Here is a 128696-nt window from a genome sequence, read left to right as displayed (position 1 = left end):
TCTCAAAAAATAAAAATTCAAGTCTTCGCAGTTTTTAAAATCAAACATTCTACAGACATTCTGTGAGTCTAGATATACATGAATTTGTCATTTACATATCTAGGAATGATCGTAGAAAATATTCTTTGTTTTTCACAAGTAAACTGTAAGAGCAGAAAATCATTCATGTGCAATGAAAACACTGCAGTTCACAACATACAACACTTTGGCACTGCATGTCGTAACATGCACAGCTCAGAGTGCATGTTATATGTTTCCCAAAAACCTTTTATTGCTACCAAAGGATTTTTTTTTGACTTCCAATATTAAATTGCATGACCCTAAATGGGTTTGCGACCCATTGTTTTAGAAACTGTGCCTTTTTGATATATATAATCAAACAGTCCACATCTGGTATGTTCTTGGCAGGAGATAAACTTAGAGTGTTAATAGCCAAAAAGAAGAGCAGTTCCCAGACGAGTCAGTGCCTCAGCTGTCTGTCAAGACTTGTCAAGTCTTGCAATCTCCTTGTCACTTCCCTTTGCCATTCCATGCTGGAGCTATTCCATATCTTTATCCACCCTGTGTCACCAGCAGACAGCTATTCTCTTTCCCTCGTTTTGTATGTAATATTCAGATCACTCTTGTGGTTGTGTCAATGGGATGTCCCCCATAGCTTTGGGCATTTGAACACTTGGTCCCCAGTTGGCAGTGCTGTTTGGGGAAGTATGGCCTTCCTAGAGGAAATGTGTCTCCGGGGAGAAGCCTGTGAGATTAAAACACCTCTGCCATGATTTGCTGTCTAATTCAGCCTTGCACTTCACAATGTAAGCTTTAGCTCCCCACACCTGCCTGCTGCCGTGCCTCCTCCCTGTGAGGGTGATGGACTGTTAGCCCTTTGGAACCCTAAGCCCAAGCAAACCCTTCTTGAAGTTGTCTTTGTCATGATGACGCATCACAGTAATAGAAAAGTAGTTGATACAACTCTCAGCTTGCCACGTTGACATCTGTTCAGTTTTCTAGGTCTGTCCCTCTCACTCCACAGTTTTCTTTTATAAAACAATGCATAGAATCATAGTAGTAATCTTTCTCTTTGGGCTATGAATTCATTGTGTCTTATTTTTTTTTATCTTGAACCAAATAATGCCTCCTACAGTTTACTGTGTCTCCTTCCCAAACTCTTCATTTTGACATATACAAGCAAAAGAGAAGAAGAATACAATCCAGTAGCACCTAATTGTATTGCCTGGGTCCGTTTTCAGCCATTGGTCTTTTATGTGTGTACGTCCTCATGGTAAGGCCATGATCAAAAGCAACTTGGAGAGGGAAGAGGTTTATTTTGCTTACACTTTCACATCCCAGTGCATCAAGGGAAGTGAAGGCAGGAACTGAAACAGGGACCACAAAAGCACCCAGTGCAACCAGCTTTATTCTACTTTTTTTTTAACTTTATTTATTGTACAAATTTTGGGGTTAATGTGTTTATGATTTTCTAAGTCTTTGACTTGTTGGGCTTTTATTTTTGATTTCAGAGCTGAGGACAGAACCCAGGGCCTTGCGCTTGCTGAGCTAAATACCCAACCCCATCATTGGGCTTTTTTATTTGAAATCTTGTTTTTTTAATGTAGGTACCCATTGCTATAAAGTACTTTCTTAGTAAATGTTTTGTTATGTCCTTTTTAAGTTTTGATATGTTGAGTGGTCATCAGATTCCCTTGACTTTGAAGGTCTTCCTTTCACTTTAATTTTTGAGGGGTAGCTGTCTTGCTTAAGGTTTCTATTGCTGTGAAGAAACACCATGACCACGATAACTCTTCTAAAGAAAAACATTTAATTGGGGCTAGCTTACAGTTTCAGATGTCTAGTTCATTATCACAGTGGGACACGCAGGCAGACATGGTGCTGGCGAAGAAGCAAACGGCTACATCTTGATCTACAGGCAACAGGAAGTGAATGTGTTACACTGAGCATGGTGTGAGCACAGGTGACCTCAAAGCTCACCCCCGCAGTGACACACTTCCTTCAACAAAGCCACACCTGCTAATAGTGCCACTCCCTTATGGGGGCCGTTTTCTTTCAAACCACCACTGCAGGTTTGCTGGCTATGACAACTTTAGATGGCTGTTACTTTCTTTGGGACTTGTTTCCTATCATCCTGTTGCCTTCTTGTCTGGTATAAGTTTCTGCTAAAGGATCAAGTAGACTCTGTTGGAGTTGCCCTTAAGTGTAACCTGGGACTTTTCTCTTGCAGATTTTACATGTCGAGCTGTGATTTGACAAGTTTGGTAACAGCATGCTATGGGGAAGATCATTTCTGTCTGTTTGTACTTGGGGTTATATTTACATAAAAGCCTCTTGATTTTCGGTGCCTGAGTCATTCTCAAGAATAGAGAATTTTCTGCTATTATTTCCTTAAATATGTTTGCTGTTTAACTTTATTTTGTTTTGTTTCTTGAAATGGGTCTGTTATGTAGACCAGTCTGGCCTCAAACTCACGGTCTTTAGTTTTTCAAGTACAGGGATTACAGGTGTGTACCACCACGCCCACCATCATTTATAGGTTTTCTATGTGCTTAATCTCCTGAGTATCCTGACAATACAGGTGTCTAACATTTAACCATACGCCAAAGCCCGTGAATTCTCTCTAGATTCTTTGTTTCCACTTTTTTCTTCTTTTGAAACAGGCTCTCACTATGGAGCCCGAGCTGATATGGGACACACTTATGTAAACCATGCTGACCTCAAACTCAGAGCTCCATCTGCCTTTGGCTTTTTATGGCTGAGATTAAAGGGTGTGCCACTATGACCAGCTGTTTCTACTTTTTTAAATTGGTTTTTCAAACACTTCAAAGAATTATAGAATATGGTATTTAAATAACCTTTAGGATTCTGTTCACGTGAGACACGATTGCTCCTGGCAGCACTGATCTATTCCTGAGACAATGTTGATTGTTTTCTCTTTGGCAAAACTGGTCTTTGGGCAAAGAACTGTTTCTGCCTCGACTACTGACAAAATGCATGATATCCAGACTGGACAAGCAAGATACAAGCAAAAAGACTTCCAAACCTTCCCAAGACAGGGTAAGATGTTTTTTAAAATTTTCTTGCCTCTAAAAATGGTCTGTCAGATACTCTAGGCTTTAGCTAAAGTTGATTACCTCAACTTTGCAAATGAGACTTTGAGTGATTGCCCAGATAGCCAGTTGTCTCTGTCGTTTCTTGTACCTTTTGGAAGTTGCTTGATTGCACGTCCTGCAATTATTTCCCTTCTCAGGTCTTTGATGGGTTTAAGACTAGATAGTCATAGTTACTTTCCTCTCATGACTTTGCCAAGTCATTTTTAATATAAGACTTAGACTCCTTAGGATAGGGTAACTATTGAAACATTTCTTGTTTGATGCTGTTCATGCTGGTTCTAATTCTAATTTTTATATAAGTTTTTGCCTCTTCTTTTTCCTTGGACAATACTTGATATCTGTTCTTATTGTATATAGATTTATATTAGACTTAGAACTCTCTTATTTAGACAAAAGGGGGAGGTGCTGTGAGAACTTCTTCAGCCAATAGCTTTTAAGTTACTGGCCAACTTTGGGCATGGTCTTATGCATTAAAAATACAGACAAAAAGCGTGTGCAGCTCTCTTGGCTGCTAGATTTGGTTCCAGTTCTCAGTACATTCAGAGGATTTCAGATTGAAATAAACCTTTGTTATGTTATACTAAAAAAAAAAAATCTTTGAGCTGAAGTGTGGAGACATGTGAGCTGAGTATGTCACATCCACTCCCAAGGAAAGTTTCTCACTGGAACGTGTAGTACAAGACAGGGCAGCAGCCCAGAGCCGGGACATTGTTTTAGCTACCTCAACATGCCCTTGTGAGTGTGCATCCATAGAAGCAAAACTTCCCTCTCCTTGTTACTGACACCCACGCCCTGAATGAAAAGAGGTACGAGACCAGCACTAGTGACTGACAGTTCTGAATCTACATGGTTTCTCATCTCAGAGGGTAAGTGTGTTGATCTCTCTATCCTTTTCTTTTCCCTTGATAAAGTCGAGATCTTTCTTGAGCTCGCCTTTCTGAAATGTGCAGGGATAGCACCAATACCAACTAGGGCTTTTATAAAGGTAGCATTGTAGATAGCATCATGATGGCAAGAGCAGAAAGGGGAAACTGTCATCGTTTGGTAAGACAAGAAGCCAGAGAGGATCCCCTCCCTTCCTTCCTCCTTCCCTCCTTTCCTCCTTCCCTCCTCCCCCCCCCCCCAAAAAAAAAACAGGGTTTCTCTGTGTAGCCCTGGCTGTCCTGGAACTCACTAAGTAGACCAGGCTATCCTGAAACTCAGAGATCTGCTTGCCTCTCCCTCCCAAATGATGGGATCAAAGGTGAGCGCCACCGCTGCCCAACAGGATCTCCCTTTTGACCTTTCCCTTCCCCTGTATTTTGCATCATCTCCTCCACCTACAGTATAAGTGCTCAATGGCATTTTATCACAGTCATTTCACTGAGCCAAGTGTAGTTCTCAGGGAGACTAAGCACTGAGCTAGTACCATAGAACATGTGTGTGCAACATCCCAGAAATTGTATATGCAGGGGTTTTGATATTCCTTTTCAAGAAGACTTCTCACTACAGCTCATGATAGTTTTACTGGAGCAATGATATGAAATCCTCTTCCAAAGCAAGGCTACTAAGTAGATTTCAGGTTTATCTAGTTATACAAGCCTACAAGGTTTGCAGAACTTTGCAGTAGCCAGTATTGTAAGCAACCTTGCTGGCAGTTCATTGGAAATATTTTTTTTACCTCTCTTAACCCACCAGAGGGGCAGCAGATGCCTGGATATTTCTCTTACTATACTGTTGTCCCAAGATTCTGACTCTTTGAAGGTTCCAGCTTCTGTTCTGCTGATTACAGTGATCATCATCACCCATCTCAAAATGCAGCTATATACCTGTTGCTTTTGTTTTTCTTTACAGTAGAGCAAGTGGGTGCTTCTAATCAGCTGTTGCATTCAATCTAAGTCATGCATCTCTCATACAAATGTTAGCAGGCAGAAGGTGAGAGGCAAATATTGGAGATGGAAGGACATTTGTGAAAGGGGACATATCTTTGCTCTTGCTGTGGTCGTGGTATGGGGCAGGATGCCTCCAAAAGATAGATTCCTACTCGCCTTATACTACATATTCAATAAATGGTAAATATATAAAGGAATGTATGGATGCCTCACTAGTGATTAATACTTATTATTATACTCCCATTTTCAAATGTCTAGGAAACATTTTAAGTGATCTCTCTTCAGAACTATGTAACATATTTAGCTGGAAGGAAACGTAAAAAGATACCCATGCTTCGACATTGAAAAATTAAAGGTTGAAAAACATGATTACCCTAATGTCACACTGAAACAGGAATACAGTGTATACTCCTAGTTACTAGTGTATTACCCAATCTAATGCATCATAGGACAAAGAACTTTCTCATCACTACCAGTAACTAACATGGATGATTTTCATATCCTGAATATGACAAGAGTAGTCTTATTTAGTGTTATAACCTAGGGGAGCTTTAAAAGTAAAGCTTATTATAGGCTCTTTCATAGAGGAGAAAAAGACATGAATGACTTGTCACAGATCTTCAGTAGAGAATCAACACTCCGAGGACCTGGAGGCCCACATGCAGGCCACATCCCCTGTTATACTGAAGGACACAGCTGTACTTGAAGCTGATTTGGTTTTAACATTGACGTGGCATATAACCCTCCAACTGGGGGCAACAGGAAATGTTTATTTATGCACAAGTACATGGGAAATCAATCTCCATTCAGCTTTTAAAAAATCCGTTACAAATAAAAAAATGTTGTTAAATACATTCATCCTTTATGCACAAAATACATTCTTTACACTTTTACTCTCATTATGAATTACTTCTTAATAATAAAAACTTAAACTACAACAGTCAGTAAGTTTGGCGATTTGATCATCTTTTTTCCAAGAAGGAAAATCCAAATGTTGAGATAGTTGATTAATAAGAAACCATACATTTCAAATGTTCCTTCATTGGTTGATCCTACAAGGTTTAATGAATGCCCTCTCCAGTATGATTGGCAGCTGTCTTTAAAGGAAAGCTGAGCACTTTGAAATTCTCAGTGATGACAATGTAATTTTTACAAAGTCTGAAGGAGTCCTCATGAAATTGATAACCATATCAAAATGACACCCTCACAAAAAGATTCTTACAAATATACCTGACAGCTAGGCATTTCTCAGGGATCCAGTTGACCAATTTAACAAAGATTGTAACTTTTATCCCCCAAGCAGGGCTTTAAGAGGTTCTATTTAAATAAATACAAATGGCTTAATTTGTTAGTCTAATTATGCATGAGATCTGTAAGAAACAATATGACCATGTACAAAAATTACATAAATGTTCTAGCAGAATTACTTATACTAACCAGAAAGTAGAAACAATCTAAATGTCCAAAATGTGATTAATTCACAATTAAAATAATAAACACATACATACACGCACATACACACACATATACAAACATACATACAATGGAATACTACTTAGCCATAAAAAGAATATACTGACTTATGCTACAACACAGATGAGCCTTGAAAACCTTAACAGAAGTCAGGCACAAGAGGCCACACATTGTATGGTTACATTATATGCAAGGTAAGTCCATAGAGAAGGAAAGCAGATAGACTGTTGCCAGATGCTGGGGGAGGAGGAGGTTTGGCTGCTATGGGATACAGAACCTTTTGGAAAGGACATATTCTCACCTTAGACAGTAGTGACAATGTACATATAGTGAGCACACTGAGAACACTGAATTTTATACTTCACTGTGTGTGAAGTATGTGAATTTTTAATAGATAGAATTAAACTTTAAAATGTTTTGTTGGGTTCCTGGTTCCTCTTTGTCCCCTTTTTGAAACTTGGATTGAATTTTTTTTATAAACCTTCTTTCTACACAATGTATTTAACTAACTGTACTTGGGTTACCAGTGGCTTATATTTCTAATGGCCTTTTTGTTAAGTAAAAATAATACATGGACACAAAATATATATTGTACTATTAATATCTGCTCATTGACATTTAAAACCAAGAACTATGCTTATGTTAAAGTAGATTATTAGGATTTATATAGTGATATATTTATATATATGGAGTTTACTGAGATCCTATGCATAAAACCAGTAACCATATTATTAGGAATCAAGTTCATAAAATTCACTGGTCAACCTGTTTGCTGAAACTGTATATGTAAAATATCTGCGTTTTAATGGAGAGATAAGAAAATGGAGAATATCAAGGATTTTCTAAGCCTTTACAAAGCAGCTCCTGTAACTATTTTAACTAGCTGCTGAGATTCCCCAGAATTAAATATTTTGCATTTTATTTCATCCCTATGCTAAAAGTCATGCAATAAAGTGTGTGCAGTAATATACAGGGCATTCTTTTCTCAAATTCTTAGTTCTTTATTGAAATTTTTAGCAGAATTTTTTCTTTTCTGAAAATAGCAATTTTACTCATGCACTAGTTAAGACAGTTTTGTGTGTCTTGTTTACACACCATCAAGGGAGCTCTAACCATCTGGTATGTCTAGACGGACACTCCAGTGAGTAGAAGTTAGAAACCAGCATTCCAATCATTTGAAATCTTTTATATCGGGAACCTGAAAATCCCAAGCAATCCTTAAAGGATAAAATTACTTTTAAAAACTTCATTTAGTAAATCAACTGACATTCATTGTCAAGTAGTCTACAAGGAAGTTCCATTAACATTCTGTAATTGTATAGAACATGAGAATATTTATTCCTAATGATTACATTCCAGAAGCAGTATGCTTAGCAGCTGTTTTTCAGAGGGCTTAATCAAGTTTATTATTATTATGTGATCCAGGCATAACTGTGTAATCTTAAACAAAAGCTATGTGTCATTCACCACCTAATGAATTATTCTAACCAAATGATTCTTTTCTTACTCTGTATATGAATTTTTGCTCTTTTGGGAGATTAGTACCTCAATATTTATTTCAAAATGTAGCACACACATAGAAAGGGGAAGAAAGACATTTTGGAGTATTGGTAACACATTCATCAAGTCATATATGGAATTAAATTCTAAAAGCAGATCACGTAACTGGGATTTGTGATTCCATTTTTTGTTTGTTTTGTTTTTCAAGACAGGGTTTCTCTGCGTAACAGCACTAGCTGTCCTGGAACTCGCTCTGTAGACCAGGCTGGCCTCAAACTCACAGAGATCCACCTGCCTCTGCCTCGCGAGTGCTGGGATTAAAGGTGTGCGCCACCACTGCCCAGCTGTGATTCCAGTCTTACCTACAGATGGAAGGAAGAGCCGCACAGCCAGAATTACTCTCATTTGGTCATCCATTATACATTACTAGTAAAGGGAGAACTGCAGGGATAACTGAAGAGCTAAGCAACGGCCTACTTATCTAAATCTGATCCGAGTAAGAAACTAAGAGTTGATCAACAACTACCCTGATGTTCGCCAAGGGGATGACAATAACCACCTTAACAGGCTTTTATGACTTAGTTTTCAAAAATAAACAAAGGGCAGGAATAGACAGCGAATGTGATCCCTTAAAGATAACAACCGGCGGGGATCAAGAGGAGGTTTGCCTTGCACTGTGAGGTATTTCAGTTCCAAGAGAGATTTCCTGATAATAAGGAATTTACAACCCTGGAATCGGCTGTTGAGACTGAATGTCTCTCAAGATGTATGTAAAGAAACAAAGCGAATCAGAGATTTCCTTGTAGAGATGGAATTCTTTGTCACAGACTGCCCCAAACCATTTCTTAAAATCTTGCGATGGAGTCTCCCTTTGTGGCCTTTGCTCCCACCTCAGCTTCCCAAGTACCTGGGACTAAGGTCACTATGTCACTGTCCCTGCTTACAAAGTCTAATCTAGGTAGAGGAAAGACAAAACAGAACAAAAACAAACAAACAAAAACCCTAATATTTGAGTTCTTCCTGTTTGCTGAGCAACATATTTTTAATGTCGCTAATCTAACTTGAGAGTATTTCTAACAGGTCCAGCTCATAAATGAGAAAACTCCTGTTCAAGCTTTGCCTACAGCCTCCAACTAACCTTACTATTGCAGGGCTAACCGAGAAGTGTTCCCCTTCTGTACCTCTCCCTACATCACCCTCTAGAGTTGCCACTGACCAGGAACTTTGTTGGAACACGGCTCAACATCTGCCATTCTGCTTCAAACCAGTGGGAAAGGTTAAAAACAACAATTAAATTAACTCCTACACCTGATGAAGCCAAAGAAGCACTGCTAACCAGTCTTTATTTTCAGAGTTCCTATACACGGAGTCAGAGAAAGCCCCACCCAAATTCAAGTATGTTTCTCCCCGTACTGATTCACACACAATGGTTTCCCTTTGCAAAGACTAAGGAGGAGGCACCTGTCAGACTGCAAAGGGTGCAAGCTATTTTACAAACAGGATTTTATACATTTTAATCAGCAAAAAACTGCTTTTAGTTTATTTTACAGTTAAAGGCCTGTTTTGTTAGTTTGCACGTGAAGCAAATTAGCCTTCGCCCTTTCAACCTCACTTTTCCCAGAATCAAGGAAACCTCTCAGATGTCACTGGAGACTTCCTCAAGCAGATCTTAGGGGTGGATTTCTACCAGGGGCCTCCTGTCCTCCTCATGGAGCACTGGTCTACTGGAGGACTCTGGGACGGAGGATCCTCCTCTGCTAGAACACCTACAAAATCCTGAGGAGGATGCACTGTTTCTTAAGCCAAACGAGATGGATAATTCCCATGATTCCACATACCTCTGGCCTAAATGATGATACCGCTTCCATTTTTAACACAGAAGCCACTTTGTTCCAACAGTGGCTGATAAGGCATTTCTAGTTTAGGACTTAATGGCAGATCAGTCTCTCGGCCTAAGGACATGCAGCCAACTTTTCCCCTAGAGGACAGTGCATTTGTGACAGAACAAAAAAAGAAAAAAGAAAAAAACCTTTGCTTTTTTTTAATGTTGGTTCAACATATATTTGAGCATAAAAAATTTACAATTTAGATATTTGAGTTAATAAAGCATCTGGGTTAGTCCTCAGTCAACAATGTTGGTCATCTCCACATTTTCTTTATACACTTTGTATCTACCCTTTGCTTGACAGAAAGGCAGCCACTACCAGAGGGTTCCAATTTTTTGAGAAATTCTCCCTGACACAGAGCCCAGTCTGTGGCTCTCTGGCTTCTGTGTGGTGGACTTCATTTTTCCTCTTTGAACTATGAAGTTATAAATTTACTCCTCTCTCTATGCCACAGCCTATTAAAAAAAATCCTTCAAATAACGTCAATTATCTTAAATGTTAAATTCGTTTAAACAGCTATCCCTCCATTTGTTTTTAATTTCAAAGATCACAAAGCTAGCCACGGTGGCTCGCATCTATACTCCCGTAAGACCGAGGCAAGAGAGTGAGTGCTAAGCCAGCCTTGAACTATATTGTGATTCCTATGCCAGCCTGATTTCTGGAGCTGTAGACTGAGATCTGGTCTTAAAAAAAAAAAAATAGACAAAAGGTAAAAAGCAGTGCCTCCCAGGAGTAATTATATCACGAACATCCTGAGATTTAGGAAGGAGATGAAACGCCAGCTCCATTATCCAATATTAATGACTGATTGCCTTGTGTACAGTAAGGAAAGGCAACTGTTCCTTCCAAATAGAGATAGACTCATTCCACAGGAACAGAAAGTCCAGAGAAGAAAATATATCTTCGTTTACTGTTAACAATAATTGCTGTGTGGAATGCATTTGTCGGAAGGATGAGATGTGAAACATACCTATCAAGACCGTGGTTTAGGGAAGAAAGTAAAACATGGCATTTAAAACTTCTTGAAAACAAAAATATGAAACATCCAAACCTACTTCTTCCAGAAGCTAACAGGAAAGTGATCCTTCTGTATGTATTGCCACATGATGCACAACACTCTGTAGGACTAAGACTTAGAAACTTTCCCCATCTTTAAGGCCACTGGTACGAAACATGGTGGGGGGAGAGTTCGTGGACAATATCAACCTGACTTACAAACTGATATTTTTTTTTTTCAGAATTAGTCTAACTGAAAGTGGATGCTGTGGATAGCTCCAAGAGTAGACTGGCAAATCCTTGATCTAACACTGGAAGTCACAGGGTCCTGCCAAGGTCTATTTCATGAAGAGAAGATCAAGATTCTGCTTCCTCCCTCCATCAAGTCTCACTGTTTTGAATCATACTAGTCTCAGCATCCTGTCTTGGTCAGTGGTTTCTTAATAATTTCACAACCAGAACTTGACATACTGTCATGCTAATACATTTATTTCATTTTTAGTTATTGTCTTATCACCTAAGGAAAGATGCTGACATCAAAAATGACAAGAATATGGGGGAGAAATGAAAGCCAGAAAAAAAGCCAATGATGTAAACGTAGAAGTCTACACAAAAGATAATTGGCTCTATATAGTTAAATATTAATGCCATCTAACAGATCTAATAAAAGAATACAAAGAGCCGGGCGGTGGTGGTGCATGCCTTTAATCCCAGCACTTGGGAGGCAGAGGCAGGCGGATCTCTGAGTTCGAGGCCAGCCTGGTCTACAAGAGCTAGTTCCAGGACAGGAACCAAAAGCTATGGAGAAACCCTGTCACGAAAATCAAAAAAAAAAAAAAAAAAAAAAAAGAATACAAAGAAACACAGCTTTGAGTACGGGAGAGAGAAATCACTAAGTTCTTTGAGAATACGGCATATGCAAAGCCGAGCCAGAAAACTGGATGACGCCGTAGATCTTTTCCAAGCTTGGCTCTAGATCCTGAACATGTGTTTTCATTGAAAGCTACGAAATATTGCTATGTATTTAATAATTCTATTAAAAGAAGAAAAAAGATCATATCACAAACGGAAATAAGAGGCGGTCTTGTCAGGATAAGACAAACTACATTACAATAAGACAAATCTTGGTTTTTTCCACTATTAAATAATTTTGTGTACAAGGGGCTTATCAGAGCAGATATTTCCCTGCCAATAAGAATTATTAGGCAAAATTATATTTATGTCCTGCCCTAGATTAAGATGATTTTTTTCAGTTACCACTTTAAAGACCTTCATTTAAACAAACAAACAAAAAACATCTTGGCAATGAATCATTTATTCAACTGGTATTTATTGCACCTGTAATATTTTCAAGGATTGTTCTCAAATTTGAGATACATCGCTAGACGAATATCCAAAAGGCCTGATCTGAAATTCACAGAACTGTGGAACATAAGGGCCCAGCTTTTCAGGTGTCCCCACTAATGGGCCAAGGATTTATGACTGTGATCTGCTGAAAGCCTGCTTAACCGGGAGGGTCAGAAGGGGGCGCTATAAGTCTAAGGAATAAAGGAATGAGAATACCATAACTTAAGCATGACCAGTTCCAGAGCTGTTCCTCCGGAACTAAATTAGTCCACTCTGACAAAGCCTTAAAGTTCACCAAGCATCATTATTTTTAACGCTGCTGTCAACCAAGGCTGAGCCATCGCATGCTGAGGAGATCAGCGGTAAAGAGAAGTAATAAATCTAAATTTAGGGACATTCTCTCACAGTAGAAAGATAAATTCTTCTGTAAGCTTGATTAGTTTATCTTTTGATGCCTTTGGTTGCTGGCTTCATAGAGAAGTCATGGTAATTAAAAATGATTTTGATTTTTCAATTAAAAGTGATTTTTCTCTCTTTCTGGAATCCAGGACAGGCAGTTAGATCTTTTTAGGAAGCCTCTCTCTTACTTATAGAATCAGGAAACACATAGTGAGCCAATCGCGATCCCAAGGACGGGTGGTAACACCCACAGTTCCAGGTGAAGGAGACTGGACATGATGGAGTCGCTAGAGGGACGCCAGAAACGTGTTAACAATATCCTCCTGCGCTGAGTCACCGCTTTATAAGTCAGCTTCTCGAGAGCGACGCCTCAGGTCCAAGACCGTCACCATCAACACCAACAGCGGAACTACATGTCACATCCTCCCTCAGTGATTCATCCCTCAGCTATGCTATACTGCAAGCCACAGAAACACCTGCCGGCACCCACGGCATACAGATTTAATTACGGTCGCAATCCACATTCATGAGCGTGAACAACTCGGAAGGTACGGAACCATGGCACTGGAGATCAGAACCTCATTCAGCAGCACTTCCTCCAACGTGAGACCTGTCTGGAAGTTGGCTAAGTAAAGGCATTAGACCTCCATCTGAACTGGAGATCTGCAGATCTGCAGTGACATGTGCGTACCAGGATGATGGGAAGGAAGGAGAGGGAGTGGGAAACGGAGAGCAATAAGGTGAGACCAGGGAAAGACAAGACAAAGGGAAAAGAATGAATGGCCATGAATCTGAGATCAGATACATTTATATGGTAAATGACACCTCAGCCTGCTTCCTAAGCAGGCCTTTCCTAAGCTCACTGAAGATACAAAAACGGTTTGCAAAACTTTTCATCTGTTGCTATCCTCACTTGTCATACTACAAAGGTCTATAAAATCCCAGGCCTTGGTCTCTCCCAGGATAGTTCCAGAAAGGAGAAGGTGGGACTTGTTATCTAGGACTGTGCTCTGTCTGGAAGCCTGCTCTGCAGTCAGTCCATATTCCACAGTATTTTGGTCATGTCTGCTCTGTTTTCTCATCTGCTCAGAATGTCTCATAACTCATCTTTTTTTTTATTACAATGTCATCATCCATTGTGTTTTTCCCCATTTTTTTTTTCAGACTCTGATTACCTTCAAGGGCAGGAAAGGTGTGACAGAATAGAACAAAGTTAAGAAATTCCCAGGAGAATACGGAAAAATAAAAAGAGAGTCTCATGTCCAAACCCATCCTAGCAAACATGGTAACGAGGCTTTGAGAAAGACTGCTGATTCATGGGTTTTCCCCGTTTTCTTTTTATTTGTAGGTAATACATTTAAGGGTATCAATATAGTAAAACGTTTGGTCTGTGAAATACCATAATGATTAGCACCAAAAGGAGTCATGGAGCTTGTATATGTTATTATAAACAATAATTTTTACTGTTGGTAATGAGATGAGTTTTCGTTTTTACATCCCAAAGGTTTTGAAAGTGCTTGTGGACCGAAGAAACAACACTTTTCAAAATCTCCATGGGGTTATCAGTAAGGACCACAGAGACAGTACTTGGCCTTTCCAGTTTTGGTTTACCCGGTAGACAAGAAAACCATGGGCACCAGATTACCACTGAAGTCTAAAGAACAGCCCCACATGTACCCGCTGACACACAGGAGGGATTCCCACAGTACGTGATCCCCTGCACTGTGTTCAGGAATGCATTTTTACTTGCTTTTTTAAAAATAAAAGCAACATGCTCTGCAGATCATGGAGCGCTTAGTGCAATTTTCTCTTTGCTCCAATGCCAGACTGCAAAAGGCTGGAACCGTTATGTGTTCTGCTGATGCTGGCCTGCAGTTGAGGCCCTTGGCCTGCATGCTTTGTAAGCTCTGGAGCCTACAGGAGTCAGAAGGTCCAAGAGCGGGAGCCACTGTCATTGCCAGACGGCCCACCAAGGCAACTACTGATTCCCTTTGATTCTCTTTGCCTCAGCCTTTAGTTGAAATTACAACAAGTCAAATAGCTGATGCTTTTGCCCTCTCCGGGTAAGGGTGAAGAAACATTGTTCACCAGTGTGTTCTGTCTTGCTTCACTGATGAGCCGGCATGCTAAGTCAAGGAAGAGTTTCTCCACGTTATCGGATTCCTTGGCTGAAGTCTCCAGGTAATACATGTCCTGAGCTTCTGAGAATTCCTCTGCCCTCTGCTGGGAGACCTCTCTCCTTTCAGCCAGGTCAATCTTGTTGCCTAGAACAATGGTAAATTAGAGAAAGAATCGTCACTGGACTGTGTAGGCGGAGAAGCATCAAGATTCAATTCCAGACCTGAAGTCAATGGGCAGATTACACAGATGGGCAGGCAAAGAAAAGCAAATGTATCCATGATCGCAGGAATGTTCATTCTAACATACCAGTGCCATTTGTAAAGACAAAGACTGGAAACAACCCACATTACTTGTATGAAGTACAATGCATGCACACAAGTATTCAACCCAGTAAAGAAAAGAAGCCAGGGGCTGGAGAGATGGCTCAGAGGTTAAGAGCATTGCCTGCTCTTCCAAAGGTCCTGAGTTCAATTCCCAGCAACCACATGGTGGCTCACAACCATCTGTAATGGGCTCTGGTGCCCTCTTCTGGCCTGCAGACATACAGACAGAATATTGTATACATAATAAATAAATAAATAAATATTTTTTTTTAAAAAAAGAAAAGAAGCCAAAGAGAAATATTCTATACAATGTCATGAATCAAGTATACCAGCAAAAAGGCAAAGCAGAGAAAAAGCATGATCAGCAACTGCCTAAATGGAAAATTTAAAAATTCCACTCTTTTCTTATCTTTTTTTAAATACTTATTTATTATGTATACAATATTCTGTCTGTGTGTATGTCTGCAGGCCAGAAGAGGGCACCAGACCTCATTACAGATGGTTGTGAGCCACCATGTGGTTGCCGGGAACTGAACTCAGGACTTATGGAAGGGTAGGCAATGCTCTTAACCACTGAGCCATCTCTCCAGCCCCCTCTTTTCTTATTTTTTTTAGAAAATAATAAACCAAGATTGTAATTTAAAAGACAAAGGCTACAGCCCGGGTGGTGGTGGCACATGTCTTTAATACCAGCACTCCGGAGATGAACAGGAGAGGAGCTCTGTGAGTTCAAGACCAGCCTGGTCTACAAAGCGAGCTCCGAAACAGCCAGAGCTGTTACACAGAGAAACTCTGTCTTAAAAAAACAAAACAAAAAAGACAATGGTTGCCCAGAAAGACAAAAGGTAAAGAGCACAGGGGCAGAAACCAGACCTCTCATATTCTGCCTTGCAGATTTGACTTTAGAAGCTTACATTTTACATAATTAAACATTACAATTATGTAATTAGCACAAAATTAAAATGTAAAATCAATTTGTAAGTATTAAACATATTTGTCATATAGAGAGGCATGGGTATAGACAATTATTTCAAGTAAATTGAAAACATGACTTAACCCTGCGTCCTTAGGTGTTTAAGGACAAAAAGGATTTGAAGAACAAAGTCTTGGGTTCATTCAGTAATCATCTTGTAAAGGCAGAGCTGGTATTGAGATGAGGAGGCTGTTGTGTATGTATTACGGGATAAAACAAGTCATTAATTATGCTGACGTCACGTGGCACTGGTATTTTTGACAAGAGAAAGATGAAATAAGGGTATGAGATTAATGATGCTAAGTAAAAAATTTGCAGTTTTAAATTATAGATCTAAGTAGCTGTATGAATAATTCATGGTATATTTTATATTTTATCTTTTAAAAGTTTCCTACACCGTTTTCTAGGCAGGCTGACAAGAGTCAACTACGCTACCTGGTAACACTGCCTAAAAGAGCCAATTGATAAGTTCCTCTGTGCATGGATTAAAAGCACCAGTAGAATGCCATAACATTGGAGGTTCCTAACTGTTGATTCCCCATTGGAAAAAAACTCCCATAAGTTATGTTCTTGGAGCTGCTCCTATGGGACACAGAGGCCAGTGCATCTCTTGTACCTGTGACAGATGGACTTTGTCTCCTCATTCCTGGGTTGTCCAGGCCTGCCAAGAGGACTGTGACACCTAATGCCAACCTGCCACTGGGTCAGATGAGCTGTCCTGAATCTCCCTAAGTGAACATGATTTCATAAGTGGTTTAAGATTGTCCTGTGAATCAGAACACAACTTGCTGAACCTAATAAGACAACACAATTCACCATATTCATGCATACATGTCGCTTCCAATGCCAAGAAGTTTAGAAATAGTGACCTACAAGTAAGGAGAACCCAACTGTGAGGCTGGGGTTTCTAATTATAAACTCTCCATTAGACAGACATACCACCTCTTAAAGACACGGTCACTTCTAGGTCTGGGGCATGAAATGATATGCCTGAGAATTTGCCTTATGTCACATCAGAGAGCAGGGAAATTATCTCAGACTCCTGGAGTTACGTCAAAAGGATTTGGGAGCTTATTTGAAGATGCCTCCCATGTCAATGAGGGAACAATGGGGAGCTGGGTGGTAATTTTTTACTTTTACACCAGCAGTATCCACCATCTGGTAACACTTTCACCTACACTGATAGGAAAATCAGCAATATTTTTGTTTATTTTTCTAAATTATCACCATGTGATAGAACTTACTTCATGTCCTCCTCAGTTGTACAACTGAATGATGATTATATAACTCAGGTAACCATATAGCATGTTCTTGGAAGGTACCAGCACATCAAGCGTTACATGAGCATACATTGTATGATGCACTCCAATCAATCCCCTTCCTGATTAGCCTTTACTTACCCACTAGCACAGTGATGACCTTATTGCTAGCATACTGTTCTATCTCTCGCAACCACTCAGGAAGGCAACGGAAGGATTCCTCACAGGTGATGTCATAGGTAAGGATCAAGGCATTGGCGCTTCGGTAATAACTTTGGGTAATTGAACGAAATCTCTCTTGACCTGCAGTGTCCCAGATCTGTAACTGTAGAGGCATAAGACAGGGATCAGCTTGGCAGAGCAGAAAACAAAAGAGCTTTAAAATTGCGTTGCTATAGCTCAGAAATGGGAATATCGCCCAAACAATTTCATCCTTGTGTTCTGCCCTGAAAACATTTATTCTTTTTGCAGTGAAGTGTTTCTGGTCCAGGGAAGGGGCATATTCTCTTTCCTATTTTTGCTTGTTTGTTTAATTTAATGTTGACAGAGGTTTCTGTCCCTCTCAATATTGCAGTTGTTCAGTCCCAAATAAACACACAGAGGTCTACATTAATTATAAAATGATTGGCGTATTAGCTCAGGCTTTCTTATTAACTAATTCTTACATCTTACAGTAACCCATAATTCTTGTCTGTGTTAGCCACGTAACTTGGTACGTTTTAGCAGTGAGGCATTCTCATCTTGCTTCCTCTATGTTGGGGTGACAACAGCAGATTAAGCCTTTCCTCTTCCTAGAATTCTCCTATTCTGGTGGCCCCACCTCTACTTCCTGCCTGGCTACTGGCCAATCAGCATTTTATGAAACCAGTACAACTGATAAACCTTTACAGGGTACATGACCATTGTCCCACAGCACACTTGTGTTATAATAGGGCATGATAAGTCATCTACTATTTCTAAACATAGCAAACTGGTGGTTAATAAGAAAGGAAAACATTTCCCAAATCTTTTCCCTCAACCTCCCCGCACAGATCACACAACAAATGAGACCTGTTCTCCAGACACAACCCTAGATATAGAGCAGAGTGTTTAGGGAGACAAAATATCACCATCAGCTTCCCTCCTAACTATAAATCCCATGGGTCACAGGTAAATTAACCTCTTTACTATTTCCTCAGGTAAGGCCTTCTAGAACCTTCTGCCATCATCATGTCCCTTGCAATACTTCATATCATTTTTTTTTTCATAGCAACTGACATATCTTCAACAAGTATTTGAAATAGTTTGTCTAATGCCTCTCTGGCCTACTTGATTTACAGCTTCATAATAGGAGGAGGCAGGACCTTTACTCATACAGTATGCCTGAGACAGAAGACAGATGCTGACGTTCTGAACTGATGATCTCGGGTGTTCCTGATCCCTTCTCAGTGAGGTAGGCAGGCTTAATGAAAATTGTTTCTTCCACCCAGGTACTCACAAAGCTGGGACTCAAACTCCAGGTCTTCTATTCCCAGTTGAAAACTCAGCTGAGCATACCCTGTTGCTTTTGTCATTGCACGCTCATTTAAATGTACATCCGCAACCAGCAGTCCCTTGGTGTCACGCTGGCCCCATAGCAGTTTGGCTGAAGACACTGAGTAGTGACCGATAGCTCCTACCGCAAGCGAGGGCACACATTATTCTTTGATTGGAAGCTGCGGCAGCTCTTTGATGATATAAACCAAGTCTGTGTGTGCTAAATGCAAACGTACACATGACTGTTTGCACTGGAACAAAAGCTAATTCTGTTCTCTGCCTCAGAGTAGAGTCATGGTCTTCTTTTACCAAGATGTGCCTTAGCATAGCAGACTATTGTTTTAAAGCCTGATTCAGCCTCTAAAACACTTTTGACCAGATTTAGATACTGTCGATCATGAGAAAACACTGTGTTCATGATAGGAACATCTTGGGAACTGCTTTAAGCATCAAAATATTTACCAAAATAGAGATTACATGGCCTTGCCAAGATACATGCCACCTTCTCATAGAAGACTGCCTGCGCCTCGCCTGACAGCTGACGATTAAGGATGTTTATCTTCCATCGTCTATCGCTCAAATTAGTTTCATCACATTTCCCTATAATCCATCGTCTCCCTTCATCCTTTGCAGAGCACTAGATATAGCATGACTAAAACACAATCCCTGATCTAAGAGAAATCACGGTCCACAAAGAACCCAAATCCACCTAGGATTAGCAGCATCCTCTCAAAGAAGAACCAGAGTGTCTCCAAATGTCGGTCTACCATCTGTCAGTGTGTCACCCACACGGCACTCACGGGCTTCCTCACCACACTCACCTACACAGCACAGGGCTACGACACTGTTCACCTGTCCTCCCACTGTACTGCTACTGCCTGCCCATGACAGCAGCGTCCTGTCATGGGGTTGCTAGGCTGTCCTTTTAAGTAGATTATGTTCTTGGAGGATCAACGTTATCTCTTTGCCTTCACATCTTAGTTTTCTTCCTAACGTAGTACATGGTGGGCACAGTCGAATGATGGTTAACGAGATGAACACAGGATTGCAGAACCACAAAGGAGGAATTGCTTGGCTATTCTTAGACGATTAGTGGGGTTTGAAAGAGCTGAGACAAAATGTTATTGGAGCTAGATACCAGTAAGTCCCAAGAGTCAGTGATGCTTCTCCTACCAGGCTGCTCCGCACAATGCATCTACTATAACACGAGATGGGCAGACAGATCACCAAAAGAATGAACATTTATACCTAAGTTCATGAATCTCCTATCTGTGTAACCTAGGTGTGGTTCAAGATAAAACAACCTCTTAGGTGGCTGTGGTGCAGTGCAGGCCTTTAGTACCTGCACTCCAGAGGCAGAGGCAGACAGATCTCTGTGAGTTCAAGGACAGCCTGTCCTATAGAGCTAGCCAGAGCTACACAAAGAATTCCTATGTTGGGGGGTTGGGGGAGGCTGACCTCTTCTAATCAGTCTTAGGTTAAATACATTTTTATTTATTACTCATTAGCTTGTGATAGGCTGAAAAATCAAAGCATAAGATTGAATAGCATCATTCTACAGCTTTTTCCTTCTCCACAGTTTTGTTATGTTTATATCTTATTTTACGTGTTGGATTACAAATAAATCACAGGCAGCTTGAACTGGATCGGCCAGCTCCCTTTTCCTATGAAATGCTAGAAGTCTTAAGAGGTCTTAATGGCAACAACTGAGCTGTGAATATAAAGATGAGTAAGTTGAAAACCCCTGCTCTTGGGGAATCTGTGGTCTTGTGGTGGAATCCAATGCCAAAAAAAATAAATAAATAAATATATGGAACTTTAGCCATGTAATAAGCACTGAAAAATACGGTCAGGGCTACCAAAATGGCTCAGTGGGGAAGGGCCAAGTTTGATGCCCACACTCCACACGGTAGAAAGAGAGAACTCTTATGAGGTGTTCTTTGGCCTTCACAAGTAAGCTGTGCTCATGTGCACACACATATACACACAGAGAAACAAAAATAAATATTTAAATTATTGTTTCCAAAAACAGAACAAATGGAATGCCAAAGTATGGAACGCATGGATGGAAAAAGAGCCTGTTCTGTAACCACGGGACCATCCCTTTCTTTCTCCTTGCTCTTAGCCCAAGCCTGGTACATGGTAGGCACTAATATTTCAGGTTAAAAAAAAAAGACTTCACAAGTACATATGCAAGTGGGAACTCCTATGTAGGAGGGAAACACATGCAAAGGTGGCCATCCTTTCCTGACTCCTCAGGCTGGCAACTACCTCCTCTAGAATAAAAGAAAACTATGCCAGTGTCTCTTCAGCCTGCTCCTGTCTCCTTTCAGTCCCCACACCTTTCTCCTCCTCTTCATTTTAAATACTTTCTCTGGCCTTCTGGTTGACATGAATGTAGATTTTTTTACAACCAGTGTCCCAGATTTCTGATCCCCAATATACTTGATATAGCTGTCTCTATGGTAAGGAACCATTGTAAAGAGTCAAGACATAAGGAGATAAAGGTTCCTGTCTCTCATCAGGAGCCTCATCTCAGCCCTTACTTGCGATGGTATTCATGACCTGATGGAAGAATGACAGGGAGCTTCTCTGATCCTTCCCAAGGCACTCATAGGATGTGAAGTAACGATCGACTGGGAGAAGGGTGCAAATAACACAAACCAAATGTGGGATGCTTAGGCCGAGACTTAGGTACCAACTCTAGGACCACTGCCCATCATGCTGCAGATGACGGGGATCATCCCACGGGATCTGACTCTGAAGACCTGACCAAGAAGTTTCAACAACTGAATGGCAGTATTAAACATCAGCAAACTTACCTCCTTTCGTGTGTGTGTGTGTGTGTGTGTGTGTGTGTGTGTAGGCACATGTGCAGGTGAGTATAGGTGCCTGTAAGTGTAAGCTAGAAGAAAGTATCAGACAGTCATGAGCAGCCCTACATGCTGGAGACCAAACTCAGGTCACATACGAAAGCAGTATGCACTCAACCTCTAAGCCTTCTCTGGGACCTTCACTCCATCTTTCTTCCATCACCTCCTTCTCTTGCTGCAAGGTGATGAGCCTACTGCGCCTCCATTCCTCTCTTAGCTCTCAGGAGACCCCATGGAACTAGAAGGGTGCTAGCATGCGAGGCTTAGAGCCTGCTTGTCTCCCATCCAGGCTACAGCCATGATTAAGTAAATTAATTAAGTAACTGGTTCACCCGCTGAGACAGTGTGCCTGAGCTAATGGGAGCTCACCAACTCCAGCTGGACTAGGACTGAATGAGCATGGGATCAAACTGGTAACCCTCTGAATGTGGCTGACAATTGGGGCAGACTGAGGAGCCAATGATAATGGCACTGGGATTTGTCTCTACTGCATGTGCTGGCTTTGGGGATCCTATTCTCTTTGGATGCGTACCTTCCTAAGCCTGGAGAGAGCGGGGAGGGCCTTGGACTTCCCCACAGGGCAGGGTACCCAGCCCTCTCTTAGGACTGGAGGGGTGGGGGAAGAGTGTGTGGGGGAGCAGGAGGGAAATGGGAGGAGGGGAGGAAGTGGAAATTTTGATTGGCATTATTTATAAAGTAATTTTAAAAAAAGAAAAAAGTAACCTCTGAAGCTTGTGTACTAAAGACAACATCATCCACTTCCCAGAGATCATACTAAGAACTAAAGTGACAATGGCAACATATGTAAAGGCATCTATCAGAGACACTCACTCAGGATACATACTCAAAGCACATATTGCCTCCTGTTTCTGGACAGACTATAGTTCTTCTAAGTACCAAGCCACCTAGAAGCCACCAAGTGGAAGACAGAGTAGAGGTCAAAGGTCCTCTCTTGGACCTCTAGAGACTGAAAGTAAAGACAGAGTGGGAGGAAGGATGACTTTCATAAGCAAGTCACGTGACTGAATCACCTACACTGCCTACAAGGAAACGAGGGCATCAGGAGGCAAACAGAAGAGAACAATATTGATCCAGCTTTGAAATCCAAAAAGAAATTCCTACTCTGTCTTCGCAGCACTTCTGACACGACAGGAAACCGTGCTTTCCCCACTGTCTTCGTCAGGATAAAGGTGTCCTCCCTAAACTTCTTCAGGGTATTTTCTTTCTTTTCTTTTGAGGTTGGTCCTCAGTAACCTAGGCTGGCCCCCAACTTGCTATTGTTAAGGATGACCTTGAATTTGCAATCGCCACTCCTAGGTGGGCTGACAGGTCTGCCCTACCACCCATGGTGCTGGTGGTTGGCTCCAAGGCCTCCTGCTTGCTAGGGAAGTACTCTTGCCAGCTGAGCTCCACCCCAGTGGATCCATTGCAACGTAGGGTTGAATGAAGCGGTTTAATAAATGTCATGAAAACTGCCTGTGCTTCCTCCCCTAAACTCTTAGAGAACACATCAAAGGTTTATTAGAAATTTAGCTTCTTACCTTTACTTTTTCACCATTAATCTCCACTGTTTTAATCATAAAATCGACTCCAATTGTGGCTCCTTGACCTGGGGGGAAAAGACCCTAAGGAAGAAACAACGGCAGTGAAATTTAAGCACAGCTTCCAACTCAGTGGACTCTCCTCACCGCCCACCCCGTCCTCCGACTGAGGTAACTGATATTAGAGTACTCTGTTTGGTGTCCTGTTTGGAGGGCAAGGGAGGAGGGGACAGGAGAATAGCAGGAGTAACGCTGGCAGGAGCAAACACAGGCTTTGCCAGCTATATGTCTCAAGATCATAAGCACGTCACTGGGTCCCTCTGGATTTGCAGGAGAGGACTGAACTGTATAATTTCTAAGGGACCTTTCAGGAAAACGACACCGTCAAGCAAACTCTAAAAAAAAAGCCCTAAGAAACAAACCTTTCTCTGTGGAAAATCTGTGGGCGTGTCCTCCTTACAGAAGCAAGAAAGACTGCTAAAGTTAGGTGGATGTAAAACCAGCTGGAGTTTCCAGTGTTTCTGCGTGACAGCTGTCTGAACTCCAGATGCTGCTTGGCTTTTGACTTTTGATTTCATCAGACCGAGACTTAATGAACACATGGGCTCCTGTCTGAGGTCATTCAGCACGGGAAAAACCTTGACATTTCCAGCAACTGTGAGCCCTGAAGCTGTCTGGGTTGCCCAATCTGTCACTCCAGTTTTCCACAGACAGACAGACAGACAGCAGTGAAGAGGGGCTGGGAGCTCACCAGCCGGTCACATGCAATGGGAAGGTCTGGTTAGTGAAGGTGGAGCGGGGATCAAGACTAGCACCTGGCCACCGCTCTTCCTATGAGGTCACCTTTTAGAAGAGCTCATCTCAATGTTCCCAAGGCGCCTGTCACAAAATCATGTCATATACATGATGATCCAGAAAGGGGCATCCTTTGGATTTTTCAGTGGTGAAGAAAATCAACTTCAGAATGATTTTTTTTTTAATTTTACTAATTTCTATATAAAAACAAACTTGTAAACCTTGACCAGTGATTCTCAAGAGGCCAACCCTGGGGGAATGCACTTGGGTTCTACGGGAGAGAATCAAATCAGAAAGCATAGTCAGTTACGTTCAGGTTCGTCTCTGCCCTCAGCTCATCCCTACTTAAGAGACTTACTTAGACAAGCAGGTCATTTGGTTATAAACCCAAAGGGTTCACTGTGTTGTCTGGATGAGAATGGGCACAAGCAGGAAAGTTGAGGTTTAATCGGTATTGGATTCGGTTTAATGCCCAGATTAATTTGTTTCCACCTTTAGGTGATTATCAACTACAGATCTATTTTTTCAAACCCAGTCTATTTTTGATACTGCACACTGAAAACAAAACCACCTGTCCCTTTCGTATGAGGAAGCAAGATGAGGTGAGGGAGAAGCCCTCGGCACCATGCTCCCTCGGCCGATTTAGAAAACCTTTAGCTACAAACTTTCAAAGGGTGCCGTGAGAGCCTGCAGCCCAGAGGTCAGCACTGGGCCCAGTCACCCATCCAGAGATGCTCACTGGGAGACAGGTGAGACCAACAACCCAACCCTGGATTCCAGACTCCCTTACCTGAGTGAATCGTCGGACTAGGCACGTCTTCCCCACTCCAGCGTTGCCAATTAAAACAATCTTGAAGAGGAAATCATAATCTTCCATACTCATTTACACGGCTGCAAGCAAACACAGGAAACAGTGAGCAGGGCCCAGCAGATGTCCCCGGGAACTCAGGCTACACCAGCCCTTGCTCCGCAGAAGCAAGCGCTCTGACTCATGTGAAGAGCAGCTGAAGGCTCCCCTCTGGTGACGCTGCCAGCGAAAGAGGAACATAGGTGTTTGGTCCCAGGCGGACTTCATTCTCCCGAGGTACCTCCAGCTGCAAGAGGCAGATGACACACATCGCCCTTTCACCTGGTAACCTTTAACCCTCCAAGCTGTTGGGTTATAGGTCTTCAAGCGATAAACTGTGTGTTTTCTTTTTGTGTGGAAAGCCAGGCTAGCCAGGAGGGCGGACAAGCCAGGACAGACAGCTAGTAGGCTGTGTATGAAGAAAACGATAGCTGCCAGGAGACTATATGAAAGGGAGGAAATTATAAAAGGCCCCTCACTCTCACGCAAGTCCTAGGTTCTTGGGGCCAAAACCCTTTCCCAGCTCTCCCATTTCTGTCTCCTACCACCCACACCGGTGCTAAATGACCTCCAACGGCGCCTGTCTTCGAATTTCATCAAGCTGTGCTAAATCCTCTCCGCCTTCTGAATTTTTCTTCAAGCTCCGAGTCCGGCAAAGACCAGCGCACGCCTCTCGTTTTCTCTGAATCTCACTGGTCTCCCTCAAGAGGCTGGTAAAAACAAAGTGAGGACTGCTTACCATTCCTCCATGCCAGAACTTCACTTGCCATGCGTATTCATTTCGTCAAATGCCTGCCTTATTCCTGAGGGAAGGGACAGTGCCTTTCAGCTCTATTTCCTAGCCCTGGAACAGAGACTCACTTAGTAAATGTCTACTCTGTAGACAGAAAGACTTATTAATGGGCATATCGCTTAGCTGTGGGCATCTGCTTCTCTGATTGTGCTAAGAATATCACCATTGTGATATTCTTAGAGGATTCTTAGAGGATCACCAAGATTAAAACCAAACACAAAACTCAAGTCTCGCACAGACCTTGGTACCCACCAAGCTTGTTCTTATGGAGCCAATCAATCTGAGCCCCACCTGTGTCCTTTCGCTAGCACCTGGAGACTTCTGCCCCAAGGCCAACAAGTGTAAATACCAACTAGGAAGTAGAGGAACAATCTCACACTCAGGAGGCAGAGGCTAGAGGAGGTTTGATTTGAAGCCAAACAGGGCTACGTAGGGAGACTGGATCGCAAGCAACAAACAAAAGTTAAGGAATAACTCTAGCTAACTGCTGAAGATCATTGTGTCTCAGGTAGTGGCATTTCACTTATATTTTAATAAATAAAACTTGCATGAGGATCAGAGAGTAAAACAGCCCCACTGGGATTAAAGGCATGCACCTCCCGGTTTCTATGGCAACTAGTATGGCTACTGGGATTAAAGGTGTGTGTCACCACTGCCTGGTCTATAAAGCGGACCAGTGGAGGGAGAAGAGAAAGATAGCGAGTTGTGGAGAGAGAGGTTCTTAGCAGGCTGAGAGGAGGAAGCATCAGGCTTACTCGTACCAGGAGACCTCAATCTCAGCGACAAAGGATTGCAAGTGGAGAATCCCACGTGATGAACCTGCCAAGTAGGGAGATTTGTATGTGGATTTCAGCAGTCCTTGAAGGATGTCTGACAAACAAACAGGCAGACAGACTCCCAGGGTTCTGTCTCATATCCCTGGAACTGTGGAGGAAAATCACTTCTCTGTGCAAGAATCTGAGCCCGCGATTCTGACTCCACTGCCTATATGCCTTGCACTATACTTAACCTTTTTTTCATGGACATTTTCAATAGTCCATGAGGCTAATGTCGATTAGTGCTGTATGTAACTTGAGCAAGCTGAGGTTGACAGAAACCAAGGTTAGCTCCAATTCCTAACAGCCAGATTTCAAGCTCACAGGGCATTAGTGATCAAAGAAATTTCTAACTGTAAAAACCAAAGAGACCAAGGTTCAAATCCTGGCTGTTGAATTTTCTCAGCCTGCGCCTTTGGGCAAATGATTTGTCTTGCCCACTAACAAAAAAGAGCTCATAGCACCTATATCACCGAATTATGATGGCTGACAAGATCAGAAGTCTTGAGGACAGTATTTGGTCTTGGTAAAGCCCACTCCTTAAGAGGGTTCACAAGTCTCCCACTGTCTACTTTCCGTCTCTGTGGCGAGAGTCACATCTCACCTCACAACCCTCACAAGGTTCACTGGTTTTCCCCAGCTCCCAAACACCACAGCTCTGCTTTGCGCCTCACCCCTTTCTGCAGAGAGACCTCCCCGGGCTGAGCTAGCTTTCACTTCTGTTTTAGAGCTCAGCTAAGCATCACATCCTGTAGAGCGTTTCTCTGACCTGAGAGGGGGCCTGGGCCCCCCTCATTTCCACTCCCACAATGCCTTCTTCCTCTTAGACACCATAATTTCCTTAACTCTGTGTGTCTGTCCACACTCCACCACCATCCCTCGGCATCACAGTGCGGCTTAAACACAAGAACTCACAACGTGTGTATACTGTGTCTGGCTAAACCACGGCCCTGAAATCAGCACCGTCATCACCATCCTCTCCATCATTTTCATCATCTCACCATATTAATTATTGTACCTCACAACAGTCCTACGAGGCACTGTTGACATTTTTAACTTGACAGTTAAAGGTGTGGAGGTACAAGAAAAGTTAAGTAAGAAAAATATCATGACGTATCCCTAGATTTAGTTTTCTATTCAACTGAAACTTGATAATTATATTGTCAGGGCCTTAAAATATTCCTTTATTGGGGTAGAGAATGGGAGGGAAGGAGGGAAGGGAAACTGGTTGAGATGTAAAATAAGTAAATAAATTTTAAAAATATTCTTTTATCTCCATCTACTGTTCCTGATGAGACCTGTGCTGATATGATTTTTTAAGACAAATATAGTATTTCTTTATGAATAATTTTTTCTCTGAAAATATTTGAGAATGTCATTTTTCTTTGATGGCCCTCAGTACAGCAATTTAATGTATTCTTAGTTTGGAAATTCTTTAATAAAATAGGTTTCCAACTCATAAAAAGAAAGCACTGAGCTCCTACAGTTTATAACTGGAGGATCTGAGAGTCTAATTCCATCTCGGTTCTGTTGTCAATAGTGACTTTCACCAGGCTGGTGCACGGGAGGGGCTCCAGGAAGATGTGACTCCATTGTCAATAGTGACTTTCACCAGGCTGGTGCAGGGGAAGGGCTCCAGGAAGACGTGATGGACTGAACAAAGCGGTGTAGGCCCTTTCGACATGGGTCTTCCCTTTCCTATCCCCTCTCTCGTTTCAAATTCAAACCTTTCCTTATCACATCGTGCTACCTAAAGCAGACTTAAGGCTAAACTCTTGATAAATCCGTGGGAGATGGTACGCCGGTTCAAAACCTGCTGTGAAGACTGAAAAGAAGGAACCACATCGGTAATCCCAGAACGTGGGAGGTGAAGGCAGGAAGACTAGCAAACTCAAGGCCAACCTGCTCTACACTAGGAATCCCAGGCTAGCTAGCCAGAGCGACATACACTGCCTCAGACACAGACTTAAAAAGTGAAAAGAAACCTTAGTTCCAAGCACAAGAACCTGTGTGGACCAGGACTCGTCCCTTTCCAGTCAGATGCTGGAATCGTGGGACGGGGCTGCATCCTTTTCCTGTGCATAGACGCCTGACACACTTTTATTCTAATTTATGACAGATGTCAAAGAAACAAAACAAGAAATTGAGGGGAAAAAATGCCCAGAGGAAGGTTATCCATATCTAAATTATACATTTGATACGAGGGAAAGGGAGAGGACTAATTACAATCAGCCTGGGTTTGTGTGATTACCACCTGGACCAAATTACCAAACAAAAGATAAGATATTCTTTCTATAAGAAATTAACTTTAACGTTTTGTTGAATGTTTCTGTGTATCTCTCTTTGGGTCCAGAGAGCCTCGCATGCGGACTACATGTTCTTCCACTGAGCTACGCTCCAACCCTGAACACTTTCTTAAGGGAACCTCGGGGGCTAACAAGTTTGGTCTCAGTACAGCTGCAGGCCGTGTGTGGTTAAGCCAGGCTGTGCACTCCAGGTTACATGCCGAGGTGAGGGCTCCACTTCCAAGAACACATTACATCTCTGGGGTAGTCCTTCTGTTTGGGCCATAAAGTAACCAGCCCAGAGGTTGCCAGTCACTGTGACGATGAGTATCCCAGGAGGGGGGACCCCAGAAACAGATTAGCCCCACTCCAGAGTGACGGTAACAATCGTACCTTGTCTACAGAGCAAGTGTGCTGCAGGACGTGCTAGTGACCAAGCATAAGAATTCCCATTCTGCTAACAACAATAATAATAGCTGGCACTTGAGGCTTATTGTGTCCTGGGCCTTCTCCTCCATGTACTGACTCACAGGAGCTTCACAACAACGCTATGATGCGGGTACGCTTATCACCTAAGAGCCGTTGTGACTCAAAACAGAATACTGCCACCTCCAGTCTCGTGATTGACAGAGTGGCTATCTGAAGTTCAGGTCAATGGTCGCCATGCCCTTTGAACACAGTGGTCTAGAAAGCCCTTGCCGCTAAAGCATCAAACCCGCACTGATGGTCTGCACGTGGACCCCAGGCCTTCTGCTGCTCTTCACCCTGCCCCCCTCTCCCCCAGCACACTCTCTCTCTGGGAGCTAGACTTAGATCCCCTCAAATACCACTCCCGTAACTCATTTGCCATCCGCCCACATAACTAAGTACCAGGCATGGGGGTCGGGGGGATGATGGGGAATAAACAGGAACACTGAGGTGGACAAGTAAAGCCCCAAACGCTGTGATTAGCACAGTAGTTCTAAGCAAATGGGTATGCCTGTGAGAACCAAAAAGGAAAAGAGAATAGAAGAGGAAAAAGAGGAAGGAACTGTTTAAAGATATACAGGAAATGAAATTATGTTCTTAAAGGCTTTAAAAAAGTCATCCAGACTTGGCAGCACGTGCCTTTCTAAAGCATCCTTTAGAACCCTATGTTCACCGTTATATCCATATAGTTTCCCCTTTAGGGCTCAGTACAACAGATAGGCTCAGAAGCCATGTCCCCTCCTCTCTGTTCTGAACCCCAGCTGTCCCCAGAACTATTGAGAGGACTTGTCTTGGCTCAAAAACTTTGTTCTTACGACCCCCATGGTAGATCCATGTGACCCAGCTCTTGGGATGCTGAGGCAGGAGGTACACCAAGAGTTCCAGGCCAGCATAGGCTACACAGTGAGACTCTGTCTCCAAACAACTGGAAGAGGGGGAAGAAGGAATGGAGGGAGAGGGGGTAGGAAAAAGAGAGAAGGAGAAGAAGGGAAGAAGGCAAGAATGTGGTCACACCTACTAGAACCTAGCACTGGGGGGGCGGGTGTCAAGACCCATCCTGGGCTCCATAGCTTAGGGCTACCCTGAGCTACAGAGTGAGCTTCTGTTGCGAAGAAGAGGAGGAGGAAGGGGAAAGAGGAAGAGGAAAGAAGGGAAGGAGCGAGGGAGGGAGGGAGGGAGGAAAGGAGGGCGGGAGGGAGAAGAAAAAGGAAAGAAAACTGTGTCTCAGGCCATTTTCTCTTCCCAGGGCCTCCCCTTAAGTCTGTAAATGCACCAAATCCATTTCCAAAAAGCACGCCTCATCCAGGTAATGAAGTTGAGAGCCATATAAAGTTTCCTAACCCAGAAAATTGAGATGATACTAAATTCCCTATCGTCGAGTTGCAGAGCAGTAAATAAAATATGGCCATGTGTCCCTCTGAATATATAATAATGAAATGTGTTTATGTCAATTCTCCTGACAAGTGCAGACACTACAGACAAAAAGGGAAAGGAACTTAGCTATAATCTCTTTCTTCTGGGCATAACTCCTTTACGTTTTTGTTTGTTTGTTTTTTTTTATTAAATTTATTTATTTATTATGTATACAACATTCTGCCTCTACCCGCATGCCAGAGGAGGGCGCCATATGTCAGTACAGATGGCTGTGAGCCACCATGTGGTTGCTGGGAATTGAACTCAGGACCTCTGGAAGAGCAGCCAGTGCTCTTAACCTCTGAGCCATCTCTCCAGCCCCTCCTTTACGTTTTTATACGCACTTTTCGAATCTTTCAATTTGCATAGCCTTTTGTGTATGTTTTATTGTCAAATTGTGGATTTAAAAAGCAAGAGTAGCATAGCGTCACAGACGGGCTCTGGGGCTGCTGGTATTTTCTATCCGAACTCATGGTCTGCGTGGAAATGGCCACTAGACACCCTCCACACCGGCTCAGTGCCCCGGCTACTCAAGACAAGAGACAGTGTGTGCTGAGGTGGCCTCAGTGACGCCATCAAGAACTATTCAGTGGTGTCACCCAACCCAGGAGCTTTAGATATCCTGACATAAGCAAGAAAAAAGACAATAAACAACCAACATTGTTTAACCTTAGATTTACTAAACATGACATCAGCTGGGAATCCTCACATAAACCTATAAATATCTCCTGCCACTGGGATACCATGAAACATTAGGATGGTCAGTGCTGTTCTATAGAATTTGAAATCAGGACTTCCAGGTAGGGTTGCCAGAGAGCAGAAAAGAGAATGCAGCAGAGAGCCAGGACAGAACTTAAATTTCAATTTCAGATATTAATAAGTATGTTTTATTATTTTCACACACATAATCGAATGTATGCCTCCCAACAAATACTGTGTGAGACACATAGAAAAACTTCCTTGTGTGTGTGGTGACAGGAATGGGCCCTGCACATACCAAGCAGAGCTACTTATGCATAGGAACAATGTTTTGAATAAAAGTGTGGCCTGGATGTTATATGGGACATAGTTACACCAAAATGTTGTTTATCTGAAACTCAAAAGTGACTGAGTATCCTTTATTTTACTACCCAGGAAAGTGTGAATGGTCAGGTCATGCTGTTTATCTGAAACTCAAAAGTGACTGAGTATCCTTTATTTTACTACCCAGGAAAGTGAATGGTCAGGTCATGCTAGAAACAAGCCTGTTTCCCCCACACAGAAGCTGTGGAAGAGATGAACAGGGCATGACAGACAAGAAATCTCTGGCAGATCCAAAAGGATCAAATACTGAATAATGACGGCAACCAATAGAATTTCAAACTAGTATTACTAGGTTGGAGTTCTTCAGAATCAGGATGAGAGTCTAGCAGAGATCAAACTGGTTACCCAGCTCTGCAGGTAAGGCCATCTCCCCTCACCAGCCCCTGAGCAGTGAGGATGCTCCTCCAACCCCAGCCCTCCAGTGTCGGTCGGGTGAAGGCTGTGCAGGTTCATCACCCTGCTGCCCTTAGGGACAAGGACAGACAGTGCTTCAACAACTCCCTCTTCTTTGCTTAACCTGCTACTGTGCCGAATGAGTATATATTAAACTGAAAGCTTTTGATCCATCTTTCCCTCCAACAAGGGGCTGTCCCAGGGAGCTCATTATTGCTAATTACAAGGATGCAATTACTAACCATTACTATAATCAGTGCTGCAATCTCGCTTGCTTTACATCGGATGCTAATTTCGTATTATTGCAAGTTAATGATTCTCCTCGGCCATCGATGTCACACGCCCACCTGGGCTGGGTTACTCCTCTTGCATCAGGATATAAAGCCCAACATTTTGTTACGTAGCCCTTTACAGGCTATAAATCTCTCAACATGTGATCTAATAGGGCCCTCTGACAACTTCATGATCTAGACTGCATCGTTCATCAGGTTAGGAAACCAGAGGTTAGATAATGGTGTGACTCACTTTGAGTCACACCAGTGAGTCACAAGGTAACGACTTCAGCCCTGGAGACTTTGTTTTGCCAAATACAATATGTTTTCTCGAGTTTCTGGGAATTTAGATCATGATCTTCACGCACTGTGTCAGGAGCGGGGCTAAATTTTTCCATGCAGAATTTTATTTCATCTTTTCAGCAGCCCATTAGATAGGTATTGCTATTCCCAAAATGAAGATAGGAAACTGAAGCTTCTCGAGGTTAATCTGTTAAAAATCAAAGAGCTGGGAGATGGCCCAGTGGTTAAGATTACTTTCTGCTCTTCAAGAGAACAAAGGTAGGTTCTCAGAATCTACCTGTTGGGGTGACAGGTCAGGGGGAGCCTGGACACAGAGACACAGAACACACACCTATCATTCCAGCTCCAGGGATCCAATGCCCACTTCCGGTCTCTGCAGGCACCTGCACATACCTGGCATACCTTCACACACACATGAGCGCGCGCACACACACACACACACACGTTTTTAACATATTAAAATCGTATAGTTAATGAGTAAAAGGGCACCTACATTCATTCAGTCCAGGTCTTAGCTGTGCGTGCTGGTGCATTCTGGTTCCAGCACTCTAAGGGCTAGATAGACAGAGAGTTATAAGTTCGGGACCAGGCTGGTTACATATTATATTTGTGACGGTGGTTATATGAACAAACAAAAAGTCCATTTGCACAGAAATGGTTATACAGTGCACAACAACCAGACGTTAATGAACCACACAGCTTCAGACATCTTTCTGCAAAATTTATTAAATAAAGCAAGGGGAAGAAGAGGAAGCGGTATATGAAAAAGGGGTCGGGGATAGAGACCTACATCTGTGAACACCATAAAACATCTCTGGAATGCTATGAAACAAACTGGCAACAGCAGTTGGCCCCAGAGAGGCTGTGAGAGTTAGCTTTCTCTAGATAAGAACATGACCGCCAACTCTCAAATTATATCCTCTTCTCTTCCATGAAGGCTCCAGAGACACAAGGAGAGCGAGACAGCTTTTCTCATACGTTGAGAGATGATCCTTTAAAGTAACTGCTTGGAGGCTGGGGCTTTAGCCCAGTTGGTGGAGTGCTTGCCTATATTCAGGAAGTCCTGGGTTCAATCCCTGTCGTGGCTAATCTTGGTTATCAGCCTGACTGCATGGAATCAACTAAAATACAAGGTGCTGGGCACTCCTTGATCAGATTATTGGAAGCAGGAAGACTCACCCTAATGTCGACAGCCCCTTCTGGTGGCAGCTGAGTTAAGAGGATATGAAAGAGTCTTGCTTTGTGTCTGCTTACCTTCGCTCTCACTGGCAAGTCCGCCTATCCTGCTGGCAGGACACTTCGCTGTTATCAGAAACTACTTCTTCGGACTCCGACATCACTGAAAACCAACAGCTCTCCAGGAATCTTCCAGGCCCTCAGTGCCAGACTGGTACTGCTGATACATCCAGCTAATGAATTAAGCAACTAACAGACCCTCGGGAGTCTACCAGTTCAGCCATTGTTGGGACTACCTGGATCACATCCTGTCAGCCAATCTAATAAGTCCCCTTTTGATACATATTGATAAGGCTAGAGAGATGTCTCAGTGGTTAAAAGCACCGGATGTTCTTCCAGAGGACCCTAGTTCAATTCCCAGCATCCACATGGTGTCTCACAACCATCCATAACTCCAGGAGAGCCAACACCCTGTTTTAGCTTCCAAGAGCACTGGGCACATGTATGTACTGCTCCTTTGCAGAACTTTGGCTAATATACTCCCCCAAAACTGCATAAAACTTTTAATCACAACACTTAAGAGGTGAAAGCAGGCGTATCAGAAGTTCAAGATCATCCTCAGCTAGGGTAAGAGTCAGCTGAGGACACATGATTAACTTTCACCAAAAGAGGGGCAGGAATATCAAGGCAACACAGCTTGTCACCACGTCGGATGACTAGAGTTTGCCCCACGTGGTAAAGGGAGAAAACAAACTTACAAGCTGTCCTCTGGTATCCACATGCACGCTACGGCGTGCACACACATACACATTCATGCCACAGCACGCACACACATACAAACGCACGACAACAATCTGAAAAACAACCTGAGAAACAGTTCGGTAAGAATACTTCTCGTACAAACATGAGGACCCGAGTTCATACACCAACACGTGTAAAAAGACAGATCCGCCACACGTGCCTGAAACCACGGCATTGTGGCGGGAGAGACAGGAGGCTTACGGGCCACCAGACTAGCCGCCAGTACAGTGAGAGACTGTCTCAGAGCAAAGGGTTGGTGGCCCCATGTCTCTCTCTAACATCCACACAGGCAAACACGGACATGAGAGTATGCACACCACAAATACCCAACTCCTTTCTTTGTCTACCCTGCCCTCTCCCTTCCTGGGACCAGGCTGTAAGGAGGAAATGGTGTCCACCTCACCTCTGGAGCTGCCCTTTCCAGCGCATGGGGCACATCACAGCTGTCTCTGTTAGACCTTGCTGAAGGACAGCAGCCTCTAAAAGAAGGATTTGGGGTTTTTTGTTTGTTTGTTTGTTTTTTCGTTTTTTTTAGACTAAAATCTCTTGAAAGCAAGCCTCTACTCTCTGAAAGCCAAAGATAAGAACAAACACGATTTTTGACACTAACAAAAGCAAAGCTCAGTCGGGCGGTGGTGGCGCACGCCTTTAATCCCAGCACTCGGGAGGCAGAGGCAGGCGGATCTCTGGGAGTTCGAGACCAGCCTGGTCTACAAGAGCTAGTTCCAGGACAGGCTCCAAAACCACAAAGAAATCCTGTCTCGAAAAAAAAAAAAAAAAAGCAAAGCTCTCACGCGTTTGTATAGTTTAGGAATTAATCTGGCAGCACTCTGCCAAGGCATCTTCACCAAGAAGCAGGAGGAACAGCACTGGGCAGCAAGGAGTGACTCTCCTCGGGCCAGGCTACACCTAAAAGATGTTACAGTGGTCCCCTGACTCTAAACCAGAGCTGCTGCCCTACCAATAAGGTCTCCAAATATAAGTCCCTACCAGGCAAGGCCAGGGCAGCTGGCTGCTGTGGATCCGTGCTTTGGATCTGAAGTGGAATGAGTTCCAATGTAGACCTCAGAATACAGGGATGGGGATGTAGCTCAGAAGACAGTGTGCTTACCTAACACACACCAAAGAAAACCTGGGTTCGATACCCAATAGCACGTTAAACCAGGCATAGTGGCAATCACATCTGTAAACCCAGGACTTAAGGGATGAAGACAGAAGAATCAGAAGTTCAAAAGCAATCTCTTATATATAGCAAGTTTGAAGCCAGCATAGCTTATATGGAGATCCTGCCTTTAAAAAAAAGAAAAAAATTAAAGCCTAATAAAAAATGAAAATAAAGCAGGCCTAAGGTCTCCACAACAAATTTTCAAAAATCCAGACAAATTATCTTCTTCACATGCTGTATTTTATACTCTTATTTCTTAGAAACAGGAAGTAGATTTGAAATCAAATAGGTTAAGAAAGGTAAAAATTACTCAAATTACTCCACAAAATTGCATTTGATCGGCATTAAAGCCAGCAAACCTCTGACTGCTTCTCAGTGTGCCTTCCCCTGCACAGTGACAGACTGGAGGGGCACCACACTGGGACTCCATTTCCACCAAGAGTTGAAGAGGGAGCGCTGGGCAGAGCCAGAGTGGTTGAGCCCCCCCACACCCCCCCAGTGGCTAACTCAGGCAAAACTCTTTTGTTTCGTGCCATCTGGGGGCAGGTGCTTGAAGAGATTTTTCATACACCTGCAAATCCTAGCATTTTGCTTCCTGGGGAAGAGAGAGAAACAGCCCTCCTGCTCATTAATCCTCGCTGAGGTGGGAGCTTCTGTCTGCAAAACATGTTTGCTGAACAGTTCTAAAAAAGGTCCTTCCAGCCCCAACTTGCTGCTTCCGGCGTCTGTACAGGCAGGCTCCCTCCTGTCCTCCATTTTCAAGCACAACACTATTGCCAAAGTCTGGGGTTGGCCCTGCAATTCTCGGGTTTGGGCTCTCTAAAGCGAGGCCTGCCTCTAATCTTTTCCCTGCAGAAGCCTCCCTGGGCCCGGCTGGACAGGAAGGGCATCCTTATCTACCTCTTCAGTCTCCTACCTCAACCCCCATCTCCCACTGCCACACCCTACCCCACCTTCATGCCCCCCACTGCCACACCCTCTCCTCCCACCCACATCCACCCCCACCTCTGCACAGCTAATCGTACAATGCAGCTGGTCGGTCAGCCTTAGGTCAGAGCTGGTCTCCAGAATGGGTTCAAGCACTTTCCTTGGTGTTCCTACATCCCAGAGGCCAGAGACCCACCAAAGACAGATGCGTCTCTTCCCTGCTGGAAGACTGCACATCAGGCTGACCCCTGTTCTCAGCTATTTAGATCCCCTTTCCACTGGATACAGGAGCAGCATTAAAAAAGAAGCGCTTCCAATGCTCTCAGAGACAAATGGATGAGGACAAACACGGGGATTCCAAGTCTGTCTCCCAAGCACAACTATTCGCCCAGCGCCTAGATGCTTTATACACTGGCCCATTCCATCTGTAGAACAGTCCTCTGGGGAAGGATTTATTAAACACCGTCACTACCAATAAATTTAAGAGCTGGAGTGGATAAAGGAAATATAACGCATGCACGATGCATAAGCTTTAGTCCAGCATGAAGAAGAATAAAAAGTATGACATTTGCAGGAAAATGAAGAGAACTGGAGGTGATCGATCATGTTAGGCAAAATAAGCCAGACTCAGAAAATACTGCATGCTTCCTCTCATGTGCAGAACCTGCATTACACGTGTATACACATATGTACACGCATGTGACATGCAGAAGATGGCTAGTGGGAGGGACAGAAGAAAACAGCAGGAGTGAATGTGGTCCAACAAATGAAGTGTCCAATAAATGTCATTGTCAAGCCCACCACTTCATACAATAAACATATACATTTTTTTCTATTATTTTGTGTAAGAGAGAGAGACAGAATGCACAGGTGGGCGTCAGCCACAGCACGCGCGTGGGCCCGAGGACAGCTCTCGGGAGCCAGTTCTTGCCTTCCACCACGGAGGCAGGCTTCCCTCTTGTTTCTGCTTTCTGAACTGCATACTTCCGGCTCTCTAGCTGGAGAGCTTGAGGGCATTCCCATCTCTCCCTCCCAGCTTTCCACAGGAGTACTGGGGTCATACATGCAAACCACACCTGGCTTTTCACGCAGGGTCCAGGGAACAGAGGCAGGTCGTCGGGCTTACCACGATAGCACTTTCACCCGTGAAGCCATCTCCCTGGTACTGTAGGGAAAAAAAACAAGTGTCTACATCTGTAGAGCACTTCTAGATTGCTAAGTGCTTTTCGTGTGCATTAATTTATGTGTATCCCGGCAAATTCCTATGGAAGAGATGGGGTACAAATTCTCCCCTAATACACACACACACACACACACACACAGAGAGAGAGAGAGAGAGAGAGAGAGAGAGAGAGAGAGAGAGAGCGCTTGCCCCAAGCCATATGTCACCTGCAGATTTTCTGTCAGAAATGCATCTTTAACACCCCCTCTGCTCCACCCTTGTCCCTCCTACACCATTGTGGCTCAGGCCTTCAATAGCTCGCCTGCAGCAGTCTACAATAGACTTCTAGCCCAGCTCCCTACTGCCTGTCTACCAAGTATTTTTGCTCCAAGGACCTACTAATTCTCAGCCTTACAGACAGGTTGAGTTTAAATTCCTTAGGTGAATATAAGAAGACTCTTAAAGACTCACCCACACGTCCATCTCTCCAACCCCCACAGAACTCAAGCCACCACCACAGAGGTTTGCCTCCAATACCTGCTGCGCTTTGCCATTCATGCTTCCGCTCAGCCCAGCCTTCCTCTTGCTGAAGGGCTCCTTCATCTTCCCCGAGGAAGCTCCCAAGACCTCTTTCTCCCTCCCCTAGCCATTGTAAGACAGAGCCCTGTCATCCAGCACACTGTAAATGGCATCCATTGTCCTTAGACTCCGAATTTCTCAAACTAGAATTCAGTTCAGGAAATAAGCTTCGGAAGTACCTTTCCAGGAATTCTAGACCTCAAGACATCAAGTTAATCAAGAAGCCCAGCATAGAGCTGCAGGATACAGTCACAGGTCTGTGTGAAAGACAGTGACGGATAAAGGTCACCAAGAGATGAAATCTGAGGAAAATCCCGAGTAAAACAAATAATCAAATTCTGGGAACCAGATGTCTAGGAACCAAAGGCAAAAGTCCAAACCTCATTTAAGATAAATAGCTAAATAATTGAGCACTGGCATTTAACCTAGAGATGACAAGGTGACATCCAAGCATCAACAAATGAGGAACAAGGAACACAACTCCCCGTACCACACTGTCGATATTCATCAAAGGCCTTAGCAAGGTCCTCCCTCCTCTGACCTTGCAATTCTGCTTCTAGGAATGTTCCCAAGAAATGATTCCAAGATATGCACAAGGAAACGTTGATAAGAAAGTTCATTCCAGGATCCCTGGGCCTAGGTCCTTAGGATGGAGGGGCAAATAAACTTATCTCCTACGTTACACAAGCAGGTACACTTTCAGGGAGCCCATGACAGGATGTGTGATGCTTAATATTGACAGGGCCTAGAAGCCAAGCCTCTGGCCAGGACTGGGAGTATCTAGAGTCCTTGATTGAGATGGGAAGACCCACCTCAACGACTTGACCAAATCAAAAGGAAAGCTGAGTACTAGCATTCAGGGCTCCCTGCTTCCGCTGCAGAGGCTACGTGACTGTGGTCTCAAGTGCCTGTCGCTGAGACTCCCCGACTGTGATGAACTGTACCCTCAAACTGTGAGCCAAAATAAATTCTCCATGAGCTTTACATCACTTCTGTCAAGTATTACATCAGAACAACAAGACGAGTAGCAATACGTTAGGGAATGCATGCTTGGGAAAAACCACATTTTTAAAATGTTTACCTCAGAGTGGAGGTAATAGGGAGTTAAGCAGGCATTATCAGGCTTGGAGGCCATTGAAGAGAGACTTCCCCTTCACTGTGGGCTTTGGACCCCATCTCCCACCTTCCCGGGTAACTCTAAAAAGGAACTACCACATCTTTCCCTGTTTAAGATTTAAATTATGATACGAACAGGTAAAGGTTTCAGGGCTTTGCTAAAGTCCACTAAGGAAAAGTCCCGGTCAAAAGAACAGAACATTAAGTTCTGCCTCTGGCCTTTGATGAAAAATGGGATCCTGATTCGCGCTAGAAATGAAAACATTACATACTATTGTCTCCTCCCTTAAGAGTTAACCTAGCCAGGCTTGTCAATCACCTGCTCCAGAAAGGACTCCCTCGGAAAGCAGATTCATCTGAGGACAGAGCTCAGGAGAGGGGAGGAATAATTATCCTCCCAGTGAGGTAATGCACTCCTCCTGCGCACAGCACCCGCCCTCTGAGCAGCCACTCGCAGTCTCCCCCTAGCAGCACCGTGTGAGCCTGTCTGCCTTCTGAGTTCTGACTTATTTTTCTTCTGGATACTGGTCAGAGCCTTTTGTGGTTTCCCTAACACTCTGGGCTTTCCCCACTTTTTCTGAAGTTCCCTCTCCCATTCTGTCATGTAGCTGCTTACTTCGACCTCCACAGCTGAACAACTGCCATTCTCAAATCCAGACTCAAATTTTTCTCATCTTCTTCTCCATCTCCCTCTTCCCAGCAGCTGCCAAGATTTACAGCTTGCCTACCCTGTTTTTCTTTTCTCCTTTCAAACTGTAATAAAATTGTTCTTTATCCTTTTTTAGGATAATTTTTTTTTCAAGACAAGGTTTCTCTATGTAGACAAGGCTGGCCTCGAACTCACAGAGATCCACCTGCCTCTGCCTCCTGAATGAATGCTGAGATTAAAGGCATGTGCCACCACTGCCCACCCTGAGGTCCATTTCTTTCTTTCTTTCTTTCTTTCTTTTTTTTTTTTTTTTTTTTGGTTTTTCGAGACAGGGTTTCTCTGTGGTTTTGGAGCCTGTCCTGGAACTACCTCTGTAGACCAGGCTGGTCTCGAACTCACAGAGATCCGCCTGCCTCTGCCTCCCAAGTGCTGGGATTAAAGGCGTGCGCCACCACCGCCCCGCTCCCTGAGTCCATTTCTAAACTGCTTCATTACCAATAAATATTAGGAACCCAGAAGGGAACCCTGATTTCCCTGGTAACAGTAAGATTAGGAATAACTTACTCTTTTGTTTATGCATTTACATATTCCCCCTGTTTTCTTCAATAGACGACTCTAATAAGCAGGACTTATTTAGAAAGGGTGGGCAGTTATCAAACTATCATGGGACTCAATGGTGGTAAAAGAGACGCAGGTGGGTTCACAAGTACAAAGCTAGCGACCATTCATTCACATCCAGACGGCTCTCTAGGACACTGGCTAACCAAAGCCATAGAAGGCAGGGGGTTCCGCGCCGGGAGTTCACTTTAAGGGAAGAACTGAACAAATGGAAAATGTTAACCGCACAAAACAATGCTCATTCGAGTAAAGAACTGGCAGCAAGCAACACACATGTCCACAGAGGGGGACGCCATGCAGAACACACGCCATGCTACGCACGGAGCCGTCAGCAATGCCAGTTATGAAAACTGTGCAGGAACATGAAACAATGCGAGCACGAGGAAACAAACGCACAGAGCTGCATTGTCAGGGCCGCAGTTATGGATGTGAGCAAGGGCATTCTGAAATAAACAGCCTCTGTATTAGAATTAGGGGATTCCAGGCATGTTGTGGTTTAAATTTCATCTTTTTATAAACACTAGTGCACGCGTTTCTAATGTTAAGAAACAGGAAAATAAATTGACCACAGGTGTACCATCACTGCCAGCATACAGCACGTCCCTCCTTCTCTTTTTCCTCTCTGGTGGCACTCACCTTCAGTACCATCACTTGGGAGGCAAAGGCTGATGAAGTGCTTGCTCTGTGAGTTCGAGGCCAGCCTACTTTACACAAAGAGTTCCATCCAGCCAGGGTTACAGAGTGAGACTGTCTGGGAAAATGAATAAATAAATGACAGCAGGGAGCTGGAGGAAGCTCAGCAGTGACTTGCAGAGGGCCTGACTGGAACTTGACTCGGCTCCCGTTACCCACACCAAGTGGCTGACAACTGCCTGTAACTCCAGCTCCTGGAGATATGACACCCTCTCCTGGCCTCCAAGGGCACACATATAGTGTACACATCCATACATATGAATAAAAATAAACTAAATCTTTCAAAATACACATATATAAATAATCCAAAATAATGACAATTTTTAAAAGATATTACATAAAATTATTTCAATTTTTAAAAAAACAGGGAAACATAACACATGTCCTAAATGAAAACATTCCAGTGATTTGTTTCAAGGTCTATAAAGAGACATCAGCTAATGTCCGTTTTTAAGCAAAGAACAATAAGTATGCCACCGTGACAAAACAGAGAGATGGCTGCTCAATGTGTCTAGCACTGAAGATGGCCTCTCGTCCATACTAGTAAAGTCAGAGCGAAGAAGCACCGGTACTAGTGTAGAGTATCTGGAGAGCGAAGGCATTTATAAGACGCTGAAAGCAGAAAGAGTGGCATACTATGTTCAGATCAGAAAGGGCTTGAAGGGAACAGATCCAATCTGTCGTTTGTCCAGAACATTTAACCTCCTGTACACGGCTCACATCCTTCTTCTGTTCTTCCCCTGCTCCGACCTTCACTGGGGCCAAACTCCTCTGCAGACAGCAGCTGCAGAGGCTTCTCCTCCCCCACCTCCCCCACCTTTCCTCTGTATGCAGTCCATGCTCTGCTCTGGGTCCTAGTGAGAGGGCGCTGGGTGCAGATGCCACAGAGCGGATCTATTTCTGCAGAAGTGTGAACCTTTTGTGCTTCCGAACAATGGGTGCCCACAACGGAAACCTTCCATTCATCAACGGTATGCCTGTCTGCCTCTGACACTGCCCTCTGCTTTTATGGAAGAAAGCTGTTTTCCTGGACTGGTTGAGATGTAGTATGTCACCAACAGAGCAGCGTCCCTTGTGGTCAAGGAGGCACGGAACTTGGCATTTGCCTTTCGAAACCAGCCCTGTACGAGATGCAATGTGACTCCAGCACAACCTGCTAATGAACCAAGCCAATCCGTCATTGCAACCTGCAAATCTTCCTTAGGGCTCCCCGCTGCCTTCACCAAGTCATCTGGATGGGGAGATGCAGAGCTCTGATTGAGAGAGAATTCAAACTGCTTAAGTCACGAGCCCATCTCTGTCATGAGTTAGGTGGCCTTGGGCAAATTTCCTAACCTCTTGGTGGCTATTCTTTTATTATTCCCCCGCCTCCGTGTGTGTGTGTGTGTGTGTGTGTGTCTGTGTGTGTATGTGTGTGTGTGTGTGTGTATGCATGTGTGCGTGCGTGTGTGGGTGGGTACACTCACCTATGCATGCATATATGGAGGTCAGATGTTGAGTTCAGATGTCTTCCTCTGTCATTTTCCACCTTATTTTTTGAGACAAGGACATAAACTGATCAACATCAAAAAAATTATTTACTTATATGTGTTATGTGGACATGATTATGTACCTACATGTTATGTTTCTGCAAATGGGTGCAGGTCCCTGCAGAACACAGTAGACAGCATTCAACTCCCTGTAACTGAAGTTACTGGTGGCTGTGAACAACTCAATGTGGTGCTAGGAACAGAATTCCAGTCCTCTGAAAGAGCAGCCATCTCTTGCTCAGAGAGATGCTGAGCCATCACTCCAAAACCCCGATTAACACTTGAAAAAGATTTCCTGGGTCCCTAGAAGAGAGGGCATTGTGATAATATGTACAAGTACAAACAATAAGAAAAAAATTAAGGAGGCTACTCATACAGCCCAACAGAAAGATAATGTGGTCTGGAGGAGTAGAGAGGCTAAGCTGGGGGTTTTGAAGACAAGATAGAATTTGCTGGAAGATTGGGTGAGAATGGAAAAGAAAGAAGAACCTTGAAAAGTAAGGCTAGATATTTTGGTTTGAGTGTGTGTGTGGAAGGAGTTAAGTGCGGCCACTTACTGAAGCCAGAAGACTGGAGAACACAAGTCTGACTGCCGGGGAGGCAAGTCTCAAGTTCCAGCTAGACTGTGAGCAGAAGGTCATTAGCAAAGGGTCGTTGTTTGTTATTTAGGGTTACTGGATTAGGAGGGGATAACTGTGAAGTAAGGAAGTAGAGAAGACAGGGGTTATTTTGGAACAAAAGGGGGTGGGGCAGGCTCAGGATGCACTCTGACAAATCCTCAGAGAGGCGGAAGGACGCTCAGAAAAGTAGAGCGGCAAAAGCCACGGTGATTCTTTTCAAAAGCTGGGGAGAGCTTAGTCAGTGAAACGCTTGCTGTGGAACAGCAGGGCCTGGGTCTGAGTCTCGAGAAGCCAGACATGCTTTCAATCCTAGCACTGGAGAAGCAGAGAGAGGCAGATTCTCAGAGGCTGGTGACCAGACCGTCGACTTGGTGGGCTCCCATAAGAGACTCCCTCACAAACTAAGGAGAAAGGGCTGGAGAGATGGCTCAGCAGTTAAGGGTACTTGCTGTCCTTGCGGAGAGGCCCAGCTTTGATTCCCAGCACCCACGTGTTATGCACATGAAGTCATGTAGGCAAACACACATACAAATAAGAAGATAAAAATAAGATGTGACTGAGGAGGACACAGATGTTGACCTCAGACCTTTACAGACATGCATTCATATCGACACAAACACATGTGCACCCATCCACAAAAGGGGCGCAAAAATCAATCAATCAATATGTTCTTGCATCCAAACAGGCTTACATAACTAAAAAATAGTCTGAGATAAGACACGAACGCTATCGGGTAACAGAGACAAGGACGGCTCTGGAGGAAGAGTGGGAGGTGATTAGGATGAGGACAAAGAGTGAAGCCAAACCTACGGGCAATTTAGAAATCGATATTAGAAATGAGACGTAGAACGTTAAAGCTGTGATAGGGCTAGCATATCAACATGTTTTTAATTAAGAAAGGAATTTACTTTGGAAGAGTTTAAGAGATAAAATTAGGCCCAGTGGTGATGGTGCACGCCTTTAATCCTAGAACTCAGGAGGCAGAGGCAGGGAGATAATCAAGTTCCAGGATAGCCAGGGGTACACAGAAAAACCCTGTTGTGAAAAAGAGAGATAGAGATAGAGATAGAGATAGAGATAGAGAGAGAGATAGAGAGAGAGAGAGAGAGAATTAGAATCAGAAAAGTGGAAAAGTTCTTAGGAACTCCCAGGAGTTGGCTTATTCCTGGCTGAGAAACACAAGAGCGTGGTTACTTAGTACTGAGAATTCTCTGCATCAGAGTCGATTTAATGAGTGGAAAGGAGGGACATGACATAGCTCTAAATTGCAAAGGCCCTTACAGTAAAACTTAAAAGTCAGTAATGTCCCTCAAGGTTAAAAATAAACGAAACTAAACCGGTCTACAGAGGAGCCAGGTTCGTTCTAACCCCCCCACGGCATCTTCTTGAGGCCACACCCTTACCATCATCTCCACTACACAGCGGGTTGGTTCTCTGGAAAGGTGCCAAGCCCGGGCTCTGAAAAGAACCACAACAAAGCTGAAAGAATCTTCAGCAAAGCTGAGTAGGCCAATGAAAGCATTCGTTCCCTTCTTGCATCCCTGCAAGAAAGCTCTGTTCTTCATTACAGACTGAATTTGCTTCCAAATGTCACTGATGTTTGCAATATAATATATCAGTGGCTCCACTAACCGTGGGACCCTCCGTGGTTGTTGCCTTTTTATGTTCAGAGTACAGTTGTTAAGACAATGGAAACACAGAAAAATTACGTTTCAAGGTTACCAGGAAAGCCAAGAAATTAACTCTCCAGTGCTTAAGAAAGCATCAGAAGGACTTTTGAAGGCCAGTGTACCTTCCAGAAGACTAGGACGGAAATGAAAGCACGCAATAGCTGGGAATTGTTCTTTGCTAATTCTCTTAGGTTGCCAGTGGCCACATATCCTATGAAGTGGCTTTTCAGACATGACCAGCTTGTCCCATGGCCGCACAATGCCACTCTGCCTAGCTGCATCATTCCATAGCTTACCATTGCCTGTTCCAGTCTATTCCTGATTTCAGGGCAATGAAGAGTCATCCCCTACAGAGTCCCTCTGGTCTTTCCTTCTCTGAAGTTTCATGAGACCAGGTTATATGAACCACACATCTTTAGCTCTTGATCATATCAAATCTTTTTTTTTGTTTGTTTGGTTGGTTTTTTTTTGTTTTGTTTTTTGTTTTTTCGAGACAGGGTTTCTCTGTAGCTTTGGTGCCTGTCCTGGAACTAGCTCTTGTAGACCAGGCTGGCCTCGAACTCCCAGAGATCCGCCTGCCTCTGCCTGATCATATCAAATCTTAAAACTGTTCTCTGATTCAAGTATCAAAGTTGGCAGAAGAGTGTTTTAGGAAATCTAAGACACTTACTGGCCACTGTTAACAGGAGTGGGGGCCTGGTAGTTGATTCAGATGGAGTGGGGTTGGAATTGCAGCTCTGTCCCTCTTAGTAGCTGAAGAGTCCTGAGCCAGTCACTCTCCAAGGCTTGGCTCCTCCATCTAGAAAGTGGAACTAGTTACCTATCTCAAGGCCTGCTGTGAAAGTTGAATGGGATGCTGGTAAAACACCCACCATGGTACCTGGTGGTGCATAGCAAGTGCTCCATAAACATTCACTCTCTTGGCCCCAATGACTTGGTAAATGCCACTTTCTCCTATAAAAAGTTCAGGAAGACGGATCATACTCTATGTGTTGTATTAGGCTGTCCATAGTCCCAAGCACACAGCTCAACACATTTGTAGGACGTTAACTAAGCATTTCTTAGTCTGATCTCACGTAAGAATGAGGGTTATAGATTTGCCTTATATCAAACCAGGTAACGCCAGTATCAAGTAAGACAATATAAAACAAGCCTGCTACAGTCTTTTCCAAGGACTCTGATGAAAAGTCTGCTTAACTAGCTTCCTGTAGTGGGGGAGGAGGGGTATGCAACTTTCATCCTAGCACTGTGAAGGCAGAGGCTTCCAACCTGTAAACTTTCCAACCTGTTCACAAGACCCTCTCAAGTTCTCCAGCCTTGCCTCTAACCCACACTTAACGGCCAGTGATCCAGAGGCATCATAGTGATTCTCACTCTTAAGTTTAATTTTCAGTCCCTTCAATCATTGTACCCTTGTTCCTACTTGCTCAGCCACCATTCCCTCCCTTCCTGGCGCTGCCACCTTCCATCCCCCATGGATAGATAGAAGATAGATGGATAGATAGATAGATAGATAGATAGATGATAGATGGATGATAGATAGATACACAGACAGACAGACAGATAAGTAGATGATAGATAGATAGATAGATAGATAGATAGATAGATAGATATAGACAGATAGACAAGTAGATAGGAGAGAGATAGAGAGAGAGAGAGAGAGACAGACAGACAGATAGATAGATATAAATAGGGTTGGAGAGTCAAATAGTCTAAGTTGAGGCAAGATTGAAAAGAAAAAGTAACAGAACTGCATCTAACATTAAATATTCCCAAAACTGTATAAAAACTCATGAAAGAATTCTCTTTCTCCCCTCCACTAACAAACCTTGCACACACAGACCCAGAGGACAGAAGAGAACAGGGTCAAAGCCGGGAAGGCTGGAAGGAGATGAACAAGGAGCGCTGAGTGGAGACATTTAAATCCCGGGACATCTGCATGGAAAGTCAAAGCTCAGCTGTTTTAATGCCAGAATCCTCTGGAAGGACAGGACACAGGCCCTTCTCCTCCTAGACAGTGGATAGGATGCCAAGGAAGGACACAAGGGACTGCTGCTCAAGGCCTTGCATCTCCAGCTTCCTCCTCACTGACCAAACTCTGGAGTCCTAGTCACTCGGTAGCATCTCTACAAAGGTCTAGCATTTGCTCCAAGTGACTCTGGGGAAGAGGAGTCAAGGCTAGAGAGGCAACAAAAATGCCCATAACTGACGCTGGGAGCGCCTGAGCAAAGAGAACACGGTGCCACCTCTCTACTGTTACTCGGCAGGATTTCCCTCAGTGGGAAGGCAGCCATGTCTCAGCCTGGAAGTACCCAGAGAGGCAGAGTAGGAAACACAACACTGTGGCTGCTGAAGATGCATGGCATAGGCTCTCCTACTCCTCCTCTTGTGCACTACACTGCCAGGTAGAATCTCACTCTGCAAAGAGAGTGGCAGCAGCCACGGAAATCCTGAAGACACTGACATCAGGGGGTCCTCACACAGAACCCACAGCAGTCTCTTCACAGCTAGACCCTGAGCTAGTAATTTGTACCCAACGTTAAGACTTCCCTGGCCACATTTTTAAATAGCTTTATTGAAATAGAATTCATGTACCACACAATTGATCCTCCAAAGCATACAATTCAACATTTTAAAGGTATATTACAGTCAATTTTAGGACACTTTCCTCTCCCTCAAAGAAACTCTATCAACATTTGCAGCCACTCTGCATTCCCCATTCTCCAGTCCTAATCTATTTCCAGTCTGCATCAGTTTGTCTAGTCCACATCGTTTGTAGAAATGAAATCATATTCTATACTGTCTTTACTCTGTTCACTTACTATAATGTCAAGATCTCGACCGGCTTCCTGCCACCCCCCTGACTTTCCCATTCTGTTGACAGAGGTTTCTGTCCCACCCAGTCCCACAACCATTCAGTCCCAAAGGAACACACAGAGGGCTACATTAATTATAAACTAACTGGTTGGCCTATTAGCTCAGGCTTCTTATTAACTTTTATATCTTACATTAACCCATAATTCTTGTCTGTGTTAGCTACATGGCTTGCTACCTTTTATCAGTGAGGCATTCTCATCTTGCGTCTTCCCCATCTGAGTGACAGCTGCGGACTGAGCCTTTTTTCTTCACAGAATTCTCCTATTCTGGTTACCCTGCCTATACTTCCTCCTGGCTACTGATCAATCAGCCTTTTATTAAACCAATACAATTGACAAATCTTTACGGGGGGATAAGACCACTGTCCCACATCACCACCCTACCACCACAAACAGCTATTAATCCTGACCAACACAGCTAAGGAATCACATTCAGAGTGGCAACCTGAGAAAGTAACCTGGAAAAAAATGTATAGTTAGATACTACATGGAAAGCAAGGAAGAATACCACTAATGTCCTTATTAAAATAATTGAATAAAATGGCTTAGAGATGGCTGGAAGGATGGCTTAGGAGTTAAGAGTGCTTGCTGCTCTTGCAGAGGACCTGGGTTTAGTTCCCAGTACTCATCCAGTGGCTCGCAATTATGCATAACTTTAGTTCTGAGGGATCTAATGCCCTCTTGTGGCCTCTGTGGGCACCAACCACACACAGGCACACATACATACATGCAGGTAAAACACTCACACACATTAAAAGTGTAAAAACCCTGTATCCCTAAAACAAAAACAGTACAGTTTAAGAGAAAAAAAAACTGAGGGCAAAGAGAGTTCATAGAAATTAACAACATAGTAGCAGAATTTTCCATAACTCAATAAAAGTAATAAAAAATAAACATGAGAAAATCCACAAAGCAAACATCAAAAGCTACAGCTGTGGAAAACAGAAGAGGGGAGTTATAAACACTCTGGCAGACTGGTATAATGGGCATACAGTTGAATAAAATAAACTCTCAAGAAAGAGAGAAGAGAAAAATGAAAGAAATATCATAACAATGTCATTCACTGAAACGGCAAAGAACTAGAGGATTGCCATGTTGAAATGTTTCAGCTCACCAACCGCTGTGATGACTTTAGGAAATTTCAGAAAACGTCAGACAAAGCATAGATTCCTTCTGTCGGCTGTCATTCGGGGAAAAAAGCAAACAGGCTCTCTACAAAGAATAAGAAATCAGAGCCCTCACGCTTCATTCTCCACAGCAGCAAGAAGACGAAGCAGTACCTTTAAAAGGTGAAGAAAAATGACTTCCAACACGCGCTGCAATATCTAGGTGTAATGGTTCATCCTTTCAAATCACCATGGAAACACACCTCTGGGATGTCTATAAGGGTATTTCCAGAAAGATTGAACTGAAGATGGAAGATCCACCCTGAATGTGGGCACCACCATCGACTGAGCTGTGATTCCAGGCTGACTACAAAGAAAGCTGGCTGGGCACCAGCATCTGTTTCCCTCTGCTGTCTGACCGCGGGCACAGTGGCCAGGCTCCTGGGACCCCATGCCTTCCCTCTTCATGAGAAACTGTACCCTCAGATCGTAAGCCACAATAAATCCTCTCTACCTTAGGTAACCTTTGTTGGGTTTGTCCCCCACAGCCACTAGAGAAGCAGCTAATGCACAAGGCAAAGCATAGGTCTAGTCTAGGAGCAGAACACAAGCACGGTCAAGCACACAGAACTGTAGACGGTCCCATTCCATTCACTTCTTAAAAAATGCCCCAAGGAGATCCTTCACCAAGTGACATCCAGGTTTCAGCACGGGAGGGCCACAGTATGACTACCACACACAGAAGTCAACCAGATAGGAAAACAGTCATGTTGAAGATGGTCATGACCAACTACTCCACTACCGCTAAACATTTTTTGTGTCATGGTTCTGTTTTATATGCATGATTATTAAATTTCAAACACAAAAGGAGGTCCCTCCTATTCCCACGATCCAGATTCAACAACCGTCAAGAACTCGGCACACTGACTATATGTATCACATTTATTTTTGCTTAAACTTTCTTTAATCCCACTGCACAGCGCTTCATCTTTATGTATCTCAAAGTCCATTTTTATACCACCTCTTCTCAAAATACTATATCACTCCTAAAGATATCAGTAACTCATATTCATCGCCTAACAATCCTTGATAAAATTTCCCCAACATCTTTTAAAAAAAAAATGCCTTTTTACATATTGTGAGTTGAACTGTGTCCCACCTCCCAAAACTCATATTGAAGGAGGAACCAAATCCTAAACCCTCAGAATATAACTATAACTGGGTCAGGGATTTTTGTTTGTTTGTTTGTTTTTTGAGACACAGTTTCTCTGTGTCCTGGCTGTTCTGGAACTCACTTTGTAGACCAAGCTGGCCTCAAACTCATAGAGATCCACCTGTCTCTGCCTCCTGAGTGCTGGGATTAAAGGCGTGTGCCACCACCACCTGGCTTGTGCTACCATACCCAGCGGGGTCTGGGATTTTAAAGAATAGTTAAAGTAGCCCCACTATGACTGGTATCGGTACAGGACATAGAAATAGGGGTATTTGCAGAAGAATAGGGCAATGAGAGAGTTTTCTGAGGAAGTTAGCCTATGTGCACCCTCTCCTTGGCCATCCTACTTTCAGAACTGAGGGGAAAGCCACCCTCAGGCTGAGGTATTTTGTGTTTCAGTCCCAGAAAATGAATATATAGTCTATCCCAAACCAGAGCAAGATTCACATCTTCCGTCAGTTACATTTTTTTTCTTTTAGACGGGGCCTCACCATTCAATTCACTATTGAATTCCTCAGTTCAAGTAATCTTTCTGCCTTAGCCTCCCAAATACCTGAAGTTACAGATGGGACTACTGGGTCCAGCTCTAGCTATAATTCTAAGTCATCACTGTCTTTTTATTAATGATGTCATTAACTTGTTCCAGAAGCCAATAGAAAGTCCTATAACAGAATTCCTACAATAGAATGTCCTACAAGACAACCAGCAAAATGTCATATAGTCTGAACTTATGTCTTTGCTTGCTTAGTGTATCACGCAACCTGTCATCTTTCCCCTTGTTTCCAGCAAACCTAAGCCCCAGTGCTTGACTGGCTTTAGGAGTCAACTGTTAGGTCAGGACAGTCCCTAGGCGCCCCTGCATAGTTTTCTTAACCTAACAAAGACTGCACAGGGAAACTTGGCCCGGTTGTTCTCTGCTCTTTACCCTACTTCCTGGGAGCTGGAGGAAGGCCAGGGAGACTAGGAAGAAACAGAACCAGCCCCTCTGTAGTCACACGATAACCTTCTGATCCCCAACAGTGGAGAACCCTATATCCCTCTCACAGGCTCTCAGTGTCTCCCACTTTCTTCCTCCTTGGTACCTTTCATAACCCTGGGTGAGATAAAAGCCAGACTGACCCAGGGTTTACACCCATTAGGTTTGTGCTTGCTTCTGTTTTTAAAAAACAAAATCGCAGGGCTAGAGAGATGGCTCAGTGGTTAAGAGCACTGGCTGTTCTTCCATAGGATCTGGGTTCAACTCCCAGCACCCACATGGCTGCTTATAACTGCCTGTAACTCTGCCTCCAGAGGTAGACATACATGTGGACAAAATACCAATGCACATAAAGTAAAAATAAATAAATTATTTTTAAAAACAGCATAGATTTAAGTAATACAAAAATGACTGTTTAAAGCACAAAGAAAAGTAAGGGAACGATGAATACAAAAGTCAGGAGAATCACCGGAGTTTTCTTTGGGAGGAACAGCTGTTTCTAGGGAATCAACAACTTCAATTTAATTAACTGAATGATGGACTTTTAATCTTACAGCTTAAAGCACTCCTTGGTTTGTGCTGTTTCAGGTTCATTTGGTCTGTCCGTGAGCAGTCAGTCCGCTGCAGCTAGGACACGGGGCTTCCAGATAGAGTTACAATGAGAAAGGCTAGAAATGGAGTTTACATGAAGGCGGATGAGCACCTCAAGGATGTTCTTTGGGGGATCTCATGGGGGAGGGATATTTATTCCCAACATCAGCTAGGATGGGTTTCTCACAATCTATCCGTCAAGAACGATTAAAGAAAAATCTTTCCTTCTGCTAAGATACCTAGTGGTGAAATATCTGACATCTTAAGCTTCTCCCTGGGAAACCCAATAATACGGCTTGATATATTTTCCCCATAAGAAGACTTCCAGATCGCCCCAGGGAATTCGTTTGCAATGACATAAAGCTGGAAGGTAGGCAGAACAAATGTCTCAGATGACAGAACCGGGATACAGCTCGGGGAGGGGAGTGACAGGTCAAATCTAGCCCAATTACAATAACATCTACCGTTCGCTGAGAACATAGGATTTGCCAAGAGCTTTATATAATTTGTCCCTTTTAATCCTCAGAAGCACACTGCAAAGTCGAGGCCAGGACTGTAACTGGTACAAGGTCACAGAGCAAGTTAACTGCAGAATCTCAAGTCACCCAGCTTCTCTGGTGCAGGTTTTACTCTCAAGTGAGATTCCCTCAGCAACCAGAAACTAATATTTTAAAAAGACTGTCGCCCTCAAAGAATGGGCCCCACCCTGGCCCAGACCCCCCCCCCACCCGGGCACACAAAGGTATTGGCACCTTCAAAGAGTGAGCAGGTCAAGCTGGTTCTGTTAACGAGGACCTCCATTTGCCCTCAAGAGCTGGCTGTAAGCCACCCATCCCCATGTCTGCCTTCTTGTGCGTATTTGAAACTCGGCAGATTCAAGCTTTGCAGTTTAGTGATCCTCCTCCACAATGAACCCGGAGCAAAAGCCCTCAGCCAGGCTGTTTCCCACCTTCGATTGTCTCTCCTCCTGGGGCCACTGGTATTTGAGGGGTGTGGAGCTAAGAGAACAGCACACGCAGCTACAGCCCAGCCATAGCCAGTGGAGCAATCTGGAAAGACAGCCCAAGAATTTTAATGAAAACCAGAAAACCTCTGCCTGCCAAACAGGACTGCAGTCCAAGCCCAAACGCCCCTCCTTCTACAGCTAAGAATCCCTGAGCCAGCTTCCTCCCCAAGTGGAGAGAGAGAGAAAAAAAATCCATCCTGCATTCAGGACTGTCCTTCACAGCAGCTGCTTGCTGGGGTTATTTAGGACTGCAACAGCACCCAGGACCCTGAGACGCACAGGGTGTGGCTGCAGTAGGTCTGTGTGCCAACAGATTATGAAACACTTTTTTTTTTTTTCAAAAAGGCTCCTCTTTCCTTCTGCCAAAGCTGCCTGCCTGCCCACAGCTGCATACAAAGCTAGTAGAGAATCTTAACAAGCTTAAAGGGAAGGGACCGGATTTTCATCAACTTGAAAAGCAGAGGGAAAAGAAACGAGCTTCCAGAGCGCGTAGGATTGTCAGGGGCGCCGATCACCGCTTTGTGTTCCCTAGGAGGCGGGAACTGTAAATTGCCCCGTGCTGGAAAAGAAGAGGCTGGGTAACTTCTTCAAGGTACCAGATAGGGACCACGATTGAAGTTCAGTATGAGTAAAATGCACCACAAATACAAACTAAACGGCTTGCTATGCAACTTGCTTAGTAGACTGCTTGCCTCGGATGCGTTAAATCCTGGGGAGGATCCTTAACATCACATAAGCCAGGCATGGTGGCACATGTCTGTAATCCTGCCACTTGGGTAGAGGCCAGCCTACATAAGGAGAGAGAGAGAGAGAGAGAGAGAGAGAGAGAGAGAATACAAACCCCTAGCGTGCTGGTTCACACCTGTAACGCCAGCCAATGTTGGAAAGCTGAGGGAGGCAGACTGCTGTGACCTTGACACCAGCCTGAATTGCAGACCTGGCAGAGCTACAGGGTGAGCCCCTGTCTCAAAACAAAATTGTAGTGTATGTGTTGTAGAAGCCACGGGTGTGATCCTCAGCAGTGAGAAGAATCGAACTCGACACCCTGAGCCACCTCCTAATAGACAGAAGGGGTGGGGCATGTTGACGAGCTGCACACTGGCTATGCGCATGGCACTGAGCTAAGCTTTTCTACCATGTAATCCTCGGAACAACGAGATAAGCTCCGAGTCCCTTCTATCCCTCATTTCACCATGAAGAGACTAAGGCTTTGACGTTAACTGGCACCAGGATTTTAACCCTAGGCTATCTAGTTACCACTTTAAACACCCTAGCAGCCTAGAAATAGCTCGGGCCAGCATGCCAAGCAAGCAAGTCTCACAGAGACTGCTCCTTCCCAAAAGTAAATCCATATTCTAGGCTTGCCTTTAGTACTAGCTGGTACCCTTTAGCCGAACCACAGAGCCACTGGCTCTGGAAAGGCTGATCACGAAACCCCTACTTTCTCAAGTACACAGGCTCTGCTGTGCAGAAGAGGAGGCTGGCACCATTAGTCAAAGCCCCCCATGCATGAGAAACAGACAGCTCCCTACTGCGCACTGCTCCACCGACCCACACAACCTTACGGCAGCCTCTACCCAACCACACACAGGCTCATTTTGTATTCTTACCAGGAGTCCATGTGCCTCTACCTAGAGCAATGTGATTTCCCAAGAGAAAGGACTGTCTAGACAGAGCATCCCAATCCATCTTGATGAGAACGGAGCTACACGTTGCCCAGTTTGCTCACACAGATCTCAGGGTCTGTGTTCCACGCTCCAGCCAAAACTCTGTACTTGACATTTCTGGGTGGTCATACCAAGCATCACTCAGTCCAACAGCTCAGGCCCCGAACTAGGACTGTCTTCCAAGCCAGGTAAACGTCTCTTGAGGAGGGGGTATCACAGGAATACGACAAACTTGCTTATGGACGATGCACACCACCCACAGTTCCATGAAGCAGGCTGAAACTTGAAAGAACTCCTCAATGAACAGACAATAAAGCTTCACGATGGCTCTGAGGTAGAGTAAGCACACCTATGCCAAGCAGCTGGTGTCTTAACCTTGTGAATATTCTGTGAGGCAGACGGGATTGCTATTAGGCAGAGGCAGCAACTGAAGCCCAGAGAGGTAATATAATTTACCTAAAGTCACACAGGAAGGGTTAAAGCTCAAATCTGATTTTTATTTTTAATTTGTTTCATTGGGTTTTGTTATTGTTGTTTTTTTTGTCTCAGTTTTTTGTTTGTTTGGCTAGAATTTGGTTTGGGGTTTTTTTTGTTTGGTTGGTTTTGCTTTACTTAGATTTAGTTTGTTGTTGTTTTTTGGACAGGATCTTGTGAAGCCTATGCTGTCCTAGAACTTGTTATGTAACCAAGACCAGCCTTGAACTCATGATCATCCTGACTTTACCTCCCAAAAGTTGGGAATATCGGAATGCCACCCCCACACTCATTTCTCATGGTATCATTCAAGCTGGCCTTGAACTCAGGATCAAGTTTCCTGCATGCTGGAATTACTGACATGCACTACCACACCTAGCTTCAACCATGTTTTTAATTTGACTTCAGGACCCTTTTATTCTGGCAAGAGAGGAGAATCAAGGCAAGAGAGCTGAAAGATGAGTCAGCCACTTAGGTGGAAGTGGACATAGGGCTAAGAAATGCATGGACCAACTGCAGGGAGAGGCTGAGGATTGCTGGGGACAGGGAAGAGGCTGAGCACAGAGAAGGTAGATGGGCCAGAGGAGGCGGAGCATGTTAACCATGACAAGTAGTTTGATTGTGTTCTAAGGGCAACAGGAAATAAAAGACAAGCTTACTGGGGGAAATGAAATGGCAGGATTCCTGCTCTAAAGAGATAATGCTGAGCTGAGGCACTCAGTCAGTAAAACACTTGCTTTGCAAGCACAAGAACCTGAATTTGATCCCCAGCATCCGGGGGGTGGGGAACACCCTAATGATCGCATCATTATAAAATCATTATTGTGGATGCTGTCTTTAAAAATAAATTGAGAGACTATCAGGGCAGGGGAACTGGCTCAGCATGTTAAAGTACTTGCCACTAAGCCTGACAACCTGAGTTCTATACCCAGAGAGCACGGAGGGAGGGAGGGAGGGAGGGAGGGAGGGAGGGAGGGAGGGGAAGAGCTGGGCATAGTACCTCACACCTGTAATCCCTGTACTTGGGAGGCTGGCAAACAGAGGAGCGTTAGGAGGACCACGCCAGCCTGAGCTACAGGCAAAGACCCTAAAAGAAATCAGCAGTGGAGAGAAGACAGTTGGGGATGCTAGACCAAAGCTTGGTTCTGATACGTCCGAGTAAGAACCGTGACAGCTAACACCTGTCGTATGGACACCATGCTCATGCTAGATGCATGCTGTATGAATTGTAACTGAATTCTTTCTGTCACCAAAGAGAATCCACTACTGTTATCCCTGTTTTAAAAGTAATGAGTTGAAAGGCCACATAACTAGTGATTGTGCCAATCATGAAAAAGCAAATTTTAAAAATGTCAACAGAGCCTGAAAAGAAAACAAAAAGCTCTATGTAGATAATTTGTGGTGGGAGAAAGCAACCAACTACTGAATTCAATATCTCAATTCACTGGCTAAACATTTAGTTAATATTTCTTGAACACACAAGTGAATAGTTGACTGAATGATTCTCAACAAATAGATTGAATTCCTGTCAGGCCGAGCATCAAGAAACTAGCATAAAGAGAATCCGTGACCCATTGAGATGGCTTAAGGAGTAAATTCACCTGCCTCACAAGCTTGGTGACCTCAGTTTCATCCTCAGAACTCACTCCTGAAAGTTGTCACCATGTGCACCGTGACACACACGAGCCCCGTGTACACTGCATGTTGTCAGCATGTGCACTGTGACACACACGAGCCCCGTGTACACTGCATGTTGTCAGCATGTGCACCGTGACACACACGAGCCCCGTGTGTACTGCATGTTGTCAGCATGTGCACCGTGACACACACGAGCCCCGTGTGTACACTGCATGTTGTCAGCATGTGCACCGTGGCATTAGCCCCGTGTGTACTGCATGTTGTCAACATGTGCACCATGACATTAGTCCCGTGTGTACTGCATGTTGTCAGCATGTGCACCATGACATTAGCCCCGTGTGTACTGCATGTTGTCAGCATGTGCACCGTGACACACACGAGCCCTGTGTACACTGCATGTTGTCAGCATGTGCACCGTGACATTAGTCCCGTGTGTACTGCATGTTGTCAGCATGTGCACCGTGACACACATGAGCCCCGTGTACACTGCATGTTGTCAGCATGTGCACCATGACATTAGCCCCGTGTGTACTGCATGTTGTCAGCATCTGCACCGTGACATTAGCCCCGTGTGTACTGCATGTTGTCAGCATGTGCACCGTGACATTAGCCCCGTGTGTACTGCATGTTGTCAGCATGTGCACCGTGACATTAGCCCCGTGTGTACTGCATGTTGTCAGCATGTGCACCATGACACACACGAGTCCCGTGTGTACTGCATGTTGTCACCATGTGCACCATGACATTAGCCCCGTGTGTACTGCATGTTGTCAGCATGTGCACCATGACGTGAGCCCTGTGTGTACTGCATTTTAAAAGCTTTTTTAATAAGGTTTTTGAGTGCTGGGGATTATCTACCACCAAGATATTATTTAGCCTCAAGACATAAAGATCTCTCTCTCTCTCTCTCTCTGTGTGTGTGTGTGTGAGAGAGAGAGAGAGAGAGAGAGAATATGTCGCATGTATATGAGAGCCAGAAGAGTGTGTAAGATTCCTTGAAGCTGGAGATATAGATTATGAGGTATAGGTTGTTTGTGAGCTACATCCTCTGGGTGCTGGCAATCAAACTCTAACCAAGGTCCTCGGAAAGAGCAACAAGTACTCTTAACATCTCTCCTGCCACTCAACAAACAAAGTTGAGTGGGTGGGGAAGTGGGGATGGGTCTAGGAAGAGCTGGAGGATGAAGACGAGCAAAAGGCATTGGAAGAAATTCTCAAAGCACTAATAAAATATTGAAACTCTATGTTACCATTGTCAGGTGAATAACGCATTCCAATTACATAAGAAGTGGGTGGAAAAAGAAAGACACTGCAGGACCCTGTGCATTTAATGAGCTGGCCGCACTTATCTGTCAGAACCAAAGAAATTATGCTGCAAGAGTATTTGTTTTAGGCATTATTTGGCATGGGAAAAAAAATCCATGTTGGATTTTTCTTGCAGAATTCCTTAGTTCTCTGGCACACAGACCCCAGGATGCCTCAGACTAGAGTCTGAAACCACAGCTTGAAAATGACTATGCAAAAGGTAAATCCTCCACCACACGCGGAGAGAACTTCGGCTGCCCACACAAACCTCATCGGGTTCAGAGGCACCAGCCGGGCTGTCGTGCCTTCAGGGAACTTTTGATGCTCAACAGAGTTCTAGCGCGCACACTCGCTTTTCTAAGTGTTCAGAGGGCATGGGGCACAGTGGTGCAGACCTGTCATCCGAGCGGACGCCTGCAAGTTTAAAGCCAGTCTAGTCTATGAAGTGAGATCTCATCAAAATAAACAAATGTCAGATGCACAGTAAAGACAACGGCAGAGCTTTCCAGGCCCGTGTCTACACGCTAACCTTTTTGGCTTCATGAAAAGACTAGACAGCGGAAGACTTGGACATGCGTCAGGCATAGCCTCTGAGTTCCTACTTCCTTGTCATCAGGAGTATCAATCATTTGAAGAAATATAAACTTGTTGGCCCACTTACCTATGTATAGCTATTAAGTAAGCTCTATATGTGAAGGGCAGTAGGTGACATGGTCTCTGCTCATGGGGGCGGGAGGTACAAAGCAACAAAGAAGCACAGGCAGAGCGCACACAAGTACTTAGTGAAATTGGAGTAAATTTTAGTTTCTAAGCCCAGGCAGCCGTTGGACCTGAGCCTGAATCCCCACTCTACCACTAACCAGGTGCGTTATCTTTGGCAATTTTGACTTAATCTCTTCCGATTTAACTTCCTCAGCTACGATCCAGGAATGGAAAACCACACCAATCACATTGAGATACTGCTGGAATTTAAATAGATGACGTGTATCTCTCTGCGAGCTACAGTGAACGCTAGATAAATCTTGACTGTGGTTATTAATTAAATGATTCTGACCCTGGAGCTCTACACATCATTCCTAAGCCTCACGCTCTTCAACTGTCACGTGAACGGTGGCCGCTTAGTGATCCTAAGATTCCATCCACGTCCACGATATAGCAGTCTTGCTCGCGTGGCTTCAAGGTGTCTCCACGTCGCTGCCCAGATAAGCTGGGACTAAAAAGCAACTGTAAACCACTGTTCTCCAGCAACGGCCCTGATCTCTTTTGTTTGGTTCCTTTAACCTCATTATCTATACGTGCATATATGAGATGTACCCTCAAAGAAAGAAACAAGCAGCTGCCGGAGAAGCTAAGTACCTATTGAGGAGTGACTTCTCCAACTTAAGTGTGGGAGGAAGGAGTGCTTAAATCCCCACCACTGACTCACAGCTGAGATTTTCTTGTCCTTAATTTTGCATCCTTGATCCTAAACAGAGTACCTGGATGTGGGGTAGACACACAATAAGATACCAGCTAAGAGTCACAGTCTCTCTGGCTATGTTTGCAAAGTAACTCAGCACAGGCTCCTCTACAGTAAGTCCACAATCCCACTCTGTTAGGAACTAGCTCTGTGACCTTGGGGAAGGATTGGAGGCAGGGACAGTCTTCTCACTCTTTGGTAAAATAGAGAGAGAAATCTATTTGATCAGGGCGCAAACTACAGCTTGTGGGTGGGCCAAAGTCTCAGCCTCCACACCTAGCTTGGAATGACATTTTACATTTGCAAAAACTTATAAAGACACCATAGACATTGGACACCATATGTGTCCCACAGAGCCCATTATATTTACTTTCTGGCCTTTTACAGAAAAAGCTTGCTAAGCCCTGGATTCAATCAACTGAGTCCCCTTAAAACCCTGACAAATCAGCACGGTGAATTCTACCATGTTTCCTTACATCATAGTCTGATTCTGACCTTCCACACAGACTGTTGCTGAGTCAGAATGATACTGGAGACACAAGAGAAGTCCAGCTGCTATTTGTTTAATTCGCTAAGTGGTCCCTGAGGCAACAACCCCAAGAATTAAATCCCCCTCCAAGACAGTAAGGTGGGCCGATGTGAACCAAAAGATTCCTGATAAAGGCCTGCGGGGATGCCAAATGAGAGGGACAAACCCAGAGAGCCACTAACATCACAGAAAACAAAGGCAACAGTGAGGACCCAGAGCTCAGACAACCAGGATCAAGACTCAACCTTGTTCCATCAAATAAGAAACATACACAGGCATCCGGGAACAGCCTGCTTCGGGCAAATAGCAAAGCTTGCCGGAACACCGATCGAGTGAACAAACCATCCTAACAGGCACGGAGCAGAGGGAATAAATCTTATCTACAACAAAGCACACAAAATAACGGAGCCCACAACATTGCTTCCATCTCCCCCGCCCCCATTGTTGTTAAGAACATATAACGCCAAAGCAAAGAATTCAGCCATTTACGTCAGGGCAGCAAGCCAAGGAAAGCCTAGGATATATGATCCCATTAACATTAATGGAAGTGTGAGCAAGGTAAAAGAGGAAATAAAGCCCCCTGCACCGACTCGAACTGCATGCCGTTTTCCAGAATAAACAGCCGGCAATTATTCTTTTAATGTGCTGCTCTGCACACTGATAAATCACTGCGCAGCATAAAATTTTTTGCTGGTTTCAAAAAGCGGCTTATTCTCTTTCTCCTCCTCTATCTGAACAAGGTGAGGGGTGCTCTTCCCCCCTCCCCCAATCAAGCTTCTCGTTCTCCAAGTATGTGATGCTACCACCACTGTCAAATTGCTTTCTAGTAATCACAGAGTTGGTGATTAGAACACCCTCCTCCATTTCCGCTTTCCTCTACAGAAGCTCCTTGTGTGGCTGGAGAGGCTGCTCAGCGGTTCAAATCCCTTACTGCTCTTGCAGAGGACCAGGGGTTCGATTCTCAACGCTAACATGGTGGTTCACAACCACCTATAACTCCCGTTCCAGGGGATCCAAGGCCTTCTTCTGGCTTCTGTAAGCATCAGGCATGCACGTAGCACACACACACACAAAATTAAAGTATTCTTTAAAAGAAACTCCTCAAGGGGCTCCTCTCCTAGAGGAGCAGAGAAGTCTCATCTCCCTCAAGGGCCCCTGTGCCCAAAGACAAGGCAGATCCACACGCCTTAACCCTGCCCTCTCTCTCCTAACCACCACGGCTGCCAAGTATCCTATTCTGGACATGCTGGCCTGAAATTTTTAAAAACAAAATCCTAGCTATCTCAGTGACCCTGTCCAGTCTCTTCCTAAGCCAGAAGAGAGATAGATGAAATTTACTTTTTGTTTCTGACTCATGGGGTAAGCATGTTCTAATAGCCAGAACACAAAGGTTGGACATTGGCCCTCTCTGGGGACCTCTTTCTGACCCTCCATCAAACATCCTTATCTCCCAAAGTTTGTTTTTATTTTCTTTGCAGTTTCTGTCAAAGGGGTCCAACCTCATCCGACATCCTTGCGTAAGGAATGAGGATCCCACACTCTGAGCCCTGGAGTCTGGCTTTGTGAGGAGCTGTCGTTGATCCCTGATCTCATTCCAAATAGCATCACTCACATGTTCTCCGAAGGGCATTCCCCACGGCTGCGACACAGCACACGTGAGTTCTGCACATGGCCCTTCCTGGATGCTCACTCATGCCTTCTGCCTGCTGGAGCATGTGATGTACAGACTCATTGGGGCCAGAAAAAAGAAGCAGTTAAAAAACAATCTTGTATGTGTGTGTTTATGTTCACGCATGTGTGTATATGAGTATATGTACATGTTTGTGTACATGTGTGCCCGAGGTTGCTATTGGGTGTGCCTTCTTCCATTGTTTTCCATCTTATTGTTTGAGAAAGTTTGTGCTGGGTAGTTTTATGTTGACTTGAAACAAGTTAAAGTCATCTGAGAAGAGGAATTCCCAATAATGAAAATGCCTTCATAAGATCCTCAAGGAAAGCCTGTATAGAATTTTCTTAATTAGTGATTGATAGAGACGGGCCCATCCCATTGTGGGTAGTGCTATCCCTTAACTGCAGGTTCTGGGTTTTGTAAGACAGCAAGTTGAGCTGGGGGCTCAAACCTTTAATCCCAGCACTTGGGAGGCAGGGGCAGGTGGATCTCTGAATTCGAGGCCAGCCCGGTCTACAGAGTGGGTTCCAGGGCAGCCAGGACTACACAGAGAAAACCCTGTCTCAAAACGAATGAATGAATTAATTAATATAAAAAATAAAAGAAAGCAGCAGGCTGAGCAAGGCAGAAGGAGAAAGACAATAAACAGCACTCATCCAAGCTCATCAGCTCCTGACTCCAGGTTCTTGCCCTGTTTGAGTTCCATCCCAACTTCCTTCATGATGGAGCAGAATGTGGAAATATAAGTCAAATCAACCTTTTCTTCCCAGCCTGCTTTTTGTCATCACAGCGATCGAAGCTCTAACTAGGTGAGGGTCTCTCACTGAACTAGGGTCACACCACTTAAGCTAGACTGGCAGGCCAGAAGGACCCCGCGGTCCTCTTGCCTCTCTCTCCCCAGCACTCAGATTACTTTTTTGGTTTTTTATTTTTTAAAGATTTATTTATTAAGCATACAATGTACTGCTGGCAAGGAAGGCACCAGGTCTCATTCCAGATGGTTGTGAGCCACCATGTGGTTGCTGGGAATTGAACTCGGGACCTCTGGAGGAGCAGCCAGTGCTCTTACCCTCTGAGCCATCTCTCCAGCCCCCCAGATTACTTTTTTGTATGTTTGTTTTTTGTTATTGTTGTTTTTCGAGACAGGGTTTTTCTGTAGCTTTGGAGCCAGTCCTGGAACTAGCTCTTGTAGACCAGGCTGGCCTCAAACTCACAGAGATCCGCCTGCCTCTGCCTCCTGAGTGCTGGGATTAAAGGCATGTGCCACCACCGCCCGGTGCATCTGCTTTCTTACGTGGGTACAGGAGATATGGATTCAGGGGCTTATGTCTGTTTGGCAAACACTCAACCTTCTTTTTTCCCACACATTTTAATACAGCTTCATTGACATATAATTCAAAAATACCAATTTTTGATATATTCACAAGATAACACTTAACCTTCTAAGCCATCTCGCCAGATGCAAAAAATCCTTTTAATGGAATTAAATATTTTTTCTATTCAAACGCAGACTGCCTCCACAATAAGATAAATCTGATTCTTGGCTAAGTTTATCTCTATAAAAGAGTCCCTAACATTCGTACAAAGAAAGGAGGCATGAGCGCCTCTTGAACATGGAAGTCAACAGGAAGACTGAGGGGATTCAAACAGGCTTTGGAGAACACTGCAACCTCCTTAGCGCTACCTCTGGAAATAATTTCATAGTAACAGTCAGAGCAGACTTCCTTGTCTCATCTTCATGAGGCACGACCATGCTGACAGTAAACATCATGTAACCACCCTCCCTCTTCCAATCCTGACTGGCCTGGCCTGCTTGGAAGGCTCCGGCTCTCTGTAGACAAACAGTAGGAACTATCACCTTCTTCAGCTCATTTCTTTACGGAATGGTGCCCGCACAGGCAACCTGATTACCTCAGGACTGTCCCTGGGGGATAAGGACCCATCTTATTCCTTCTGGGGTCCTTAATGACCAACAGACAGCCTGACACATGGCTGGAGTTTCGAATAGTCAGGTGAACGTGGGAGAGAGGAGATTAGTGAATGCTCCAACTTTGAATGAATGAATGAATGTAATTTATGCACTGGCAATGCTGAAGCATACATGGGCAGCCCGTATATGGCGGTTCTGTTGAACTTGTCCACATTGGGTCTCACGGCCTAAGTTGATGAGGATGACCGACCAGGTCCCTTCCTCAAGAGGGCGCCAGATCTCATTACAGATGGTTCTGAGCCACTATGCGGTTACTGGAAATTGAACTCAGGGCCTTTGGAAGAGCACACCACGCTCTTAACCGCCAAGCCCTCTCTCCAGCCCTATGGTTTAGATGTTGTCACTCTAAAGTCCACATATTAGATCCTTAGTCCCAGGCTAAGAGGGGACCACACAGCCAGATGCAGCTTTCTGTGAGCTCAAGCCCAGTCTGGTCTGCATAGTGATTTCCAAGACAGTCAGAGCTACATAGAGAGACCCTGTCATGAAAACCAAAAACAAAAGAGCCTGCCCTGATGCCAGTGTCTCCTTTGCCCTCTGCTCACCATGTGCTTCCTTCTTGCTCTCTCATCTGTCATCGGCCTTGGGACCCTAGCAAGAGCAAGAGCCCAGGCCCTGCTTTTGGGCTTTCACTCTCTAGAACGCCAAGCTGCACGAAGCTTTTCCTTTATCATTCACCCAGCACACCAAGTTTTTGTTAACCAGGAACAAACAAACAAACAAGAAACTAACACTATCAAGCTAAGAAGAAGAGAAACACCAGGATGGGAGAGATGACTCAGTGGTTAAAAGCACTGGCTGTTCTTCCAGATGACTTGGGCGTGAATTTCTAGCCCTCAGTGTGCCTCACAACTATTTGTAACTCCAGTTCCAGAGGACCTGACACCTCCTTCCAGCCTCCACAGCCTCCATCCTATATGATGCATGCACACAAATATGCAGGCTAGACACCCATACGCATAACATGTAAAGAAAAAGTTTATTTAAAAGATGAGAAAGAGTAAGAGTGGGCCTAGGCAGTTGACCGCTAACAGACTGTTACCTGGTGCACAATCGCTTTGTGCAGACAGACCAATGGGAAAACACGAAATGAGCAGCGGGACCAAGGGCTGAGAGTATAGAGTTTTGTTGTAGGGTAAATGCCATCTTCTACCATCTTCTTACATTTTGACAACTTGGAAACGATACATTCCACAATTGATGGCATCTTCACTTGGTGCCACCCTGCATTCAGACCTGCTTTTGTCTTTCTTTCTCAGGTAAATATAAAACAGGAGTGCACGTCGGAAGCCATGGTGTCCACAGACTCGGTGAAGTAAACTCCCTTGGCGTGGCTTCGGTAAGGGAGGTTGGAAAGGCGACTAGAACGTTGCACTTACTTTTTCACAAGAGTAGAAGAATAGGGAGAAAACGGAGCTAATTTGTGGTTTGTTTACTTATCTTTTCTCATGATGATTCTCTCTAAAAGCAAAGTGGGGCTCCCACCCAATAAATGTATGCTAAATTACCTCGTCTTTGTCTTTCTAGTGGCCGAGGATCGGCCAATCGATGGTCACATGATCCAAACTAGACCAATCATTACTCTTTGAGATATTCTACCAAGTCACAATCATTCTTTTCTCACAACAACAGTGAGACTTAAAGTAACTGGAAAGATAACTTAAATTGCACCCAATTTTCTCCAGGTCCAGACATAAAGAGGGGAAGTCAGTGACGTGACTCCTGCCACACAAGAGAGAAACAAAGGCAAGGGACAGAATCTTGACAATCTGGAGAACCCAGTGTAGCTTAGAGGCAAACCAACTAATTTTTTCCCTTCCTAGACAAAGAAAACGTGTGTTTGAGCATTCTTTCCTGTTCACTGGGGCCACATACTGATTATAGTTGGAATGATGAAAACTCAAGAATGATAACTCTCCCACCCCAAATCTGCATTCAAAACAGAAAACTCAAAATTTGGAGAGGACACAAGAAAGAAGGAGCCTGGCCTCCTGGAACTTCTAAGGCAGCCTAATCAGAACAACTGGGTTAACCTAGTTAACAGAAAGCACTTCATTTGGGGGCCATCCAGCAGCTGACTGCTCTAATACCTCCTGGTCTCAGCTGATGTCTGACAGTAGTGTAATGCCTCAGCTTCCTTCCTAAAGGTTCCCTCTTTGCTCAAGAGAGAGTTGGGTTTCTTTTGCTTACAATTTAAGAGTTCTAACAGCCAGGATGAATATAAAGAGCAACCATCTAAAACACCAGGGAGATAAAAATATGTGACAACCCCCAGGTGTCTAGGTAACACCTAAACATTTCCTCAGAACAAAGATTTCCTCAGAATGTTCTCAAATGCTTGAAAGAGCTCAAAATCACTTCTTCACTTAAGATGTAACTTTTCACAGTAAAACCAATCATGAAACAGCAGCTGATTTATGCACACATCATAAGAAAGGCATTAAATAAGTTAAGTATTTGGAGTGACATTTCCAACAAACTGAAGACAACATACAAAGACACCTTATTCCTACTGCCAGGGGCTACTAGATTTAAGTTCACACGCCATAGCAAACTGTTCTTTTCTTTATCCCCTTCATCCTAGAAATGCATGTGAAGTTGTAACAGCCCTGACTTGGGGTTTCCCTATTGCTATGCCCTCAGGAACTATCATCTAGAATTCTAGCATGCCTGGTAACGCTCACTAACCAGAAGTAACTTCTGCTGCTGTTCCAGAACTTACTAGGTGGAGAGAGAGCAAGACACAACTCCAAGAATTTGACTCACGAGGCTGGGGTAAACAATCTAGTTTGGGTGAGTCTAGGAGCCCAAACAGTGCTTGCAAAGATGCGTGTTCAAGAGTCACCAAAGCATTTATAAAGCAGCAAATGAGGTGACAAATATACAGGACAGTGATGCCAGAAAGCCGCGTTGGCCAAGGACAGTTGTCAGGACTTGGGCCAGGGATGATGAAATTAAGTATGGATGCTAGGCAGTTTCTGTAAGTAAATTTGTTTTTTTTTTTGTTTGTTTTTGTTTTTTTTTTTGTTTTTTTTTTTTTTTTGGTTTTTCGAGACAGGGTTTCTCTGTAGCTTTGGAGCCTGTCCTGGAACTAGCTCTTGTAGACCAGGCTGGCCTCGAACACACAGAGATCCGCCTGCCTCTGCCTCCCGAGTGCTGGGATTAAAGGCGTGCGCCACCACCGTCCGGCCCTCTGTAAGTAAATTTGTACTGGAGCCAGTGGAGGCCAGAAGAGGATACTGGATCCCTTGGGACTTGAGTTACAAACAGTTTTGAGCTGCCTGATGTGGGTGCTAGGAACTGAACCTGGGTCCTTGGCAAGAGCAGCAAGTGCTCTTACCGGCCGAGCCAGCTCTTCAGCCCCCGTGTTATACTCCTCCTTCACGTCCACGGGTTTAGTTTCTTTTCCCCACAGTCCTGTAAGGTAGGTGTTGATCCTCTCACTTTACAGATGGAGAAACTGAGGCTCACAGAGGTTATGGCTTGATCAAGGCCACAGCTAGCAAGAGACTGTGCAGCAGTTCAAGGCCGAACTATCAAAATGTGTCTTCTGCTCTGTGATTCTTCAGGGGTCTTATATGTCGTGTTTCTCAAGGAAGTGTGCTGACACGCGAGCCCCTTTTCATACAGGAGCCTAGGAGAGCAATGATAGTCACGTGGTCTCAACTGTTACACATCACCCTCCTGGTCTGTGGGGTTATTTCTTCAAAACATTCTCCTATCCAAAACTGGGTCTAGTGTCCCTCCTGTGTTCCCAGGTCCTGCATATGCACCAGTGTTGGCACTCTGACCAAACTGTCGATGTGTCTCTTTTGCTAGCATAAAACCGCCTTCCAGGAAAAGTCCCGCCAAATCTCCACTGCTAGTATCTACAGTAGCTGGTAGGATAGTCGATATTAGTGTTTGGTTAAGGAATTAGTAGTGATGGGGCACAAACATAGCATCCTTCACCATATGACAGACATGGATCAGTGATACCAAGAGAAACTATAAACAATCTGGCCCAATACAGATCATCTGTTCATTGATGTGGGACCCAAGTCTCAAAGATGTCAATTAACTCATCCAAGGTACCCTCAAAAGTATCAAGAAGATGACAAGTGATGGCAGTGACCTACCGTTGTGACTGAGTTCAAAGACAGCCATCCCCTCACATTTAGCTCAGAGAGGGGCCATGTGGTTTACCGGATCCATGGATTCCAGGTATCATTTTGTTTCTGCCATCTACCAGTCCTATGATTTCCAGCAGGTTCCTTCATCTGAATCATAATTTCTGCATCGTTATCTGGGCTATTAATAACTCCCAAGTTGTTGGGGTTATTAAATCTGCCAACATACATAGAGTGCCTAGCAAAGCACAACACTATGTGCTAAATAAGCGTTTACTAAATGAATCATGAGTCCCTGTTCAGCACAACACAACTTCACAAGCCTAGTTCAGGCTTTGCTGTTAAGACTCTGCCAACATGGCAGGTGGCAAGGTTACCTGTAATTATAGAGTCATATTAACTGGAGACTGGGTCCTTGGTAGAATCAGATCTTAAAGCTGTTGTTTAACTTCACCTCTTGCAACCCTACCCACGGTTCCCTTCATCCGAGTTGCCCTCCCCACTGTCCTCATGTCACACAAAAATTACCCATCCTCTATTGCCTAGCCAGACTTACCCTGTCTTTGAGTATAATGGCTTGAATGAGAAATGTCCCCTAGAGGCTCAGACATTTGACCTCATGGCCCCCAGCTGGAGGTATTGTTTGGAGACATTTAGGAGGTACAGCCTTCAGAAGGAACTACATCATGGGGGTGGGCCTTGAGAGTTTAAAACCTCACACCACTCCTAATTCACTCCTTCAAGCTTGTAGTAAGGAATGTGTGCTCCCAGCTTTTTGTTCAGCTGCCCATTGATATCCTGTCCCTGTCATTAGGACTATAACCTTCTGCTACCCTAAGCCAAATGAAACTCTTTCTTCTGTAAGTTGCCTTGGTTATGGTGTTCTAGCACAGGAGCAGAAAAATAACTAATACGTATGGAGTAGGAAGGCATCTCTAATGCTTGTGACCTCATCAGTCCATCCTTGTCTCAAGGGTCACTCTCCACTACAGTAAAGAGTCCTACAGTCTGAACGTCTATGTCCCCACCAAAATTCACATTGAAACTGCAGGTTAAACACAGACAGTGTTAAGAGTCTTAATGACTGATTAGACCACGCGTCGTATGCTCTCATAAATGCATTAGTGACCTAGAAAAGTGTTTACATGGCCTGGAGAGATAGCACGGTAATTAGGAGCTCTTAATTGCTCTTGCAGAGGACCTGAATTCAGTCTCCAGCACCCACGCCAGGCAGCTCACCATCTCTCGTGACTCCAGCTTTCGGCATGTCTTCTGGCATCTTTGAAATACTGAACTGACACACGGATGCCCAACAGTCAAACACACACTCACACACACGCGCACACGCACACAACTTAAAAAATAAGTAAATTTTTTTTAGAGCACCCGAAGAGCAAGTTCACCCTCCTGGCATATGAAGACACAGAAATATGTATCATCTGGGAGACAGAGGAAGCTACCAGCAGACGCCTTCCAGCACCTTACCTTGCTCCCAACCTGAAGTGCCCTTAGAAATAAACTTGTATTGGCAGGTGTGGTGGTACACATGTGTAATTCCAGCACTTGGAGGCTGAGAGGGAAGGAATGCCACAAGTTCACAGAACAATATGAGTTACATAGTGACTTCTAGGCCATCCTGAGCAAGACCCTTTCCCAAAAAACAAATAATAATGATAACATTTTTTTTTTTGGTAGACAGGGTTTTGGCATCTCCTCCTGGCTGTCCTGGAACTAGCTCTTGTAGACCAGGCTGGCCTCAACTCACAGAGATCCACCTGCCTCGACCTCCCCAGTGCTGGGATTAAAGGTGTGTGCTACCACCATCTGGCTAGTAGCCAGTACTCTTAACTTTTGAGTCATCTCTCCATTCCCTTCATAAATATTTTAATCAGGATTATTTGAGGGTCTTTGTTTTTGTTTGGGCGCATGAAACAAATCTGTTTTAAATTTATTATGTGTATTTATTAAATATAATTGACTGTGGTGTGTGTGTGTATGTGTGCGTGTGCGCGTGCGCACATGTCTTACATACATTTATGCCATGGTGCACATTTAGAGATTAGAGGGCAATTTGTGGGAGTAGGTTCTCTTCTACCACATAGATCCCGGGGATGAGTGGCTGAGCAGCAGCAAGTACACTTACCCTCTGAGCCAGCTCACCAAAATCTAATCATTCATATATTGAGACTTGAAGAAGAAAGATGAAAATGAAACAATTATTTCCGATAGACATATTTCTTTCAGGCTTTCTCGAAAGCTTTATTCCCTACCCCACACAAAATTCATCTAGGAAAGAGGAATTTCTTCTGAGTTTTACTACCTGAATTTTCTGGACTAGTGGCATCCTTCCCAAAGTTAACTCTTAGAAAGCAAAATTATTGAATCTTGACCAGAAAAGCTTATTCGGCTTTCTTTAGTCTGCCAAAACAATTAAAATTTGGCATAGCTAATTAAAATTGCTCTCTAAGACAAAATCAGAAACCTCTGTGTGTGGGGGAAAGAACAAAGGAAGTAAGAGAAGATTCAGAAATGCTAGGGCTGGCCCCAAAGTGGCCCAAATGGCAAAGGGGACATTACCCACAACTTTCCTGGGACAATCAGAGTGCCACATAAAACAAACACTAGTCTAAGACGACTTCGTCTTACAGTGGCCACTAATGTGATTTGGTGCGTGTGCTTTCCTAAGACTTCAAGTCTATGGATTTATAAATAAAGGCGGATTTCTGTCAGACCATGAGTCCATATTTATTTATTTATTTATGATTGAATGAATAAATTTTATTTGACACTGGATCTCACTATATAGCCCTAGCTAGCCTGGACCTCGATATATAGACCAGGCTGGCATCAAATTCAGAGCCCCAGGATGCCTCTGCCCCCCGAGTGCTAGGATTAAAGGTGTGTACCACTATTCTTGATATGAGTTCCAACTTTGGTTCAAAACAATACTGTTACCATATACCATAGGTAAACTTCTTTAAAGATTTATTTTTAATTGTGTGTGTGTTTGTGTAAGAATGTATATATATATGTATATGTGTGTGTGTGTGTGTGTGTGTGTGTGTGAGTATCAGAGTGCATGCAGAGGTCAGAGGCATTAGAGCCTCCAGAGCCAAAGACTGTTGTTGTCTAGCACATGTCTTGGGACCAAACATGGATCCTTTTCTCTTAATTGCTGACCCATCCCTCCAGACCCAAACTCATGTTCACTTTAATTTGACTCCCAAATCAAGTCTAAGAGCTACCACTAGCCTTGTTCACTGGAGGATGCCCAAACCTACCTGGTCCCAGGCGCCATCCTGAGATTTGAGCCCGGTTTGGTCCTCGCAACCACAGTAAACTCTAAGGAGTTATGGCATATCCCTTCCCTCCAATTTTATCCTTTTATCGCAAATTCATTACAATCTTACCAAAAAACTTAAAGTCAGTTTCTAAAAATTTGCATATAGCCTCCACCCAAATTATTCAAATACTAATAATGTTTTACCACATTTTCCTTATCATTTTCTCTGCTATAGATACCGCTTTATCTCTAGATATTCAGTATTTCATATTCCCGTGGTATAATTATCAAAATCAGGAAATTAATATTGACCCTAAATCTAATCCAGTTTCAACCCTTGATTGATTTTACTCGCTGTACAAATAGCACTCATTATTGCGATATGAATTATATCAATAGACAAAAGAGAAAATTTTCTTTGATGCAGGAACTAATCCAGGACCATGTGTGGATTTACTTTCTATTTGTCCCTCGGTATCTTTTAATGTAGATGCGTCCCTGCCTTTCACACTTAGCCTCATTCTGTGAGGCGGGCCTTTTGCTGAACCCGAAGCCTATTTGATAATAAAAAGTGCTGCAGCACGGATGCAGGCTGTGACCTATGAACTCTGAAAATGCCATGTTAATGGGAGAAGTTGTTCATACAGGAGCACACATGGTATAAGTCCATGCAGATTAAATGACTGAAATAGGTATCCACCTATGCCTTTCCTCCTTAACCACAGGCTCAAACCTCACTTTAGCAGTGATCTGACAAACTGACCTACACGTCCCTAAGATGCAAGGGGGTGGGAATGCAGTGTCACCGATGGAAAATCCTTAGCCCAAGCTTAATAATGAAAAACATAATCAGGAGATCCCAATGCCAGCCAACAGAGTAACAAACTTAAGACTTTCAAAGATAACACCAGGACAAGAAGACATATTATGCTACACTAAAAATAAACAACCAAAGGACAGGATTATCTTATATGAATCATACCTGATTCAATTTCGGCTCAAACATTTTTTTTTTTTAAAGAAAAAGACTTTTATTGGGAATGGCTCTGTTGATAAAGCAGCTGCTGCGCAAGCATGAGGACACAAGTTCAAATCCTCAGCACTCACGTGTTTAAAAGCTGGGCTTAGCCAGGTGTAGCGGTGCATGCCTTTAATCCTAGCTCCTGGTGGGCAGAGGCAGGTGGATCTCTGAGTTTGAGACCAGCCTGATCTACAGAGCAAATTCCAGGATAGCCAAGGCCACACAAAGAAACCCTGTCACAATAGATAGATTAGATAGATAGATAGATAGATAGATGATAGATAGATAGATAGATAGATAGATAGATAGATAGATAGATGATAGATTAGATAGATAGATAGACTAAACAAATAAATGAAAATAAAAAGAGTGGGTCAAAGACACATACAGGAAGGCCGGGTGATGGTGACACCCGCCTTTAATCCCAGCACTCGGGAGGCAGAGACACATGAATCTCTGGGAATTTGAGGCCAGCCTGGTCTACAGATCCAGTTCCAGGACGGCCAAGGTAAAACCCTGTCTTAGGGAAGAAAAAGTCATCATGAACACCAGTTGTATAAGGCTTAGTGCTAGATAATTAAAATATATTCTCTGGGCTAGAGAGCTGGCCCGGTGGTCAAGAGTATTGTTATTCTCACAGAAGACTCAGGTTAAGTTCCTGGAATCTACATGTGGTTCATAACCCTCTGTAACTTGTTACAGGAAATCGGATGTCCTCTGCCAGCGTCTGAGGGCACTAAACACACACACACACACACACACACTTATACACATAAAATAAAATAAATCAATAAATATCAAAACCCTCTCATTTAACTCTCACAACAATCTTACTACGGAACAGGTTTAAAGACGTGAAGTCCTCTAAAGGAGAATACACATGGTAAGAGAAAATGCAGAGATGTACATATGAACTCTAGCACATGAACACACACATTAACATGTGATTTCACAGGTCCTGTCTTCCTGATGACCTCCAAGGGACCCTTGTGTTATAAATTTAGTCCCCAACACTGAAAAAATAATCCCAAGGAACTTTTTGATAGAATAATCTTGAGGAAGCTTCTAGTTTTCAAAGCATCTAGTTTCAAAAATTTCCATGGGAAAGAACCTGAAAACAAGTCATCTGTGGGTCACATCAAAATCTCTCTTCACAACTGGGCGGTGATGGCACACACCTTTAATCCCAGCTCTTGGGAGGCAGAGGCAGGCAGATATCTGTGAGTTCGAAACCAGCCTGGTCTATAAGAACTAGTTTCAGAACAGGCTCCAAAGCAACACAGAGAAATCCTGTCTCAAAATCAAAACAAAAAAAAAAAATCCCTCTTCATTTGGCAATGTTCATTTGGAGAACAGCCACAATTCCACCACAGCCAAGAAGATACAGAAATTATTTCCTAGGTAATTATAACATTGTGGTGTTTTATTTGTCTTTTCCCCTTCTGTGCAATAAAATAAGAGGGGGAAGATACATTACAGAAATTTTCATGCAGTTAAATACAGAAAAATATTGCCAATAGTTCACTCAATTGTATTTATTTTGTGCATATGTAACTTTGCTTATCTGTAAAATTCAAAAAGCCCATTGATTTAGGGACTATTATGGCCATTAGAATGATTTTTGAGAAATTAACTTAAATTTGGGAAGTTGAGTCCTGAAAGAAACCAGAACTGAAATACTTCTGAATTTCCCTAAAACTTAGCCACGAAACATCTCAAAGGCTATATAGGTCTCAGAAAACGGTCTGCTAACAGCATTTACATTTGACATCTCATTATTCCTGGTTGCTTCTTTCAATATGCTGAAATCTTTCGTTATTTAGAAAGCATCCTCAGAGACCTAGTTTGGTCCAGCCAGTTAATGAACGTGCAGAGCCCATGCTAATGCAAGACCTGGGAACCTTCTCCCTAGAGCTGTTCCTTGCCTTCATCTGTAGAGCCAAAGGCTGTGTGGGCCACATTGTTATTTCCCCACCACCCAAGAATGATGTCTCCTGGGGGCTGTGCTGTCCTAGCCCTCCAGATGACCATGTGTCTTTTACTCTTCAGAGAAATTCTTTTTTTCTTAAGATTTATTTATTTATTATATATACAATATTCTGCCTGCATGTATCCCTGTGGGCCAGAAGAGGGCACCAGATCTCATTACAGATGGCTGTGAGCCACCATGTGGTTGCTGGGAATTGAACTCAGGACCTCTGGAAGAGAAGAAGCCAGTGCTCTTATCCTCTGAGCCATCTCTCCAGCCCCAGAGAAATTCTTGAAAGCAAACACCCTTTTACTTGATGATGCACTCCTAGCATGGAGTACATACATCTGAACATCAGTATCCTGTAGTGAGATAAACCCATTTTGTAAAAGAGAAAACTAAACCTTGAAAATGAATAAATATGCCATTCCCAACATCATACATTAATAAATAAGTAGTATGCCAGCCTAGCCTCATCAGAGCTCTCTTCCCTAGACTACCATGCCACACCCCTCCACAAGCGATAGGAGGACTAAAACAAAGATCTTAGATGTGTCCCAGGAACCTGAACTTCAACAAAACCCGCAGCCCCCACCTTCTTGAACAAACACACCCAATCAGCTGTCTCTTTCTCTGTAAAAGTCACCTGGATTGCTTAAAATGAAAAACGCAAGCCATACTCTACTTTTTCTTCCTGTTCTCACATCTAGTCAAACAACTCATTCGTGTGATTATAATGTTCAAACCTGCATGTCTCTCTAGTCTCCACCACGAGTCAAGCATCATCATCCATCACCAAGACTTCAGAGGTACCAGCTACTCAATCTCCAGATTCAACTTGGTCAAACTTTCATCCAATTTCTTCTCTGTCTTTCAAAAATGTTCATCATTTATTATTGCTGTGTGTGTGTGTGTGTGTGTGTGCACAGCCTTGAGCTCTCGAGCATCTTCCCATACAACAGCACACATGGACATCAGAGGACATCTTTCAGGAGTCGGTCTTCTCTTTCCTCCATGGGTTTGAGGGAATTACTCAGGTCCTCAGGCATATATGGCAAGTGCTTTTTACCCACGGAGCCATCCTCCTAACCCTACGGTGTATTAAATATAATTTCATACATGGCATTCATCTAGCTAATTAAAGCGCTTCCTAAATTCCCATTACCCTGAGGATGAAGACCAAAATCGCCTTGTCATTCAAAACTGCCCAGGCTCCAGCCTCTCCCATCTCTTCCAGCTCCTTCATTCTACTCCCTGTCTCTTACTCTTCTCTTTGTGTGCTGAACGTGCTGTTCCTCTGCCTGCCAAAAAACCTATTTGCCCTATTCTAAGCAACTCCCATTGCTACCCCAAATTACTCCTGACCACTCAGGTCCCTTTTTAAATGCCACTTCCCACAGGAAACTAGCCCGGGTTACTCCAGAAAAGCAACAGTCATATTGGGTACTCCCATTCCATCTTCAATTCAATCACCAGGAAGAATGGTACATCTCTCCTGGAACAGTTCAGGGCAGGGGTAACATCTCTTCATTGATGGACCATGGTGCTTATCACACAATACCCGCTCATTTGATCTTTGCTGTCAGATTAAGTTCCGGGCTTTATCGTGGAGGGTTTTTAACAACAGGCCAAGCAAACCAAGAAGCAAGCGCTGGTTTCCCTTTGCAGATCTACATCCTGAGGCAGAAAGAAATTTCCAGCTCTTGAAAGTCATAGGACAGCAGGGATAGAGGCAAATCAAATCCTCCATTCATCTCATTTCTCGTCCCTACGTCACTAAAAACCCCAGTGAGTGGGGGGGGGGGGGGGGAGGCATGACAGGAGAAGGGAATTAGTAATGCAAGGTGGCACAAAAGGAGTCCCATCCACCTGTCACAAAGGCTGACTTCAAATGGACGCGGGACTTTGCACGCCTGAAGAAACACGACTGTTAAGAGACACAGCTGCCACCACACCCAGCTCCCGGGGAGAGCAGCAGAAAACAACAAACTTCTTTTCTCCACAAAGAAGACAAAATGGCAGGAACTGCAACTACCTTCGGAAACCCAAACGCAGGTTTGCTACTCACACTGTCACCAGCGACGTGCTAAGGGACAGGCTCTCTTCCCACCGTTCACTGGATCAGGGATAAGAAACAAAAAGACTACATGAATCAGAAACTACTTAAGACTACTTCCTTTGGGAATCATGTATGAATTATCTGTGTGAAGCCTTAAAAGAAATTGTTAAGCCATGGGCATTTCTTAGCAGGTGCCACGGAAAGGGAAGATACGAGAGCTCCATAGCTGCGTGTCCTTGTCCACATGCTCCTGGGCCCGGGTTATGTCCGTCAGGAAAACCCCAACCCCAGCCCTGGATCAGACTCACCGCTGTCAGCCTTGCAAGCACAGACTCCAAGAAAAAGAAGCCTCAGGACCTCTTCAAAGAGGGCTCTGAATAACAAGACACAGAGCCTACAACCTCTAACCCCAGGGTTCCTTGGGGGGTGGGGTGAAGGTATGGGGAGTGGAAAGAGAGTTAGAAAAAAGAGAAGTGATACTCTCCTGGCCCAGGGGAGATCCTGAAACAGAGAGGGAAAACCAGCATGCATTGCAAATAGACTAGGAAAGAAATGGGATTTGAAGAGATGTGAGCGGGGTAGGGAGAGAAAGGAAAGGCGTAGAAGGGAAGGGCAGGATGTCACCACAAAGATGTTGGAAGAGGCAACAGACTGGTGATCTTTTCTCAAATCCAAAGGCTGCTCGACGCATGCCAATAAACCACTCTACGTAGAAAGCCCGTACAATGGACAGTCCTTTCCATTCAGTAACACGCAGCATTTTACAAATCACCCAGCTGCAACTTTGGGGACCTGAGCATCTAAATTAAAAATGAATAAAAGTGGTTCAAAGAAGCTAAAGGAATGACACCCCCTCCCCCCCCCCCCCAGCCCCAAAGCCTGACTCAGCTGTGGAAAGCTTTAGCACTTTGGAGTTAAGCAAATACTCTGGCATTTCTCCTTCTTTTGACATTCCTAAAGGGGGTGTGGTTGACCCTAAGCCCATTCATTTCCAAGGTTGTACATCTCTCAGCTAAGACTGGCCCCATCTGTTTTGGAGCCAGCCAGCTGTTTATCTCAAAGGAACATATTTGTTGCGGTGTTCAAGCCTTTAACTCTTAGAAGAGAAGAGGAGAGCCAGCATCATACAAGCCAGAATGTTGCCTGCCTTCTTAAATGTGTCAGTTCGCTGAAAAACAAAATTCAAACAAAAAGCACACTCGCAGGGTCCCTGGTTGCCCTGGTCAGGCTCCCTGTTCTTGGATACCTTTCAGGGATGGCCAGTAAAGGGTGACAGTACTTCTAACTTTTCCTTTCCCTAAAGTGTTAAAAAGGAAAAAAAAAAAAAAGTACCCAGGTTTTCCAATTCCGTCTACAAACCGTTAAGTGTGAGTGGCGACTGAGCCTCGGAAAACGGCAGCTCGCTACAGTACCATCGTCAGTGGCGAAAGCCTATCGCGATGTAATTTAAAACACTCACACAAGCACAAATCTATCAGCTCCACTTCCAAACAATCCTGAATCCCGCAGTCGAGAAAACGGGAGGAAAAAAAAAAAAACTTAACAAAAATGCTGCTTCTAGCAGCCTAAGAAAAACCTTTCCCTAGACACGTGAAATATTTCTGACTGGCACCATTAGAGGACACTGTCACCTCAAATCAGCAGGAAAAAAAAGCGAGACAAACGACACAGACATGCAAACATAAAATAAAGCCCTATGAAACTTAAGCGACTCAAGAGAAGCGTGCTCATCTAAAAAAAAAAAAAAACAAACCAGTGTATGCTACTCCAAGACACACAAATGTCCTAAAGAAGTATGACCACCTTAAATCACTGTCTCCATTTCTCCCACACACATCACCCTTTCCCACTCAAACCTCAGCACCGGGGCCGGGGAATGACAGGACTGCAGACCGCCACCTTTGCCCTCCTCGTGGTTTCCAAGTGCACTTCCCAACATCCTTGCCAGCCCAGCCCCCTCTCCCAGCCTCAAAAAGGTTAAAGGGAGGCGAGGAAATTGGCAGGCACCAGTCCTCTGGCGGGGGCAGGTTGCTGGAGTTGTTCTTTGCAGTGACCCAAATTGCACAGAGCGATTTAGCTCTTAGCAGCGCCAGTGAGAACCTCCCGAATCCATACCCCCATTCCCGGCCCCATCTTCCAAAAGAAAGCCTTGAGCATTAAGCGGGAGGAATAACTTGGGAGAACGATTTGAATAAATCACTTCAACTCACCTGGTTTGGGATATTTCTCCCCACCCCAGGCATAAACAGAAATGATATGCGACTGAGTCACGCACGTAAGGGAAGGTGCTGCGGTGTCCTAAGTCCAAGGACTGGAGTCAGTCCCTGCCCTGGTCCTGCTGCTACTCAGGGCTCAGCTGGAGCGAGCGGCAATAGCGAGCCCAGCAGCAGCAGCAACAGCAGCAGCAGCAGTAGGGGGGGTGGGGGGTGGATAGACCGTAGCACAATGAATGCAGTGGGGTTTTGCAATGACATCATCCCTCTGTCCGAGCGGCCCCAATAGCCATGCTCCAGAGCTGTGCATTCTGGGACTTGTAGTCCTCTGAAGTCCGTGAGGGACGCAGAGGCTACAGCCGGAACTACAATGCCCAGGATGCCTCGGTCGGAGCACCCAGACTGAGAGAGACCGGACCGGCCGCCATGTTGAAGCTCGGGAGCTGCTGCGGGCTGAGTCTTCGGGGTCTCGTGGAGCTGAGAGGCGGCGTGGTGAGAATGGTGAGGCAGAGGACGTGGGGGTTGAGAGCCTCGAGCACTGGCTGGGACTGGATGAAGACTCCGCTGGGGATGGGCAGGGCCGTCGGACCGGAGATGGCCGCGCGAGTCGGCGTGAGCCTCCACCAGCCGGGCTTGCACAGGGCCTCACGCCTTTCCCTCAGCTTTTTTACCGGGAGACTCAGGGAGCCGCTTCACTTCCGGGCGTGGAAGACCCCTTAGACCTCGTAGCGGGACAGTCTGGGCGGAAGGGGTCTTTGTTGTGCCACGGGACGGCAGGCCTCGCGCCTCTCAGAAGAGACGCCCGACGATTGGAGCAAAACCTAGGTTGATTTTTTTTTTTGTCGTCTTGCCATTTTTCCCCCTCATTTCCCCCATGCCCTTTTCCTCAGATGTGACCCCCCCACCACACACACACACACACACACACACACACGTCGTTGGTAGATAATTGAGCGCGAAGGATCGTATTTTTGGTCCTAATGAGAAGAAAGGAGCTACTAAAAGAAGTTAGCGTCAAATCTTTCTTAATTCACCCGCGAAAGTAAAAGACATTATAAAAGGGACTGCAAGTGAGCAATCTTACTCAGGACTAATGCTGAGTGAAATGTGCTAAAATACGTAGGCTATTCGGTGTTGATATCCATGGATACCTATCTTGCCTTTTCTTTTTTTGTTAGCTTATACTAACAAAATTATGCAAACTAATGTATTTCATTGTGACATACTCACGCAGATAACGTTAGTTAACGTATTAACCATCCCCTCCCCTTACCCACTTGATACCCACCGTGCATTCAGTGTCTTCTCTGGCGTATTCCAAACAGAAGATTACTTCAAGAACTTTTGAAGCCTTTTGCTCAGCATCCCAAATTATCTGTTTTCCAGTTTCATAACTAAAGCCGTACTGTGTGCTTGTTTTTCAGATTCTGAAGTTGACTGGAAAGATGGCAAATTTTACCTCGTATATGCAGAGAGTCTCTAAAAAGCTAAAAATGCAGATAAGCATAATTTGTGTTGCTTGTTCTCCCACTCTTTTGCATTTACTTTGAAACCCGGGTTTTGTGCAGGAGACGTAACTCTGTGATGAGAACTCACCTAGCATACTCAAGGCCCTGGATTGGATCCCCAGGTTTGTTTACATCAGTGAAAGTACACACTATGCCTCTGTTAGAAGTTAATAAAATTCAACTGGTCGATAGATCTTCCTTTCAAAAGACCAAGCAGACTGGTTTTTAAATTGACAAAACACAATAGGAGTCAAAGGCATCTGCAAATGGTGGCCTTTAAAAACAGTTTGCAAAGATCCAGCTTATGTTCTGTTGTGAGAAGAAGCCAGGGGAGTGGCAAAAGCCATTCTTCCATGAATTCAGCAAGGTAAAAACCTCAAATACTGCTGTTCTACCCGTAATGGTGGTAAGTACTAGAAAGGAAACAGTGTTTACCATTTTTTTCTGCCTCTAGATGCAACTGTAGGGTTTAGGCAAATGAATCTTTGTTTTAAAAGACATTTATATGAGCAATATAATCTTAGTTCGGGTTACTGTCAAAGACTGATTTATTGAAGAAAAATAACATTGTTTGGAAATACTGTGAAAATGGAACCAATATATAATGTAGTGGCTTCTATAATTTGTCATGTGATTGAGTGCTTTGAATTATTTTAGCCTTATAGATAATGGCTATTTAACCATAAATGTGGGGGGGAAAGAAAAACGGTGTATTTTAGAAAGACTCTACAAGTTAAGTCTTAACGGTCACGGAAAAAAACAAATTCTATATTCTTTAGAAACTTAAGGAAAACATTTTACCGGGGAGTACAACTTTCAGACCTCCTCTTTGATTAAGGTGAACATTTGCCACAGTGTACGTTTCCAGAAGGGCACACCATTTGGATTTAGTTATCGTGCGTTTGGATTTTTTTGTTTGTTTGGAAAAATCTTTTAGTTCATTTCAGATAAGAAAACCAATTTTTCATGATTTAGACATTCTTACTTTGCATTGACAACCGTTAGGAAATAAGTCTCAGGTTAGTAGTACCGTAGCTGTTGTGTTTATAACACTTTGGCATAGGTTTTGCTGCTGGATTTCCATATGGCTCAAGGTAAATGCAGCAAATGTCTCTGGGTCAAAATTTAAAGTCTAGCTGGGCAGTGATGGTGCACGCCTCTGATACCAACATCAGAGAGGCAGCGGCAGGTGGTGAGTTCAAAGCCACCCTGGTCTATTGATTGAGTTCCAGGATGGCCAGGGCTACACAAGGCTACCTTGTCTCTAAAAACCAAAAGAAAAAGTATAATGACTTCAAGTTAATTTTAATTAACGACTGCCTATCTTATCTTATTTCTCAGATTTTAACAGGTCTAGACAATTGAAGGGGCACTATAGAACATGTGTTTGTAAGAATATATGCTGAAAAACTATGTGTTCATGAACATAGACATTTCAGGAAATTTAGGTATGCAGAATGTTGTGCTGTAATCAATTATGTAAGTAGGTATGTATTCATAGGTCTTCATTGGAGATGCTCTCTGAATTTGCTGTAAAGAGTAATCCTCTAAATTGTATCTCTTTTATAAACAGCTTAATTGAAATGAAATTCACATACACAGTTTACCTATTATTTAAAGGGTGTAGTCCAATGGGTTTTAGTTTGCTCAGAGTTCCAACCATCAACACACTTATACAAGAAAACTGCACAAAACCATGAGGAAATTGGTGTGGAAGGATTTGGGCTATACAAAGCTTACTATTGTAAGTAAAGTTGACATACAGTACTTCTCAGTTGCAATGCTGCAAGTAAATAGCATGTTCCTGTGTGTAATAAGTGGGCTTTACTAGACTGTTGTGGAGTATAACACTGTCACGGTTGTGAGTCATTAAGAGTGATGCACTGTTTACACTGATGACTGCCTTTTCTGCCTGATTATCTCACTGGGCATTACTTGAGTCCCATGAGAGTTCCATTTTCGGTGTTCATGTTTGTGTATTTGTTTGTTTGGTTTTGCTTTTGCTTTTCAAGGCATGGTCTCTGTCTAACAGCTGTGGCTTTTCTGGAACTCACTTTGTGGACCAAGCTGGCCTCGAACTCAGAGAGACATCCACCTGCCTCTGCTTCCTGAGTGTTGGAATTAAAGGCCTGTGCCACCACCGCCCAGCATTTGTGTCTTTCTAAAGTTCTGCTTTCTTTTTATCTGTTTCTTGCTGCTTTTGAGATAAATTCTAAACATTTTTATTTTCAAGTGGCATTGTTTCCTGTGAAGGCTTACTAAATTTTGTTCTTTTTCATATAAACTGAGTTAACAATAGTGAAAAGTCATCAAATTTTAGGGTTTAAGGAATGAAATGTGGAATAGAGAAAAGTAGATGCCAAATAAAGATACGAGGTTTGGATCTGAAGAAAAAAAATAATGGTAGGGACAGGCAGAATTAAAAGAGTTTAAGATGTTAGAAGCAACAACCTTATTTATTTTTAAAAGGTTTATACGTATGGGTGTTTTGCCTTCGTGTATGTGCTTGGTACCCTTGGAGGTCAGAAGAAGGCATCAGATTCCCCCTTGGAACTAGAGTTATAGGTGGTTTTGAGCCACCATGTGAGTGTTGGGAACTGAAACTGATCCTATGCAAAAGCAGCAAGTGCTTTTAACCACCGAACTTTCTCTATCTCACAACCTATTCAACCCCTGTCTTAGAAGCTAGAGTCCCCTCCTAATCGTTGCACAGTCATCACTTGCTGAAGAAATTTGAGGACATTTAACTTCCACTCTGCTGAGAGACCCAGCCAAGAAGACAAAGGAGAGGAGCTCTGAAATACTTTTGTAATAATTTTCCTATGTAATACTCAACATTTGGCTATGGGGCCTCATGGCACTAGCCTCTAATCCCCCAGTGCCTTTGAGGTAGAAACAGGGAAACTGACTTGGAGCCCAGCCTGGACTGAATAGGGAATTCTGAGCCACGTTGAGTTACATGGTGAATCCCTGTCAAACCACAGAAAAGATTTTCATTGAATTATTTTTCTTTTCATAATTGCCATTTTCAGGTCTTGGCTGCTTATATAACTTGTGCATTTGGGCGGGGAGGGTTGTTTTGTTTTTCCAAGCAGGGTTTCTCCTGGAACTAGCTCTTGTATGCCTGGCTGACCTCAAACTCATAGAGATCTGCCTGCCTCTGCCTCCCAAGTGCTGGGATTACAGGTGTGCGCCACCACCACCTGGCAACTTTTGTGCATTTTTTTATGATGCTATACAAAAACAAAATAAGATTCAAGCAGTGACCGTGAACCTTAGTATTGAGTAGTTCCATCCTAAAGGGTGGTGTTTGCTCTTCATGAGTGTATCGTTAATTTACACCAGCCCCAACTGGGATCCTTAGAACCACTATTGGAGAAAGCACTGCATGCATGGTGAATGGGACTGTTCTCTGCCCACCTGTCAATGTTTTATCAGCAGGAGAAATCCATAATGATTGGATTCATTAGATTGCTTATGTGGGAAATGTGTGGTTGTGCAGATACGAAAAATGCAAAAGGAGAAAAGCAACTGACAGGCAGTATAGGCCTCTGTAGATTTCTTAAATCCATCTCTGACATTTATTAAATTTCACATTGCCTGAAGTCATTCCATTGCTTAGCCTTTTCCTAGAAATTTAACTGAAAGGGTAAATGAAAATGAAAAAAAAATACTGTTTGATATAATGAAAAACTTTTAAAAGTATCAAGGGAAGTTATTCATTACAAAGTCCTGATATGGTAGTCCATCCAGTATGTCCAAATGTAGGTCTGTTTGTCCTCACGAGATCTGTACTTTCTAGTCTGGGTATAACTTGGGTTGTTTCTCAGTAAAGACAATATGGCTGCAGGTTAAATTGTGCTTTAAATAACATGTTTTGAACTACAGAAAAGTTGCAAAGTCATCTAGGTTGACTCCCCAAATCTGAATTTTATGTTCAGACTACTATCTGTTCCTGGCAGTTTTAAGACTGAATCCACCAATCTGCCAATACTTAATCTGTTGGGAGTGAAGGAGACACATTAATAAATGTGACTTGCTTTGAATCTGGAAATCTATGTTCAATGAGCCACTTGGCACCCCACCACGACCTCTTTCATTTTTCACAGACCTGAATCGCTGTGTAGCTCTGGTTGTCCTGGAACTGTCTATGTAAACTAGGCTGGTTCCAAACTCACAGAGATCTATCTTGGCACCATTTTTTCGGCTAAGCTAATTATGGTAACTAATTCATATCTGTGCACTGGTCTAGAACATATTTCAAAGAACTTAAGTAGAAATAAGTTCTTTTGACTGGGTGGTGGCACATGCCTTTAATCCCAATGCACAGGAGGCAGCACAGGTGAGTTTGAGGACAGCCTGGTCTACAGAGTTCCAGAACAAACTCCAGAGCTACAGAGACCCTGTCTCAAAAAAAAAAAACTTACCCTCTCCCCCGCAAAAATTGTTTTAATGTTTTGAGACATGGTCTTTCTGTAACCCTGACTGTTCTGTGTAGATCAGCCTGGCCTCAAACTCAGAGATCTTATCTCTGCTTCCCTAGTGCTAGAGCTAAAGGCATGTACCACCAAGCCTTGCATAAAAATGAGTTCCTAGTGGCTGTCATAGTTGAGGAAAGTAAATGACAGGATTGGCTTAAAAAGCATTTGACAGGTGGGAAACATTGGAGATAGTAAAATATGTATGTTCTTTGAGGTCAAACTACAGTTTGTCAAATCGTCAAATCATTTCTACAGCTGTACGTCATGGTGGTGGGTAAGTGTGCCTATGAGCACCATTTGTCAGCAAAAAGCTGATTTTGTTATTTGGTGGAATTTCACCATAGACAAATCTTAGTTCCATATGACATTGGTTTGTTCATGCTGGGCTTTTATTTGTACAAAAATTACATGCCTACTTCATTGAGTTTTCTAGTGAAGAATATAGTCCAACCACATAAGCAATAAGCAAATGTAGCTTAGATATGAAGGGTATATACTTAGGAAATTTTAAATCATGTGTAATTCTTGTATTACTAAAACAGGTATTGAGTAAGAAGCAGCTCTGTAATATTGATACTTAAAAGTATTAGTTTTTGGTGGACAAGGTTGAAGCATTTGTAAGTTTTTGACTGTAATAATTGAGTACAAGGGTGACCTATGACCCTCTTAGTCATGAGATAGCCTGTTTCAGAGTCAGGGATCCCTTTTTAAATCTGCAGCAGTCCATAGCTCTCTTCAATACAAAAACCTTTTAAATGCATAAGGTACAGTATATTGAATTAGGAAGAAAGTAATCAAAAATCTTCAAATGTAAATCTTTGCAGAGAAATATATGTCTTATGAGCTCCATGATACTTAGCAATGCTTCAGCCAATATCCAGCAGACGTATTTCAGTCCTTAGGCAGTTATTATAAGGTATCACTTTAATTGGGATAGTCATGATTACTGCTAATATTGTAATTTGTTTACATTTTTTTATATAATAAAAAGTACAAATAAGCAAGGTATGGTGGCTCATGCCTTTAATCCCAGCAGTCAGGAGGCAGAGGCAGGAGAATATTCTAGAGGCCAGCCTAGTCTATAAAGTAAGTTCCAGGACAGCCAGGGCTATTACACAGAGAAATCCCGTCTTGAAAAAAATAGTGCAAATAAAAAACCATGCGCTGAAATTTACCAAACTATAAATGTGAACTCTATACACTTAGTTTTTTTTTTTTTTTTAAGAATTTAGTATGTTTTTATTTCCTCTCCTACCAGGTTGTATTCAGATGTGCAATACCTAGCATATCCAAGGCTGGGGTAGTAGGAGAGACATGAGCCTGAGCTATATAGGCCTTATCTGAAGTACATTATAAGATCTCATCACTGAAAGTTTGTGCCTTATCCAATATAATTCAAAATGCTCATAAAATTAATTAAGGGGCCAGGCGGTGGTGGCGCATGCCTTTAATCCCAGCACTCGGGAGGCAGAGGCAGTCGGATCTCTGTGAGTTCGAGGCCAGCCTGGTCTACAAGAGCTAGTTCCAGGACAGGCACCAAAGCTACAGAAAAACCCTGTCTTGAAAAACCAAAAAATAATAATAATAATAATAATAAAATTAATTAAGGGGCTGGAGAGATGACTTAGTAAAGAATAATGGCTGCTCTTCCAGAGAACTCAGATTCAGTTCCCTGCACCCACATGGGGGCTCACTGTGGCTGTATATGACATAATGTACAGATACATATGCACATAGTAAAAAAAATCTTTTTAAAAAATGCATGAATTTAGGAAATCTTTATGTTGGAATAATCCGTTTGTTTCTTACAGATTCAGTACAAGTGTCTGGAGAATGTGAGCTTGGCTGTATCTAGTGCACCTGATACATGCATACGAAGAACTTAGTAACACAAGTAAATAGAAGAGCAATATTAGAGAATGTTAAATCCAAGGAGCATCATGGAAACCATACGTAGGATTATTCTGCTCAGTAAGTAAGCACTGGAGTTGTTCCTAATGTGAGACTGTCTTAGCATCCTAAGGTTACATTCTCAACAGAAATAAAATACTGACATCATATGTATTTAGGTATCTTTTTCATTACTTGTTACAGGAATTAACCATAGTTTTGAAGTTTAAGCTCAAATCCAGGCCATCCAGGTGACTGAGCAGGTAAACCGAACTTGAGTTTGAACCCCAAAACCCAAGGGGGAGCTCCTGAAAGCTGTCTTCTGACCTTGTGTCTGCCAGCCTGAACTTCCGCACATACACATTATACACTTAACAATTTTTTTAGAAGTCTACAGAGTTCCAGGACAGGCTCCAAAGCTACACAGAGAGAAACCCTGTCTCGAAAAACGAAACAAAAAGAACAAGTCTGCCTGGCCATAGAGAAGGTGAGACTACAGCTGGTTGGTTCAACCTAAGGTCCACTGCATAGGAACTCCTGCTCAAGAGGAGCAAAATGAAAGTTACATTCTTGAGTGTTTCAACTCTACACATATCCCAAAGAGGTGCAGCAACCATTGTCAACAGATTTGGTGAAAAGAGTTCTGTTTAAAGCACACCACCTGTGCGTGATTTCATAAATGTATCAGGCCTTGGGAAATTTGAGTTCAGAGCTGTTTTGTAGATCCCAAGATCGTGTCTCAGAAAGCAAATCCTTCTGGCTGGGATTAAAGGTATGTATCATTCCTTGCTTAAAACTGCATACTATGTAGAGTTTAAATGTATTTAAATACTTAAGTTGCAATAATTTTCTCTATTTTTGCCTTCACAGTGTAATCATCCTTCAACTCCAAGAAAAGTAGTTCCAAGTTTTGGAAGTTTGTACTTAATGCCTCACAATTCAATAGTTCTTCTTCCACACAAATGTTTTCACATGCTTGTCCAGAAGAAAATGCAGTTTAGGCAGAAACATTCTAATTTAGACAAAGAAAATAATAATAATAAAGGCAAAGAAGATTCCCCACTCCTTGATCCACATAGGGAGCCCTAGACCAGTGTCAAATTGGTGTTTGAAGAAGATAGAATATCATTCAACAAGAAAATTGAGCAACTGACAGTAAAACCTGACCCTGTCAGTACTTACTGTAAGTGATCCTTAGTAACAAGCACTGATTGCCATGATGCCCGGTGCCAGGGTGGGTGGGCACATTATAATACATACATGGACACTTCCTTTCTGACCTCAAAGATACTGAATGCTGCATTGTTACTGATCCTAATTACATATGATAAAAGACTTATATTTCCCTTTCAGACCATATGGTACTGAAAATACAGAAGATAAGTCACATTTTCAGAATAGCTTGACTTCTGGAGCAAAAGTCTTAAATTGTAGCCCAGGTTAGCCTCAAACTTGGCCATCCATCTGCATTTGCTAGTACTTTTTTAAAAAAATAGTTTACTTTTTATGTGTATATGTGCTGATGCTGGAGGATGCCAGAATTCTCCCCGGAATTTAAGGTACTATGAGACCCAAACTCCAGCCCACTGCTAGAACAGCATTCACTCTTACCCAGTGGACCATCTTGCCAGCTCCTTGAGATCCTAATTTTTACTTTTAGTTCATTCCATCTATATGGTACTACCTTTTTTTCCTTCTTGAACCCACTTCCACGCAGTCTTTATGACAGATCTCAATTTGCCCAGATTATTATTTAGAATCTTGTTTCAGCCTTGCAGGAGATGGAATTACAGGCTGCCATGCCATTTTAAAAATACTTAGGTGGCAGCACCTGGGAAGAAGATGCGGTGGACCTCTAAATTCAAGGCCAGCTTCATCTACACAGAGAGTCCCAAAACAGCCAGAGCTGCATAACCTTAAACAATTTTTTAAAAGTCTAGGAACAAAGCCAGGCAGCGGTGGTGCACACCTTTAATCCCAGCACTTAGGAGGCAGAAGCAGGCAGATCTCTGTGAGTTCAAAACCAGCCTGGTCTACAAGAGCTAGTTCCAGGACAGGCTCCAAAGCTACAGAGAAACCCTGTCTCAAGCAAAAAAAAAAAAAAAAACTTGGCCAGGAAATTGTAGTCTGCTAATTGGAAACTAATAGAGGTAGAAAGATTACTTTGCAATAGCAAAGCAGTTTTGAATTCTAGCCCCTTTTTCTTTCGCTGTAGCATGATTTGTTCACACACTAGCAAGCAGCATGTAGCAGACAGATAGTGTTGAAACACGAATAAGCCCTGTGAGGCAAGTACAGAGTTGTGTCATTGTTTAATGCTCATGTTAAATTACAGAACTGATAGGTTGCTTAATTTTTTTAATATTTGGCTTATCACATTTTACAATTTGAGATTTTTGTGCGAGAGCTTTTTGAGACCAGGAAATGCTATATATTTCTATCTTTTGGGCGGGATGGGAGACTCAATCCCTGATTCCCAGTGTGACAGAACTATCTTACAACAAGGACAAGTAGGATTAGGAGGTTGAGATACAGGCATTAGGATTATTGAGATCAGTTAAGAGCATGTGCCCTTGCAGAGATCCCAGTGCCTATATCCAAGGTCTCATAACTGCCTGTAATTACAGTTCCAGAAGACCTAACACCCTCTTGCTTCCATGAGCCTCTGCATGTAATACACACGTACTCAGGTGTAAACAAAACTAAATATGTGTTATATTTGTCATCTACTGAGTACCATGACTCTAAAAATAATACAGTAACAAGTATATCTTATAAAGATAAGTCTGCAAAATATCTCTAGAAAGAGTAAATGGAAAGGAGTTCTGCCCTCAATTGATATTTATGTTTTTAAAGCTGAATGCCTGTGTTCCCGGTCCCCACAGAGGTCAGAAAAGGTTGGTAGATTCCCTGGAACTGGAGTTCTGGATGGTTGTAAGCACCCAGATGAGTGCTGGGAACTGAAACCGAGGAGTAGCATGTCCTCTTAACCTCCTATCCCCAAATTTCAATTTTGTTTTCTTTGAGACGGTTTCTCTCTGTCCTAGCTGTCCTGGAACTGTTTTTGTAGACTGGTCTGTCCTTGAACTCACAGAGTTCTACCTCCTGAGTTCTGGGGTTAAGGACATGTACCACCACCGCTCGGCTAATTTTAATTTTGTTTTTATGGCAGGGTTTCTCTGTAGCTTTGGAGTCTGCCCTGAAACTAACTCTTGTAGACCAGTCTGGCTTTGAACTCGTAGAGATCTGCCTGCCTCTGCCTCCTGAATGCTGGCGTTAAAGCATGCATCACCACCGCCTAGCTCCAGCCTTAAAATTTTTTAATGAGGGCTGGGGGAATAGTGTGATGATACCATGCATATATGCAAGGCTCTGGGTTTGATCTTCAAAAGGTTACATCCATTGGCTGGCCTTTAACTCGGATCTACCTGCTTTAGTTTCTTTTTTTTTAATATTTATTTATTTATTATGCATACAATATTCTGTCTGTGTGTATGTCTGCAGTCCAGAAGAGGGCACCAGACCTCATTACAGATGGTTGTGAGCCACCATGTGGTTGCCGGGAATTGAACTCGGGACCTTTGGAAGAGCAGGCAATGCTCTTAACCACTGAGCCATCCCTCCAGCCCCCCTGCTTTAGTTTCTTGCATGCTGGAATTAAAGCATATGCCACCCAGTCTAGTAAGGTTTTCTATTATAGCCCAGCAATATGAAAGAATAGAAGTATCTGCATTCCTTAATTCTACCATTAACGTTCAACTAATTGTGCAAGTAGAGGGTTCTATGATCAAATTCTATATAACCTTTCCCTCTGCCCTCTTGTCTACTTACATTTGGGAACTTGGGGCTGTATCTGGTAGTTGGTAGTGTTTGCCTCATATGCACAAAGCCCTGTATTTTGTCTCACCACTGCAATAAATCATACCTGTAACTCTAACATAAAGACAGGTAAATCGCCTTTCTGTCTCTCTCCCTTCTCCCCACTTCCTCCACCTCTGTTTCTCTCTCTCTATGCTCTTCCCCCTTCTCCCCTTTCCCCTTCCCTTCCATAACCCACTAAATACCCACTTTTTCTGCAAAAAAAAAAAAAAAGGCAAATCAGAAGTTTGAAGTCTTACTTACTTACTTACCTACTTATTGAATTCAGAAGCCAGCCTGAAATCCTGTTTTTGTTGTTGTTGTTGCTTTAAAAAAAAAAAAACTGCAGTGGAATGCATCTGGAAACTAAACCATTTTACATTCCCTTCAGAGCTCAATATGTTTTTTGTGCCAAATGGTTGTGGCACACGCCTTTTATCCCAGCACTCAGGAGGCAGAGGGCGGCAGATCTCTGGGAGTTCGAAGTCAGCCAGGTCTGCAAGAGCTAGTTCCAGGACAGGCTCCAGAGCCACAGAGAATCCCTGTCTCAAAAAACAAAAAAAAAAAAAGTTTCTTCAGGAAATATTCTTTGGGTATCCACTAGGTGTCATATAACACAAAGACACCAAGATAAGCAGGTATCCAGTAAGAACACCTAAGAGCCTTACAAAGATAAAAATAGTTATGTAGGTCAAAAGAAAGTTGTATAAGTGCTATATTGTCAGTGGTAGAACAATTTTATACTGTGATCATCAATATCAAACCAAATGCATGCTGGGCTAAGTTATATAAAAAGGCTTAAAGACAAGTCAGCCTGGTGATGGTGGTGCACGCATTTAGGCAGAGGCAGGTGGATCTCTGAGTTCAAGGCCAGCCTGGTCTACAAAGTGAGTTCCAAGACAACCAGAGCTAAACAGTGAAGTGACTTGACAGTACTGTGAGTAGGAAGCTGAGAATAATAAACTCAAGTGTCCATGCAGGATGCTGGGAGTAAAACCTACACTTTTTCCTTATTTGGTCCAGTTTTCCTTGCTTAGGAGCTTGAGGCTCTACCCGCTCTACTATGTTAAATTTTAGTCTTAATTCTCATCTCTTTCCTGGGTCTTGCTACTAATTTGTCCCTTCCCTTGTTGATACCAACTTTAACCTTGAATAGATTTTCTGCTTCCAGGGAAGTACAAAGGAAAATTTCCAAAGACATCTCCCCAGTAAGCTCCCATCAGTAATGAAATCTCTACCTCTGCAAAGTTAAACAGCAGTGCTGCACTGTGGCCGTCCCTGAACAAACTGAGGAGCACCGATGGACGATGGAACTCCCTGTTTTGTTTTGTTCGTTGACAAAAGATTTCACCCTCTTGTTAATAAGGTTCTGTTAATTTTCACAAAGTACAAGTTAGGAAAACACCACCACACTGAAGGTCTGGAGCAGCTTCATTCCCCCCACAAAAGTCTCATGTGTCAGCCTATAATTTTTATAGTTAAAATCACTTTTTTCAAAAAGCCATATTTAAACATTCCATGTACGTTTATCCATTTTTATTTTCTTAACATAGCATTTCACTAAACCAGTTTCCTTCCCATCAACTATTAGATCAATGATCATTATGATCATTTCCACTGGTTTGCAGGAGGCTCTTCTACTAATATCTCCCATGGCTCCCACTGCAACAATTTTTTTTTATCAGATTTAGTTCACTTCAGCCTAAAAATCACCTCTTGCTTGACCACCCTGAATCATATCTTCTAATTTTTTAACATCTGGTTCTACTTGGTCTGTACCCAATTCTTTTTGCTATTCTGTGTGTTTTCCATGAGCTGCATTTTTAAGGAACTTCTTAAGAACATCAGGAATCTTTGTGTATAATATTGTTAGCCTCTTGTGTATAATATGCTACGCAGCCAATCCCACTAGGGCAGCAGTCTTCAACAAACTCACCATGACAGTGTCTAGAAACCACAGAACCTCAGCCCACTGAATTGTAGTTTTGTTGTTTTGTTTTCATTTTTCTTTATTTTGAGATAGGGTCTTCCTATATAGACAGAGGTCCTGGAACTCTTTTTGTAGACTGGTCTGTCCTTGAACTCACAGAGATCTACCTGCTTCTGCCTCCTGAGTTCTGGGATTAAGGACATGTACCACCACCGCTCGGCTAATTTTAATTTTGTTTTTATGGCAGGGTTTCTCTGTAGCTTTGGAGCCTGTCCTGGAACTAGCTCTTGTAGACCAGGCTGGCCTCGAACTCACAGAGATCTGCCTGCCTCTGCCTCCTGAGTACTGTGATTAAAAGCGTGCGCCACCACCGCCTGGCCCCAACATTATTTCTTATTTTAACAGTACATCTTTTGGAGTTAAAACAATAGCTTCTATGGACATACAGGATACAGTATGTCCTGTGTATGTATGTATAAGCACACTGTACTATTGCTACTCATCAGCAACTTTATAATTTAAGCTTTGGGGAACTACAGGATTTAAGAGAGGCGAAGGATATATGTGTTGGGTTAGAATCTGTTAGGTACAGAATGGCAGTCAAGGGATTTGGGAAGATAATAAGGCCTGGCCATATGGCAGTGCATGGAAATATGTTTTTGCATTGTGTTTTGAGTAATATTAGATGCCCAGATCTCAGGAGGAACAAAAGAGACGAGTCCTAAAGAAGATTAGTGTCCAAATCTGTACAGACCCATGTTCCAGTGCTGACTCTGGCAGTAACTTCTTTTTTGTGTTTGTTTGATTTTTGAAACCATTATCCTCTTGTCTCAGTTTTTAAATGTTTTTAAAAGGATCAGTTTGGCTGGGCAATAGTCGTACATGGTTTTAATTCCAGCATTTAGGAAGCAGAGGCAGCTGAGTCTCTGAGTTTGAGGTCAGTCTGGTCTTCAGAGTGAGTTCCAGGATAGCCAGGGCTACCCAGAGGAACTCTGTCTCGAAAAAAATAATGTTTGGTTTGTTTTGGTTTTGATACAAAGTCTTACTAATGTTGGTTTCAAATTCATGATCCTTCTGCTTCCGTTCCCAAATGTGCTGTTATAGGCATATGCCACCAAGCCTGACTTGTTAGAGACATCTATAGATTAAATCAAGGAAATTCTATGATAATCTTCTCTTCAAATTGCATGTAGTTAGATCTTAACAACTGACCTAAGTTGAATTTAAGTAGGTGCAGTTCTCTGACCCCTCAGTCTCATTTCCAGAGTCTGTGAATTCTGCAGGACCTACAGATTGCCAGTGTTCCTCCTACAGTATGAATTCTGTGGGACCCACTGCTTGCCAGTGTTCCTCCTACAGTCTGAGTTCTATGGCACCTGCAGCCTGCCAGTGTTCCTCCTGTTTGAAGGAATTGTTCTGATTTGATTTTTTTCTTAATTTTTATTTTTCAGTCCTTATTTATTTAGTACTTTTTTTGTACCAGACATTGAGCTTTTAACCTACATTGTTTAAGGATTTTTATAGTTTGCCATAGATTATGGGTGTACAAACATGGAGATTGCACCAAGCCTCCTCTCGCATCCTGGATAACATAGTCTTGACAGTAAAGACTCATTTCAATGATTATTACAAGAAGCTCTTAAAGAAGGGAAGGAGATAAAAGGATGCAGTGACATTAAATTGGCATGTGAAAATAACATTTGAGGTCTACCATGTGCTAAATACTTTATACATGGTGTGTTTATATCTTATTGTTTGAGATATGCTCTATGTAACCCTGGCTGGCCTGAACTTGTTATATAGACCAGGCTGGCCTTGAGTTTAAGGGATCAGCCTGCCTTTGCTAGAAGTAAAGGCCGTTATGCCTCAGGGTACATGGCATACTCTTTCTGTCATTGAGATAAACAGATTTAACAAAAGTAGCCTGCATTATATAGAAAACAAAATTTTAAAAACATACTATAAAATCACTTGAATGTCTCTTCCAGCATAAAATTTGAAACTAGACATTTTTGTTTTCACTTTGTATCGTCAGACAAAACCTCACTCAGTTGGCTACAGGTCACAAGTCTCCTGAGACATACCTTGAACTTGTAGCCCTACTGCTTCAGACTCTTGAGAGGCTAAAATTACTGGCCTATGTCACCAGGTCCGGCTCAGTCACTAGAATGGTTCAGAATGTTTGTTTCTGTTTACCTCCCCTTTAAGGACAAAGACAGTGTGGTGCCTCTGCATGGTATTGGAAGAGTCAGGATTTTTCTAGGGTCCTGAGATAGCAGTACTTTTTAAAGAAGTTTAAACATATGAAGTAATAGGGTTCACTACAGTGTGTGTGATTGATCTTTGTTCTAGTTTATCCCTGCCCTTCCCTGCCCCCTCCATCCTCCCTGCCCCTTCAGGCTAGTTTCCTCCCTTCTAAAATAGCTCCATCTTCTGCTTTCATATCTTATACAGTCTATATCATGCCACGATATTGTTACTCCTTCACTTAAGATCTGTGTACCTTCCATGGTCTCTTAAGCATTTCCTTTTGTTTAAGACATGATCTCATGTAGTCCAGGCTGGCCTCAAGCTCACTATGTAGCTGAGGTAGTTTTTGATCCTTCTGCCCGCCTCACAAGTATTGGGATTACAAGTGCCACGACGCCAGGCTGAATTTTTTTTTCTCCCAGTATTTTAAAATGTTATGTATAAAAGTGTTTTGCCTCTGTGTATGGATGTATATTACATACATGCCTGGCGCCCATGGAAGTCAGATGAGGACATCAGATCCTCTGGAATGAAGTTACAGATGGTTATTAGCCTCTCTCTGTTGGTGTTGTGAAACAACCAAGGTCCTCTGAAGAGAACAAGTGTTTTCAATTGCTGGGCTACCTTCCTAACTCCTCAGGCTGTAGCTCTCAATGATACGGGTGCACGGAGCTCTTAAGGATTTTACAAAAGTTTTGGATCCATCCAAGATATTACTCCTGCCCCCATACATATATAGAAAGGGAATTGGCCAAGTCCTGAACACTACATCTATGTACAAATGCTTATAGCTCTTCTGGGATGCAGTAAGGTGCATGACTCAGGTTAAAACTCAGCCCGGGAAGTGTATGAGTATCCACATAGCCTGGGGGGAGTCCCATTCATCTGCATGATACTGTTAAATGCTGCCACACCTTAGTGGTACTCTGTGAACTTGAGAAGACTTACACCAGGCATCCTGATGGTTCACTGAAAGGCATGCTGTGTTTTTCTCCTATAAATAGAAAATTTATCCATTTTGTGTTTAGATTCATGAAAGTGTGCTATAACCAAATGGTTGGTATTACTTTCTTTTAACTTTTGCAGTACACAGTGTGCAGTCTTAAAGAAATGAGGATTGCCCACATAGAAAACATATTTTGGACTTTGTAATAAGTGGTTACTCTCATTTACTACCACTCTCCCCTCTAAAATTCACTTGGACTCCTTTAGGTCAGCCCCTCTGAAATTTTCTTGGATAAACAATGATGACAAAAAACAATTGTCTTGCCTCATACTGGATAACAATGACATGTAGAACAAGTAGTCTCTTTGGAATACGGCATAGCCCACTAAGTGGCGAGGGTCAGTCTGGTTAAAGGAGAATAGTGGCACACATACGCCATGTTTTCTCATCCCTGTTTGATAATCCTCTTGTCAAGGAATCTTCAAGAAATACCTGCTGTCATTTAACCAGAGCAGCTGTCTTATCTGCTTACTGAAGCTCCAGAAGCACCTTCTACCTGAGAGCAAGCCTGCCAGTCAAGTAGGTTTAGGATGGAAGGAATACAAAGTATTTACTGTACGCAAAGTATAGAACAGGGAATGATTCGTGTTCTGCGCACTTGATAGGTGCCAAGGCCTTGTAATTATATCAGCTTTTGGAGATGAACAATAGACTTTCATTCACACTCGCTAGGTTGCACAGTGTAGCTAACGTCTGAATGCTTACTGTGCATAGAATCACTGTCCCAAGGGGCCTTTCCTGCATTTCCCATTTGTTTCCTCTCATCTGATTTTTCTAAACAGCCCAGAAGAGTCTTAATATTGTCACCCCAACTTGTTAATAAGAAAACTAAAATGCAAAGCTATTAGACAATTTACAAAACAATATTGCAAAGCTGGGACTTTGACCCCTGGCTGATTTTAATCCACTTCAACTTCCTCCTCAAAATCTCTGGCATTGCTGTCAATCATCATTTGTAAGTGTGGCTGGCAATTTTGGTAAACAGTTAGGGAAGCACACAGGGGAATCGCTGTTGTGAGACATGGTGCCTTCCATGTCGGGAGGACTCTCTTAAGATCAGGCTGGAAGGATATGGCAGACTGAGGAAGGCGGAGGTGATGTAGTCAGACCTGTTTAGGAGCTGATTACATCTGAGCCTCTGGCTTTTTGCCTGCCAGCTGACTCAGAGCTGGCAGATGGGCCAGTGCCTGGGCAGGTTGATTTCATAGCCTTATACTTCAAAGGATCTGATTCCTGGCACTTCTGTACACTACTTTCCAAAGAGCACAGCCTTGTGGGGGAGGTAACGCTAGAGTCTCCTGGAACAAAAGCCCTAGGCAGTGTTTGCTCAGAGTTCAAATGTATGTGGTTTATTTGGGGCTAGTCAGTAAAAACCACAGGTCCACCTCTAAGCAGGTTTAACGTTGGTCACTTGAACCTTTAATGTGGTGCAGGCAAGAAACTTGTAAGTCCAAGAGTCAAAACATCCTGGGTCCCAAGTGTCTTCAGCATCCAATTATAGGTAAATTACTAGGACTTGGTTTTCTTATGTGTGACATTTACATTTTTGTTTATTTATTTGGGCAGGATCTTGCTATATAGTTGGCTGGCATAAATGCACTATATGGAACAAGCTGGCCTTAAACTTGGAATGACCCTCCTGTGTCCACGCTAAGATTATAGGCATGTACCACCTTGTCTGACTGAAATAGAATTTTTGTCAGTCCTTCATATGGCTGTGGTATTAGAGAAAAATGAGTGGCAAATACTTACTACAGCACCTGACATAGTAAACAGTATTTATCAATGAGAAGTCATACTTGGCAAGAGAATCAGAGCTCTAAAAAGTAAGCATTCTTTTTCTCAACAAGCATCCAAAGAGGGATTTGGTGTTTTAGGTGAGAGAATGAAGAAAATAACCTCTATTAAACATGTAAAATGAATACGTTTTCACGGTCTGTTTATCTAATGTAGTGTTTGCAACAGCCCTACGAAATGTTTTTCCACTTTGTAAGTGACATGGTAGCCGACGAGGTTTCGTACCACAGTTAATGTCAGAGTCTGCACTATAGAACCTATGAACTAAGTAGGCTTCAGCTCCATCAGATTATGCACATCCCCTTAGCAGGCAGGCAGACACGGTCAAGTAGCTGCCCTGAGTCACAGAACAGAAAAAGGAAACCCTAGGGGTAGAGTGACAGGCATTTAAATCAGCACAGGAATTAGTGTTCTCAGTAGGACTTTAGGTGAATCACTATACTGTTAAAAAAAAAAATACATTTGCTTTGGGTTTTGGTGGTAGTGGTTTGGTTTTTTTGTTTATTTGTTTTTGGTTGGGGGTGTTCCATTGCATAAGTGGGAAGAGAAGACAACTTACAGGAATCAGTTCTGTTCTTCCACTATGTGGGGCCCAGTAATCAAACTCAGGTTGTCAGGCTTGGGGAAAGAACCTTTATCTGCAGGACCTTCACGCTGGTCTACCCACAGTGGTGTGTGCAGGGAGAAGTCAGGAAGATCTTCCCAGTTTTCCCTGGCACAGTGAAAGGAAAAGATCAGAGGGAGGCCTTTCTAGGCATTCTCACAGGAACATTTAGATCCAGCATTATGATAATTGCAGCAAATTTTATAGTTCCCGACCAAGAAACTGTCTCCAAGGAGATCAGTTTATGGTAGAACTAATATATACATCATGAATCTGCATCAGAGTCATCTGTACTTCCTTGGGCTTAAAAACTAACCCTGATGTTGGTATAGCAACCGACTCTTATTTCATGGTTACTCGGTACCGAGTCCTACTGTGTTCACAGACTAGAATGCTCAGCTGGTGAATGGTAGAGTCTTTTTCTAAGTCAATAATTTCAAATTAATTTTAATATACACCCACAATGTGTGTAAGGTACACTTCAAGTTATAGACACTATTGTAGGTAATATATTATGAAATGAAAACTTTTAAATGGGTAGGATGAAACTGAAATTATTTTATTTCAGGGAAAATGTCTACTTACACTGGGCAAAGGTGGGAGCTTCGCTGGGAAAGTAATTGCTGTGCAGCATAAGGACCCGAGTTTCAGTCACCAGAAACTGTGTTAAAGAGTCAGACACATTTGTAGGGAGCAGAGGCAGTCCTGAGTAAATGTGTATTGTTAACATAGGCCCCACTTTGTCAAAGATCCCATAGCCTCGGACTCAGGAAAATGACAAAGCCTTCCTCTGCTCAATGTGTGCATGTTGATAGTGTGTGCAGAGAATGTTTACTATGGCTTTCTTGTCCCCACCCCAACTCTTGGATATTTACAACCTGAAGACCACTTCCCCACAGAGACTGACCCTACTGAGATTAGCTAAACAGGTTCCCTTAATCCAGCTGTATACCACAACACTGCCTCCTTGTTCGACTGCAGGAAGCAACTCTTCCTCTCTGCTCAACTTTATACAGTAAAGTTTCTCCATCCTAGAGCCCGGTCTACTTGATCCCAGCTTTTTGTTCATGTGTCCATCTGTCTGTCTCTTCATTTTCTCCTCCACTCCCAGTCAGATTGAATCCCTGGGAACTGTGCGTAGATGTGACATACAGTGCAGGGGAGACAGAGCTAACCAGCCAGCTTTGTCTGTTGGTGAGCCCCAGCCACTGAAAGATACCCCCACAAAAAGGTGAATGGCACCCACACCTGTGCCCAAATGCATCGTAGAGAGGAGCTCACTGTGAGTTCAAGGCTAGCCTGGGATACATAATACCAGATCATCCAGGACTACATAACTGTCTCAAAAATGACAAATAGAAAAAAAAAAAGCCGGACGGTGGTGGCACCCGCCTTTAGTCCCAGCACTCAGGAGAGGCAGGTAGATCTCTGTGAGTTCAAGGCCAGCCTGATCTACAGAGTGAGTTGTAGGACAGCCAGGGCTACACAAAGACCCTGTTTAAAAAAAAAAAAAAAGACAAATACAGATGAAGTGATGTCTCAGTGGCTAAGAGCACTTGTTGCTCTTCTAAAGGACCCGCACTGTCTCCTCACTCCCACATTGAGCAATTACTGTACTTTAGCTCCAGGAAATCTGATACCTTGTTCTGGCCTCTGGGTACACATACATAGACACATGCACATTAAAATAAAAAAAAAAGAAAAATATTCAGTTCTGATATTTCTTTTCTTTTTCCTTTCCTTTTTTTGTTTTTTCGAGACAAGGTTTCTCTGTAGTTTTAATATTTATTTATTTACTTATTATGTATACATATATGTGTGTATGCCTGCAGGCCAGAAGAGGGCACCAGACCTCATTACAGATGGTTGTGAGCCACCATGTGGTTGCTGGGAATTGAACTCAGAACCTTTGGAAAAGCAGGCAACGCTCTTAACTACTGAGTCATCTCTCCAGCCCCTTCTCCGTAGTTTTAGATCCTGGCCTGGAACTAGCTCTTGTAGACCACGCTGGCCTCAACTCACAGAGATCCACCTGCCTCTGCCTCCCAAGTGCTAGGATTAAGGTGTGCTCCACCTCCACCTGGCCAGTTCTGATATTTCTGGTTCTACATACCATCTTCAATTTATACAGTTTTTTTGAGGAAAGCACTCGTTTAAAAATGGTTGTTAATTTTATGAGATTTTATTGTTTTTTTTGAGTCTAAATCTCTTACAAAATTGAGATATATTACCAGATGCTAAAGATGGAAAAAAAAAACCCTCCATTTATAATTTTTTACATCTCTTTATGTGTCTCTTTCTCTCTCTCTCTTACAGTGTGTATGTGTGTAGATCAGAGGACAACTTTCATGAACTGATTCTTTCCACCATGTGGGTTGCTCAGATCTAAACCTCCATTTGTGTTGACGTCAAATATAAGGATCAAGGGAGCATTCCAGTGAGATGGTCAAGCATGTCTGTAATCCCAACTCTTTGGGAAATTGAGGTAGGAGGCTAGAAAATTCCAGGCCAGTCTGAGTGACTTTGCAAGACCATCTTAAAAAAAGAAAATTTTTAAGCACACTGGTAATGTAGCTGGGTGGCAGAGTGCTTGCTTGGCATGCATGAGATTCTAGGTTCACCTGCCCAGAACTGCAAAAAAAAAGACTAGCAAAGCTGCTACAGAGGATGCCAACCTCAATCCAAGTGAACAGAAGCTCATTCCTTGTTGCTTAAATAACAGACATAAGTGAAAGTTGCATTTTTTTTTTGAGACATGAGTAGCTTTGGAGCCTGTCCTGGAACTGAGTCTTGTAGATCAGGCTAGCCTCGAACTCACAGAAATCTGCCTGCCTCTGCCTCCCAAGTGCTGGGATTAAAAGCGTGCGCCACCACTGTCCGGCTCTACAATTCTTTTTTTTTTTAATATTTATTTATTTATTATGTATACAATATTCTGTCTGCGTGTATGCTTGCAGGCCAGAAGAGGGCACCAGACCTCATTACAGATGGTTGTGAGCCACCATGTGGTTGCTGGGAATTGAACTCAGGACCTTTGAAAGAACAGGCAATGCTCTTAATCGCTGAGCCATCTCTCCAGCCCCTGGCTCTACAATTCTTACCACAACTCACTGGCTTGTTTTGTGCACTCCTCATAGAGACCAGTGGTTTAAGCCTCAGGACCTGCAGCTGATACCTTTCACAATAACAGGTCCAGATTCTTTTACTGATGGCAAATGATAAGGGTATAGTATGATTTATTAGGAAATCAAAAAATGTCACTCTCCTTATAAAAGCAAAATCTGTACTTAAATAATATACTCTTAGATTTATGGCCATTCTGCTATTTACTAGTCATGCAAATTTGGGGAAATAACCTCCTGGAACGTGATTTTTGTGTCTGAAATGAAAATAATTGGTATTATAACTAACTCACCAAGGGGTGTAACATGATAAAAAAAATTGAACCCTTGTTCCAAGTGCAAGGATGTTGAGTTAAACTCTCAAAAGTATCCTTTTAATCTCCAATATACTGCAGGTGCACATCACCCCCCCATCCCAGGTGTTGCTTCTATCTCCTGCCTACTCTTTCTCATAAGGAGTAGCTGGTCCCTGAAGTCTTTTATAGATTAACTCTACACTAAAGTTAGCTAGGAATACATAAGCCCTCCCTTCCTGAGCATGCCCTAGTCTCAAGTTATAGGAGGAGGTCACACCTGGAAGGGCACTCACTAGAAGCCCTGACCACAACACAAAGTCACTTTAATAAACAGAAACTTTGATCATTTACTTATGCTGTCTTTAGATACAGTGGAGAGGACCCTCTCTCCACCTTCTGTGAAGTAGATAAGAAGTCCAGAGCCCAGGAGCAGCTCCTTTTTAAAACACCGGAGAACTAAGGCACCCACCAGTCTGGAACACATGTATCTCCCCTTGGAAAGTCATCAAAGATTCTCCCTGGAGGCAAGGATGGTTGTTGGAAGGCAAGCGCCTGCCCTCTCTGCCTTGCAGCCTTGTTGCTAGTAAAGCCCTTTCTCTGCACTCTGCCTCTCCTGGTCCTGAGACTGGGTGGCAGCCAACAAAACCTTCTGTGGTTATAATGCTAGTGTGTAGAGACTGAGTGGTTAGTCAAAACATTTTCCCTTTCCTCCTGACCACACAGAAGGGCTGCTCACCTGGGTTCTCCTGCAGGTAGGCCAGCTGCATTGCTGATTCTGTTCTTAGCGTGGAAGCAGACATGATCAACAGAACTGGCCCATGCACGAACCATTCTCTGTTCTCCATGCTCACACTCCCTTCTGACATGGGACTCAGCAGAGCCCTTGGGTGTATGCCCTCTCCTCCGCTAACCTCCATCCCAGTCTGGACTGTAGTGTGACTTTTTTTTCAGACAGTTGCATTTCACATCTTAAGAAAATAAGGCAAGGCAAAAAAAGATAGAAAATGAATTTTACAGGATTTGCTTCACAAATTGGCAGTTCTTTGAGACAAACAAAAGCTCTCCTCACTTACCTGTGAAACTGAAATAATGTGCTTTTCTCCCATCTTGGAAGACTAAATGAACAAAACATAGAAAGCCTTCAGCACAGCACCTAGTATTTGCTAGGCATCGCTATTGAGAGGTTACTTCACCAAAAATAATCCTGAAGGCAATACAAGCAAAGTGTCCCCAGGGGTGGGCAGGGAAGCATAAAACCAGACTTGTCACAGTCCTCTTTCTGGGACTTTCATGGTATTCTTTCAGTGATATCCTATCCCTGCCGAACTTTTGAGAGCAGAAAGACACTCCCACCCCCGCAAGAACTGAGGCATTTTGGTTCAAAGCATGTGACTCACAGAGCCCCATTGTATACGGGTATCTCCTTTCTTATACGATCATTGAGTGTTTTTATGGCATTTCATGTGTGTGGTTGGTTTGCCTGCATATATGCATGTGTACCATGTGTGCCTGATGTCTGAGGACGTCAGAAGAGGGTGATAGATCCCTAGGGCTTGAGTTACAGACAGTGTTAAGCTACCACATGGGTGCTGGGAATCAAAACCAGGTTAGAAGAGCAGCCAATATTGATCATGACATATTTCATATCATATTTCTTATGCACAGATATTCTGAGATTCACTAGGGTCCTTTAAGTACACCATCTGGCCTGTACTGGTTTTCCTCCCAGAAAAGTGCCGTGGCCTTCCAACTCATTCAGAGTTACATAATTCTAGTTTAGGGCTTCTCTCCCCCGCTCCTTTAAATATTCCAAGATAGGGTTACAAGGCAATCACTTAACCAAAGGAGCTATCTGTTCCACACCATCCATCCAATAGACATTTATTATGCAACCAGTATGTGCTAGATCCTAAGTGTTTAGAAGCAAGAAAGACACAATAAACCTTCCTTCATGAAGCTTACATTTTATGATAGTAGACAGATAAATACACATAGCAAAGACAAAGTTCTTGAGAAATAGCAGAAATAAAGAAGAAAATATATAAAAGTGTAATTGAGCTGGGTATGGTGGCATGCCTGTATCATTCTAGTACTCGGGAGGCTGAGGAGCAGGAGCATAAGTTCAAAACCTGCCTGAGCTACAGAATGAGATCCTATCTCAAAAAAGAAAGAAAGAAAGAAGCTTAAAGCAAAAAGGGTAAATAACTAAAGCGAGCCAGAGTAGACCTTTCCTCGGAAACATTTAGACTGAACCCCAAGGATAAGAATGAGTCATTAATAATAATAATAATAAATTATATAGTTATAATATATTTATTATTTTTGTTTTTTTTTTTTAAGACAGGGTTTCTCTGTAGCTTTGGGGCTTGTCCTGGAACTAATTCTTGTAGACTAGGCTGGCCTCAAACTTTGTGGTAGTGGTTTTTCAGACAAGGCTTCTTCATGTAGTCTTAGCTGTAGATCAGGCCGACCTCAAACTCAGAGATCCTTTGCCTCCTGAGTGCTGAGATTAAAGTTGTGCACCACCAGGCCCGGACAAGAATGAATCATTTATAGGAAGAGTCCTAAAAATACTTACTTAATAGAGCAAAAAGCGTCTACAAACCCTAAGCCAGAACCCCTACACCGAAGCCCTCACCAAAGTTTCTGAGCCTGTGAGTTGGAGAAGAGTTTGTTATGAGCAGAGAATTAAAAGGAGTATGAGATGAGAGCAGAGAGGCTAGAGGCATGGACTGCTGATTTCACTCCATAAGTCATTAGTCACACAGCAAACGTGGATTGAAGGCTTCATGTGTGCAGGTGCTATTCTAAACACTCGCCATGCAGCGACGACATACAAATACCTTCCTTTTGAAAGTTATATTCTAGGGAAGGAAAAGGCAAGCAGATCTCTGGATTTTCTAGATTAGCTTGGTCTACATAGCATGTTTCAAGCCAGCCAGAGCTATGTAGAGAAACTCTGTTATAAAATAAATAAAATGTTATATTTTAGAGAGAGTAATGGGCAACAAGCCAAAATGTAAATAGAGAATATTTTAAATTAATGTTTGTATTAGTCAGGGTCTCTAGAGGAACAGAACTGATAGGATACACACACACACACATGCGCACGTGCACACACACACATGTGCACACACACACAGAGGGTTTATTAGAGTGGTTTCTAGCTCTGTGGTCTAGCTAGTCCAATGATGGCTGTCAATCAACAACAAGACCAATATCCAGTAGTTGTTCAGTCCTCAAGGCTGGATGTCTCAACTAGTCAGCTTGTCTTTCTGAAGAAGTAGGCTCTAATAAAAGTGAAGAAATTAACTTGCCATCAGAAGCAAGCAGGCAAAAAGCAAAAACTTCCTTTCCATGTCCTTTATATAAGCTGACACCAGAAGGTATGGCCCAGATTTAAGGTGAATCTTCTTACTCAAAAGATCTGAATTTAGTATGGTCTCTCCACTTTCAATGACTCAATGAAGAAAAATTCCTCACAGGTATGTCCAGCTGCTTGGTTTTTAGTTAATTCTAGATGTAGACAAGTTGATGACCAAGAAGAACCATCACAATGGTAAAGACAATGAAAACTAATTAAGAAGCTTAGGGTAGTGTAAGTGGTCAGGGGCTAAACTGATGGCTTAGCAGTTAATAGTACATGCTGTTCTTACAGAGACCCATGTATAGTTCCCAGCACCCATGCCGTGTAGCTCCCAGGTGCTTTTAACTCCAGCTCTAGTAGATCTGATGTTGCTGGCCTTCCGGCATCCATAGAAACATGAACATACCACCCACACACACACACAATTTAAAATTTAGGGGAAAAAGGGTAGTCAGATAAACCTTACTGAAAAAAATACTTTTTTTTCAAGACAGGGTTTCTCTGTGTAGCACTGGCTGTCCTAAATGGAACTCACTCTGTAGAGCAGGATGATCTTGAACTCACAAAGATCTGCTTGCCTCTGCCTCCCAAGTGCTGGAATTAAAAGAGTGTGTCAATGTGTTTTTGATCCTACTGCACCTACTGGCTTTGTGGGAGCCTAGGCAGTTTGGATGCTCACCTTACTAGACCTGGATGGAGGTGGGTGGTCCTTGGACTTCCCACAGGGCAGGGAACCCTGATTGCTCTTTGGGCCGACGAGGGAGGGGGACTTGAAGGGGGAGGGGGAGGGAAGTGGGAGGCGGTGGCCAGGAGGAGGCAGAAATCTTTAATAAATAATTTAAAAAAAAAGAGTGAGCAAGTGAAATTAAGAAAAAAGAGAGACTAAAAACTTTGTTTCAAGTGTCTTTTTGGAATATGTATTGTATGATGTACATGTGTGTTCACATGTGTATAGTTGCACACAAATGTGTGCATGTGAAGGCCTGAGGCTGATATCCAGCTCTCCACCTTATCTATTGAGGCATGACCTCTTATTGGACCTGGTACTCACTGTTTGGGCTAGTCTAACTAGCCAGCTTGCTTCAGGGATCCCTCCTCCACCATACCCACCCAGCTTTCTACTGGGTTCCGGGATCGGAACTGTGGTCCTCAGGCTTGTGCAGCAAGCACTTCACCTGTGGAGCCATCTTCCTAGTCTCTTATGTCACTGACTTTTGTTTGATGACTCATGTTTTATCAGTTGATTTCTACAAACAAGTAATATTAAACTTGCCTGAATGAAGAAAAAAATAAAATAAATAAAAGAGTGTGCCACCACTGCCCGACTGAAAAAAAAATATACATTTATGTAAAATTTTGTGTTGCTCAGGGACAGAACCTCAAGCCACCACTCCAAACATGGAGGGGTCAAAAAGAGCCAGCGAAAAGCATTTGTCTGGTGAGAGGACAGAGCACATGCTCTAAGGCAGTGATGGAAATCAAACTTGTGCCTGTTGGGTAAGCTCTCCCTCCACTGCTGAGCCACGAATTCCCAGACCCTAAGCACATGACCTACAAACTGGAAAAAAAGGGTCAGGGAAGAGAGGTGAGCAGAACAAGCTGTCACTAGCCGGGGGCTGGGATTTGAGTCACTCATGTGATGTCACTGGAGATCCACAATGTGCATAGCAGTGTCAACGGGTTAGCCCGGAGGAACAGGATTTTAAATGGGAAGTAGCTTCAGGACAAGTCAGCTCAACAGTTCATTTGGAGGCAGAGGCAGACAGACTTCCGTAAGTTCAAGGCCAGCCGGGTCTACAACGCAAGTTCTAGGGTATGCAGCTCTACATAGTAAGACCTTGTCTATAATTTGTTAATTAAAAAAATAAACCAATGTTCAGACTTACGGGAAGGTTGACAAGTGTGACAGTCCAACATGCCCTGCATTTGTACCAGTGTTGACCCTGACCTCCTTTGTCTTCTCTAGACAGGGGATACTCTTTTCAGTCCCCTTCTTTTCCTTCCTCCCTTCTGTCTTTTCTTTTCTATTCCTCTTTCCCTCTCTCCCTCCCCTTCTCTCTCCCTTCTTTCTTTTCTTCCCTCTTTCTGTCCTTCCTTCCTTTCTTTCTTCCTTACTTTCACAGTGTTTCCTTGTAGCCCAGGTTAGCCATTCACTCTATGTAACTCTGAGTTGCCTCAAACTTATATTCTCCTGCCTCAGTCATCATTGTGTCTTCCATGCCCTACTTTAACCTTTCGTCAGATTGAAAAGTAGAATACATGCACAGAAAAGTCCCAAACCCAGTAAAAGTGCCCGTCACTACCACCTCATCACCCTGACGCCTTCGCCTCTCGCGGTGGGAGAGTGGCTCATGGCTAGCTTATAGAACTCCCTGACTTCTACCCCAGAACCGCGTGGAAAACAAAAATGGTGGGCTGGGGAGATGCTTGAGAGGTATAGGAGTGTTCTTAAGTACTGTTCTCCCAGGACCCAAGCTTAGTTTTCTGTGAGTTGATTTTGGATCACAACTACCAAGTCAATTCTCTTTTTGTCTGTAATATATTTTGTGTTATTTCCTGGATTGTTTCCCAGAAAGGCAATGATATCATCTGTAAACAAAATATAACTTCTATCTTCTTTCCTGCGTGTGTGTGTATAAATATGTGCAGATGTGGGTGTATATGAATGTTGCAGGTTATCAATAGCTTTGCTGTTGTTTTGTTTTTTGAGACACGGTTTCTTTGTCTAACAGCCCTAGTTGTCCTGAAACTCACTCTGTAGACCAGGCTGGTCTCGAGCTCACACAGATCCGCCTGCCTCTGCCTCCCAGTACTGTGATTAAAGGTGTGTTCCACCACCGCCTGGCATCAGTGGGGTTCATGATAACTCTTCACTTATATTTTTAAGTATATTTTTTTCTTGAACCCAGAGCTCACCAATTTGGTCTAGCTAGCAAACTTGCCCTAGGGGTCCCCTATTTCTGTGCTGGAGTGCTAGGATTCTAAGCAGGGTGCCACTTCTGCCTAAGATTTGCCTGGGTGCTGGAGATCTGAGCTCCAGGGCTCACAATTGCCCAGTAAGTGTTTTATCCATTGAGTGAGTTCCCTAGCCCTCCTTTCCTGTCTTTTTGTTCCTGTTATTTCTTTCCACTAAGACGTTTTAAGCAGGAGGGATAACTGAGTTGATTACACTATTAAACCACTACACTGGCTGCAAAGTAGAATGAAGACAACTTTTAGAAGATCAGTCATAATCCAGTTCACTTCAAGATCCAGTCCACTTGGGCTAAGAGAATAGCAGCAGATGGGAGGAAAAGGACAGACTGGAGCTATGTTTTGGGGGGATGTGGTAAGACATGATCAGATATTATGCTGAATATTCGCAGATGTCTCAGGTGGGTCTCCTCCAGCTGTGTCTGTTCTCGGGTTTGCTCCAACCCTAACCACTTCCAGTAGCAGAGAATGCCTGCCTCCCAGGAGAGCCTATTTCATTTATCCAGCCCATTGCCAAAACCTTGCTCTTTGTCAGTAGCTGTGAGAGACCTTAAGAAAGAAATGTGGCTGACCAAGATGCACTCCCTTCTCTGGAGAAGCTGAGAGAAGGGACAGCTATAGAGTTTCTTCCTGGAGACTCTGTCCTCTAGTCTTTGTCTGAGTTCTCTTACAGAGCGAGGCTGCTCTCCTCAGGAATTTGCACATGTCAGCAGTCTTGGGGCATCCCCTCTTCTGCTTTGCTCTTTGGATCTAGCAGCAAATTCTTTCTCTCTCTTAGCTAATCTGGCATAAAATTCTCTCTCGTTGTCTCCCTCCCTCTCTCCTGTTCTTGTCCCACCTCTCTTTTTAAACTCAAGGGCTCCTCATAGTTCAAGCTCCCCTCAAACTCATGTTCCTCCTGGCTCTGCCTCCAGAATGCCAGCATCACTACACTGGATTCAGTTTCCTTCTTTATTAGAGTACATATTTGACAAACATGAAATGTGTGTGTATTTGTTGGCAGTGTCTCCTTGTAGCCCAGGCTGGTTTCAGACTTGTTATGTAGCAAAAGCTGGCTTTCAACTCCCGATCCAAATATTCCATTTATGGTTGTGAGCTACTACACCCAGTTTATTTTTCTAGAGTTATTATGTCATTTCCACACTTTTACTTTGAAAGCCAACACCTGGGGAATACGTGCTTGTTTATTTATAGTTAGCTATTCTTGCTAATATTTACATTTGGCCCTAGTGATTTTTTTTAAACTGTCTTCTTTAGGGATTTTGGTATATCAAGTGTCTAATTAGCTTTGGGAACAAAATACTAAGCAGCCATGCAACCAATTACCTTGCTGGGATCAGCAAACACTAACTGGTTACAACGCAGGTATTTATTTAGTCACAGAAAATGCTAAGGATAAAAAACTAACAACACATATGGAAAGAAACTGTCTAGTTGATGACTGTTAAGAGTAAAATATAAGCAAACAGGATTTCCTAGAGACAGATAACGAGACAGAGTCACACATGCAACTGTAACATCAGTCGCGAATAATCAGGCTGTTTTCTTTCAACAGCTCAGCACTCTGTCAGAGTTATTTAATTATGTGTCCACAGTCCCCGTCCTATTTAACGGTCAATATATTTAAGGAAGATGCTAGATTCTCAGAGAGGCATTTTGGAGTAGCATTTGAATATGTCTATTTTTACAGTGTCCAAAGTCTTAATGCAATTTGGCATATTTCCCCAAATGAGTTGCAGGCAACAACAGGAGAAGAGAGAAGAGCATAGGGATTGCTTTGTGATGGAAAGAGAGTGACTCCAGCCAGTCCCGGATAGGGACAGCCGTGAGTTATACTGCGTCCTCCTGAGCGATCAGACTCACGCTAAACTGACGACACGGCGAGGGGTCCCTGGTGCCCTGTAAGTGCTGTGGGCCATTTGCTTCCCTGTGTGATGCAAGACAGGTTTCTTTCCTCCTTAAACGTCTTAAGCTCAGGTAGCTTAAACCAGGGCAAAGAACATTCATTTTGTTCTTGCATACGTCAGACTTTGAATTCTGATATGAATGAGTCTGAGAAATCCAACGCTTTTCTTATTTTGTCATCTTCTTAATAGGTTTTTCCACATTAAAATGGATTATAATGGTTTTCTAGTAAGACTGCTGTGAAATTAAGTACATTGTGCATACATTTATATATGTTCATTAGTTCAATGTCCATATGTATATAGATGTAAATGTATATATAACTAACATAAAACCCTTCCTAGTAGATGCTTAGTAATGTCAGAGACCAAATTCCCTGCCTGCATAAGCTGTCTTTCTCTTCTTCAGTCTGACATTTACTGGGTCATTATCAAGTTAGTTCAGACTAGTCTTGAACCGGCCTCACACGTACTATTTTTCAAAGTAACAGAACAATGATTAGGCAGAATCTAACAGATCTCCTCGATGGCATCTCAGTCTGGCATCTGAAAACAGTCCTCCAGGACGGCAGACTTCTACAGAAGCAGAATGATAATGGCCAAGAATTTTATATCACTTCTTTAGAAGCCATAGGGACTTGAGCCCAGGCAGCTTGCCTTGAAAGTAACTTGGTAGTAAAGATGAGATGTGGCTCGGCAATAGAGCACTTGTCCAGCCTGTATGCTGTGAAACATACTTTGTGATCAGTGTATAATCGTGTTGGTAACGTCTTTTTCTGCGATTGTTAAGACAGGATTGGTGGCACATGCCTTTAATGCCCAGCACTCAGGAGGTGGAGGCAGGCAGACCTCTGTGAGTTCGACGCCAGTCTGGTCTAATAAGTGAGTTCCAGGACACCCAGGGCTACACAGAGAAATCCTGTCTTGAAAAACAAAGCGAAACAAAAAGACAGGATCTCACTGCTATCCCTGGATGGAACTTGCTATCTAGACCAGGCTAGCCTGGAAATGATAGAATTCTGCCGGCCTCTGCCTCCTGAGCATTAAAGGGTACAAAACCATGCCCAGCTTTCTTGCTTGCTTAAATAGCTTTTTAAATTTTTTTATTTTATTTTACATATGTGTTTTGCTTTCACGTATGTGTACCATGTTGTTCCTGGTGTGTGGTGAAGTCAAAAGAAGGCACAGGGTTCCCTGGTTGTGAGTCGCTGTGTAGGTGCTAGGAACTGAACCTGAGGCCTCTGCGAGAACTGCAAATGTCCTTAACTGCTTGTCCATCTCTCCAGCCCCTTGGAACACTTCTGTAGAACACTTCTTGAAGGTGGCCACCCTTCACCCTTCTGTCAGCCATAATGACCGGCACGTGGTAAATCCATGGCTAAAGTTTATTTTCCCAAAAGAAAAGAACGTAGTGTGTTTTATAGCTGTTGAGTCATCTAAGTAAGCACATTAGCAAACTTTCCCTGGCTTTCATGAGACGGCTTCGCTGGTAAAGGGCCCTGCTGCCAAGCCTAAGTTTCTGAGTTTGATCCCCAGTGGATGGTGGAAGGAGAGAACTGAGTCCAAGGTGTCTTTTGACCTCCACTCGTAGGCCATGGCACACCTGTGCCGTCTCCTTCCCCAGATATGTAAATCAGCATAATTAATTAAAAAACTACTCGACACGATGAAATCCGATGGCCTTTCCTTCTTCCTTTCGTATAGAAGGAGGATTTGGGTATGAAGACAGGTGACAGAGCACTAAGGTTGTAGGAAGCTGGTCAAGGAACTCACCCTTTATTTATGCTAGCTAGGAAGAGAAGGAACTCACCCTTTATTTATGCTAGCTAGGAAGAGAAGGAACTCACCCTTTATTTATGCTAGCTAGGAAGAGAAGGAACTCACCCTTTATTTATGCTAGCCAGGAAGAGAAGTTTGTTGAGTATCCCGCAAAAGGGCAAGAGACTGGATAGGAACAAGAAGACTGCCTTGGAACTTACCTTATTTTCTTTAAGAAATCATATATTTGAAATGCAAATGCTACAACTGCCATCTTTTCTAAGGCATAGACCATCTGATTTCATGAAGCCAAGTAATTGTTTAATTTAATTTTTAATTAGCATGAAATAACAGGTTTCTTATAGCATTTTTATACATTCTCAGTTCTGTTGATTCTCCCACAACCTGTTCCTCTCCTGTTTCCCTGTACACCCACCCCCCAGTCCATGTCTCTCCTTATACCCCTCTTCCCTAGCTTTCTCTCTTATCCTATGCATTCCATTGCTCTCCCCACCTCTCTACCCTTAAGGCATCTTTCCCTCCTCTCCAGGTCCTCTTTCCACATCCGTGACCTCTGCTCACGGTTCACTCCCCCGTAAAGAGCACATGCAAGTTGGGAGCTAGGATCTGCATATGAGAGAGAACACGCCAAGCAACCTAAGAAGCAAAAATCAGGGCAGTGGTGATTTCCACAGAATTTAGTTCAGTTTCTGCTGTCGTCTGGTTTTACAGTGCACAAGAGAACAATTCCAAGCATTTTACAAACACCTGCCCCTGATACAGCCAGCACGGGCGAGTGTGGGACTGCCATACAGCCCACCCTGTGAAACTCTTCCTTCTTATCCATTCGAACTGCTCAGGGTGGAAGTTGCTCAGCCTCCAACCTCTCAGCTGTGCTGCTTCTGGAAAACTCCCACAATGCATCAGAAAAGCGCCGGTTCCCAGGTTCCTGTGAGAGGTGCAAACACTGCACTCACAAAGCCTCTGGCATTTGGGAAAACTGGAATTTAGCTCTCTCTAGAACAACCAGCATCTCCTAAGAGGCATTTGTTTGGTTAGTTTTTTTTTGTTTTTTGTTTTTTTTGAGAAAGAAGGCTCCTTATGTAATTGAGGATGACTTTGAATTCCTGGTTTTCTTGCCTCCACGTCCCGCCACATTTAGCCTTAAAAGCCATTTTAAAAATTATGTATTATTGGGGAATTTCATATAGGAATACAATGTATTTAGAGCATATTCTCCCTGACTCTACCCTCCTCTGCCTCCTGGACCACATCCATCTTTCTCCCCACTTCGTGTCGTTTTACTTTTTTTTTTTTTAAAAAAAAAAAAAACCTCACTGAGTGCAATTAACATTGCCTGTATGTTCATTGGTGTGGGTCATCCACCAATGAGCCACTCCTATGGGCCATATGCTGAACAAAATGGACTCTTTCCCTCAGCAGTCACCTGTACTATCTCCTTGGTTAAATGTGCGGTCTCACGAGGCCCTCTCCCACACGAGTTGGAAGTGTTGGCTGGCTTGACTGTTGGCAGGTCCTGGGAAGGCAGCTCCAGCCGCTTTAGTTCACGAGTGCACTGCCGGTGCTGTATCCAGATAACGCTTCTTTTGACGTGGTCCTCTTTGACTTTGACTCTTACAATCTGTCTCTCCCCTTCTGCAATATCCCCTGAGCCCTGGTGGGGTGTGTTGATAAAGGTATCACCTAGTCTCTGAATTTAAAAGGTATTTTTTGAAGCTAATAAGAGGTTTTTAAAAAAGCCCTTAAAACAATATTTAAGTCTCAATCTTTTGTACAGGTTGGCCTGGAATTCGCTATGAGGTCTATGATAGTCTCAAACTCTAAGTGTTAGGATTAGAGTTCTGCACCATGGCAGGTGGCTATTTTCTTGAATCTATAAAAAAGAAAATAACTACAGCTAGGCACACCTTCAATCCTAGCGTTTGGGAGGCAGCCACAAGTAGATCCCTTTGAGGCTAGCCAGGACTACATAGCAAGTTCCAGGAAGCTAGAGCTACTCAAGGAGACCTCGTCTCCAAAAGAAAAGGAAAGATACCCAAGGGTTGAAACAGCTCACTTGGTAAAGTTCTCGTCTAACATACGCAAAGCACAAGCTAGCTTCCCTGCCTGGCATGGCATTACAAATCAGGCATAGTGGGACAAGCTGTTGTTGTGTTACAGCATTCTGGAGGTGGAGGCAAGAGGATCAGAAATTCAAGGTCATTCTCAGTCCATAGTGGGTGTGCTGATAGCCTATTATACAAGAAACAGTGTCTCTAAAAGAAAAGTGGAAGGGAGGAAAGGAGGAAAGGAAGATGGGAGAGGGGAATCTATGAGAGTTTCCATAATTTCTCCAAACACAAGAACAAGGGAAACGTGAGGTCTGACAACTGAGATGTAAACCCTGGACTCAGCTACTAACTTAGCATCATCCCTTCCTCAGCATCACTGGGCCGAGTGGAAAGGCGCTACCTGGAAGCTGCAGATTGGAAAGCAGACAAACTGGAGCTTGTGGCCAGGCTGTGCCAACAATACTGGTCATGTGACCTGGAGGAAATTACTTAACTTCTTTAAGGCTCTGTGTCCTCATTTTGCAACACTGTGGTGAAAATCTAATAAGCAGCAGCTGTAGCAGCCACTCTCTGGGAGGCCTGCAGGTGCAAACAGTGCTGTCCAGGCTGCCTGTTCCACAGAGGGAGTTAAGGAATATTCTCTCCTTTCCTCCCTCCTCCCTCCTCCCTCCTCACTTTCAGTTCCAGCCAAAGGTTGCCTCCCTTTCTCCCCCCCCAGTGTTGTTCCCAAAGGTGACCAAGGTCTATTTTTAGCCATAAAAATAAAAACAAAAATGAGTGAAAAGCCAAGAGGGAATATGCAGTGAAAAATGGATTGAAATTTCAATTTCCTTCAAGCGAAAGTTTAATTGTTCTGTTAGATCAAATGTCCCATGTTGCTCAGTGAACAAAATTTCACGCTTTAACGTTGGAAAGGGTTTACTTAAGAATGTTGTGAAATGGTTTTAAGACAAAATAGTAAAGGCCCAGAGAAATGGTGCAGTGGGTAAGGTTGCTTTTCACCAAACCTGACAGCCTGAGTTTGGTCCTGGGAGTTCATATGGTGGAAGAGAATCAGTTTCTGCAGGTTGTCTTTTGATCTTCATGTGTGTGTGGAGAATGAATACATACAAATTTGCTTTTTTGGTTTTTGTTGTTGTTGTTGCTGTTTTGTGATTTTGTTTTGTTTTGTTTCTTCTTTTGGTTCAATGTAGTCCTGGCTGTCCTGGAACTTACTCTATAGACCAGAACGGCCTCAAACTCAGAGATCCTCCTGCCTCTTTTTCTCAAGTGCTGGGATTAAAGGCTTGCTCCACCCTGCCTGGCTACATAAATGTTTTTAAAATTTAAAAAGAAAATCAGCTATTATCAAACTGCTTCTCTAAATATTTTTTATATATTCTTTATGAAGATACTACAGATTAATAGTTGAGCACACAGATATAACCCGGACCAACTAAAGTTAAAGTCCAAACTGTCACTTCTTTTCCCTGTGGGCTTGGGCAATTTGCTAATCAGTCTAAGCTGTAGCATACTCCTTTGTATCATGTTTTATAATCTCATGAGGCTGCTATTATTGCTATTATTTCACAGACAAGGAAAGAAGTCATAGATGACAAAGGTAAGACTATCTAACACATTGCCAGGCACATATTAAAAGATGAAAATACTGAGCTTAGGGAAATTAGTAGTCCTCTGTTTGCAGAGCAAGAGTACTGACTGTCTGGCAGGCATTGTGTGTGGAAAGATGAAGTCAGAATGACTTATTGTTTGTCTACTTCTGTGTGTCTGAAGAGCACAGCCAGAGTGCCCACACAGCAGCGTTGTCGTTGTAGGTGCTCAGTAGATATTTGTCAATCAAATGAGTAGAGGCTATGAAGAACACCAGGAATCCTGTCTTGAATCTTCCCAGTCAGAAGCAGAGATAGTTCCCATGCCTACCCGGTCTCTCTAAATTCCTTGGTACTTCCTTCTTCATCTGACAGCTTCAGGGAAGTTATTGCAGGGCCCGCCTTACTGAGAGGTGAGAAAAAACAAAAACCTCTTCGCATCCCTTGAGCTGCTATCCCTGCAAATTTCAAAGTTCAAAAAGTCAGGCCATTAGCATCTAGTTGAGATGGTGGTAGACTGTTCGTGAAAAGTGTCAGCCACTACACTGCTTGGGATGAGCAGTCTCACCGCAGCGTTAGAAGAGAACATGAAGTCAGAATGAATTAATAACTAAACTTGGGAAAATACCGTATTTTTAACAGTCATGTCTTTTTTTTTTTCAATAAATGTGTGTGAGGATAAGCTGAATCAATGCAGCACCCTTCACATTTTTTCTTTATTTTTTTTTTGTTTTTTTTTTTAGTTGTTGAAAAAAAAAATTCCGCCTCCTCCCCATTTCCCATTTCCCTTCCCCTCCTCCCACACATTGCCCCCTCCCCCCAAACCGTCATGTCTTGATCTTAAGCAGAAATAGATACTTGTGTTTAAAAGTTAATTTTCAGGGTCTGGAGAGATGGCTCAGCAGTTGAGAGGTTGTTCTTTCAGAGGACTTGGGTTTGATTCTCAGCATCCACATGGTGGCTTGCAATTATCTGTAACTCTAGTTCCAGGGGTTCTAACACCCTCTTCTGTCCTCTGAGAGAACCAGACATAAAAAATGGTACACAATCATACATACAAGCAAAACATTCATACACAGAATAATAAAGCATAGTGCATCTTTTTTGTAAAGGTTAATTTAGAGTATTCATGGTCAAGAAGTAAAACCAATTCCAATGTCAGAGTTGATTAGAGAGTTATAATGATGCTACTCCCATCTAAAACATTTCAAATAATCAATGGGAGAAAGGAGGAAAAAACAGCAAAAAAAAATTTTACTTATAATATGCTATGATGGGCCAAGTGGTGATGGCACACCCTTTTAGTGCCAGCACTCAGGAGGCAGAGCCAGGTAGATCTCTGAGTTTAAGGCCAGCCTGATCTACAGAGTGAGTTCCAGGACCGCCAGGCTACACAGGGAAAATTTATATCAATAAAACAAACAAGAAGCTGGGCAGTAGTGGTGCATACCTTTAATCCCAGCACTTGGAAGGCAGAGCAGGAGATTCTCTGTGAGTTTGAGGCTAGCCTGGTCTACAAGAGCTAGTTCCAGGACAGGCTCCAAAGCTACAGAGAAACCCTGTCTCGAAAAACCAAAAGAAAAGAAAAGAAACAAAACAAAAAAAGAAAGAAAGGAACAAAGGAAAGAAAGGGGAAGGGAGAGAGGGGGAAGAAAGGAAGAAAGGAAGAAAGAAAGAAAGAAAGAAAGGGAGGAAGGAAGGAAGGAAGGAAGGAAGGAAAGCTATAATGTAATTTAACACGTGTATGCCACTAATGAATAAATTTGTTTTAGGTGAAAGTATACTTTGCATTCACTGTGACTCCTGCAACAAGAGCAAATCATCAGAAGATTTTTTTTTTTTTTTTTTTGGATTTTTTGAGACAGGGTTTGTTTCTCTGTAGTTTTTGGTTCCTGTCCTGGAACTAGCTCTTGTAGACCAGGCTGGCCTCGAACTCACAGAGATCTGCTTGCCTCTGCCTCCCAAGTGCTGGGATTAAAGGCGTGCGCTACCACCGCCCGGCCCATCTGAAGATTTAGGATTTGGTTTAGAGAAAGACAATTCAAGGCTAGAATGCTAACATTCTTTTAAGACTTATGTATAGTTTATGTGTGTGTGTGTTTTACCTGCATATCTGTCTGTTCACCATGTGCTTCTTGGTGTGTGCATGAAGGGGCCATGTGGGTGCTGGGAATCCAACCTAGGTCTTCTGCAAGAACAGCCAGTGTTAAGCAATGAGCTAACTCTTCAGCCTTGAGAATGTTAACACTCTAATCTATTCCATTACTGGTATATGAGACTGAGCAGGTGACACACAAAACTATGTATTGACACACACTCACATACCTATGGTTCTAGGGCTGATTAGATGGTTGCTATAAATTACAATGATGCATGTGTTCAGTAAATAATTATTTTTATTTTTTTAAATTTGTGTGTGTGTGTGGCTGGAGAGACAGCCATGGGTGCTGGGAACAGAACTCTCATATTTTTGGTTGTGAGACCAGCCTTTAACGGCTGAGGAGTAAATAATTTTTATGACCAGAAAAAGGTGGCAGAACTTAGAGGCCACACCTCTTGACAATAGTTTCTTGAATCCAAGAGTTCCCAGATAATCCAATAAAATCAGAATGTTATTGGCTTGTTTTATTGTATGTTTACAACAAATGTTTTAAAAGGCAAATAGTATTCAATTGGAGAACGAATAATTTAGGATTAGGAAAACATAAGCCCCAAGTCCTGCTCTGAACACTTTTAGGTATGTGAACTTGAACTAAAAGTGATTTATTGTTTTTGAGACTTGGGCTTCCTGTCTGAAAATAACTCCTGAGATTTTTTTTAAACAGTGGTTATAAATTATTGGCATGCTCTTAAAAACAATAGTGGGTCCTTTAGTCTCTGGCCTTATAACAATCTTGTACTAGTAAAAGAGCTCTAAGCTGAGGGACCCGGCTTCCCATCAGGTAGGCTGCAGAGGTCCCAACACCTCCCCAGCACACACACACCGGATGTCTGCTGCTGTGCTCTGGGAGGCTCTCTCCAGGGCCCACCAGCAGGAACCTTTTACCATCTTCCATCCTGATCCCCCATCTCACTTGTGCTCTCTTGACTGACAGAAGATTTCCCTCGAAGACGGAGTTTAGGAACTTGAAGAGTGGACTAAAGAAAACACAATCCTGCTCAGCATTTTGTTGTTGGAAGATACTGCACTTCTACCTCGCCTCAAGCAGATAATCGACTTGTTTCAGAACAGCCGCTCACAGCAGCTCTGAGGTATCCAGAGAGAACGTTGGAGTTATTCAAGGATTGGCCCAGCCCCCTGGCATTATATTAATGTGTGGTCTTCCATTGATTGCTACTTCCCTTGAACTATGGATGCTACTTGAAGTTGACCAAAGTCATTAATACAGAAATGCCTTTTCTTTTACTTCTTTCCTTTCTTTTCCTCCCCCAAGCCTGAGTCCTCAATTTATTTCATTTTGTAATCTCAAAAGAAAGATGAATTAATATTGTGAGGGTGGGGGAAATGGTGTTTGGTGAAAAGTGAAATTGTGAAAACCTATAAAGATGGAAACGTAAGTCCACAAGGAATGGGCAGTTCACATACCAATTCACAAAGCAACATGGGCTGCGCTCAAGTTGGCTTCCACCCTTGTTGGGCAGGCTATATTTGGCATCACGTATGCTGTTGGTAGAAGCTCCATAATTACCAATAAGACGTCAATGTAAGAAGACCATTTTACTTCTCCCCTAGAAAGCTCTATATGGAAGAGAAATGACCTTCAATATACTTTCAAGAATCTGCCAAGACCAGTCAGTAATGCTGCAATGCCCTGAGGTGCCCCACAGAGCTAAGCAGTCTGTGGATTTGAGAGCCCTGGGTACCCTGTGATGAGTTGCCTTTCTTTGAAACTCAGGCATGCAAACAGCCATGGGTTAGCTGAGGCCAGGTCTCTATCCTGCCATTGTGCTCCTAACTTAGAATAATGACATCATTCTACGGGGTTTCCTTATTCCTCCTATAGTTGTGATTTTTCTCTTGTACTTAAGTTTCCCGTGGTCCAGTAAGTGGCCAAAGAGCTGTAAGGAGATGTACAGGGTGTCCGTGCTATTGCTAATGCTGGGAAGACCAGCTTATGGTGACAGCAGTGGTAGTTACCTCTCCATACCCAGTAGGCATGCTCTGTCAGGGCCTTCGTGAGTGACATTCTGAATGTTCCAGAGGTTCACCTTGGACTTATCTCTGTAGCTGAGTGATGCCTGAAATACTGCTGGCTGGCTTTGAAGTCAAGGTTGCACACAACTGCCTGTGGGCAGTCTCTCTGGGCTGTGTCTGCCATCTTGGACCACACTATAAACACGGGACAACCAACAGCTGCAGTGGCTGTGTGGTGTTGGTTCCATTTTCAGGAGACTCTGGCTACTGGGCTCTAATTCCTCGGGTACACGCCACACCTCCACATACCCTAGGTCTAAATAGTCCAAAGTATTGAAGTAATATTTGTCAATTCAACATTGGCCAATCCCAACCAAGAAATGAATGGTATCTGTGTCTGCACTTTTCAGTGTCAGAGAGCCTGGAATTCCAGCCCACGGTTCAACTGTGCATCATCTTCCCTGCTGTAAAAGGTGACCTGCCTCGTCATGTGACTTTTCCTGGAGAGACTGAAAAGAGACCACAGGCTATTTCACCCGTCTCGCTTGGTGAACCCGTGAGTTTATGGGCTTCTTTACAGGGCCATGGCTGACTCACAGACAGCTACATCCTTGAAAAGCGTCTTCCAGGGATGGGTGATGAACGCTCCAGCTTTGGAGTCTCCTCCCTAACTGGCAGACAGCTCAGCTGACCTGAGAGTCTGCACTGCCCAGCGATTGTTTACCACTAATATATAGCCTCAGGGGAGGGGCCTTGTGAGACCTGTAACTCTCTGAGCTTCCTGAGTCTTCGAAGTTTTGGGAGTCCTGTGGGCCTCCTTTGTCCCTCCAGGAAGGAAGCTTCCAATTTGAAGGAAATCACTGCAGAGTGGCTCTAACGTGTGCCCATGTGAGAGGTGACGCATCCATTTGGAGCCTCTTTTCAGTGCCTGCTTACCCCCCCAGCTGTGGACAACATCTGCAGATGCTCCATCTGAGCTTCAAGAACCCCACTTGCAGCTCCCGATTGGGTTCCATGGCCTGAGTCATGCTGTTCCCCCACCCCAACACACACACTCCTCCAGACGTCATCTCCTCCTCCTCTTCTTGTGATTTCCAACACCGCCTTCATCGGGGCACCTAGTGCCAAGATCTGAGTCCAGCACACAGTGGCTCCCACACCACACTTAACAGATGGCTTAGAGGAATTACGTTCAGACTCATTATAAGTTCCCGGCAGGACATCCCCAAAGTATCTAGTTGGGGCCAGGTGTTGTAACATTCACCATTGATCCTAGCGCCCCTGCAGATCTATGAGCCTGAGGCCAGCCTGGTCTACATATTGAGTCCCAGGCCAATCAGGGCTACATGGTGAGACCCTGTCTGGAAAATCAAAACAAATAACCAAGTTGATTAATCCATTTATACCATGTTTCTCGTCTCTTCTTGCTTTATTGGTAACTTCTCTTCTTTGGGAAGTTGATATTTTCTGCTGGTTTTCCCTTCCCAACTATTGGCAATCCTATACAGGAACAATATCACTTTTATGTAGAGCTGTTTTTAATAATAATTTAAAGTATCAACAGAGGCCTAATCATCCCTCTGACACTTTTCCCAGTTGAAAACCTATAATTTTCTAGGACTCTCAGAAGAAACCCCATTTACAGTAAAAAAAATTTTTCACTCCCTTGCGAAGCCTTTGTGACACAATTTTTACCTCATCTGACTGAAATCCTTTCAGAGGCACTGCCACAGCCATCCCATAATCCATTGCTCAACAGACATTCCATAACCCATTGCTTTTGAAGATGAAGAAAAAGCCTGGCAGTGGTGGTGCATGCCTTTAATCCCAGCACTCGGGAGGCAGAGGCAGGCAGATCTCTGTGAGTTCAAGGCCAGCCTGGTCTACAAGAGCTAGTTCCAGGACTGGCTCCAAAGCTAGAGAGAAACCCTGTCTCAAATAAATAAATAAATATGAGGAAAATAGCCAGGGTGGCGCACACCTTTAGTCCCAGCACTCAGGAGGCAGAGGCAGGAAGATCTCTGTGAGTTCAAGGTCAGCCTGGTCTACAAAGAGAGTTCCAGAACAGATAGAGCCGTTTCACAGAGAAATCCTGCCTCAAAAACAAAACAAAACAAAAAGATGGGGGAAAGAGGAGAAATGTTTTTTTATCTCTTTCATATATAATTTGAAAGCCACTAAAATTTTATACATGGATAATGCTAAGATACTCAAACATGGCTGTCTTTGAGAAGCCCACATCCTCTCTCTTTCTAATAATCTTCACACTTAAATAGGCATTTAAAAATCTCTTCTCAGTAAACTTTAACTGTACTCCACACTGGCTTACCCTGAAATCCTTCTCATGGCAAAGAAGATCCCTGGTCTGGAGCTTGAAAGATGGCTCAGTGAGTAAGAGCTGGTACTGCCCTGGCAGGGAACCCAAGTTTGACACCCAGCACCTACATTGGGCAGCTCATGGTTGCTCCAGGGATCGGATGCTTCTGATCTCCTTGGGCACGCAGACATGGGAACAGGCACATATGCACATGCGTGCACACACACAACTACTACTACTATTACTACTAATAATAATAGTAATAAATCTGAGAGAGGAGAGAGAATGAGCGAGCATGGGAGCACGAGTCCTGGTTTTCAGTGACTAGAGGTCACTGAATAGCATTCCTTGGGCCACTACCAGCCGTTGCCCAGGGCAGCAGTTCCGCTCGCTGCTGCTGACCGCACCAAAGCTTTTTCATTGTTTATATGAAATTCAAATGCAGCTGAGCGTCTGTGTTTGTTTTGGCAACTCCAGTCACAGGGTCTCACCCTAAGTACTAAGTTGGACGCCGAGCTGGGAGGTCATCATTTACCAGAATTCTGCCTTTTAAGGCTCTGTGCTCATTAATTGATTCGTCCCCAAGCATTCCTGAGGAGAGAGAAAGAAGCATTTTCTCCCACACAAGCTTTGGCTCAGAGTCCTGTACTAGAGAAGAAGCACCACGGCCCCGGGGTTCCGGCTTGATGTTGAGTGTTCTTCATCTGTCCAGGTCCAGGGTGTTGCTCTCTCCTCTTAACTCAGGGACAGATTGCGGACATCCCCTTGAAACCAGAGCATTGGACGCTATCCTTAGGTTTCCTCATTCCTGTCATGTCCTTCTTAATATCAGTCTGTCCTTGGAAGGCAGGCCCCTCCAGCTGCCACGGAAACAGAAGCCTTACATACTCTGCAAACAACCTCTTTCTTTGGTCTGCCCCTTAGCGCAGAAGGTTGTAAAGCCTAGATTTGTTCTTGCGGCAGATCTTCCTTATTTTCCTTTCAGGAACATCTCTTGGACCTGCCTCCTCCTGTCCATTTCTCCAGCCAGCTGTGCCAATTAAATCTGTCATCATCTGGGGCCTGGATTGCAGCATCCTGGTCCTTTCAGGTCCTTGCATTTGTGCAATGCCTAGCAAACCTATGGTTATGCAGCATTCTTTTCCCAACTGGGATTTTTCTGTGAACCAGTTGCAATGAAGCTGCATTTCTTGTTGGACAAACCAATGCCAGCTTCGCGGCCCCACTCTCAAGGCCCCAGAGCCCATCTTCTTTCTCCTGCCTAACTGCCTATCACAAACCCATGTTCTCAAATTTCCATGGGAGTCTCCGAACCTCCTTGCTGCTTCTATCTGCATAGGCCTGTCATCACATCTGCCGTGAATACACCAACCCCTTCCCTCTTCTGGGAACCCCCAGCCTTCCTCTTTAAAATCCAGTCAGTAGATGAGATAATCGCCAATCTTGGGATGGAGCAGCTTTGTCCAAGGGAAGATCTCAAAAGAAAAACGAAAGAAAATTCCAGGAGCTTGGCTTTGTAAGAGTGGAAAAACTTCATATCAAACTACAATATAAACAAAACAAATGGATGAATTAAAGTACAGCATGCAATAGGTAAAGTTAATATTTGTTTTAAAATGTATTACATTTGCTTTGTGTGTGTGTATGTATGCATGTGTGAGAAAGAAAGAAAAGAGAGAGACTGTGTGTGTGTGTGTGTGTGTGTGTGTGTAGATTAGAAGACAGCTGTCAGGGGTGGCTGTCTCCTTTCACTGTGTACGTTCCAGAGATTGAACTCAAGTTCCCAAGCATGGTCACAAGCTTCCTTACCTGCTGAGCCATCTCTCTGGCACCAAAATTAAAATTCTAATAATTTGTAAATTAATAAAAAAAGAATATCTCAAAAGAAAATGATGATCAGAGACACTTCTTAGAGGAGACCACACCCATGCTCTGGGCTGTGTCTTTCTTTATCTTATTCCGTATATGTGAAGTGTATGTTAAAGTAGCTTGGATGATGGCTAGAGAGAAGGCTCTGTGGCTAAGAACAATTAGTGCTTGTGCAGGGCATCTGGGTTTGGTGCCCAGCACCCACACCAGACAGCTCAGAGCCTCCGGTAACTCCAGTTCTAGGGTACTGACACCCTCTGGTCTCTGTAGGCACCTGTACAAACATGACGTGCATAAACTCATGCAGGAACGCACACATACATAAAAATAATAAGAAAAGTAAAGTAAGAATAAAATAAATAAGAAACCTTTTAAAAAGTCTTAAGCATCTATCTTTACTAAAACTCCAGTTCTGTCTCATACTGACTAGTCCTGAAGTTATCTGAAAGAAGGAGGGGGAGGCTGGTAGACATCACCCTGTGATACAAAGTAGAAAGGGCCGAGATCATAGCAAACACTAAAGCCTTCGTAGCAGAGCAAACGTAAATTTAAACTTTTACCTTTCCTTTGAGTGAACGGGGATTCTCTAGAAGAAAGATGGGAGTACAAGCACGGGAATTTTTAGGCGTGGGTTTTAGCTTGTACTTCTTTAATTGTGGACTTGGAGATGGCTCAGTAGACAAAGCGCCTGCTCAGAACATGTAAAGTCAGGTGGGCATCTGTAATCCCAGCAGAGATGGGATCCCAGGGCAAGCTGGCTGTGGGACTAGCTGAGCTGAGAGCTTCTGGTTCAGTGAGAGAGCCGGGCTCAGTAAATAAAGTGGAGGGAAGTCAAGGAGGACACCTCAATGTCAGCTTCAGGCTTCTCCAAGCATGTGCACATAGGAGCACCTGCATGCACACATGAGTCGACATGCATGGGAACATGAAGGCACATATATACACAAAGAAATTAAAAATAACATATGCTTACAACTTTCCTATAAGTTACCAATTTTTCTACAATAAATATGTACTCTTTCTGGAATGGCAAGCATATGCAAATACGTTGAAAAACCATACGACAATGAACAGAAATGTGGAGGGAATAAAAATGCACTGTATTTATTCACCTAATTATTTGGGGGTTTTGAGACAGGGCCTCACTATGTAGCTCAGGCTGGCCTGGAACTCACTATGCACACTAGGCCTTAGCCGCCTGAGTACTGGGACTGTATGTGCCACTGGGCCCGGCTGCAAAGTGAGCTTTTTTATTCCGGTAGATCAGGCTTAGGGATCTCTAGCCGCCCCTAACTAAGCCGTGATTAACTTTTCAAGCGTGGAATCCTCCCCTCAGGAAGTTAAGATTAAAAAAGGAAAAAAAGCATTCAGTGTGCTGCTACAGCACTCGACACTTGGTAAACAATCAAAAGATTGCTTGTTGTTATTCTGCTTTCTCGGACGACATATGGTTTTGTTTTTCTGTCGTAGTAGGTAAAATGTCTGATAGATAGTTTGACTTTTATAAAATCTACACATCAAATGTTCTTCACTCCTTCCTCCCCGTTCCCTCTGTTTCCCATCTGCCCGACCTACCTGTTTGCTCCTGAGTTTACCCTGTTTCTTATGGACCAGCCATTCCTACATACTTCAGATAGAAGGTTTTTCCAAAAGCCATCCTAGCAGCCTCCCTAAGGGTCACCAGCAAACAGTGCCTCCTGTCTTCTCACGCTTGCACCCTGCTGGTTCAGCATCAGGAATCAGCCTATCCTTGGGTCTAGCCTGGGCTCCACTGCTCAGCTAACTTGCTCTCTCCTCCAGGCAGAGGCTGATTCTGTTTCAGATCACTTCCTGCATGCATGTGCTTATCAGCATTAGACTAAGTTTATGGTCTTTTCTAGTCAGCAAATATCTGCACTTCCTTTTCCCCACACTCCCTTCTTTTTTCCCATCCCTTTATCTCCCCCTGAAAAAGAATTCTTTTTTTTTTCTCTGATATAACTTGTGTTTGCTTGGAAAAAGTAGACTCAGTGGCTCTTGTATACATGATCCAAAGGCACAATACTGAATATACATCCTTTATCATCATGGAAACATACACTGAACACGTTATGATAGCTAAGAGGATAATAAAACAACAGCATGATGTAACTGTGAAACTAGTAGTCCTTCCCTCCCAGATCCCCGTGATTACTAAGATACAATTATGGGGTTTAGTGTTAGATCAGGTTTGAATTCTGTCTCTAACACTATACAGCATAAGTAATGTCCTTATCTGGGCCTTAGCACCAACGTCTGCATTAGAATGATCACATCTGGATTACATGGTGGCAATAAAAAGCCTGTAGAGTCTATAAGTGTAGAATGGGTACGTGGATGTTATCTCCCATAAAAGGAAGCATTATTTTCCCATCTTCCTTTTTCAAGGTATGTATGTTCTTAGAAGGCTTATAATCTACTGTGTAAACCTCCATTATACTTACAAAACAGTAAAGAATAAAAATTTATATGGCATGTTCTGTGCTAATAGAACTTATTAGAGATCATCTTATTTAACTTTTATGAGACACCATTGTGACCTCAACAATGTAGACTCTCACAGCTATCTAGACCCCAGGCCGTCTAGCACCAGTCTCTACGCTCACACCTCTGTATTGTGCTGTTCCCGTACATGCCTTTCATAGAGTGGGAACTCAACTTCCAGTCACACCTTAGACTACTGAGTAACATCGCACATTCCCACCAAACTCCCTGTTCTGCTCTTCTGTAGGAGGGGTCTGCGTGTGGGTTCCCGGTTGCTCAGCCCGGAAATAAATTACACAGAAACTGTATTAATTAAATCACTGCTTGGCCCATTAGCTCTAGTTTCTTTCTTTCTTTCTTTCTTTCTTTCTTTCTTTCTTTCTTTATTTACTTCTCCTTCTTTCTTCCTTTCTTTCTTTTTTTCTTTCTTTCTTTTTTGGTGGTTTTTCTTTTTTGTTTGTTTGTTTGTTTGTTTTTCGAGACAGGGTTTCTCTGTACCTTTCGAGCCTGTCCTGGACCTAGCTCTTGTAGACTAGGCTGGCCTTGAACTCACAGAGATCTGCTGCCTCTGCCTCCCGAGTGCTGGGATTAAAGGCATGTGCCACCACCACCCAGCCAGCTCTAGTTTTTTATTGGCTAACTCTTACATATGAATTTAACCCATTTCTATTAATCTGTGTATCGCCACGTGACAGTGGCTCTCCAGCTAACGTTCCGGCATGTCTGACTCTGGCGGAGGCTCCATGGCGTCTCTCTCTCCACCTTCCTTCTCCATTCAGTCCGGTTTCCCCTGCATACCTAAGTTGTGCCCTATCAACAGGCCAACGCAGTTTCTTTATTCATTCATGGTGATCACAGCACACAGAGGGGAGGGGACTCCCACATCACTCTTCCATCAGAACAGCTGGGTGCTTTCCACAGCCTGAACCTGGGTCATCTAGTGTGAAAAAGGATAGCAGAGAATTGAGGTACTTCTTAGGGACCAAGATTTGGTGTCCCTAAGGCCGGTGACTACAGTAACAAACACCTCAGGGTGTGATGAGAAAGACTTTCGTAAGAAGCCTGTTTTACACTGTGCAGCTTACTTGTAGCGAATGTGTCAAGCCCATTTCAATATTTGTTTTGTCATTGAATTTTTATTATTTATAGGCCTTATGAATATTATTCATAGGCCTAATTTATGATAGAGCTACTGGGGCTCCTGAGTGCTCGATTTCCCAAGATTACACCGGAAGTGATTTAGGATTTGAGCTCCAGATGTTCAGTGTTGACAGCCTAGCAGCGGCAGTTTCTGTGAGGCTGTGGTGGAAGCCTTCCCTTCACCACTGACTACAAGCTCCTCACCTGAACTCATGGCTGCTGTGTGGACCAGGTGCCGTAAGGAATTCTGAACTATCTTTAGAAGCATGCAGGAGCTCCGTGTTCCTATTAATGAGGAACAGCAAGTCAGGCAACCAGTTTTTCCTAGCACACTTAGAGGATGTCTTCAGAACACCAGGTGAGGAGCTCGGACTCAAAGTCAAGCAAGCTAAGAGGCAGAGAACAGTTGGTTCTAGCCGGTCTTTGGCTCTAGCCGTCAAAATTCATGATGTCCAAGATATTTCAAAACTTGGCATGCCCAGGGCTTTAGTAACTTTCAGTTCCAGTTATTAAGATAAAGGGAGCGTAGACCAGAGAGCGGAGGCAGGCGGGAAGGGAAGTCAGGATATTTATATTCTCTCACCTCTCCCGGCGGGGCTGCATCTTAATGGTGTATGCAGTTCCTCAACCAAAGTCATAGTCAAAGTCATAGTCTCGCAGCCAATCCCTCTCACCTTGATTCTGAACCCCTTAATCCCCGTGTTCCTCTAGACCTTAGCTTTTTGGCAACATCATGGCCACTAGCCTTAGATTATTGCCCTGCACCCGTGGAATTCCAACTGCGTGAGACTAGCTCATTTGAGCCAGGTGGTGGTGGCCCACGCCTTTACTCCCAGCCAGCACTTGAGGGGCAGAGGCAGGTGGATCTCAGAGTTTGAGGCCAGCCTGTTCTACAGAGTAAACTCCAAAACAGCCAGGACTACACAGAGAAACCCCGTCTTGACCACCCTCCCCCCAGAGCTCCTGTGTAGACCCTTTCCTTTGTTTCCCATGGGACTTTCACTGTTACAGTTTCTACTAATCACTCTCCTTCTCTGAGAACAGTATGCTAATTATTCTCTGGGCTCCTTGCCGCCCACTTTGAAAAGAAACCAAACAATCCTCCCCACACCTGACAAAAACCTTATTTCCACATGGCCTGATATGGAGGCACGGCCCAGATAACTAAAGCTAGTACTTGCTTTTTTTTCTATCTGCTTAGTTTCATTTAATTTAATTCCCTGGAGACCAGGTTTCACGGGGCAGGCGTACTGGTTTGAAACCTGCAGCCCCCCTGCTTCAGGCTCCAAGCGATGGGACTGCCAGCCTGCTGCCATCATACCTGTGTCACCGTCTAACGGGCCTCCATCTCAGTCCAGTTATGTAGATGACAATGGGACTTCTGGAGTTTAGCAACGCCCCAGGGGCGTGAGAACGAAGGCCTCTGCCTGACAAGGGGGATGGAGGGGAAAGTTAGAAGGGGCTTGGGTATAAACTTGCCACAGTTGCCTCCTCAAGACTTCTCAAGACTTTGTTTTGATTTTTTGAGATAGGGTTTCTTTGTGTAACAGCCCTGGCTGTCCTAGAACTCTCTTTGGAGACCAGGCTGGCCCCAAACTCAGAGATCCACCTGCCTCCGCCTCCTGAGTTCTGGAATTAAAGTCGTGTGCAACCAAGTCCGACTAAGACTTCTTTTACATGGAAAATAAACTCTATGCTATAAATTTCTCTTTTACAGTAGATTTTTCTCTTACTGATCCCAAATAAAGCATTTTCCAGAATTGATTTTTTTTATGTGGCACTAGATATCGACTTACACAATTCTTATCAC

General features: G+C 43.4%; 1 protein-coding gene and 1 long non-coding RNA gene across 3 annotated transcripts; one reads left to right on the top strand and one right to left on the bottom strand.

Moving 5' to 3' along the window:
• Positions 1–13901: 13901 nt before the first annotated feature.
• On the bottom strand, positions 13902–78707 carry Rab30 (RAB30, member RAS oncogene family). 2 transcript variants are annotated; one of them, XM_041657182.1, is made up of 6 exons: positions 78516–78707; positions 37806–37894; positions 24779–24879; positions 23194–23277; positions 17406–17589; positions 13902–14852 (listed from the first exon to the last, which is right to left on the bottom strand). In XM_041657182.1, exons 3-6 carry the CDS (start codon positions 24869–24871, stop codon positions 14602–14604), a joined length of 612 nt encoding a protein of 203 aa, XP_041513116.1. In that variant the 5' UTR covers positions 24872–24879; positions 37806–37894; positions 78516–78707; the 3' UTR covers positions 13902–14601. The 2 variants fall into 2 exon arrangements, with proteins under 2 accessions (XP_041513116.1, XP_041513107.1); XM_041657173.1 differs by lacking the exon at positions 37806–37894.
• Positions 78708–78932: 225 nt separating this feature from the next.
• On the top strand, positions 78933–86397 carry LOC121451507. Its single transcript, XR_005974734.1, has 3 exons — positions 78933–79019; positions 79943–80148; positions 86319–86397. It is a non-coding gene; the product is annotated as an uncharacterized LOC121451507 (long non-coding RNA).
• Positions 86398–128696: the final 42299 nt, after the last annotated feature.

Source organism: Microtus oregoni, unplaced genomic scaffold, assembly GCF_018167655.1.
Source record: "Microtus oregoni isolate MIOR12 unplaced genomic scaffold, Mior012 000000F_ref0000247, whole genome shotgun sequence".
NCBI classification, from domain to species: domain Eukaryota; kingdom Metazoa; phylum Chordata; class Mammalia; order Rodentia; family Cricetidae; genus Microtus; species Microtus oregoni.
This window is presented reverse-complemented; position numbering and strand designations above follow the sequence as displayed.

Bases quoted from the DNA above. Each gene is read 5' to 3' on its own strand.
- Rab30 (XM_041657182.1), bottom strand. From the start codon at position 24,871: ATGAGTATGGAAGATTATGATTTCCTCTTCAAGATTGTTTTAATTGGC. The intron at 17,590-23,193 runs GTAAGAAGCTAA...ATGCCTCTACAG, and splicing joins TTAATGGTGAAAAAGTAAAG to TTACAGATCTGGGACACTGC. The intron at 14,853-17,405 runs GTAAGTAAAGGC...CCATTGTTCTAG, and splicing joins GGTCATCACTGTGCTAGTGG to GCAACAAGATTGACCTGGCT.